Source organism: Rhinoderma darwinii, chromosome 5 (genome assembly GCF_050947455.1).
Source record: "Rhinoderma darwinii isolate aRhiDar2 chromosome 5, aRhiDar2.hap1, whole genome shotgun sequence".
Lineage (NCBI taxonomy): Eukaryota > Metazoa > Chordata > Amphibia > Anura > Rhinodermatidae > Rhinoderma > Rhinoderma darwinii.
The window spans coordinates 117,761,318-117,883,213 of NC_134691.1; the positions used below are offsets into that span (position 1 = coordinate 117,761,318).

At 42.4% G+C, this 121,896-nt stretch overlaps 2 protein-coding genes across 2 annotated transcripts; one reads left to right on the top strand and one right to left on the bottom strand.

The window, feature by feature from the left end:
* The first annotated feature begins 21,878 nt into the window (after positions 1 to 21,878).
* On the top strand, positions 21,879 to 34,565 carry TUBB6 (tubulin beta 6 class V). Its single transcript, XM_075828369.1, has 4 exons — positions 21,879 to 21,992; positions 25,226 to 25,334; positions 32,717 to 32,827; positions 33,219 to 34,565. The coding sequence occupies exons 1-4, from the start codon at positions 21,936 to 21,938 to the stop codon at positions 34,280 to 34,282; spliced, it is 1,341 nt and encodes a 446-aa protein (XP_075684484.1). The 5' UTR covers positions 21,879 to 21,935; the 3' UTR covers positions 34,283 to 34,565.
* A 12,507-nt stretch (positions 34,566 to 47,072) lies between these two features.
* On the bottom strand, positions 47,073 to 101,750 carry AFG3L2 (AFG3 like matrix AAA peptidase subunit 2). The gene is made up of 17 exons (XM_075826446.1): positions 101,482 to 101,750; positions 97,414 to 97,504; positions 95,415 to 95,462; positions 93,710 to 93,831; positions 86,191 to 86,343; positions 83,285 to 83,359; positions 81,020 to 81,144; positions 78,151 to 78,421; positions 72,556 to 72,693; positions 69,232 to 69,385; positions 64,158 to 64,265; positions 63,943 to 64,068; positions 58,407 to 58,517; positions 57,966 to 58,081; positions 55,769 to 55,969; positions 48,124 to 48,318; positions 47,073 to 48,030 (listed from the first exon to the last, which is right to left on the bottom strand). Exons 1-17 carry the CDS (start codon positions 101,587 to 101,589, stop codon positions 47,788 to 47,790), a joined length of 2,385 nt encoding a protein of 794 aa, XP_075682561.1. The 5' UTR covers positions 101,590 to 101,750; the 3' UTR covers positions 47,073 to 47,787.
* Between the last annotated feature and the right edge of the window lie 20,146 nt (positions 101,751 to 121,896).

Genomic DNA, 121,896 nt, shown 5'->3' on the forward strand with positions numbered 1-121,896 from the left:
ATATGAACAGTGACGTCAGTGGCTACTCCTTGAGTGGTATCCCCGTTGCTGACTCTAGCCGGGATTCCACTCCAGGAGGAATCCCTGATGTCAGGTGTTTACTTTCGGAGTGGAATTCCCGGCCAGATCATCGGCAATGGGGATTCCACTTAAGGAGTAACTAACATCACTGTCCATATATGGACAGTAACGGCAAGGGCTTCACCGAGCACAACGCTTAAAGTAGCTCTGTGCACGGGGAGTCCTCGGCGAGCGGAAAAGCTCTCTCTGCTCTGAACTAATTCTGTAGCAGGGAGCTGATGGTTCCCTGCTTCAGAATTAGTGGCTACTCCTTGAGCGGAATCCCCGTTGCCGATGATCTGGCCGGGGATTCCGCTCCTAGAGGAAACCCCTGAGGTCACTGTCCATAAATGGACATTGGCGTCAGGGGCTCCTCCTGGAGCGCAATCCCCGGACAGAATCGGTAATCTGATGCTTCAGAATTGGCATCAACCGTATCTGCGTCCTGAGGTCGCAGATCCGGTTGACAGCGGGACATACCCATGGCTGCCCGGGACAGCGGGACACTGCCCGGAATCCGGGACTGTCCCGCTGAATCCAGGACAGTTGGGAGGTATGCTCATTCACAAAACGGTATTTGGAAGCCAAAACCAGAAGTGCAATCTACACAGAGAAAAGTGAAAAGAAAAGATTTGCACCTCTGCCATGTTTAGATCCACTCCTAGTTTGGGCTAACATATACTGATTAAATACTGCCGTGTGAAAGTGGCCTAAAAATCCTATAAACATATTGGTGGAAGGGGGGCATTTATCATCCTGTTTGTGCTGCTTTTCTTGCCTAATGTGTGACAGTCTTCTGTTTAAACATTCTAAGGACAGATTTAACAATCAATTGCGCCATTTAACGATAGATTTAAGTTGTGCTCCTCATTTCTGATTTTTGATTAGCAAAATATGCGTGTTTACACTGTTATTCAAACAAATGGAATTTTTATGAGCGACATTTTAAAATGTTGCATATTTTGCCGCATACTTCACTCCTTATGTGGCATACAAATCCTGATCGGCATATGGCAGCGGGGAGGGGGGGTGGTAATGCTCACAGTTTACTCTCACCAATTCAAATTCATTCTGTCTATAGACTTTCATTAAATTTATCAGAAAGTCTATGAGCCCATACACCACTGGCTCTGCTTTCTGAGTGTTTATGCCACCTTCGTTTAAACGAACGGCGGGGGACTCTGCACCAGACACGATCAAGACTTCTGACCTGTCACTACGACATGTCGAAAGTTTACATACACCTATCCGCAAGTGTTCAAGGAGGCTGCTGTTCCTAAAGTTTCTGCTGCTCTTCATCATCCAGAGTTTTATCTGCTGTTCTGGGAGTCCCCATGGTATTGCAGTCCCCGGCGTGCATTAATTTGTAAAAAAATAAAAATAAATTTTGTTTGAACATTATTTTTGTACTTTTGGCTCTGGACCTTGAGCTCCATTAAGCTTTTTTGTAGTGTCCCGTGGTTGCTAGTTACATCATATCGTAGTTTCCGAATTTGTCACAATTTGAGGAAAAAGATTAAAGGGCAGAAAAGTGAAGTGAAAAAATCCTCTGATGATAAATACCTTCCATTGCTCCTCAGATGGCAGCCTGCTGTATAGAAGTGAAAAATCATGGCAGTTACATAGCAGATTGATGCAATTACCAATAAAAAAAAAAAGGGATGTCCCAGTTCATGTCACTGCCCACATTATAAAGCAGTTTATTACTACCTGGGTACCCAACAGTCAATGCATATATGAGTTCACATACACCTAATACACAAACTATGCAGTTTTTCTAGGCCAGGCGTGTATCAACAAACTGTTTAAGAGCCTGTGCCTACATGACTGTCTGGAATCCACCTCATTTAACATCACTTAAATAATGATGTGTTGTCACCTTCCACAAAGGATTGAAGCCTTTTCATCACTTCTATCCTATCATGATTTCTTACATTCAGAGTATTCACGTGAATGACAGTTGACGGCAGAAACTAATATTTGTCTGCAAGACCTAATGTAACAATTTCCATTGAATCTATCAGTTCGTTATTTAGTGTGAATGTTAGACTTTATTTAATGAAGGTTGTGTATTTCTACATACAGGCAGAATAAGGCTGAAACCAATATTTATTTCTGTATTTATTGTTTTATTGCGTGTTTCGTATACAAAAACTTGAATTTGGGAAAAAAAAATTAGTGATATTTGTAAGGATCTGTTCACATTTGCCTGAAGGAGTTTTGTCAACCTTTCCAATATTTTAAACCGCAATTTAAGTCAATGGGTCCACCAGGGTTCGCTGGTAACGATTTAAAAACCTTTACCTGTCCAAAATGTTCTCATTTGTCCACAAGGGTGGAAAAAAAATGATGCCAACGAACCAGAGATTGACCTTGACCACTGGCAGTTTGAAAACACCACAGCAGATCTTAAAACCAAATGGTTATATGCTTCAGATAAATCCCGTTTACTACAATGCAGTAAAAAAAAGCGTCCCAAAGTGTTAGGCCCCATGCACACGACCGTATTTTTAGTCCACAATTACGTATCAAAATACGGTCCCATTCATTTCTATGGCGCACAGACACATGTCCAGGCTGTAGAAAGCAGACGTAAAAAAAATAGGACATGTCTTATTTTTTTATTTTACGGACCGTGCTCCCATACTTTATAATGAGAGAACGGCCCACAAATGCTTATGACGGTCTGCGGCCGTAATCACAGACCGTGATTACGGGCACGGTTGTGTGCATGGGGCCTTAGTCGGCTCTGCTTATTTCCTGATACATATACAAGGGCAGGTAAGTTGTTGAATTCCCTAATATATTTGCTGACCAAACAAAACAAAAAATAAAACAAACTTAGGAGTAACACGCCAACACTGTAATTAATTTTAAAAAAATTTAATGTTTTGTTTTTTTATTTAAAAAAAAATCCTAGCAGGCTGGGCAGAAGGCCTGTAGATACATAATGTTGGCACCTGCTACAATGTCAAAAGTGAAAATTACACAATCCTGATTCAGTCATAATAATACATACACACAACTGACTTAAAAGCATGTCTGGTCTCTAAATATTGCACAAATGTTTCAATGGCTTTTACAAGGCAATGACTTTCTTTGTGTAGCGAGTGTGAAATGCAACCCTGATCCTTTAATGTGATGGGTACAGAGTTTGCCAAATGAACCAGGACAATTGATTATTCATGGACAAATGAAGGCATAAGTCTGGATGTAGTTTACTTTGATGTCTTGTATAGGAATTGTCCACAATGTAATGAATTCGTGATAGTCTTATGCAGTATGAATCACGCTGAGAATATCACCTTTTCTAACGGAACATCACATTTGATAAAATATGCTCTATACCAGAGGTCTCCAACCAGTGGCGGATTATCATATGGGCGGTTCGGGCGGCCGCCCGGGGCCCGAGGCTTCCAGGGGGCCCATGGCAGCCCGAACCGCACATAGTCTTGTAAAACGATTCAGCGCGCTAGCGCTGTTAACTGCCGATACGGAGATAGGGAGAAGGAGCAGGGAATTGGCCGGAATAGGGGTAGGTAGCAGGCGTTAAGCACGTCTTCTAGTGCTTAGGACACGCCTCTCTGACACTGCGGGCGCCGCCATTGAGTAACAGAACAGCGACGGATGGCTGTTCTGTTACTCCAAAGCTGGAAGAGAAGAGCCGGGCGGGCGGTCACCGTCGCTGAGGTTAGTGGCTGCCGGTTTATCCTCCTGCCCAACTAACATTAAAGTCACTGGCCGACGCTAGGTGGGGGATATTGCAGTAAGGGGAGGGCTAACCATCTAACTGACGGCAGCTAGCTCTATGGGGAGGATAATAGTTTTCCCCCCATAGAGCTCTCTTCAGTCAGACGCTCAACCCCCCTCTTCCCTTGCAGTATAGTAACTACTGAGGACCCTATGGGGGAAGGGGGGATTATTCCTAGAGCCCTCTGCCTGCAGTCAGATGGTTAGACCCCCTTGCAGTATAACTCTTCCCCCCCCCCCCATAGAGCTCTCAGCAGTTATTATATATATATATATATATATATATATATTTTTTTTTTTAATAAAAATGTGTGTTTGGTGCAACTTTGTAATTACATTTTATTAAAAAATATTTTCACTTTTTGAGATACAGGTGCTTTGTATCCTGTATCCGTCAGGTCAGCAGGACCGGGCAGAAACGGGACCTGCGCTAAATTATAATCTTAGATGTGATAGATTTGAGGTGGATCCTGCGTGTCACTGATCCTGTCAGTCCTGCTGACCTGACGGATACAGGATACAAAGCAGCTGTATCTCAAAAAGTAAAAAATATTTTTAATAAAATTAATCAATCACACTGATACACACACATGCATTATATATAATGTGTGGCACTATATACAAAGGGGGAGCGCTGTGTGGCACTATATACAAAGGGGGAGCGCTGTGTGGCACTATATACAAAGGGGGAGCGCTGTGTGGCACTATATACAAAGGGGGAGGGCTGTGTAGCACTATATACAAGGGGGGGCTGTGTAGTGCTATTCACAGCGGTATGTGTGTGGCGCTCTTTATAGGGGGGGCTTTTTGGTGCCATTTACAAGAGGGGGAGGGCTGTGTGGCGCTCTCTACAGGGGGGCTGTATGGCACTAGGGGGCTGTGTGTAATGCTCTCTACGGGGGGATGTGTGATATATAGAGGGGGCTGTGTATGGCGATATCTATGGGGGTGTGTAATATCTACAGGGGCTGTGTGTGGCACTATGTACAGGGGGCTGTGTGTATGTGGTGTTTTACAGTGTGTGGTTTTATTATATTTAGGCGCGCAGTGTTTGGTGCTATTATATTTAGGGGCACAGTATGTGGCACCATGATAACTTTATTTTCGTTTATAGGTGTGGAAATGTTGGAAAAGTGAGGAGACGTCTGAGTGGCAAATTCTGCAGAAATTAGTCATGGCCGGGAGAAGTCGTCATGAGCTCTGGACCGGATAGAGGAGAAAAGAGGAAAAAAAACTACTAGAATCTGAGACGTCTTCACCTGTGAGTCACTAGATTTATAGAGAATCTGTCACCTCTCCTGACATGTTTATTATAGGAAATCCTTGTATTTCACAAAAAGTCTTTCTGCAGTCCAGAACTGATAGACAATTCCCCATGTCAGGAGGATGTGTCCCTGCACAGTGTGATACTGTCAGTATGTAGGGACACAGCCCTGTGACAAGGGGAATCGTAACACCCATTTGTTAATGCTTGCCCAAAAAGGTAGTTTTAAAAATAGTTACGGCGCGGCAGGGCGGCGGTGCAGAAGGGGGGCCCAAGTTTGGGTAACAGCCCAGGGCCCATGGTCTACTTAATCCGCCACTGTCTCCGACTTTTGTAAGTACTACTGAGCCACTTTCAAATATGACGAATAATGTTGAGCCACACAATGTTAAAAGAGAAAGCTTAACCTTGTGTTAACTGGTGGCAATAGTGTAAAACCGTATCTGCAGCTGCCAACGGCTTCGGAGCCACATGTGGACTGCGCTATACCTTGTATTATTTTTATTAGTCAATTGAAGCAGTATGTATTTAGAAGTTGGATGGTATTTCGTTTTATTATTATGAAAGATATAGTTGTGCAATATAGAAAGGTTATAGTATCAATATTTGTAGAAAAAGAGAACATTATCTTTTAATTATAATTTTTTTTTGACCAAGCCTCTCATTTGTATTATTATCTTGTGTGCTAATGTTATACTTACATAATTGTTCAATTACACTGAATAAAACTCCTATGTAAAATATTAAAGGGAGTATGTTACCAGATTTTCCCCAACCAAAACGCTCGTGAGGTATAAAGTAAAGCAGTGGCCAGATACCTTCATTACATATGTTGGGTCTTTCAAAGTTGTAAAAAAATTATATTTATTTCTCCGAGTGCCATATGCAAATTAGGGACAAAGTGTCTGTCAATCTGGAAGTGTCCGGCATCTTCATTTTCATCCCCTCCCCGTCCCCTCCACTCCAGAGTTATAAGACGTCTCAGGTTGTCTGCTGCTGGTGTGCGTAGGAACAAATCAACTTTTTTAGGGTGCAATCACACACGGCAGATTTTGTTGCAGAAATATCTCTGACTGAAACATATTTCAATTCATTTATATGGAACTTGCAGAAATCAATGCACACGCTGCAGAAATCACTCCATTCACATGAATAGAACGGATTTTCAGTCATCAAATCTGTGTGTGACTGCGCAATTACACTTTTGCAAGACTAAACACATGTGACAAAGATATGTGGCCACTGCTTTACTCTATACCTAAATAGTGGTGTAAGCTGTTTTCTTTTTTTTATTGGGGGGGGGGGGGACTGGTGACAGACTCCCTTTAAGGATGATGTTAACCTTATAGAAATTAATAATAATCATAAAAATATGCTTTTTATTTAATTTATATCGTACCCATATACTCCACAGTACCGGTCTGTGTCTGTCTATCTGTACATGTTCTTCAAATACATAATCATACGCATGAACACCCCCCTTAATAGTGTATTCACATAGTGCGGTATTGCCGGATTTTTTTTACCGTGCGGCCGAACACCGCACCAAAAAACCTCATGCGGGTTTCAGCTGCGCACCAAAACTGCACCGTGTAAATACACACTAATAGAATCCTGCATAGGCCCCTGATAATCCTTACAAATTATTGGCCATACATCTCTCTATAATGTTTTTCGTTTTTGTATATAGTGTCAGTGGTCATTCTGAGAAATAGTAGGCAGGTGTGTTGCTTACTTTCTCTGTTGCCATCACTCAGAATTGACGGGTGTGATGTAAACTGACACATTGCCGCTCTTATAGAGACCACATGTAAGTTTATCTAGGTACTTGCAGTAAGGTTGGTTTCAAATGGGTATATTATGGCTGAATTTTAGCGACATCTAAATTTTAGTAAACTTACATGCAGCGATTTTTATTCCAGAAATTACCGTGACTGAAAATTTGTTCCATACATCTGAATAGGGTTGTTACTGCAGCATGTGCCTGGATTTCTGCAAGCCCCATTAAGATGAATGGGACAGTCACAGAAATGTCTGCAACAAATCTGCTGCGTGTGAATGCACTCTAAGGGTATGTTCACACGATTAACAAAATAAGTCTGAAAATACGGAGCTTTTTTCAAGGGAAAACAGCTCTTGATTTTCAGACTTTTTTTGAGCAACTCGCGTTTTTCACAGCCATTTTTGGAGCTGTTTTCAAGAGTCTATGAAAAAACGGCTCCAAAAACGTCCCAAGAAGTGTCCTGCACTTCTTTTGACGAGCCGTCATTTTACGCGCCGTATTTTGACAGTGACGCGTAAAATAAAGGCTCGTGGGAACAGAACATCGTAAAACCCATTGTAGGCAATGGGCAGATGTTTGCAGGCGTAATGGAGCCGTCTTTTCAGGCGTAATTCGAGGCGTAAAACGCCTGAATTACGTTTGAAAATAGGTCGTGTGAACATACCCTAAGGGCACTTTCACACGCCAGTATTTTGGTCAGTATTTTAATTCAGTGTTTGTAAGCCAAAACCAGGAGTGGAACCGAAACAGGGAAAAAGTATAATGGAAAGATTTTTTAACTCTTCCGTGTTTTGGACCCACTCCTGATTTTGGCTTCCAAATACTGATGCAAAACACTGAACAAAATACTGCCGTGTGAAAGACCTTCATATCATCGCAAATAAAACTATTTTCAGTCCTATGGATTTTATTTGATCTCTAATAGGTAAACATAGGGTACACGGTAACAAAATGTTGAGAGGGACATAAAACTACCCACAATTCAAGAATCATCTATTTTAGAACCAACACGTCTAGCAATATGTTTCATACAGAACCTAAAATAATTCACATTTTGCTTGTCTTTGGTATAAGGGAAGGCAAAGGACAGACCGCCAATATGGTGTGAGTTCTCCTAAACTGTGTCTACTTCTGTGGACTGGTTAACAATGAAAGGAATATTTATCCTTTCACGATTTTCCAAAGTAAATTGATGCCTCTGATTTTATACATGAACAGTAAGTATGCCACTTTGCCCACTAGGAAATACAGATATAATGTGAACAAATATTGATGCCAAGACACAAAAACTCCTTAACATAAAGCATTTAAAATGCTGAACAATTCTTTCAACAGTGCCCAATTCCTCCTATTTCTGTCTGTCATTATTGCATGGGGTCTGATCGCAGCTGTGTCTTTATGACTCAGCTGAGCTGCTGAAAGCGTCTTCAGTTTTGTGATCTTCATGATGACAAAGATTCTTTAGACTATGTAGTCGAGCACATTGGGGGATTTTTTCTGAGTCTCATATTATAAATACAACTTATTAGAACAAAAGGACGTTAAAGAGGTGAGGGGGTAGCCCTGCTCACAAACTCCCTCTATGAGTGATAAGCTATTTGAATGGCTAGTATATAACACTATATTTCTACAAGGGAAATGTATGGACAGCTGCAGCTGGGAGTCCCAGGAGCTGGACCCGCTGTTTAAAGGGGTTATTTTTATGAGTCAACCATTCTGACCAATAGTTGCTTTACAACAAAGGTTACTGTAACGTGAGCATAGGAGGTAGAGCAGTAGCAAGATAGTCTTCAGCAGGTCCATGTTGCAATCATTAGATATTATTATTATTATTATTACAATAAATATTCTAAGACGGGGCAGAATTGGCTACAGAGATGTATTATGAAATACCTTGTAAAGTTATAACTAGGGGTACACTTTAAAAAAATATATATAGTGGTCAGACTGTTTGATACAATAGACCAACAGCAGAATATGATACACTATTCTTAAAAAGGTAGGGTATGAAATTGTATAAGAGATAAAAATGTACGTGATGATCACCTGCAGCATTGAAAGATATTGCTGTCGTAATGAAAGGTGCTAAGAAGAAAAGATGAAAGGAGCAAGGGTTGGCCATCAAAGAATGTTACGGAGGAAAGAGTTAGGTAAGTTTAGCATTGTCCATGGCTTTGAAGGTCAAAACCACAATATTTAATTGTATCCTGTTGACAACAGACCAATCCATGACCTATCAACGCAGCACTAGTACGTTTGTCAGTAAACAGATGAAAAACATAGGCATAAGGACATTATGAGCCTTTAATAAGACCTGCAGTATTTAGATGTAGGATTTTGTGAATAAAAGAAGTTTAGAGCACATCAAAATAGTATGTATTCTTCAGAGAAATGGATACATTTAAACTGTTGTGAAGGACTTCTCGGCATAGACGGTGACCCAGCCTCCTATGGTTTTTCCAGACCTGTAGAGAGTTGTTAGTGGATCTACCAACCCCTTATCTGTATCGCCCTGCTTTTAAGGACTAGGTCTAAAGATGTATTGTTTCATAAATTTAAGAGCGCTCTGCGATCAGCTGGTTTCAGAAAACCCCAGACGATCAATTAGGCTGGGTTCACACGACCTATTTTCAGGCGTAAACGAGGCGTATTATGCCTCGTTTTACGTCTGAAAATAGGGCTACAATACGTCGGCAAACATCTGCCCATTCATTTGAATGGGTTTGCCGACGTATTGTGCAGACGACCTGTAATTTACGCGTCGTCGTTTGACAGCTGTCAAACGACGACTCGTAAATTGACTGCCTCGGCAAAGAAGTGCAGGGCACTTCTTTGCAACGTAATTTGAGCCGTTCTTCATTGAACTCAATGAAGAGCAGCTCAAGATATACGAGCGTCACAGACGCCTCGTATATTACGAGGAGCAGCATTTACGGCTGAAACGACGCAGCTGTTTTCTTCTGAAAACAGTCTGTCATTTCAGCCGTAAATTACAGCTAGCGTGTGAACATACCCTTACTGTCGGGGAAAGCTGCCTCTGGCCGGTGCAGGGGAAATGTAGTATTACTTGCTGGCCATTCAAATGAATAGCTGACCGTATTACACATAGACAGACAGGGTCTACCAGAGCGATATCAACACTTTGTTAGTGGAACTCCGATTTGGTTAGTAGAGGGGAATGTCTTGAGATTTGGACCCCCTGCTATTGCATCTCTTTCCTTAATAGGGTATATAGAAAGAGGTTGTCTTCATTAGACAACCCCTTTTAAGCAAACAACCAAGACCTGAGTTTCTTTTTTTTTAGTTGAGGGGGTGGTCTGTAAACAACAGTCTGTAGGCCCGACCCTCAGTCGACAACACAACAGCATGAACGATTAGCAAGCCTGGCAAGTACCTGTGGGTAGAAGAGTGTCATTATACTCTAAATGATGTTTAATGATTTCCTGTGCACCTTGTACACATGGCATGTGTCATACTCCATAAAAAAACAAAACATTAATTGCATCCAACTTTGGGTGCTATTTTTGCCTTTCGACTGCAACCCTCAGAAGACAACATACTAGAAATGTACCAATTTTTACATTTTGAATTTTTACGACTCCCCAAAAAAGTGTGTAATTCTGTAGTGGACTTTTCTGTCATTTGGAAAAGTTAATTAAAGGGAGTTGGTCACCAGAAATTGGCCGATTAAAGCAGCAGCACAGTAATCTAGTGTAGCCTCACCACTGTTTTCATTTTTCAGATGAGTGGCTCCGTTGCAGTTATAATAACTTTATTCTTCTTATGCAAATGAGCTTTTTGAAGCAAGCAGAGCGTTACCGTTGCTCCAAACTACTTTACCTTCTATCCTCAGTCCGTCCGTCCCTTCCTTCATTGATTGACGGGATCACGCTTGGCCCCGTATTCTTCTGAACACAATCGCACCTCGGCTTAGGAATCGATGCATGAGTAGTACAGCAGTGAAGTTTCACCGGTCAAATCGGCTCTACTGCACACGCGCCGATTACGTCACATTACAGCCGATTCTGAAGCAGAGGCGTGGGCGCGTTCAGAAGAATGTTATGTACCATATGTTATACAGATTCGTAGCCACTCCCTGTGCCGCCATACAGGCGTTGTTGTGTGCGTGAACCTTTAAATGGAGCCTGCCACCAGAAATTGGCCTATCAAAGCAGCAGCACAGAAATATAGTGTAGCCTCACCTGAATATACCTGCTGTTTTTCATTTTTTAGATGAGTGGCTATGTTGCAGCGATAATAACTTTATTCTTCTTATGCAACTTAGCTTTTTGGAGCAAGGAGGACATTATCGTTGCTCCAAACTGCTTTACCGTCTATCCCCAGTCCATCCCTCCCTTCCTTCTTTGATTGACAGGGCCGGGCAGTGTAGAAGACGTGATTACACCTGGCCCCATATTCTTCTGAACGAGGGACAGACTGGGGATGGAAAGTAAAGCCGTTTGGAGCAGCGGTGACATCCTCGTTGCGCCAAAAACTTTATTTGCATATGAAGAATAAAGTTGTTATCGCTTCAAATGAGCCACTCATCTGAAAAATGAAACCAGCATTATATTCAGGTGAGGCTACACTATATTACTGTGCCGCTGCTTTGATAGGCCAATTTCTGGTGACAGACTCCCTTATAGGTTCCGCACACAACAAATGCCCGAGTGGCGGCACAGGGGGGAGTGGCTACGAATCTGTATTAAATATGGTACATGCAGCATGAGGAAAGGTATTCTCCCCTAGAAGCGATGCTACTCCGTAATACAGCATGCGATAATACATACTACAGGATTCTGTTTATTCCATTCATGTAGAATCTGTGTGCAACCATAAAATATTGGAGGTACACAGATGTACAGTTTGGGGAAATAGCAAGCTATGGACGCCTTATTACAGATCTGTATGAAGCCTAAAAGTAAAAGACTACTGAATGTATCAAAAATGTGAATGAAATATCCAGATTACCACATTACATTTTAAAAATATGTGTATGTATATTTAGATACATAAACTGAAAATGCATGAAAACTAATCTATGTACATACCGTAAGACACTGTATACAGACTGTTCTTACATTCTGGTGGCTCCAAGGATCTAGACCAGGGGTCTCAAGCACGCGGCCCGCGGGCCGCATGCGGCCCCTGGGGCTGTCATCTGCGGCCTGCGGGACACAGAGCCGCTAGACTCTGGAATTCCCTGACATCACTGTCCACATATGAATAGCGATGTCTGGGGCTTCCCCAGAGCCGGAGTCCCGTGCAGAGCGCTAGTATCGGCTCTGCTCCGGGACTCTGTGGAATTCACTGACATCGCTGTCCATATATGGACAGTGTGTCAGGGTCTTCCCCAGAGCGGAGTCCCGAGCAGAGCGCTAGTATCGGCTCTGCTCCGGAACTCTGTGGAAATCCCTGACATCATTGTCCATATATGGACAGTGTGTCAGGGTCTTCCCCATAGAGGAGTCCCGAGCAGAGCGCTAGTACAGGCTCTGTTCCGGGACTCTGTGGAATTCCCCAGAGCAGGAGTCCCAGTGATGTCAGGAGCAGAGCTGGAATCCCAGGCAGAGTGCTAGAAGCGGCTCTGCTCCGGGACTCCAGCTCTGGGCAAGCCCCTGACATCACTGTGGCAGCACCCACGGAGGGCACTGCGGCAGCACCCACGGAGGGCACTGCGGCAGCACCCACGGAGGGCACTGCGGCAGCACCCACGGAGGGCACTGCGGCAGCACCCACGGAGGGCACTGCGGCAGCACCCACGGAGGGCACTGCGGCAGCATCCACCGAGGGCACTGCAACAGCATCCACAGAGGGCACAGTGGCACTATCTAAAAAGGGGCTGCCCAATCTTGACGTGTGTCTGTCAAACGCTGCCAACTGAGCCGCCGGACTGCATTTAGCGACACTTAAACTGGAAAACTAGATTGTTGAAATAAGCACGTGGAGAAATATCTAAAATTTTAAACCTAGCGCTATTATTATAGTAATGTAGTATTAATTTTATAGTAATGTAGTATTATTATTATAGTAATGTAGTGTTATAGTAGTTCAAATAAGTAATTTATTAACAATAAAAATGTGTTGTATCAAATTTGAAAGTAATGCGGCCCGTCAACTTCCAATTTTTTTCTATATGCGACCCACTTACCCTGCCAAGTTTGAGACCCCTGATCTAGACCATCCACTTCCATCACATAACCGTAGTAACATAGAACAGGCTAAAGCAGAAATGCACAAGAATTCCTATTTCTATGTGTAAACCTGGTCCACATGACCAGTATGATCGGTGACCGGCTCTGTCAATGACCGGTCATTGAGTCTAATCTTTGTATACACTTTGCTACACTGAGTATAAATGATTTTGAAAGAGCAAAGGGGCTTTACGAGTAGGTAACGCGAGCTGCTCATATGCTAAAGATCAATGTTCATTCTCCGCACCTTGAAACAAAATGTATAAAGCAAACTGCAGCCTTATATACGTTAAAACATTCTCTTGAACCGGACCTTTAAATCACACTGATCCTTTAAATTAAATTAACTGTAGTCCTTTGACATGGACTACAAAATGCCTGGAAGTCATGTCATATACTGAACAGTCACCTCAGCTGTTTATATGGGATCAGGATAACATTCTGACGCAGCTTCTAAATCACACAGGTCTTTTGTTGCATTTCAGGCTTACACATAAAAATAGGCTGCAGGCCGGCCAAAAGCAGAGGCTTTCCCTACAATGTTTGTACTAGGACCAGATGGAGCAGTGAGGAATGACATTTCTTCCAGAGCGGTAATCCGAGAGGGACAGTTGCCTCGGTGGTACAGAGTGGGGGCTGATCGTGTGCGGAGTCTGGAAATCTCTATTATCAAGATATTTGTTCTGTTCTGCACAATATATATATAAGAATTTGTTATATTACAAACCAAGCTTTCTTCACATATGGAGGGTCTTTAGAGCAATGCCAAGGAACAGGTGGAGACACCAGACTGTTCCAGCATTAGTAATGTTTTCTTATTTCAGCACAATCTATTGTTACTTTTAACATACATTTATAATTTACCTATCTTAGCATTTCCTTAGTAGAATATAATCATTTCAATAAATCTTTTTTTTAAAATTTAAATCAGCACTTAGTGTTGTTACAATTTACCTTATAGTGGATTTTTACCCCCATCTCTCTTGTCTGGTTGTAACTTACATGTTAGACTTCCTTCACATATACAATTTTTCTGGCAATTTAAACTGCATAAAAAATGCAGTTTTTAGTAGCGTTTTTCATTTAGTGTCATTGCTGTACATGCTTTTCCTTCCTAGCATTCTTGAAGTCTTAGGCTGGGTTCACACACCCTATTTACGGACGTAATTCAGGCGTTTTAACCTCGAATTACGTCCGAAAATACGGCACCAAAGCGTCGGCAAACATCTGCCCATTAATTTGAATGGGCTTTACAATGTTCTGTGCCGACGGTCAATTTTTACGCGCCGCTGTCAAAAGACGGCGCGTAAAAAAGACGCCCGCGTCAAAGAAGTACCTGTCAATTCTTGAGACGTAATTGGAGTCGTTTTCCATTGACTCCATAGACAAACAGCTCCAATTACGTCCGTAAAGGACGCAGCGAAAAGCGCCTGCACTTGCCATTACGTCTGAAATGCCGGAGCTCCGTAATTTCAGCCGTAACGGAGGGTGCCGTGTGAACATACCCTAATAGAGAAGTCTATTGGAAAAACGTCCAATAAAAAGTGATATCTAGAGCATTTTGCGTTTTGAAAAAAATGCCACTGACCACAAAATCGCCTCATAAACACCAAAAAACAAAACACCGTTATATGTAGTACATATTATTTTTTATTATAGACTTTAATGTAACATCTAGCTGCACTATAAAACACGTTTAAAAAGCCTTCAAAAACGCCATAAAAAAATGCACAAATTGTAGTATGAATCTATGGTCTCACACTGGTCTAACCCAGAACTTTGCTCATAGCATTATAGACTGATAACATGACATTTGCTGTTCCTGCATTGACCTTTATATAAGAGAATATTGTAGAAAGGAGGGAAAGGCAGCCCCAACTGTTGCTCTGACCCCTGATAGCAGAATGGTAATACCACTACATCATAAGCATAAGCGCTGTGTAAGAATAAATTTCACCAAGCAAGAATACAATAGTGTCCTAGACCGCTGCCTCTACTGCCTACCCCATGTCCTGGTTCTTGCTATGACCCTCGATTTCTAAACTGGAGTTACAACCATTCCTGTATCGCTCACCAAATCTAGGTGCATAAAATCTTGTCGGCTATTTACCATAGACCCCTGGACGAAACGGGTGGCGAAAAACACGTGTTGGGGATCAGAATCCCCCTCTTTTGGTCTGTATACTGTCCACCTTTTTGTTCCTGTCTAGTCTAATTGTTTTCCCTAACTCGACACGTGTCAGTATAGGGCTGCTGCATTTATTGTTCAGGCACTTGCACTTTGCTGTATTTACCTATGCATCTTTTTCTATAGGAGGTTTTTAGTATTTACGTGTGGGGATCCTGGCATCATGGGTCTGTCGTTCCATTTTATATTCTGTATTTTATCTTGTTTCTAATAAAGATATTGTATATTGCATTATACTGGTTATACTGCCTCTATTTTGTGATGGGAGTATTTCATATATGCAGCAGTTAACATTCTGGAAATTGAAAGTCAAAGTGCGAGTATGTCACCCTGTAACTGCTATTACGTAAATTGGGAAAAATTAATTTACTACAAACTGTGAACATCAATAATCATCTGAACTGAGCTCTCATTTATCAAGAAGCTAAAGAAGCAGTTACTTTAGTGCCTTTTAGCAGTTCACAAAAAAAAGTAACTGTCAGTGAGTAGAGAAGCAAATGGAAACTGGTACAGACTCAGGTGCCCCATCAGGCAACTATAGGGGGGGACATTTTGGCAGATATATATCTCATCCCTGCACTTTCCCATCCCCAATTTCAGGAGGTAAGATGGTGCCATTTTACTTTTCATCATTAAGCAGCAAAAAGGCTATTCCTGGTGCAGAGAATGGGTGGATTTCTAAAACTGGTGCAAGGGAAAAGTGAAGAAGTTGCTCATCGCAACCATGAAAGTATGAAATGCTGCAACCTCATCAGTTGTTATGTGCAACTGCTACACTTTTCCTTTTGTACAAGTTTTAATAAATATCCCTCAAATAAGTTTTCTTTATGTACAAGTATCAAGCAAAACATATTCCCACTGACACTAAGAACGTCAGCTCTCAAATGACGGATGTGGATTTCTGGTCCGCAATGTACTATTAGATTTTATTAATGCATTTGATTAAAATGAGGGGAGATCAGACTCGCTTGTTTTTCAGTGAAGAACACTGGACATACCCAGTATTGTTTAAATCCAATTAACTTCTATATTACCCTACAATGATATAACATGTAGTTCCAGATATTCCACACCCTGGCAAATGGTCACTATTATGGCCCACCTGTTTATCTTCCTTCCTTGTCAGTACTCTGTTTCCTGTCACTAATGTGGCAACAGAAAACTTGTGATTTATGGTGTTTACGTATAATGTAAACCATGTATACAGCGAACGTCAGGCAGGTTATTAATAATTCTATTCATGCTTGTTTGTAATGATACGATTTATGATGTCATGAACACCCACCAGTGAAACTCCATCCAAAGGCAGGAGCTCCCACTTCCAGTATAATGTTCTCATTATTTACCATGATTGTTCAATGAGCTTGTTTTTATAAGGGTATCGGCCTTAAACAGGGATAGTCATTGTTTATAGTACATAGCTCATAAAAGAAAGGTAATTACCATACTTACATAGTCTTAGTTTTTCTTCAAAGAAAAAGGAATGTATTCATTCAAAAGCAGCATAATTATTTGTAATATTAAACTCACCCATAATCATCGAACTTCCACAATCCACAATTATGGGTGTAACATCCTGTTACTCCTCGTTCTAGTACAAATGGGGTTGTCATCTTCCCTAAAAATGTCACCATGGGCTTATTTATGGCTTTTTTTCATTCTGTCACTTAGATAAGATAGATAACTAAATGGGTTCTATCTATCTATCTATCTATCTATCTATCTATCTATCTATCTATCTATCTATCTATCTATCTATCCTATCTATCTATCTATCTTTTTTTCTGAATGTCTCATCACAAAGGTCTACTCCCTGGGATGAATTAGTGCAAATAGACGGCTTATCTACAAAAACACAGACAATATTTTAAATGTCCACCCAAAAAGTAAAATTGGCCATACATTAAAAAACGGAAAGTTTGAGTGCATCTTAGAAGCTGGTGGTAAAACTGTAAGGTCTCTTTTACACGGCAGTATTTTGGTTAGTATTTTACTTCAGTATTTGTAGGCCAAAACTAGGAATGGGTTCAAAACACGGAAGAGTTATAAATCTATACTTTTTCCCTGTGTACTGTAGGTTTCACTCCTGGTTTTGGATTCCAAATACTGACGTACATACTGCCATGTGAACGTGGCCTCGGTGAATTCACAAGCGGCAGATTTGTTACACAAATTCATATGAATGGGGCTTGCAGAAATCCATGCACATGCTGCAGTCAAATCTATGGACTGTTTATTTTAAGTCTCAGAAATGTCTCCAACAAATTAAATGCCTGTGAATTCTCCCTAATTCTACCAGCATGTTCAGTTAATAACAAAGTGACTATTTGCCATCAGTTTCTGAGGTGCCAATTCAAAAGGGACGACCAGTATGCCTGCACTTTCTGTTGTCACTTTATCAAATATGACTGGTGCAACGAAAAAGAAAAATGTAAATAAAGCATAACTACCAAACTTTAGTTATCACACTAATTTACTGATATATTGCCAGTTTTAAGTTTTGGGTGCAAATGCTCCTTAAGGGCGGATTTACACGAACGTGAGCGTTTTGCGCGTGCAAAAAATGCTGCGTTTTGCGCGCGTGGCAGCAGCGTGACAGCTCCGTGTGATGTTCATATGGATGCACGTAGCCGCCATCATTATGACACTCTATTTGGATGTTTGTAAACTGAAAAGCAAGTGGTGCTTTTCTGTTTACATTCATTCTTTTACTACTGTTGCGCGAATAACGCTTGTCCCACAGAAGTGCTTCTGTGGGGCATGCATGATTTTCACGCACCCATTGACTTCAATGGGTGCGTGATGTGCGAAATACGCCAAAATATAGAACATGTCGCGAGTTTTACGCAGGCGACTTACGCTGCGCAAAACTCACGGACAGTCTGCACTGCCACATAGACTTGCACAAGTCCGTGCGACCCCCTTGAAAACCACGCGGGCTGCACGGACGCAAATCACGTTCGTGTAAATCCGCCCTAAAGAGAATCTTTCACCTCCCAATACATGTGCAGCAATTTAAAGTGCCCCAGGGTTTGTGCAGCCCTGCCCATTACATGCTGCACTCAGCTGCACATGTATGGGGAGGTGAAAGGTTCTCTTTAAAGGAGTAGTCCCTTCTCAGACATTCGACTGGATATGCTATTAATATCTGATAGATGCAGGTCCCTGGGACCTGCATCTATCTCTAGAACGGAGTCCCCTGACACTTGTCCTACCTTCTGCCGCTTTCTCTGGACTCTGGCCACTGCCTGACGAGGTGGCCAGTTTTTCCGTAAACAGCCGAGCTTGCTTTGATATGCTGTTTTTGGAACTCCCATAGAAGTGAATGGAAGTTATGCAAACAGCGTGCCATAGTGACCTATGCTGTTTACTGAACTCGGGAGCTACGTTAACTTCTATGATAGTCTTGTAAAAAGCATTGCAAAACATGCTTGGCTGTTTCCAGAAAACCTGGCCACCTCGCCAGACGTGAACCCCCAGCAATCAAACAAATTGCCAATTCTGTGGATACTTTTATGGTGGGACAACCCTTTTAAATATTGCCAGAAGAAGAACGGAGATGAGGGAAGTACCACTCTTTTTGTAATGTGCAATTGGCTGTTTGTTGAAAAAAAATCAAACTTTAAAATCAACGTTTTTACAGACTGTTGGTTATTGGTCAATAGCACTATAGAACATGACCAGTTAATGGATGATGAGCGAGAAAAACTGTTAATTTTGGTGAATACATATCTTATATCTATAGTCCGCTTTAAGCTGGGACCAGAATAGTAAGTTTAATAAGTGAGATCTGAAAACTAATACAAATGGATGCAGGATCAGATTCGCCCAACAGATGATCATCTAATGGACCCAGGTTCTGCCCCGATAACACAATCCATTTCAAGCAAAGAACAACCCAATCTAGTTGGTAGTACAAAAGATCACTTGCTGCTTGGATCTATTACTTTTTTTGGCCATTTTAGGAAATGACTAACATCAGCCAGTTAAGAGTTAACATACTTTTTTTCATGTAAAGTTGTATAATAGACACTCAAAATGAATTCTTCTGGTGGTCCCAATGTACCCCAGTAAGATAATACATTTATAATAATTCCAAACAAGCACATGGACTTTTATGAGCTCCTACACCGCTCTTCTCGGCTGTCCTAGGAGAGCCAAATAAAGACGATCAAAGTCAAAGGGGGACAGCGCTCAGCTGAGCATTTCTGCTCCTTTGTTCCAGCAATTGGTGGGGTCTCAGCACTCCGACTCCACTGACTAAAACTTAAATGTCACTACGGCATATCCGAAGTATGTAACCTCTAAGTTTTCATTGATTTCATCATACATTTTCATAATACTGTATGGCCACCTTAAGGCCCTGTTCACACCGGTTTTTTTTGCACTGATTTTGATGCAGAAACCGCGTCAAAATAATCACCCCCGATTGATTTAAATGGAAGGCAGAGGCATTTTTCTTCCCGGTGCAGCTTTTGACCGCTCGCGGGGAAAAAAAAGTGTCATGTCAATTCTTGCTACAGTTTCCGCCTTAGACCGCCAATTAAAATCAATGGGAGGCAGAAAAAAACGTTTCCAAGCGTTTTTTGCCAGCGGACCTTGGGTTAGCTTTAATGGCCGCTGGCGAAAAATGCAGGAAGGAAATTCTGAGGCTGATTTTTTTTCTGCCTGCAAAAAACTCAGTGTGGACAGGGCCTAAGGCTGCTATGACACTTGCTGTTTTTGATGCATTTTATTTTAGCCAAATACAGTAGTGGATATAAAACAGAGGAAAAGTATCAGTATTTTCTTTATTTTTTTCTCTTCCTTTCAGATCCACTTCTGGCCCAAAAAACTGCCACAAAAACTGCATGTGTGATTCCAGCCTAAAACCGTGGAAAGATTATTAGCGATAAGAGTATTGGAACTAAGCCCAGGAGGCCATTATGGGGACCATATGTCCCTAAGGCCCCATGTACACTACCGTAGGTTTTATCCGTAAGTACAGTCCGTAATTACGGATCCATTCATTTTTATGGCCGACGGACACCTTCCCGTATAATTACGGAAAGGTGTACGGGCCGTAGAAAGTTTCTGTGAAAAATAGGACGTCCTATTTTTTATTTTACAGACCGTGCTCCCATACTTTATAATGGGAGCACGGCCCCTAAATGTGGGTGACTGTCTGCGGCCGTCCGCAGTCAGCCGTGCCCGTAATCACGGACCGTGACTATGGGCACAGTCGTGTGCATGGGGCCTAACACAGTGGGTAGGGTTTTGGGAAAGATGAGAAGGTAGAAAAAGAGAAAATGGCGATCGTTGCGTGGCCATTGATACAAGGGAGTCTGGGGTATGGTAAGGTCAGCTATTGTCTCACCTGGGGGGGGGGGGGAGGTGTCACATAGATGTAATGGCAGTAAAAGGTGTAGGATTAGTATTGGAGGAGAGAATAAAGCACGTGTAGGACGTTTTGTTTTTTTTCCTTAAGGCAAGCCAGGTAGTAGTAGGGTCAGTATTCAATGCATAGAAGGCGCGGCTGTTTGCCAGGATGTGTTGTGCCTGGGCAGTCATGAAAGTTTGATGAGGGTGCAGTGGCTGTCTGGGGGGTCAGTCAATGCTAGGCGAGCCGCAGCTCAGGAATTATGGTAGCTAAAACAGAGAAAAAGGTACAAAGCGCTTGATAGGGTATTATGTTAATGCAAAATCCACTAATAACAAAGAGCAACAGGTTAACTGCTGACCTTGTTTGGTTGAAGGCACTACATTCATATTCGCAAATAGTTGAGGCTGCTGCAAATGTCCAAGACGTCTCTATTAGGTGTCTTCAATCCAGTGGATCTGTGATAATTTTGAAAGTAAAAAAAATGTTTTCTTTATGACTGCGCATCTTGTTAGTAGGTAAATAATCTGAATGCCAACATTTTAGAGTGAGAAGACACAGGGCAACAGCCGCATGTGACAAAAAACATGCCCTCCGGGGTGGCAAGTGGCTGCGTGATTTTGCCGTTAATTGTGAAACCATTCATTATCGCATGGGGGCATGGTTTCAGCGGCGTGCAGCTGCCGCTCCATGTGTTCTTACCCTAAGTGGAAATAAAAAGGACTTTCATTAATCTCTTGTTTGTTACACATTATGGGGCTCAACCCCTTCTTCAGACAATGCAGCTCAGGAGGTGTCATGTCACAAGTGGTCAGACTCCTCTACGCTGTATTTTTGGGTGTTTCCTAAATATAGGTGGTGCACTTCATAATTTTGCCAAAAATAAATATGTGGGTGTGATTATTTTATTGGGGAGTAAAAGGGGGAATAAGTCTCTAGGGTTAGCTTGTGCACTCCTTATGCCTGGATGCCAGGGTATTGTCCGTTTAGCACTGTATATTAAGTTAAAGTCTACAATAAAAAGTATACATTCCTTGCCTGCTAGTTATCCGCTCTAATACAACGTTTTGCTTCATGTACTTCACAGCATGTTTACTGCTCCTATGTAATTACTCAGTTCTGAAAAGCTGACAAAGTTGGATCTGTTCATTTCCCTCTATGGAAAAGACTCTGCCCAAATCCCCACCCATTGTTCTGACTGTCTCTAGGGTCACTGACTGTCAGATCCAGCCCTATGTAGGCTGTCCCCCAGGCAGTGTGAGTGTGCTGGCTGCAAGAACAGAGGATCAGTCATCCCACAGCAGAGCAGAGTAACGGTATAGACCCAGGCACAGACCATGAGGGAGATTGTACACATCCAGGCCGGTCAGTGTGGAAACCAGATCGGAACCAAGGTAATTACTACTAATAATAATAACTTAGAAAAACTACTGCCATCTGCCTATGTGTTTAATTAAAGCAGATAGTACAAGTACAGATCTTACAAGGGATAGAACAAATCTTAAACTGTCAGAATAATCTCTCCTGCTCGCTGTGTTTATTTTAGCAACAGAATCGATCGATCGATCGATCTTTATAGTCTTGCAATAATAAGTCGCTCATCAGTAATGTAATGATGTATACAGAACTTTTACATTGGACTGGGTGTGCCTGACAGCACAGAACTCCATTTGTACAACCTTAGACTCCTTTTAGATGGCAGTACTTTGGTCAGTATTTTGCATAAGTATTTATAAGCCAAAACCAGGACTGGATCAAATACACAGAAGCGGTGCAAGTCTTTCCATTATACTTTTCTCTATGTTGGTTCCCCTCCTAGTTTTCGATTTCAAATACTGATGCAAAATAGTGACCAAGATAATAGTGGCCTATAGTGTGTTTCCCTGATATGGAATAATGGAAATTAACTGTGTCCTTACAAGGAGCAGACTGAATTCCTGTGGATCATTGCACTGTATGTAGGTAATCACTCCACCTGGCATGATGGGAGTATGAATAGAAAGCTGCAGAGAAATCTTCCTCCTGCCTTTTATAAGTATGTCAGCCTATAGTTAAAGGCTGGGACAATTTTTTTTCTGGTAATATAAAATCTTTGTCATATCTTGATGGTCTGATCAGATGTACAGTAGAGTCAAAGTAAACCTCCACTTTTAATAACTTTTGCCCGAGATGTAGACAAGTAATACCAGGGCATTTTTAACATATAGTTTTTAACGACATTTCTGCTGCCAACCCCTAACAAAAGAAGGGTCAGAGTATAAAATACTGGTATCTAGTTGGAAACGATCAGCGACTGTTTCTGTATCTCCCCTAGAGAATAATCGGGTGTTCACACACGTGCGTCATGGACCTCCATTCTTGGGATCAGCAGTCAGAACCACACATATAAAACACTTATGGCAAATCCTGTCAATATATATAATGTATTTTAAAACATCCCTTTAGGTAGGGGAGCATTCCATTTCTTCCTTCTTCTATTTTCTACATGCCCAGTCCACTGCTTGTGCAGGCATGCTGGGACAGATAGTTCTACACCATCAAAACTGAACTACACCACTGGTAACATGGGCACCTCAGATTGACCAACAGAGGGTATGGAGGGGGCAGAAGAGTTGCACTGGGACTTTGTAGTAGAAATCCATTCAATCGTGTCTCCCGGCCCATTATATTATACATAACACATAGGAGCAATTAACAGTATATTCTTGTTTAAACTCTAGAAATGAATTACAATACTTATAAATATGTGGCCAATTTTCAATTGGGATTTTCCAAAGTCCAGATAAAGAAAAGCATAAGTTAAAGGTCATATGAGGGTGCCTAGAGCCTAGTATACTGGCATATGACTGCGTTTTAAAATCTGATGCGTCAAAAAGTATATATAAGCATGTGACAAGCTACTGTTAAATGGAGACTTCCAGCTGTGGTTAAGGCTCACAGGAGGTGTTGGGGAAGTGTGCGTGTATCAGGCAAATGGCCCTCTCATCCTCTTGGAATTCTGAAAAGCCCCCACCATCTCCCTCTCCGGAAGCAGGGAGTGTCCTGGGTGCTTCTGTTATGCCAGGAATGCCACCAGCTGCTGTGCACCCACAATACATGATCTACCATGTCCCAGCCATCACATATGTTGAGGTGCAAGATATCACATTCATATAATGAGTAAGGCAAGCCATAAAATACTATATGGTGAGAATGAAAGTACTTTATGCCAAAATCAGTGATCTTCCGGAAATTGTGTTGTATCATTTTTGTAGGCGAGAGATGAATATAGTTATAAACCTGCACAGGCAAAATAATCGCATAATACACAGTGAAAAGGTCCGTGGACAACTAAGCAAAACGCACTCCCAAATAGAACTCCCATTCAGAATAGCCTTGAGAAATAGCTTGAAGCTTTTCGATATCGGGGCATAAAGCTCGACCTGGGTCGACCGTATAACAAGTGACAATATAAAAAAACAATTACACTTGAGTCTGGCCAGGAGTTGGCTGCCATGTTCTTGAATATGATTACTGGGCAGGAAGTGTGCAGTGGGCACAAATTTAGCTAAAATATTTTTTGTTTCTCTGCTATAACTTTTTGTGAATATTTTCAATAGTCCACTCATGTGTACCGGTCATTGTCACGGTGTCGTTTATGTTTTTTCATGTCTTCATTGTAAAATGGACCTTTGTGCACTTGTGAAATATCATAGACAAATGTCTGAAGCTGGACATGTCACTGACAAATTCACTCTGAACGCCACAGCTGACCCTGCTGGGTCATAGATTTACAACAAAGAGATGACAGCGTGTCCATAAAACCAGGATTTTATTAAATAGTATTAGAAATGCATACTAAAGACCGCTTTTGTGTTTTGAAAAGCCCGTACTTGTGCCCCTTACGCCTATTTCTATACAATTGAATGGCAAGTCTAACTAGTTAAAATGATATTTAAACACAGAAAAATCGTCCTATAGATGGCTAGTCCCACAAGTAAAAGCCCATCGAGGAATGGACATAATAGTCCTGGGAACAGTTTAGGGACAGCTTAAGTATCATAAGAAATAGACAGAAACCTTACCCATGTCAATGGTCATGGAAGCCTGGATAGCTTGTAATGAACCCCAACGTGCATTTCGCGATGTCTGCTTCCTCAGGGGGTGTAGTTAAAAAGATATCCATAGCTATATATTATTAGGCAGATTTCTCATTTAGGACTTGAACAAAACATTAAAAGATTGCACAAAATGTAAAGGGGTATTCCCACCTTAGACATTTATGGCATAGCCACAGGATATACCATAAATGGGACACTCACCTATCTCGAGAACAGGGGGGGGAGATTCGACAGACCCAGACCCACCTGGTGAGCACTCATTCCTATGGGTGTTACAGAAACAGCCGAGCAAGAATGCATATCTATATTTTTGGGCCTCAGATAAAACACAGCATTGGTTATTAAAACGAACATTTTATATATTGTACTTTTATTTGTTTATGGCAATATGATAAAGCAAAAGAACTATGAAACTTTAAAGGTTCTAAAATGATACTTTAATGTATGTTTGTTGTAGAATTTGCTTCCTCATGTCCTAACTGGATTCTTCCTTTCTTTCTCTGCGCTTATTGTTCTTTTTTTCCAAGTTTTGGGAAGTGATCAGTGACGAGCATGGAATCGATCCAGCAGGAGGCTATGTCGGCGATTCAGCTCTGCAGCTTGAGAGGATTAACGTGTACTACAATGAATCATCCTGTGAGTGTATCACAACAGCATTTGGAAAAGTCAGGATGTGGGCTGTAGTAAAAGGCATTGTTCACACAGTGCAGGTTTGCTGCAGATTTTGCATGCATTTTTTTTTTTAAGCCAAAACCAGAATTGGATACAGGAGAGCAGACCTAAGGCTTTCCTTTTATATATTTCTTTTGTTTAGGTTCCGTTTCTGGTTTTGTCTTAAAAAATACATGTAAAATCTGCAGCAAATTTGCACTGTGTGAACAAGACCTTATGCCAGTTGCACACGACCGATGTGCCAATCGGGCAGGTTTTAAAGGCACCCGAGTGGCACCTGATAGTCTTCACGGACCTATTCACTTTAGCAGGTGAATAGAGTCCGTGAAAAAACTAACCCAATTCTCCGATCTGTGGGAAGGTAGGACATGTCCTATCTTTCTACAGATCACTGACGTGACTCGGCCTGCACACACGGTCGTGTGCATGAGGCATTATACTGCATTTATCATCTTCTACATGCCATTTACCACTAAACATTATACTGTATAGTAAACAAAACATAGGCTCAGATTTATCAATGTATTTGAACCTTTTTTTGGGGCCATTTTTCAAAAAAAAAAAAAAAAGTGCCTGAGTACGATATATTTATTAACCCTTTGCGCAATACACATCAGTTTTTAAAAGTGAAGGGAAAAGGAGGTGTGGGTTACTGTATGGCCAGGATTTTAACACCTTTATCAAATGCGACTTTGTAAGAGAAAAAAAAAGCCACATCTCCACTCCACATAGGTACTAGCGTAGAAAAAGTGCCGTAATTTGTCAGAGTAAAATTTAACTGATGTATTATTTATCAAAGAAGGCGCATGCAGTCATAAACGTGTTGCACCATATGTAACTAGATTAGTCTAGCTTTAACTTGGACATTAGCTAAAATGGCGTCACTTTTTATAAATGTGGGCCAGTATGTTTCAAACAGACGTGATTCAATTTGTGAAAATGGGATTGCATATAATTGATTGGAAAATATATATGACCATATTTCACACAATCATCCCGTGTATCATATTGTGTAAACCCAGCCAAAGGGTGGCCATATATTTTAGTCACATTGGCAGAATCCACATGTTTTGGCAGGAGCAGCTGATGATGTGTATGGGGCCCTTCTGACTGTCCCATGGGTGTCAATCCGCTGCCAGAAGTGTCTGAACAGCTTATTCCTCTCCCGCTATTCATATAAACATGCATGCTTGGCCGAGGCAAATATGCTGGTTTATGAGGAGTCGAAATAGATTGACCAACCATTATCTCATTAGTTTGGCCAACTTTATTATTGACAGCTGAATATGCTGCATTCTTACTGATGTTCAAGAGATCCATTGTCTCACCCATCATGATTCACCAAGAGGAGTAATGGCTTGTCCAAACGTAACGGAATTGCTGCAGAAAATTTCTGCAGCTATTTAGATTAAAGTAGCATACATTCGGCTGTTGAAAAACGGCACCATTTCCTGCATTATTGCAGAAAATTGTGCGTATTTTGTTGTGTTTTTTTTCTATGCTAGGAGATGGCATTGCTGCGTCTTTCAGAGGAGATATCACCGTCCACTTTCTACAGCAGGAATTGACATGCTGCAGTACGAAAAATAAGCACCGCAGGTTAATTTCGGGTCCGAATTTTTACGGAGCGTGTGGATGAGATTTGTTAAATCTCACCCCCTTTGCTGCTGCTGTATTCTGCGTATTTCCCGTCCGCAATTCCGGACGGAAAATACACAGCAATTCCGGAATGTGTGGACAAGACCTAAGAGATGCCAGTTTGGGAATGTTTTCCGCAGCCCCGGCATTTATTACGTTTTAGATCTCATAAAGCTCAAGGACTTTTTACATTGTCCTCATACCTCAAAAATGGAAAACATGATTCTCACCAATGTTGCAATAGATTGGAAGAATCCTCACAAAACAGAGCCACTGCCTGTGGACAGGATAGGACACTGGGGTCACCAAGAGTATTCTTTCTGAATAGTAGCCCCACTGGTTTAGAGAGTGTATATTTTTGGTTGTTTGAGCTGAAATTTGTTCAGAGAAAGAAACTAATCCACGAGGATGGTGTTCCCTTCATGTACTATGCAGACACAAACCGCTAAAGCAGTGCGAGGACCCCACCAACAACTCCCAATAGCTCAGCTTTCTGCACCGTAAATGTGTGAATGTGTCTTTATACAGCAAAATATTGGGGTTTGATTTTGTAGGTTCTAGGTGGTCTTTATAGACATTATATTCTATTTACAGACAGCTTTTATTTTTAATAAAAAAGAGTTGCATGTTATAGACCAGTGGTTCCCAAACGTTGGGGCCGGGACCCACTTTTGGCCAAAACTTTTGTTTGGGGCCCCCCTACTACCGTACCTAGCACCCCTTCGTCTGATGTATGTCAACATTATTCGTAGCTCGACGCCGGTACTTCACTCCATTCGAAAAATAAGTCCCTGCAACATCAAAAGCAATGATAATTGTGCAGGCCAAGCTCAAGCTATCCTGCTGATGTGCATCACGATCATGTAACCCATCCATCAGTGGCCATCAGAGGCGTAGGTCGGGTTATAGCACAGGGGGGGGGGTGAAACAAATCTGAGTTGGCCCCCCACTCAGTATAGTGACCCCATAGCGGCCCTCACCCAGTATAATGCACCTAAAGTTGCCTCCCTCACAGTGTAATGCCCCTATAGTGCCTCTCTGCACAGTATAACGCCCCCACACAGTATAATGCACCTAAAGCTGCCCCTTCGGTGTAATGCCCTATAGTGCCTTCCTACATGGTATAATGCCACCATACATAATGCCCCCATAGCTGCCCCCACACAGTATAATGTCCCCATAGTGGCCTCCACGCAGTATAATGCTCCTAAATCTACCCGGTACAATATAATGCCACTACACAGTATAATGCCCCCATAGTGGCCCACACAGTATAATGCACCTAAATATGCCCCTTCACAGTATAATGCCCCTATAGTGCCTCCCTACACAGTATAATGGCACCATAGTATAATTCCCCATAGCTGCCCCCACACATAATGCCCCCATACTTGACCCCACAGTATAATGCCCCCATAGCTGCCCCCATTCAGTATATTGACCTGAGGACGCAGATACAGTTGGAACTGGAACCGTTGGGAAACCCTGTTCTAGACTAAAAGACAAAATACACTGGACTCTTGGCTCATGTCAGCATTAACATGACAGGGGTCCACTACACTGACCAAATACCAAAACAGCTGTATGCTAACAGTGTAATAATGATACATTAATTCTACTTGTATATATTCAGTCCAGTGTCCTGAGATGCACAGCATCTATTATTTATAACTAAATGTAATGCTGCTATGGAAGCTGGTTACACATGTATCAACTGGTGTTCATTCAAACTGAGCACCAAGAATTCCTTTATAGGATGAATTTTCAAAAAATGCTCCGACTCTTGTACTTGTCTCCTAGTGAATACAGTTCCACTCAGCAATATTTAGGTTGGCTGCACTCCCGCTGGCCCAACACTGAACTCTGCTGTCTTGGCATATTTCCCTCTCTCATCTGCTCTATGTGAAACACACTTCTTTTTAATACATTAGTTACACAGTTCGGACCCGTGCATTTCCGACCCCAGTTTAAAGCTGGCCCTATGTTAGAGATTTCAGATGGCCGTTTTCTGAACTACTCGTCATTCATGGTTGGTCTCTAAAGGTTGTATTTTTGGATGACAACACCATAAGCGAAAACAAATCTCTAATCGATCTTTGCCTTCATCTGTGGCCTGGTCTGGGCTTCTATTGATGAAATGCAGAACCATCATTTGGCGTGAACAATTTTACAAGTCAGCACCTGACAACGACTGAAAAAAAATCAAACACGACAGATCAACTTTTCCACAGATACCAGTCTTCAGTCGGCGCCTGTCCTGCTCGATCAGGTCACGAAAAGGTGACAGAAAATGGTCTAAATCTGCTTTTTTGGACGTCTAAACTTTTTAACATAAAAAACAGAACAAAACAGATATCTTTTCATGGCCCCACAAGAACTTTTTTGGGATGATAGTAATGTAAAAGGTATAACCATCGCATTTATCACTGAACGTGACCAACGGAGCAGATTTCCATTGGTTGGAACCAACTATTTTTAGTACCACATACAGAATGCTTAATATTATAAAAAAAAAAAAAAAAAAAAGAAGACTGCTCAGATAACTGCAGCACTCCTTGGCCATTACCCACAATGGTTTATATCCTGAAGCATACATTTTGGGAGTGGAGGAACATTTCAACAATCCCTATACAACACAGACAGCATTGTCCTAAAACATCGTAGCACTCTAGCATTGTTCATAAATTCGTAAAAAATCAGAGAAATTTCAAAGTTACTTAGATCACACAATGTAAAAATATTTATATATTATATAGCATGTTCTTACATCTATACCATAACCCATTTCTGCAATATTTCACACATGTAAATTGTGCCAACCAAAGATATACAATGTGTTACATTACTGACCGGATACTAAAACAGATCTGTTTACACATGGCGGGTGGGAATGCTGGTATGCTTAAAATGCCAAGACTAAAAATGGAACTGTTTTGGCTCACGTAGAGCCAGGCTGTGTTATACACTATACACATTATTTCATCACAATGAAACGGACAACATTTAAAACCACCAGTCATCGTAATGGATGTATCAAATAAAAATCTTGTAAAAGATTACAAAAATAAGCTTCCATTTGGAATGGACATCTGGAAATTGAAAATATGCTCACATGGACATAGTTACGGATTTTTTTTCATTGGCCAAATTTGCTAGTGCTGCTGTTATACTAACGCTAGTGTGAACTTAGCCTAAGTTTACCTCTCTTCCGTCAGAGGGAGAGGATGGAAACATTAAACGGAAAGCAACGTTTCCGTTCAAATTACCATTGATTTCAATGGTAATTCTTTTGTTTCAGTTGCTATCCATTTGTCTCCATTTGCTAGGTTTCGGTTTTTTGTCATGGAAACAAAAGTTCTGCAGAGTGCACTTTTGCTTCTGTCAAAAAAAAACAAAAAAACAACCTGAAACCTAGCGAACAGAGAGAAACTGAAACAAAAGTATTACCATTGAAATCAATGGTAAGTCTAACGGAAACGTTGCTTTCCATTTAATGTTTCGATCATCTCTTCCTCTGATGGAAGAGAGGTAAATGTACACGAACGCTAGTGTGAACTTAGCCTTACAAAATAGCAGCCAGAGTACCAAACCCATTCTTTTAGTTAGGATTTAGCACAAGCAAGAAATATTCTCAAAATAAATTACATCAATAGATACAATTCAACAGAACATCAAAAGGGGAATTCTGTAATTCCACGTTTGTTCAAGTAATGCTCAGCGTGAATAGGCACAGCAGGAGTCCATTATGTTTTCCTGAATCTCAGGAATAGGTATACTTATGGACATGGTAGTCATATGAAGTAAGCGGGCATTTGCTTTGTCAGATGTTAATCTGGAATTTGAATGGATGCCAACTTAAAGAGGCTCTGTCACCAGATTCTCAAACCCCTATCTCCTATTGCATGTGATCGGCGCTGAAATGTAGATAACAGTAACGTGTTTTTTTAAAACGTTCATTTTTGGCCAAGTTATGAGCTATTTTATATATATATGCAAATGAGCTTTGAAATGTACAACTGGGCGTTTTTATTTCGTTATGTCCAACTGGGCGTGTATTGTGTTTTTAACTGGGCGTGTTTATGTGTATGATGCTGACCAATCAGTGACCAGTCAGCATCATACACTCATCTCCATTCATTTACAAGCAGCACAGCGTTCTTACTAGAACGATGTGCAGCCACATACACAAGTGTCCTGATAATGAATACACATGAAATCCAGCCTGGACGTCATGTGTATTCAGAATCCTGACACTTCTGAATCTTTTCTCTGAGATTGCAGCAAGAGAAACGAAATCTCGCGAGATTACGGAGCTAAACGAGATTTCGTTTCTCTTGCGAGTCAGAAGTGTCAGGATTCTCAATACACATGATGTCTAGGCTGGATTGTCATGTGTATTCATTATCAGGGCACTAGATTAACATTAATCAAGTGTCCTGATAATGAATACACATGACCATCCAGCCTGGACGTCATGTGTATTGAGAATCCTGACACTTCTGACTCTTTTCTCTGATATTTCCAGCAAGAGATTACGAGTGGCTTGCTGGAAATCTCAGAGAAAAGATTCAGAAGTGTCAGGATTCTGAGTAAACATGACATCCAGGCTGGATTTCATGTGTATTCATTATCAGGACACTTGTGTATGTGGCTGCACATCGTTCTAGTAAGAACGCTGTGCTGCTTGTAAATGAATGGAGATGAGTGTATGATGCTGACTGGTCACTGATTGGTCAGCATCATACACATAAACACGCCCAGTTAAAAACACAATACACGCCCAGTTGGACATAACGAAATAAAAACGCCCAGTTGTCCATTTCAAAGCTCATTTGCATATATATATAAAATAGCTCATAACTTGGCCAAAAATGAACGTTTTTTAAAAAAAAAGACGTTACTGTTATCTACATTGCAGCGCCGATCACATGCAATAGGAGATAGGGGTTTGAGAATCTGGTGACAGAGCCTCTTTAAATGGGGTTTTTCCTGTTTTGTGTAAAAACATTGTTGAATGGAAATTTATGAAACTTTCTAATATACCTTCTTTCAATCGTCACTATTTTCAAGTGTGAGGATGGGTTCGGTTTATGGCCCATTAAATGGTGACTCTAAAAGTGGACTCTAATGTGGGCAGAGAATCTAGAGCATGACAATAAGTTCCAAATACTTATAGTGAAGCTATGGAGGAAATACATTAAGGGTATATTTGCAAGCGGCAGATTTGTTGCAGACATTTGAAACTGTTCCATTATTCGAAATGGGGCTTGCAGAAAACCATGCACCGCCTGTAGAGACAACCCCATTGAGGCGTATGAAACAGATTGTCAGTCGCAGAATTTACTGCGACAAATTTGCCACATGTCAAAATATACACTAGCAGACCATGAAGTCAATTATTACAGTTGTCAGTTTTCTAGGTTTCTAGTATTTATTTTTTTATGGCACCAATAAACCAATCTGCAGTGCTATTCTTGCTGTGAAAAATACCAGAACCCCCAAAGGAAACGAGACAGACCCCCATTATGAATCATTGGGATCCATCAAGATGCCTTGGAAAATAGACCAGGCATTGCTGTCAGGGCTTTATGAACAGAACTCACAGCTTTAATGTGAACAGAGTCTAAGGATCTGAATAATAATAGTAAAAGGAATACAAAAGTGGATGATATGAAGAAACAACTGAATTGTGTTCTGTGTCCCAACAGCTCAGAAATATGTACCAAGAGCAGTGCTAGTTGACCTGGAACCAGGTACAATGGACAGCGTCAGGTCTGGCCCATTTGGACAACTTTTTAGACCCGACAATTTTATTTTTGGTGAGTATAAGCTTATTTAACTTCTTAATGTACAGATATTTTTATGTCATTCTGTATAGAAACCAGCACTTGTATAACAGCATATTTAGCAATAATCTAGAGAAAAAGTATCCTGTGCCTACGAGAATTCTGGGGTTGTGTGTTAAATAATCAAGTTTGGCCTTCAGGCTGCTAATACTACTCCCGAGTATACATAATAATGACGCAATCAATATAGTAGAAGCACAAAAGTATTCAATCGATTTACAACCTTTTTTGTGTACTTCCTTTTTAGAGTGGCTTACATGACCACTAACCCTTCAAAAGCAAAAATGCTTAGCAAAGTAAAACCTTGTTGGGTATTCTCCATGTCTTCATGAGTTATCTGCTAAACACTTTGCTTTGGTTGCAGGACAAACTGGAGCAGGGAATAACTGGGCCAAGGGACATTACACCGAAGGTGCAGAGCTGGTAGACTCTGTTCTGGATATAGTCAGAAAGGAATGTGAACATTGTGACTGTCTGCAAGGATTCCAGCTTACACATTCTCTTGGAGGAGGAACAGGCTCTGGCATGGGCACACTACTCATAAGCAAGATCAGGGAAGAATATCCAGATAGGATAATGAACACATTCAGTGTCATGCCCTCACCCAAAGTATCAGACACAGTTGTCGAGCCATATAATGCCACCTTGTCCGTGCATCAACTGGTTGAAAACACAGATGAAACATATTGTATTGACAATGAAGCCTTGTATGACATTTGTTTCCGCACCCTGAAGCTAACCACACCCACCTATGGCGATCTCAATCATCTAGTGTCCTCCACAATGAGTGGAGTAACCACTTCATTACGTTTCCCAGGCCAGCTCAATGCAGATCTGAGAAAGCTAGCTGTAAACATGGTCCCATTCCCACGTCTTCATTTCTTCATGCCTGGGTTTGCACCGCTAACTGCTCGAGGAAGCCAGCAATATCGAGCACTCACTGTACCAGAACTTACACAGCAGATGTTTGATGCCAAGAACATGATGGCAGCATGTGACCCACGCCATGGCCGATATCTAACTGTGGCTACAGTCTTTAGGGGGCCAATGTCCATGAAGGAGGTAGATGAACAGATGCTGGCGGTCCAAAACAAAAACAGCAGTTACTTCGTAGAATGGATTCCAAACAATGTCAAGGTGGCTGTGTGCGACATTCCACCTAGAGGTCTTAAAATGGCATCCACATTCATTGGGAACAGCACAGCAATTCAAGAATTATTTAAGAGAATCTCAGAACAGTTTTCTGCCATGTTCAGAAGGAAGGCCTTCCTGCACTGGTTTACTGGTGAAGGGATGGATGAGATGGAATTCACAGAGGCTGAAAGCAACATGAATGATCTAGTCTCAGAGTATCAGCAGTATCAAGATGCTACAGCCAACGATGGCGAAGAAACATTTGAAGAGGATGATGAAGAAATCCATGAATGAAAGAAAATAATTTCTGGTGCTCTTATTTAGCACAGGAATATAATATTTGTTTAGTTTCCATGTACTGTGAAAAAGAGCTGCATCTGTACTGAAATTGGAGACCCACTAAGTACGGACAAGGTCTTACGGTCAGGCCAGTGTCGGGAAAAGATTTGGCACTGTGCTTTAAAATTCTCTAAAAAGTTTTGTATAGGTTTCTGCAAATTCTGTATTTTAATGTGGTCAAATCCATGTGATTTGCAAAAGTAATCTGGTTTAATAAAAAAAAACAACCCGACAAAAATCCAAGTATGCCAGGCATGAATTCTGGTTTATATCCACATATCACAAAATGTAGAAGACTCTGGTTAACACTGGAAACCTCTTGCATTAAATCTACCACTTAGGCCCCATGCACACGACCGTAAAAACGCCCGTAATAACAGGCCGTAATTATGGGCCCATAGACTTCTATTGGCCACGGGTACCTTCCCGTTTGCGTACGGGAAGGTGCCCGGGCCATTGAAAAATATAGACCATGTCCTATTTCCGGCCGTAATTATGCCATGGGCAGGCCCGTAGAAGTCTATGCGGCTCCCATAATTACGGGAGGCTGCGCACGCGTGTGTGCAACTGTAATTACGGGAGTGTTGCTAGGGGATTTCAATTTTTGACTAAAGAGAAGCAGAGGAAAATGGCAGCTGCACGATCACGTGACCATTTTAAGGGGTTTGGACATGATTGTGACATTTCCAGCCCCCCTTTTTTTACAGGTCCGTAAATATGGGTGGAATACAGATAACAGGCCCCTATTTACGGGCACAGGTCCGTAAATATGGGTTAAAAACATGTGACAAAGGACCCATATTTACGGGAAGGAAAAAATACGGATGTGCGCATGGGGCCTAAGAATGGTTTCTTTAAAGAAGGGACACTGAATATATCCAGATTCAAATGTTACTGCATTCACAGATACCACTTATGTTATCACAGTATACCCCAAAAGCAACAGTAATATTGCATGACCCTCTTACACCAGACACATTGTGCTATGACAGGCGTTCCAAGATGCGTTCTTGCTGTAATACAGTACTTTGTAATTGCATACTGGCCAATAACCAGGTTTGCAATTACAATTGCATGGTTTCCTGAACATGAGTATTAATACCAGTTGATGAAAACAATCAGGCTCAGCTCAATGGACATTTAGGAAAAACGATTGCAAAAGGAAACTAGTAGTTCGTCTAATGCAACCATGATTTCACTTATACATCAGACAGGGTAGAACCTAAGAAGCTCAGATAAGAATACACAGCCAGGTCTCCCCTCTCACGGTATTTGCGTTTTTCTAAATCAGACCTATCTGCCTACTTAATGCAAGGTATTGCCCATTGGTTATATAGTGCCTACATATTCCTGAGTACCATACACAGATTTCTCAAATTCAGGACATAGACTGGGAGCAACTAATGTCAAGTAATGGTACAAATGATAAATGGGCGATCTTAATCTACTTTGTATAATTATAGTGCAAAATGTATTCCTGGAGGTAACAAGTATAAAAGATTAAAATTAAACCACACATGGATTACACCTTCTGTAAAAAGGGCAATATGTGACAAAAAAAAGGCCATTTGAAAAATACAAATCTGAGGGTACAGCTGTAGCCTTTGTAAATTTTAAAGAGCTTAATAAAATCTTTAAAAAAGGTAATAAAATCAGGAAAAATACAAAATGAAAGGCAGGTGGCCAATGATAGTAATACAAATCCCAAAACATTCTTCAAGTATATAAATGCAAAAAAGCCAAGGTCTGAACATGTAGGACCCCTAAATAGTGGTAATGGGGAGTTGGTCACAGGGGATCAAGAGAAGGCAGAGTTACTAAATGGGTTCTTTAGCTCTGTATATACAACAGCAGAAAGAGCAGCTGATGTAGCCACTGCCAGTGCTGTTAATATACTGAATTGGCTGAATGTAGACATAGTCCAAGCTAAGTTAAATAAAATAAATGTGCACAAGGCCCGGGACCAGATGGGTTACACCCTAGAGTTCTTAAAGAGCTTAGTGCAGTTATTTCTGTCCCCCCTCTTCATAATATTTGGAGATTCTCTAGTGACTGGTATAATGCCAAGGTATTGGTGCAGGGCAAATGTGGTGCCTATTTTCAAAAAGGGCTCTAGGTCTTCCCCGGGTAATTCTAGACCAGTAAGCTTAACATCCATCGTGGGGAAAATGTTTGAGGGGCTATATACGGGATTATGTGATAAAAAAATAAATAGTAAAACCGTGCTGACTGACACTTATAATATTAAGGAAAGAAGTTGTCAAACCAACCTGATCTGTTTTTATCAAGAGATGAGCAGAAGCCTAGACAGAGGGGCCGCTGTGGATATAGTGTTTTTGGACTTTGCAAAGGCATTTGACACTGTCCCTCATAGACATCTAATGGGTAAATTAAGGACTATAGGTTTAGAAAGTACTATTTGTAATTGGATTGAGAATTGGCTCAAGGACCGTATCCAGAGAGTTGTGGTCAATGATTCCTACTCTGAATGGTCCCCAGTTATAAGTGGTGTACCCCAGGGTTCCGTGCTTGGACCACTATTATTCAACTTATTTATGAATGATATAGAGGATGGGATTAATAGCACTATTTCTATTTTTTGCAGATGACACCAAGCTATGTAGTATTGTTCAGTCTATGGAAGATGTTCGTAAATTGCAAGCCGATTTGAACACACTAAGGCCTCATGCACACGACCGTAGTCATGTGCACGCCCGTGATTTTCGGGTCGGCCGGCAGCGGACTGTCAGATGCAAGCCGCCCGCAAATCGCGGGAAATGCACATGGCTGTGGCCATTATTTTCAATGAGCCCGGACCGAAGAAGACGGCTGTAATAAGACATGTCCATTCTTTCTGTGGTGCGGGCTCCCGGGCCATGCACAGACCGTAAAAACTACGGTCGTGTGCATGGCCCCATAGAAATGAATGAGGCCGCAATTCTCCCGTGGATTTTCGGGGGAATTGCGGCCGCAAAATCACATTCGTGTGCATGGGGCCTAAGTGTTTAGGCATCCACTTGGCAAATGAGATTTAATGTAGATAAATGTAACGTTATGCATCTGGATACCAACAACCGGCATGCATCATATGTCCTAGGGGGAGCTATACTGGGGGAGTCACTTGTTGAGAAGGATCTGGGTGTACTTGTAGATCATAACCTAAATAACAGCATGCACAGTCAATTATCTGCTTCTAAGGCCAGCAAGATTGTCATGTATTAAAAGAGGCATGGACTTGCGAGACAGGGATGTAATATTACCACTTTACAAAGCATTAGTGAGGCCTCCAGTTATGAGCTCCAGTTCATAGAAAGGATGTCCTGGAGTTGGAAAAAATACAAAGGAGAGCAACGAAGCGAATAAGGGGCATGGAGAATCTAAGTTATGAGGAAAGCTTAAAATAATTAAACCTATTTGGCCTTGAAATGAGACGACTCAGACGGGGACGTGATTAAGTTGTATAAATATATTAAATGGCACATACAAAAAATATGGTGAAATCCTGTTCCATGTAAAACCCCCTCAGAAAACAAGGGGGCACTCTCTCCTTCTGAAGAAAAAAAAGGTTCAACCTGCAGAGGCGAGAAGCCTTCTTTACTGTGAGAACTGTGAATCTATGGAATAGTCACCGCAGGAGCTGGTCACAGCAGGGACAGTAGATGGCTTTAAAAAAGGCTTAGATCATTTCCTAGAACGAAACAATATCAGCTCCTATGTCAATGTGTAGAAATTTAGTTTCATCCATTATTTTCCCATCCTTTGGTTGAACTTGAAGGACATGTATCTCTTTCCAACCGTACTAACTATGTAACTAGAAAACCAACTATACACGAGAGGAATTAACTCTAAAAAATAGGAATTAGACCTACCGGTAATTGTATTTCCAGGAATCCATCATGACAGCACTACAGGAGGTTGCCCTATTGACCTCTGTAGGGACAGGAAGACAGAGAGGTTAAAAGGCCCCTCCCACCACCCACCAGTGTTTTTCAATTACTACACCAGGATGGATGCAACCAGATTTTATTTCTAGGTATAATAACTGACATGTTAATTGCACAAATCAGAATTTCAATAAGGGAGGGAATGTAAGGGTGCTGTCATGATGGATTCCTGGAAATACAATTACCGGTAGGTCTAATTCCTATTTTCCAGTACATCCCTCATGACAGCACCACAGGAGCAATACCAAATTATAATGCTCAGGGCGGGACTACGGATTGGAGGACTTTCCGTCCAAAACTTAAATCCGTATCGGACAGCACATCTAGCCTATAATGTTTGCAAAACGTATGATGGCTTGACCAAGTGGCAGCTCTGCAGATTTGGTCCATAGAGGCTTCTCTTCTTTCTGGACAGGATGCCGAAACTGCCCTCGTTGAATGGGCTCTGATGCCCTGTGGGGCACATAGTCCTTGGGACTTGTAGGCTTCTTGTATGGTAGTTTTTACCCATCTCGCTAGAGAGCCCTTTGAGGCTTTCTTTCCTCTATTCTTTCCCCCAAACAGGACAAATAGATTGTTATCTTGTCTCCAGGAGGAGGTTCTATCCAGATACTGAAGAATTGTTCGCCTGACATCCAGGCAATGGAATTTTTCTTCTTGTTGGTTTTTGGGATCTGGATAAAAGGAAGGTAGAATTATTTCTTGTTCTCGATGGAAAGCGGTAGATACCTTTGGAATAAATGAAGGATCCAGCTTTAGGATGATCTTATTCTCTTGTACTTTTAGGTACGGTTCTATGACTGACAGAGATTGGATTTCCCCAATCCTTCTTGCTGAAGTAATAGCGACTAAGAATGCAGCTTTTAGAGTTAAAAAATGCATACTAATTTTGTCGAGCGGCTCAAAGGGGGGCTCACAAAGAGTCGTTAACACTACATTCAAATCCCAGGTAGGAACTGATTTCTTTAGGCAAGGTTTCAGTTTAGAGACCACTTGAGTGAATCTTCTGATCCACCGATGTTCAGCCAGAGAAGTGTTAAAAAAATTACCTAAGGCTGAAATGTGTACTTTTAAAGGTACTAGGGCTAAGCCCTTTTTTGAATCCAGATTGTAAAAAATCTAGGATTTTTGCGATGTTGGGAGAAAAGGGGTCTGGTCCTGGGTCTCCATACCAGGAACAGAATTTCTTCCAAATTTTTTGATAGATTTTTGAGATGACTTCTTTATGACTTGATAAGATAGTTGAAATTATCTCATCTGACAGACCGTGGTTCCTCAAGATCTGCCTTTCAGGATCCAGGCTGACAATTTCAGAGTTTCTATTCCCTGAAAGAATAGGGGACCCTGGGAAAGAAGATTCTCCCTGATTGGGAGCATGATAGGGTCTTCCAACGCTAGGTATTTTACAATTGGAAACCAACTTCTTTTTGGCCAATAGGGAAGAATAATGATGAGCTTTGTCAAATCTTCCTGGATTTTTCTTAATACCATTGGTATTAGAGGAAACGGAGGAAAGGCATAGGCCAGATCCATGCCCCAGGGTTGGGACAATGCATCTACTCCCAATGGGTTGTTTCTGAGATTTAGGGAGAAGAATGTCTCTACTTGGGAGTTTTTCCTCGTGGCAAACAGGTCTATTTGTGGATAACCCCACCTTCGGGTTAAGGACAGAAAGACTTCCCTGTTTAGGGACCATTCTCCAGGGACTCCCTTGTCTATGTTGTTTGTACAGAGCCACCACAGGAGGGATGATTTCAGTGTCTCGGAAATTTGAATTCAGGGAGTTCTGTTTTCGATCCCACTGGGACAAGATCAGATTTTGTAAGGGTCTGGAGTGAAATTGACTCCATGGAATAGATTGGATGCAAGACGTCATCATTCCCAACATCCGCATACATTCCCTTATGGAACAGGCGTCTTTCCCCCAAAATTTCCTTACTTCTGCCAGTAGGAGTATTTGTTTCTCTCTTGGGAGGAAGGAATGTTGATGGGAGGAGTCTAGTAGTACTCCTAAGAAGACCTTCTGTTTTTGGGGAGGAAGACTTGACTTCTGAAAGTTGATTCTCCATCCCAATTCCTGTAGTAGGGAAAGAACCTGTGACCGATGACTGTCTAAGATAGACGGAGTATCTGCCGTCAACAAGAAGTTGTCTAGATATGGCATAATTACTATGCCCTGACTTCTTACGAATGCCATGATCTCTGCCATAATTTTTGTAAAAATTCTGGGGGCGGAGGAAATGCCGAAAGGGAGGCAGACAAACTGGAAGTGGAGAATGGAAGGACCGTCCTGAATTGCGAATCTGAGGAATCTCTGGTAAGCGGGGTGGATAGGAACGTGATAATACGCATCCTTTAAAATCGATCGTACACATTGACGCCTCTTCTCTTATTAGAGGAATAGTCGATCTGATAGACTCCATCTTGAATTTTCGATATTTCACCCACTTGTTTAGGACCTTCAGGTTGATTATTGTCCTGTAGGAACCGTTTGGTTTTTTGACTAAGAAGATTTTTGAATAGTGGCCTTTGCATTTTTCGTTGTGGGGAACTGGAGAAATGGCCCTCAATTTGAGTAGTTTCTGGACGTCCTGGATAAGGATCTGATGAAGGTCTTTTGCTTGGTACTGGGTTATTAGAAATTTCTCTGGAGGAATGGAGGAAAATTCTATTTTGTACCCTTCTTCTATGATCTTTAGAACCCAGGGGTTCTGGGTTATTCTCGACCATTTGGGATAAAATTGTAGGAGTCTTCCTCCTACGCTCTTGGCGTCATTGCTTTGAGGGCTGAAATGAATTATTGGGGTTAAGGAGATATCCTCGACCCCTTCTTCCTTTGGGGTAACTCCAGCGACCCGACTTCCCTTTCCCGCTGTAGTTCTGCAAGGATCCCTCTGTTGGCGAAACCTCCCAAACTGAGGGTTTTTTTTTGGTTTCTCTTCAGGAAACCCCTTTTTTCTATCTGCTGCATTCTCCAGCATGTTATCCAGGAGAGGACCGAACATCAGAGACCCTGTAAATGGGATAGAACATAATTTGTTCTTGGACTTCGTATCTCCTGACCACATTTTGAGCCATAATGCTCTTCTAGCAGCATTTGAGAGAGCCCCATTCCTGGCAGCAAATCTAATAGATTCCGCTGAGGCGTCTACCAAGAATCCGGTTGCCATCTTTAGTAAGGGTAGCGATTCTAATAGATCTTGTCGTGATGTCTTTATCATCAAATGGGTCTCCAGCTGGTTTAACCATATAAATATTGCTCTTGCTACGGATGTGGCCGCGATATTAGTCGAGATCAAAGCAGAGGAAGATTCCCACGCTCTTTTCAGTAGCCCGTCTGCCTTTCGGTCCATGGCGTCCTTCAACTGAGAGGAATCTTCAAATGGGATTGCGTTTTTTTTAGCAACCCTGGCTACTGGGACATCTACTTTTGGGATCTCATCCCAAGGTTTAGTGTCTTCTGGATGAAAGAGAAGTCTGTTTTTAAAATCTTTTGAAATGAAGAGCCTTTTTTCTGAATCTTCCCATTCAGTTGTCACCATTCTTTTGAGATTTTCGTTTACCGGAAAAACCTTTGTTTTCTTTTCCGTTAGACCTCCAAACATCTCATCCTGGATGGTATGTGGTTGGTCTTCTTCGGGAATATCCATGGTTTCCCGTATTGCCTGAATTAAGGTATCAGACATCTCAGAAGAGAAGACATTTTTTTTCTCTGGAGTGGAAGAAGTTGAAGGCAAGAGTTCCTCTCCTTCTTCTAACTCACCCTCCGATAGGTAATAACACTCCTGCTCAGCGTCAGAACCCTGAGAGGGAGGACAATATTTTTGATCCACTTCAATCCGTGGTCTTTTTGCCCGGGAGTGACAGGGAGTCTCTTGAGGAGAGGCGAGGGAGGCTACTGACTGACTCACTTCTTCACGAATCATAGCCCTAAGTTCAGACATAAATGTTGGTTGTTCCTCTTTTAGTATTTTTGCAATACAATCCTGACACAATTGTTTCCTATGTGACTCTGGCAATTTTTTTGCACAAGTCGCACATTTTTTAACCTTTTTATCAGTTTGTCTCTGAGAGGGATCTTTATCCTAGAGAAAACAGAAGGTAGGTAAAGTATGGTGTGCATACATAAGGAGTCATAACCCTTACCCCAAGGGTGAGACTCACGTGACCCTGGGACATATCTGGAGTTCCGTCAGGACGAGGAAGTTCCATACCGCGACAGGTAACAGGCAATGCAATATGCAATCCACAAAATCAATCCAACATAGAGGTATCAGCTCTAACTACATACCTGTGCGTGTCCCTTTAAATGCGGGCGTTTTGAATTTCCCGCCTTCCAAGATGGCCGTGGACCGGAAGTAGCCCGACGTAAATTTCCGGTCGGCTATTCGTTGGAGTGCAGCCGCCATAGCCGGCGACTGAGGCTTGCTATGCGGCGCGAGGATCCCTGCCGGTGCGTCCAAACTTATGGAGCTGCCGGTCCCCGCCTGGTCACGCGGCCAGGCCGAAGCCTGCTTGGGAATCCCCAACCCCCACACACTACCCGAACCCTGCCTAGGATTCCTCCGGTAGGTGTCAGGGTGGGAGCTAAGGGACCTCTCGTTCGAGGGGTGTTAGCCTAGGCTTTTAGGGGGAAGAGAAGGGGGAGTGCACGGACCCCCCGATCTTGCCCCCTGCCCACGTTTTTTTCCTGCAGCAACACAGGAGCGACGTCTCTGCTCCTGACCCTGTAGGGACAGGAAGAACACTGGCAAGTGGGTGGTGGGAGGGGCCTTTTAACCTCTGTGTCTTCCTGTCCCTACAGAGGTCAATAGGGCAACCTCCTGTGGTGCGGTCATGAGGGATGTACTGGAAAATGGCGATACAGTGCGTAAAATCACAAAATGGTAAGGTTGGACAATCAGTCATCTATATCACTAAGAGAAGTCCTACTGTAATAACCAAGTGTAACTTGGTGCGTTGATCAAAGAACAACTTAGGAAGGCCTACAAACTAATAATATGATCAACTTTAGCACAAATGGTTGAATAAAAACGTATAAATTTTATTACAGATAAACACGACGAGCTAAAAAGATGAGTCACACAATGAGAAGGCATCAACCTTATGCAAGACCAATAGCAGCATATATGTCGGGCATGCACATACAAAAATATCGAAGTATAGGCACGCATGTAAATTAGAGTCCAGAAGGGACAATGAAACTGCATAGATAAATACAACAAGGTAATAAATGTGAATAACGGTAGTAATCAAGTATAAAGTGCTGAGAGATGCAGGTAGCACAGCCCATAGTCACATCCTAACAGGCTTGTGTGCAAAATAGAGAGCTAAGACCTGTATAGCCCAACACCTGAAGGGCAAGGACCAACAGATCAAAACATGTAACATGTGTTACAAGTGCCTATTGAGAAATAAAGTACATACACAAAGTCATGGTCATTACACAGAGAGGACGCCAAAACACCCGACGCGCGTTTTGGCAAATGCCTTCCTCTGAGGGTGGCATTATCCTGGTGGGACTCCCTCCTATATAATACCTGGTCAGTGTGTTCCATGTCATAAATCACCGGTCCACGGCGGAAGGAGACAGACTGCGTCAGGCGGGGTACAAAGATGGCCACCACCCCACTTCCACTACCGCATCATCAGGGAGGATGTGAGACAGCGATGTATGACAGCGCCTCCCACATACAACCCCGAACCAAGACAGCGGGCGAAAGGTGCGTAAGCCACTCCCCCCGTCAGCGCGCCCCCCCCCCGCCGTAATACGGCGGATCGGACCAGGAACAACAGGATCGACTATGATGGAGTAAAAAGTCACATAGGATAGGTATGCCTTACAATCAAGAGAGCGTTTGTGTATATGGGTATATACAGATTTTGTAGAATAGCAAATAAAGATATATGTATCAGGAGATAAGGGAAGTGTACATATAAATGGTGACGTGAAGGTATCAATATGTTAGGGAGACGGTCCAAAAGAAATATAAATAATTAGGGGACCGATATGTGAAAGCAAACAAAAATAAAGATTGAAAATAATAAGAGAAAATATTAAATGATGTGAAAAATAAAGGAAATAAATAAAAATGACTGACAAACGCAGGTGTTATATAACCTGACAAAAGAAAGAAAGAAAAAAAAAAAAAAAAAAGAAGAAAAAAAAAGAAACGGTGTACCACAATAAAACCATATGATGTAGTAATCCATGCGTGGACATATGCACACATGGGGAACCACATCAAAAGATGGAAAACTGCATTCATACATTAAATGTGCAAAAATCGACATAAAATATGTGATGAGGTAACAAAGAAAGAGTGCATACTGTCTATATGGAAAATAATGTAAACAGCCTATATATAACCGTACAGATAAGTACCTTTAAGAAAAAGAGCAAAAGTAGAAACAAACCCCAGGAATGGCAAAAAGGGGGGGGGGGGAGGAGGAAGGGAACAAAAAACATACAAAGGGACGAATCAAAACATTAATGCGTGTAGTACATATCAATGTATCCCATATACATATATGGCAAATGAGGAGGAAAGACTAAATTGAGGACACGTCCATGTGGGCAATTTTCCCATATCCCTCTTGACATATCCATTCAGTCAAACCCACTTGGACCATGTGTAGAACAATCCTATAACAAGTAAAAGGAAAAAGGGAGAGGGTAGTCAACATAAAGAATACAATACATAAGACAAAATAAAAAACCTGGACCCGCTAGGAGTCAATGGTTATAGAAACGGAGCGAAGCTCAAAAATTCATTCAGGCCATATGGATACATTGTCCCAAGGGTCCATATCCAGCGAGTTTCACATTGTGCCAATTTTTGTTTCACAGCACCTCCCCTCATACCCGATATATGATCAATCCCTCTCACCTTCAATTGGGATGAAATCGCAGGAAAGATGTAACTTGAAATGTCGGGCTACTGGTTTGAGGGTTTCCAAATTCTCCACTTCAAGTGCTCGCTTGATGTTTGATATGTGTTCCCTTACTCGGATCTTCAATTCCCTGGATGTAAGGCCAATATAGACTTTAGGGTAGGGACAGATCGCTTAATAAAATACTGCTTTCGTCGTACATGTTATGGAATGAGTGATGTTGTATGTTTTTGTGCCTAGGGCATTTGTAAATGTCGTTGACTTTTCTATATTTGGACATGCTACACAGTGTCTGCAGGGATTACAACCCCATTTAGGGCCCTTAGTACCAAAAGGATTCTTTGTTTTGTTTGGATCATAGTGGCTCCTCACCAGTTTTTTGGGAGTCTTGCCGTGATGCTTGGATACCTGGTGATAAATCTCTCAAGTGTGGGGTCAATAAAATAGGCCAGTATAGTTTGAAAATTTCCTCATCTGTGGCCACCTGGAATGGTAATTGGTTATAAACCTAACCGGTGTTTGTCTGTTTTCTTGGAAAAAGAAGGTCGTCTCTAGTAGTATGTTTCGCCCTGTGGTATGCCTATTTGATGAATCTCATGCTATAACCGCGGTTAAGGAAAATATTTTTTAGATCCTTTGCCTGCTCTTCAAACAATGTATCGGACGAACAGATTCTCCTTTTCTGCAAAAATTGTCCAATAGGAACTGCCTGGATGGTCTGGGGAGGGTGGGAAGAAGAAGAATGCAATAGTGAATTTACAGAAGTCTCTTTATGATACACAATCGCTTTGTAAAAAGCCCTGTGTGTCCTTGATAACCTTGATATCTAAGAATTCTATTTGAAATTTACTTACAAATCCGACAAAAGACAAAGTCAATGCATTCCTGTTTAGGTCGATCATGAATGCATCTCAGAAATTGTACTTTTCCAGACGAGGATGTCATCGATGTACCGAGCCCACAAAAGGACTCTGTCCATCGAGCCATCCTGGTCATCCGAAAAGTACTGTATGTAACTACAGTACCCATGCTCACTATGACGGACCATTTCAGACATGCAGGCTAGGGCTATGCGATCCTAGACAAATGGTTGACCAGGTTCACGCAGCAGTTGTGATTTTTTTTTTTTTATATACGTAGCTAGTAGATTATCCTTCTAGTACTCCTTTCTTTGGTCTCCACTCCTGGTTTTGGCTAAAGAAAAACTGCACTGTATGAACAAGGCCTTGGTGGTGGCAATTTTCTTTTTTAATGAAATGCAGTTTTGGTCTCATTAAACCCGAAAACCTTTTTCCACTTGCTTTCAATGTTCTCCCTATGTACCTTTGGGCAGACTGCAAACAAAATTTCATGAGATTTTTTTTTGTTTGTGTTGCTTTATTTTTCTATCAATCAGCAAAAAAATACAGAAAAAACAGACAAGATGTGTTTGAATATGGTGTGTATTACCAGAAAATCTCGATAGATGGACTGCTTGGTTCCCAACTCTTTACCAGTCCTCCTCCAGTCAGTCACAGCGTAGCTTACTTCAGATTGTCACACCCCAGAGCCAATGAACTGTTAAATGTGACGTCACTGTAAAAAAAGCTCCTGAAAGAGCTGTAGTAAATAATCTCATATTATACTACAAATAGATGGATCATAGGACCTTGAACAGGTTAACTCAGGAGCATAAAAAAAAAAACAAAAAAAAAAACGAACAAAACAATAAATCAGGTTTAGTGCAAGATTTTAAAACCGTGTTATTATATACCCTGTGGCCCATATCATGGTGTTTCCTTGCTATGTCAATGTAAGTCTGCTTTAAAAGAGGCAGTGTGGATATTAGGTTTACAGAGAACAAAAGGAAGAGTATCTGCATATTCTTCATATTTATTTTCCAGAAAAAACTGCATCAAGACATCAAATTGTAATTTTTATATTTTATCATTTATACAGCAGGAAAGACATTCACATTTATGTACAAGCAAACACACACTTCCAATTATTTTTTTTAGATCCAATCAAGTGCTCTCTTCTTGTTGGGGCAAGGTGGATTATCTATTGCATGGCACCGTGTATTTAAGTGCAAAAAAAAGATCACCATTATAAATGACCATTTGATGGAGTTTTTAAATCAGATCAGATTTAATAACTGATTTTGCCAAACAGAAATCAAGTGTAATAGTTTTTTTTTCATCACATAAGCAATGTGGACCTCAGATATGATATTTGCCTTTTAGGAGAATAAATACAGGACCCATTTATCTCTTTAGATCACTTCATATTTTCGCACATGACCTTTTGTTGCTTTTATAGAATCAGGACAAAAAAAAACCAAAAAAAACAAAAACACCCAGATAATTCAGTAACTTTTTTTTTTTTTTTTTTCAGCAATAGACTTGTTTCTCCACCAGTCTTTCTAAGCAATAAATAAGGGTATTATTTGATTGTTAAATCTTTGTCTGTCTTTTAGCTATGACAAAGTATACTCCTATAGTAGGGCAAAGATAAAGTCTTCACATTTGTTTTTTTTTTCTCAAGTGAAAAGGTTTTTGGTTTTTATTTAACTTTCTTGAAATCCTTTTTAAAAGATAAAAATACTGCCCAAGTCCTCTTAAAATCCTGGTGTTGTAAAGACAATCAAAACGGCATTTCTCCACTGAGGTGGCGGGCTATCTGCTCATCATTTGACTCCTTTTTATCCTTTTCACGATCTCGGTTCCAGTCTTTCAGACCTTCAGGAAGCGTTGTATCCTCTTCCATGCTCCCAGTACCTTCTACAAACTCCTCATATGTTGATTTTTCTGCAAATGGTCTTGGGCCCAAAAGTTCAACCATATCACTCTTATCTAGCACCTCCCTTTCTAGTAGACGAAGAGCAACCTAGAAAATGGAAAACCCAGATTATTTTTTATTTCAAATTAAAAAGGTAAGTTTAAAACACTTAACAGCACGGTCTACACTGTGGTAACCCACCTTCTCTATATCAGATTTTTTTTCCTTAAGAAGTTTTCCAGTCCTTTCATACGCAGAGTTTATCAAGATTCGAACTTCATCATCTATCAGTCTCGCAGTGGCCTCACTGTAAGGCTTCTCTAACACCATTTCCCCTTGACGAGGAAGGTCAAATGAAACTTGGCCAACTTTATCACTCATGCCAAACTGGACAATCTTTAAAATACAAAAAAAATATGCTTTAGTATGTTTTCAGTATGTGAATGTCATGCAAAAACACTATGTATTTAGAAACACAAGATGGTAAGACAAAAAACAGCTGGAAATTATTTTGCAGACATGCAATGGACAGAGCTATTAAAGGGCTGCATGAGTGGAATTGTCAAATCCTACTAACAGAAACATATTGTGGAATTCTTCTTTAAAGAGGCTCTGTCACCAGATTATAAGAACTCTATCTCCTACATGATCTGATTGGCGCTGTAATGTAGATAACAGCAGTGGTTTTTATTTTGAAAAACGATCATTTTTGAGCAAGTTATGAGCTAGTTTAGATTTATGCTAATGAGTTTCTCAATGGACAACTGGGCGTGTTTTTACTTTTCCATAACTGGGTGTTGTACAGAGGAGTATATGACACTGACCAATCAGTGACTAATCAAGTGTCCTGCACTTCTCATTGTTCCAGCCCAGCATGATCCACAGCACAGTGTGATTGTGCAGTGAAAGAAGCTGGGCTGGAACAATGAGAAGTGCAGGACACCGATTAGTCATACACTTCTCTGTACAACACCCAGTTGGTAAAAAGTAAAAAAAACACGCCCAGTTGTCCTTTGAGAAACTCATTAGCATAAATCTAAACTAGCTCAAAAACAATCATAACTTGCTCAAAAATTATCGTTTTTCAAAATAAAAACCACTGCTGTTATCTACATTACAGCGCCAATCAGATTATGTAGGAGATAGGGCACTTATAATCTGGTGACAGAGCCTCTTTAACTATGTAATTTTAGCAATAGACACCAATATAGTTTCGTTTCCCTGTACGAGCATGTAGCTTTTTTTTTTTACAGGTATATGTAAAACTTAAATGTTCTTTAAATTTTTTCAAACAAAATAGATTTACAGATGAGCACCAACATCAATGTTGTACTGTAAGGACTCATGCCACAAGTGTATATGGCATTATGCACATCTGCATAGAATAGCGTGTTACCTCATTCTCATACAGTCGTATGCATAAAATCTAAGTGTAACCATGCCAGTAGCAAAATAGGATTGATTGATATATATATATATATATGAGAAAAAGAATAACACTGCACAGCGACAGCAGTGGGTGCAGGCCTCCTAGGTTGAGGCTAGAAACCCTTGTTAATGAAATCCTGAAAAAATGAAGAGGCAGCACTCAAAAGGAAATTGGTGAAAAAAAAAGTGGTGTGTTTATTGACCCCAGGCAGGCAACGTTTCGATCAGTCTCTATGGGATCTTTGTCAAGCCAAAAGATCCCATAGAGACGGATCGAAACGTTGCCTGCCTGGGGTGAATAAACACACCTTTATTCACCCCAGGCAAATATATCCTATATTTAGTCCAGGTCCGCATTTGAGTAAGATCCTAGTCACAAGAGCCCTTGGTGAAAAGGTTACTGAAACATTCTGCTTAGGCTGGATTCACCCGAGCATGTTCAGTCCGTAAAAAGGACGGAACGTATTTCAGCCGCAAGTCCCAGACCGATCATAGTTATGTACGACGCTAGGAGTCCCTGCCTCGCTGCAGGACAACTGTCCTGTACTGTAATCATGTTTTCAGTACGGGACAGTAGTTCCATGGAGAGGCAGGGACTCCTAGTGTCATACATAACTATGATGCTAGGAGCCCGGCTCCCTGCAGTGTGTTCGATCCGGGACTTGCGGCCGAAATATGTTCCGTCCATTACGGACGTAATGTGCTCGTGTGAATCCAGCCTAATGGTTATCCTCAGACCTATTGCAAAATGAGATTTTGCCTTAGTCCTAACAGGTTTATGATCAACTACCTCTGAACCTCAGGATAGGTAATTATGTGGGACCTCTTCCAAAGAGTTTACATCTGGTCATAATCAAAGGCGGTGGAGAGCTCCGTGTAGGGGGTGGGGTGTGTTGGACCCCAAACTCTCCAATAGTTTACCATGGCACACTACGTTGCACAGTGCACCAGTAACGGTGAGCCGCTGTCTCGGTCCCTCAATTGTATTATATGGGGCTCCTGTGCATCTGCACGGTTTGCACATAAGGGGTGTCCGCTCCTAACCAGAACATCTGTCAAAATAGGCGAACTTCAAGCCTGGTCATCAGTGGATTCATACATAGGATTCCTCCAGGACATGGTCTTGCTGAAGCTACTACCAGACTTCACTCCAAAGTTCCTCATTTGTAACCTGAAACCAGGTCAACTTCCTTCCAGTGTTCTGGCATGTCTTCCACTAATAAGGAACATAATCTCCATTCCTAGATCTCTGCTGTTGTCTGGCTATCTAGTTGGCTTGGAGTAAGATTAGGAAGGATGAGAATTTATTTTTTCTGGAAAGAAACAAACAAACTTAAAATCCACTAAACCTACCTGGTTAGATGAAGTGTAGAGGCCAGTAGTCTGGCTTACAGTGTTAGAGTAGTTTGAGACTAAATGAGGTGAAATGGAGATCTACTAGAGCAGTGGACACCTCTTGGGCTGAATAAAGTCTGATCCCGCTGGTTACTGTGCACCTCGGAGCTCGCACTTAATATTTATCAACCACTATGGGCTGAATTTTGGTTCTCCGAAGTGTCGGCTCTTGAGCGGTCAATCTTGGGTTCCACCAGTTAAGAGGGCCCTCCCTATGGGCCTACTTCTTGCTAAATCCCCATTATTGTGCTGCTGCAGGACGTAAGGGAAGAGTAGATTGCCAACGTTAATCTGTTTTCCCTTAGTCCTATCAGCAGTACAAGCTTCCCGTCCTAATTAATTTAATTGATTAAATTAAAGATTACATCTATCCTAATACTTCACACGAGCAGAAATATCTGCTAGGACTAAGGGAAAACAGATTAACATTAGAAACTTACTCTTGTAGAATGAGGTGGTAGTTTTGTGGCTTAAAGGAATAGTGTCACGAAAAATTTTTTTTTTAACATCCGTTTGATTTTAGTCTTTTATTAAAAACTTTTATATTTACTTGTGTGTTTGTGTTTCACTTTTTTTTATTTTTACACTTTTTCTTCCCTATGGGTGCTGCCATTTTTTACTCCATTTCTGTATGTGTCGATTAACGACACATACAGACATGGAATACGGCAGCTCCAGTCCCATAGTGAATGCGAACGGGGCCCGTTCCATCCACTATGGTGTACGCCGTCTGTGTGGGAACGGCACATGCGCCGCTCCCACACAGTCCAAGTTGAACTGTGCGCCGTCCGGCGCCATTTTCCTGTAGACTGGAAGTCGCGGCCGGACAGTAAGATTACTACTTCCGGTCGTGGCTTCCGGACTTGTGCACTTGGAGCAGCGGTAGCAGACGGAGCGGACGGACCGGAGGGAGCGGCGGCGGCCGGAGCAGGTAAGTGATTTCTATGTATGTTCGTGTTTTACTGTGTGTTTACTAGTGTATGTTAACCTACTACACTGTGTGTTAGCTCAAAAAACGGCGACACACAGTGTAGGAGGATAGACCGTTCAATCCCCTCGTTTCTCCCGGCACTAGCCAGGATAAAGGAGGGGGGGATTCTCAGAGCTCACTAGAGCGAGTGAGTTTTTCCCAATTTTGCAGCAAAAAGCAATGTGGTTGCTTTACCACATGCAATGCTGCAATTTTGGGAATTGCTCCATCTAGTGACCAGCGCTGGGAAATATTATAAATTAGAATCTAATTTATAATATTTCCTGACTCGTGAAAAAAATTAGAACAATGTTTAATCACCTATACACTAATTGTTTAACTAAAAAAAAAAAAATACATGTTTTGCTAGCAACACATTCCCTTTAAGTATGCCAACAATTCTGTATAAATCACCAACAGCGTCACCAGAAAAGCACCCCCCCCCCCCTTCTTAATGCTTCACGGTAGGAACCACACATCAATCATTCACCTTCTATGCATCTAACAAAGATACGCATTTAAAGAGGCTCTGTCACCAGATTTTGCAACCCCTATCTGCTATTGCAGCAGATAGGCGCTGCAATGTAGATTACAGGAACGTTTTTATTTTTAAAAAACGAGCATTTTTGGCCAAGTTATGACCATTTTTGTAGTTATGCAAATGAGGCTTGCAAAAGTCCAAGTGGGTGTGTTTAAAAGTAAAAGTCCAAGTGGGCGTGTATTATGTGCGTACATCGGGGCGTTTTTAATACTTTTACTAGCTGGGCGCTCTGATGAGAAGTATCATCCACTTCTCTTCAGAACGCCCAGCTTCTGCCTGATCACTGCTGTGACGTCACTCACAGGTCCTGCATCGTATCAGATGAGCGAGGACACATCGGCACCTGAGGCTACAGTTGATTCTGCAGCAGCATCAGCGTTTGCAGGTAAGTAGCTACATTGACTTACCTGCTAACGCTGATGCTGCTGCAGAATCAACTGTAGCCTCTGGTGCCGATGTGGCCGACACGATGCAGGACCTGTGAGTGACGTCACAGATCTGCACTGCCAGAAGCTGGGCGTTCTGAAGAGAAGTGGATGATACTTCTCATCAGAGCACCCAGCTAGTAAAAGTATTAAAAACGTCCCCCATGTACGCACATAATACACACCCACTTGGACTTTTGCAAGCCTCATTTGCATAACTACAAAAATGGTCATAACTTGGCCAAAAATGCTCGTTTTTTAAAAATAAAAACGTTACTGTAATCTACATTGCAGCGCCTATCTGCTGCAATAGCAGATAGGGGTTGCAAAATCTGGTGACAGAGCCTCTTTAATAATCTCATATTTGGACTCCGACCAAGGGACACATTTCCACTGGTCTAATGTCCACCACCTGGGTTCCCTGGTCCAATTATTATTGTGTGTCTCCCTCAGCAGTTGATTCATGGGATCTCCTGTGACCAGTTGATGTTGAGATTTGCCTGCTGCTTGAACTGCTGCGTTCATAAATTAACAGAACCTCAGATTATGATCCAAATGAATTCGGAGGTTGGTGACTTGACTATACTTGTCCTGTGCAGTAGAGGAAACTATTGGTCTGTCTTCCTGCAGTGATTATTAAAACCTATTTTTATTTTTAATCATAGCGCTTAATGGTTTTTGCGACTGCACTTACAGAGAATTGCAAGAACTTTGAAAGTTTCTTCATTGACGGACCTAGTCTTTTTTCTTTGCTTAGCGGAGCTGTTTTTGCCATATTGTAGACAACTACAAATAGACAGGACAAATTAAGACCTACCCAACCTTGTTGACACTGCTGATTGGCATCAGGCATGAAATGAGGAAAGACATTCCACAAATTAAAATCAATATTAACAGAATTGACATTGATCACCTATCCACAGGATAGGTAATAAGTTACGGATTGCTGGGGGCACTACTGATCACTAGAACAGGAGAACTTTGAAAGGAACAAAGCGTACGCGGTGCTGCTCCATTCAATGTCTATGGAACTAACGGAGGCAGCGCGTGTCTGTTTCCATCAGTCCCATAGATATTAAATAAAGTGGCAGGGTGCATGCTCGACCTCCACTCAAGTCAAGCTTCTCTTCATTGGGGGGGGCAGTGAGGAGGAATAGGGGGCTTAGGACCTCCGTTCTAGTGATCGGTGGGGGTCCCAGCGGTGGGCCCCCCAGGGATCAAACACATCATCTATCCTATTCTGGGAATACCCCTTTTACTTTAAAAGACACATGCTTAACATTATTTTAGAATTAAAAATGATGACTGAGCAATCGAGATTCAACCTTTTCCCATCTCTAAGGCTAACTACACACGTAGCATAAAGACTGCGGAAGTTCCACGTGGAAATTCTGTAACGTATCACAGGTAGCCGCAAAGTGAATGAGATTTGAACAAATTTCCACAGGTTGCAGAAAAAAAACGACATGCGGAAGCGGACATGTAGAGGGGATTTCAATCTGCAGAATGTAAATTTCTCTTGTGAAAACGCAGCAGAACTTCTACAGTATTTAGGCAATGTGTAAACTTCATCTAAATGTCAATGAAGTTCAAAATAAAATGGGTGCATTGAAAAACAAACATGTTTTTAAACATTTGTACAAAACTTACATTTTAGTCATACATAGGCAATATTTATATTTGTGCAAAAAATTCTAATTTCAATAATTTAAGCCGTGAGTCTAAATTAAAAGATCTCTAAATCAAGAGAAACCCAAAATCAGTCATGTGTGTCCAAACTTTTGACTGGCACATACACTGCATAACAATTTTAGATTATATTAACCAGTTAGTGACCGCCAATATGCTTCTTCACGGCGGCCACTAATGGGTTTTATTCTGATGCAGCGCCGTGAAAAGGCGTTTGCATCAGAACAAACAGAGCTGGGAGCCCTTAAATCTCCCTGCTCTCAGAGGTATCCGAGGGTTGGGGGCATCCCTGCTCTAACAGGTGAGATCGATGGCATCATCGATCTCACACGTTTAACCCCTCAGAAGCGGCGCTCAATAGCGAGCGCCGCATCCGAGTGGTTTTGGAGAGAGGGAGCGCCCTCTCATCCCACCGGCACCTGTATTGCAGTGTATTATAAATGCCATCGGAGGATCGCATAGTCAAGTCCCTTTGTGGGACTAGTTAAAAAAAAAAAAAAAAAAGTTTAATACAGTTAATATAAAAAAAAAAATGAAAAAAAAATGAAAAAAAAATGAAAAAAAAAAAAAACACACTTTTTACCCTTACAAAAAATTATTTATTACAAAAAATAAAATAAATAATATACAAAAAAAAAAAAAAAGTTACACATATTTGTTATTGCCGCGCCCCGTAAAGACCCCGACTATAAAGTTCTTAAATTATTTAACCGGCACGGAAGACGCCGTAAAAAATAAAAAACAATGCAAAAATTGATGTTTTCTGTGAATCCTGGCTTAAAAAAAAAAGTGTGATAAAAAGTCGCATCTACTCCAAAATGGTACCAATAAAAACTACAAAGTTGTCCCGCAAAACAAAAGCCCTCATACAATTGCATCGGCTGAAAATAAATAAATAAATAAATAAATAAATGATAGCTCTTCAAACATGGAGACACAAAAACAAAGAATTTTTTATAAAAGGGTTTTTACTGTGTAAAAGTAGTAAAACATACAAAATCTATATAAATTTGGTATCGTTGCAATCGAACCAAGCTACTGAATAAAGTTAGTGTTATTTATACCACACGGTAAACAGCGTAAATTTAGGATGCTAAATAGCTGGTTTTTTTCTATTTCCCCCCCAAAAAGTTAAATCAATAAAATTATATATACACCCCAAAATGGTGCTGTTAAAAAATACAACTTCTCCCGCAAAAAAACAAGACAAGACCTTATACAGCAATGTCGACACAAAAATAAAAAAATAAAAAGTTATAGCTCTTTGAATGAGACATTGGAAATAAAAACGTAAAAAATAGCTTGGTCATTAAGGCCCAAAATAGGCTGGTCACTAAGGGGTTAAAATATGAGGTTTGTTTTTTTATTATATATAAGCACATACATTCAATCACCCACCTGTGCATAGGCACTTTGAGTCACTTTCTTCAAATCATCCTGAGCTCCAGTTGTAATTCTCCCAAAGAATATTTCCTCTGAGACACGACCGCCCAGAGTCATGCACATCCTATCCAGCAGCTGCTCCTTTGTATATAGATACTGTTCTTTAGGCAAATACTGAGCATATCCTAACCCCTTCCCTCGTGGAATGATAGAAACCTGGAAGACAATTCAGAATCTCTGCATTATTTCATGTATTGGACTTTTGCCCAAATTGTGCATAACATTTCTGTAATCAGGAAAACCACAATCACACCAGCAGAAGTGTGATATACATGTGTTTACATTAGATGTTATACTGTCAAAATGTAATCAGTAAACTGCTAGTGATTTATCTAGACATGTATATATCTTTCCGTTCATATATTACGGAAAGATAAAACAAAAGGTCTGTTGTCCTAACTTAACCTGGTCTCATAACATAGCAATCTACACTAGGTCATAAACACAGTAAATGCTAAAACTATGCAGTAACCCCCAAGATCTCAACCAGTGGTAGACATACGGGTATATGCCACGACTCCCTAAAGGGTACACTCACTGTCCACAACACAATGTGTCATCATAGCCCTGGATCTAATTTGATGTAATTAATTTGAGTTAAGGGTACTTGGCTTAGGAATATTAAATAACACTGCGATAAGTTATAGCCTGGTTATAAAAATAAAAAAAAATATGCTACATGAACATAGAATACAAGCAATCTTTATACAAAATGTTAGGAATATTAAAAAATAAAATCACAAATTAAATAAATAACTAAATAAATGAATGGAGTGGTCAGGTTTTGACAACCCCTCTACATATGCCCTGTTGGGGCAAATGGATGTGATGGGTTGGGGGGAGTTATTCTCTCACTTGGTTCCCTCTCCACTAGCCAAAGCAGACTCGGCATGTCGGTGCCTTTGAAGAATTATACAATCTGTCTATGTCCATTGAAATCATTATACTATATTCAGAAGAAATAAAAATTAGCCTGCTGCTGACAATTTTAATAGCTTATCACTGTCAGGCCTGATCAGCACATACTCAGTGGACCTCTCACATTTAAGACTGGTTCACACGGGTCGGATACGCTTCGTAAAATTACGCAGCGTATCCGACCTAGAACCCGCAGCACATTACATCCGAAAAACCGCACCACATTGCGCTAGAACAAAAGAACATACTTACCCCATCCGTAACCATGGCAACGCTACTCTCTGACATCATGCAGCTCGGCCTTCCTGGGGTGGCGTTTCATCCCATGGGACCGCTGCAGCAGTCACATGGGATGAAAGGTCATACTTGGTGGCCGGGCTTCACACAGGAGCAGAGAGACCTGGGTAAATAAGAGTTCCGTTTTTTGCAATGGCGTCGCAGCTTTTCCGCTCCAAAATTCACAAAATCTGCCATTTGTTGGTTTTAACTCCCCATTAATTCCGCAGCAGAAATGGACATGCTGCGGATTAAAAATCTGCACCGCAGGTCAATTTCTGAATGTTTTCCATCTCTTTTTTTTTTTTTTACGCACGTGTGGATGAGATTTTTTTTAAACCTCATCCATTTTGCGGCAACTGTAATAGGCTGCAGATTTTCCGCAATGAAACCTGTTGCAGAAAATCTGCAGTATTTAGGCTATATGAACCTGGCCTTAAAGGGTTTGTCCAAACCCTGTCCTCGCAGCATGCTCCTCTCTTCCATGTCACAGTTGAAAGTCTGATGTCATCATGATCTCATGGGTTTCCATGGTAAAGGCCCGAATTCAGGAATGACGTTTCCTGCATTTGGATCCCAGTGTTTGTGCGGTATTTAGCATTTTTTGGTGACAGGGAGCTGATAATTTAAACTCCCTGCATCTCAGTGATTAGAGTTAGAACTGTAGATATATACGACCTAGCTGTCCGGGGCATCAGCGGGTATGACGTATATCTACAGATTGGCAGCAGGAAGGAGTTAATATAACGAATTTACGATTAAAAAAAATTATTAAAACTTCCACGTAAATGAAAGCGAGTGTATTTTGCATATAAAAGTTGATGAAATGGATTTAATTCTTTCAGTGCGTTTACTGCTAAAATATGAACTGGGCCTCGCCAAGGATATACCAACAGCATCACCTGCTGGGTCTGCCAGGACAGATAGGTAGCCTACTAGAACTAAATATGTTTCTAACCTTTAAGAGAGGATCTGCATGTTCCAAGTACCACCCCGCCACAGCATGCCCAGCCTCGTGGTAAGCCACTGTCTTTTTTTCCTCTGGATGGAGAACCTGGGTTTTCTTTTCTAAACCTGCAAAATAAAATCAGATACAAGAACAGGATAATTGTATCGCAATAACAAAAAGTAATAATAATAATACAACAACGTTGCTGATTTTACACAACAGAACACATGAACAGCAGAAGATCAACACAAACCTCAGCATTTATGTTCAAATAACCAATAATTAGGAGTAAAAGCAAAATGAAATATTGTGGATGACACAAGTGAATATAAATTCGTAGTGAAAATCCTCTAGACCGGATGTCTTCACTCTGCTCAATGATGTAGATTCTTAGAAGCACAGGGGAAGACCCGGATCACATCACTTGTCTAAGACACCCCAGATTCTCACCTCCTATTACTCTCTCAATGGCTTGTTCAAAGTGCTTTTGGTTTATGGCATCAGATAGGTGTCTGGCAGCGATAAGAGCAGCTTCATTACACACATTGGCTATATCGGCCCCTGCAGCCAAAATAAGAAATATATAGAATTGATATACATCGTATATAAAAAGATGAACAGAAAATATAAATGATGATTATTTACACCAAAGACTACTATCACATTCTCTTTAGTAACCGGTTCTGTCTTACGTTTGTAACGTCATAGGAACATATACTCTGATATCTACTCATCTACTTGCATCATTCCAAAAAAGGGGGAAATTTCGCTCTGGAGGCAATTATGAACTTTAGCAGGTACCAAAGTACTTATCCTTTTTCGGTCTTAAAGGGGTTTTCCCATCAGAAACATTTATGACATATCCACAGGATATGCCATAAATGTCAGATAGACGTGGGTCCCACACCCATCTCTAGAACAGAGCCCCCTAAACCCTGAACAACCGCTCTATGCTCCGGCTGACTCGTGTGGTACCCGACCATGAAGAATAAAACAGCGTAGCTTGCTGAGCTACGCTGTTTCCTTAAGTCCCATACAGCTGAATGGTAGTTACGGAAACAGCGTAGCTCAGCAAGCTACGCTGTTTCCGTAGTTCACGGTCGGAAATCAAACACTTCAGCCACAACACAGAGAAAAAGAATGGGGTTTAGGGGGCCCCATTCTAGGGATGGGTGCGGGTCCCAGAGGTGGGACGCACATCTATCTGACATTTATGACATATCCTGTGGATGTGTCATAAATGCCTCTGATGGGAAAACCCCTTTAAAAGGTTGGGCATACACAGTAACCTGTCAAACACTGAGGAAGGATTTTTTTATTTTTTTTATCACAGAAGACTTTATGAAGAAAGCAATTCCACTATGTATTTTTTTCCTTTTTTTATGCAGTTTAGCATTTACACTAACAAAATAACTTCATTGTAAGGGCTATTATGAGTACAGGGATACTTAATATGTAAGGGTTTTTGTCCGATTTTTTATAAAAAAAAAAAATAAAATAAAAAGGAGGAGGGGACTTTGAGAACTTACCGTGAAATACGCTTCACGTCGAGTTCATTGGGGGACACAGAAGGCAATGGGTTTAGGCTGTTGCCATTAAGAGGCCACACTAAGCAAAAATAAAAGTGTTGTCAGCTCCTCCTACACTGGCTATACGCCTCTTGACACTGAGCTAATCAGTTTGTACAGAAGCAGTAGGAGTCTACTGTAACAGTAGGTAAACTTTAAACATAGAACCAAACTCTTGAAGGAATCGAAAACAAGAGGAGTCAATAAAACCATTTGATGTCCAAAATCCCAGGAAAAAATAAAAAATAACTGGATAGGAGCTGCATCCCACAATGAACTCGATGAGAAAAGGATTTTATGGAGAGTACTTAGAAAATCCCATTTTCTCACTTGTGTCTTTGGGGGACACCGAAAAACGTGGAACTTCGTGAAGCAGTTTCCGAGGGAGAGCACAAAAGACATTGCCCAATAGGTCATCTATGCCATGGCTGCCTCCAAAACCTAGCTACCGGGAAAAACATCTGAGGACGCGAAAGTGTAATCCCTACAGAATAGAGTCAGGTGTGAAGAGATACCAGGTAAACACCTGTAGAGCAGAGGCCCAACGAAATACTGGCCAAACTAAAGGTTAGTCGGAAAGGGAGAGCTCTTCCCTTAGCGCAATAGGCTTGGATGCTGTACGGAAGATGAAAGGAAAGAGAATTGGTCTAGCAGAAGGACACTGTTTGAGATAGACAGATCTGAAGAGCTGTGACCACAGCTAGATGGAGTAGGGATTGTTTCCTAAAATGGGAATAAGGGAAAAGGAAAAGATCTAATGCAGAGGCTTAAAAAGGGATAACTGCATGGCTCAAAGACCAAGTTGAGGTCCCAAGTAGTTGTGGGGTAAAGGGGAGCCTCTGTACACCCACCTTTTGAAAATTTCACACAGCTGGGGGGAAACTAATTATAATCCCAGATTCAAACCCTGCTGGGGAAAAAAGACAAAAATCTGATCAAGGAAAGACAAAAAGGAGGAGGAGTTTGGAAACAGTCCTTATACTAGTGCAAACAGGACTTTTATGTCCTGTGGAAAATATAAGATGGGGGAATGTCATCTTGCCTTCCGTGTGGTTGTGAATGAGATTGAATGCCCCTTTAGGAGGAGAGACAAGTAAAGAAAAGATAGGGAAAAGAAACAGCAGGGGGGGGAATAGTTGGAGAGGAGAACCCCCACTGGAGTGTACATCATGCTGCCAATCAGTGCCGGCCTTAGGTTGGATGGCGCCCTGTGCGGGACTCTTTATTGCCGCCCCCTACACAAACCAAAAATTAACCACATATATAGACATGCACATACTGGCACCTATACACTGTACATACATAAAGACAGATATTTAGACATACAAGCAAATATACATACACACATCTGGAATATATACATACAGGTAAATATATAGACGTACAGACACATATATATATATATACATACACACACACACACACACACACACACACACACACACATAAAAGGCACATATATACAAGCACAAAGACACATTCACAAACAGCCCCACATATACCCAGTACAGATAATGTCATAGATTTCACGTGCAGCCCTATGTAACACCACAGATAACACGGAGTAATAACAGAGTACAGATAATGCAGTAACTGTTATCTGCAGTCCTATGCAACACCGCTGATAACACAGTGATAACGGGATAGATAGATAGATAGATAGATAGATATGTGTATGAGGTACAGCAGGGGATATAGGGGGCGGCACAGATATTTGTTTTGTGAATACACACTTTTACAGAGACAAACACATGCAGACAGACACACACACACACACACACACACACACACCACACACTCCATGCGGACAGGATCACAGGCTTCGTGCAGGACGGGCTGTGGGCGGATCTTCCTCCTCTTCTCTTGTTCCTTGGGTCTTAGTCCATGTGTGTAAGAACAGAGCACAGAGTAGAGGCAGAGCCCAGTGGTGCCCCCTACATGCTTGGACAGGGCAGCACCCTGTGCGCTCGCACACCCCTAAGGTCATCCGTGCTGCCAATGCAGGGATGATCCAGTGAAGTTGGAGATCGATCCTAGAATCGCCTAATGAATTGGCAGGACACCGTGTAGGGGGAAGGCAGAAAGACACTGGGGTAAATATGTCTGGATGAAGAGCAGAAGGGGCAAGATTGTCTACGACAGTATGAAGACTGTACCAGCTACAGAACAGGAGAAAGCAGTCACCAGCAGGTCATCCATATGACCGAAATACTCCTGTACCGGAGAACTGCCATACTCTCGGAAGGGCAAGAGGAAAAGATGTCAGGCTGAAGGAAAACCTAGTGGGCCAGACATATTGAGATGTGAAGATCTGCTATCCACCGCAGAAAGAAAACTGGATCACAATCCTCAAGGACTCCATTTTAAAAAGTCTGACCCTGACAAAACGAGGCGTGGTATATTTAGGATGTGGCGGCCAGAGCTGTCCTTTTAGGGGACCACGAAAGACTAATTTACTTGTCAGGAACTGAAGTACCTTGACTTTATCTCTGGACTCTCCAGACCTGTTTTGCAGCCTTGACTGAACGGCTATAAAGAACCTTATAATTAGTGTTGCACCTAAAGCAAATAAAAAAGGGTGTCTACTGAAATTGAGCTGGACGTTTCACCACTAAGTTCGGACATCTCAAGAAGTAGCCCTATCTTAAGGACCCTTGTTTCCCCACTCAAGCACCAAGGAAAATAAGGAGCAGGAGGAAAGCGTAAACCCGCTCAATGTGAGCATTTGAGGTGATGGAAGAAACTGCCCAATGAGTCAGAAGAGTGCAGCCTAGTAGGCCGCAATGAAGCCCGGGCCTAAACTAGTGCTGTGGCCAGGCTGAGTGTTGTTGTGGCCTAATAGACCATTACTCCCAAACAGTGTGGCCTAGTAGAGACGTGAACTCAATTAGTGCCAAAGCCAGGACACATGATCGTGCGGCATGGACGAAGAGAAAACTGCGACGCTAGCCTGACGAAAGGTGGAAAAGACAGCCCAAAGGAGGACAGTGTAGCCACAGAGGAAAAAACCCTGGAGGGCTGGGCAAGAAGGCAGGAAAAAGGTCAGGCGCTACCGCTGGTAACCCAATGCAATTGAAAAGGAAGGAGTCTTGGTCTAAGAAGATGTGAAAGCCTGGGGGAGTTGTTACGCCAGCCTGGTAGATTAAGCCCACTAGAGATTTAGTGGAGTGGAGCAAGGGGGGTAAGGGTGGATAATCTACTCGCCCCTTGAGTTCCTCTTCAGCTGCTAGGTGCACAACAGAAGGGTCACCCCTTCAGCGTGCCTCTCTCTGGTGAGAGGGATCACGGATGGGGAGAAGGCAGAAGAATGGGCGACCCTTGTCCCACTTTCCTTAGATGCGGTGGACAACGACACGGTAGGATCGAGACCGTGCACCCTGCACTTGGTGGGGAGAACAGGGAGACCGCGTCAACCTCGTTTCCCAACCTGGGAGGAAAGAAAAAAGATAAACTAAAATAATAAAAAATAAAATAAAGACTGCTGCATAAGCAAGGTCTGCCTCCTACGGACACTAAATTAAAACAGTTTAGCTCAGTGTCTGCTGGAGGGTTATATCCTGTGCAGGAGGAGCCGACTTTTTTTTTTGACAGTGTTGCCTTCTTGTGGCAGCAGCCTAGATCCATGGTTTTCTGTGTCTCCCAATGACCCGAGCAGAAAAAAACAAAACAAAAAAATAAAGTGTTCATTGTATTTCTTTACTTTTGCGTAATTTAATTTTTTTGTTTTAGGTTTTTAAATAGAATTAAAAATTACACTACTTACATTACTGCCTCTGCAAAAAAATGCACAGGCATCTGTGAGGGAATACCTCACAATGATGAGGCTGATGGGGAGTTGACAAAGAGTCCCCTCCCTTTGTTAGCATGCAATCCAAATTGTTTGCGGTAAACAAAAAAAAACAAAAAAGAAAACACAAGGGTTAAACAGTTAGGGAAAGAATTTTCTTCCATCCCCGTTGTTAGTGATGGAGGGCGGCTGGCAATCACAGCTGTCCTCCAGCAGTTAATTTTGTGGGTACAGCTTCGGTGTCCCGTGCGATCGTCATCATGTATGTAGATGCGGGTGAAGGGAACCATTCCTGTAACGTACGTGTAGGGGTTAAACATACTTTTGCCGTTGGCAGCGGAATCGGTTAACAATATAATGTATATGGGCACTAGAAGACACTACTGACAATCTATTTTTAGGAAGGCCATGTTGGATCTATTTGGCCAAACCTTTATTTTTTTTCCCCTAGAGTAAATATGGCACTGGAGATGTTCGCCAACTTGAGCAGTCAATCTAATGTGTATGGGCAGATTTAGATCTATTAGAAGACAAAGATGAGGTGGAGCCAAAGGCAGATGAGGAATTTGTTTGATACGTATTTTACACATTGCAATTTTCTCTGGGCTGAAAAGAAAATATGTCTTCTCACCTGAAAATCCAGGCGTTAAAGCTGCCATTTTTCTCGATAGGGCTTCTTTATCTAACATACTATCTAATTTCAAGGGCCTAAGATGAACTTTAAATATAGATGCTCTGCCCTTTATGTCTGGAGGCCCTGTATTTGAAAAGAAAATGAACATCGTAATTATTAGGGATTACATATATGCGTTAGTATTTTCAGCCATGAGTTTGATAACGTCATACCTATATAAATCTGCCTATCAAAACGGCCCGGTCTCATAAGAGCTGGATCTAAGATATCAGGTCGGTTTGTCCCAGCCAACACAACTACATTAGTTGTAGTATTAAAACCTGTAAAGACAAACAGAAATTAAACATTTCAAACGGTCCGTCCGAAATTAGGTCTTCAGGACGAAGACAAATTTGCATGAAGACACGGTAGAAGAATGGCAAGGGAAGCTTGGAAGTAATCAAATTATGATTTTCTAGAGCTATTATATTAATTTCTGTTCAAATTAATTAGGTAAAGAACCCTGTGGAAAAGCAGATGACCGAGTGTTTAAGATCTTACCATCAGCTATTTACACCTTACAAAGTTTAATTAAAGAGGCTCTGCCACCAGATTATAAGTGCTCTATCTCCTACATAATCTGATCTGCGCTGTAGATAAGTGGTTTTTATTTTGAAAAACGATCATTTTTGAGCAAGTTCTGAGCAATTTTAGATTTATGCTAATTAGTCTCTTAAGACAATTGGGCGTGTTTTTACTTTTTACCAACTGGGCGTTGTAAAGAGAAATGTGTATGACGCTGACCAATCAGTGACTAATCAGTGTCCTACACTTCTCATTGTTCCAGCCCAGGGTGATTGTGCAGTGAAAGAAGCTGGGACAATGAGAAGTGCATGACACTGATTGGTCAGCGTCATACACTCCCCTGTACAACGCCCAGTTGGTAAAATGTAAAAAAAAAAAAAACACGCCCAGTTGTCCATTAAGAAACTAATTAGCATAAATCTAAAATTGCTAACTTGCTAAAAAATGATCGTTTTTCAAAATAAAAACCACGGTTATCTAAATTACAGCGCTAATCAGATTATAAAAAAACTTTTTGTATGTATATATTAATGTATCTGAAAATATTTGGAGGTTTAAATAAAATTGATTTTATATAAATTATATTTACCTGAGAGTGCCTTGATATATTTCTGGAATTTTTTTTTTTCTTTTCTTTTTTGCTAATCAGATTATGTAAGAGATAGGGCACTTACAATTTGGTGACAGAGCCTCTTTAAAGCAACTAGCAACATGTCCGGTTGATAAACAGCAATGTATGGCCGGATCGGTTTCTGTAGAATAGCTAGATAGGCAACATTCAAACCATACATTCATGTGTAGATAACGAAGATCCGGGATGTGCAGCACTTAACCCCTTAATGACCTGTGATTTTTTTGCCGTTAATGACCAAGCACTATTTTTAGTTTTTTCACCATCGCATTTCTCAAGACTCATAACTTTTTTTTTTTCGTCGACATAGCTGTATGAGGACTTGTTTTTTGCAGGACAAGTTGTATTTTAATTGCAGCATTTTTGGGTGCACATAGTATATTCGTTAACGTAACTTTTTTTGGGAGGGGATTGGAAAAAACCCACCAAAACCCAGCTATTCCAGCAGTGTTTTTCACGTTTTAAATTTACGCTGTTTAATATGTGCCATAAATAACAGGATACCTTTATGTATAGTTCGGCATGATTGTGGCGATAATTAATATGTATATTTTTTTATGTTTTACTAAGTTTGCAAACTAAAAACGTTTATTTTTCGGTCGATGAGGCCATTTAAACTTTCTTGGGGGGAATGAAGAAAAAAAATAGCCGGGCCGCAACTTCAATTAGGATAGACAACGGATTATATTTTAGCTAGGTTATAGGGCTGATTGCGGTTCATTAAAAACTAACTTCCGACGCGCGTATCAGCCCTATAACCTAGCTAAAATATAATCAGTAGTCTATTCTAATTGAAGTTGTGGCCCGGCTCTCACACAAGCCGCCAGGCCGCTTCCGCTCTGCTCACGAGCAGTGTCACTGGAGGGCAGGGCAGCAGCACTCCGTGCGTCCCACCGCCCCCACCCAGCCTGCTTTTTCCCATCGCTTTCACGCTTCCTCCGTTCAGCACACGAGCGGAGGAAGTTTAGTGCTGGTTATCAGTGGTTTCTCAGTGCTCTGGTATACAAGCAGAGCACTATTGGCAGAATACATTACAGGGAGATCGGCTCACTGACAGAACTGTCACTTAATTTGCCCTGTCTCATTCATACAAAGTCAGGGGAGAAATCAGAGTATCAGGTTCAAATTGTTGCCAGGTTTTATTACCACCACTCTTTGGGTTGTATATGTCAAGGCAGTATAGCACAGTGTCATCTTGTGACCACAATATTGGCACGGCACATGCAGAAACCTGAGTGCAATCAGGTGTTGACACAGAAGCTTCTGTCTCAACCCAGGTGTCTTTCTATGCCATTTTGATAATCCATCCCCACAGGCACCTTTCCCATGCATTGCCAATATCAACAGAGGACTACAGTACAGCAAGGTTGGGCATAGATCAGTAAGTGTGACTTTTTCGTGTATTTTTACTCCATTTTTGGTAGGTGAAGTGACCAAAACATTGTGATTCTGGTATGGTTTATTATTTTCTTTTACGGAGCTCACCTCGCAGGATAAATAATTAAATCCTTTTTTTGGTCAGGCCGTTACGGACGCGGCGATACCAATTACGTATAGTTTATTTATATTTGTTGTTTTTTTGTTAATGAAAAGGACTGAACAGGGAAAAAGGGGGATTTTTACTTTTATTACTTTAAAACGTTTATTTTTTTTACAACTTTATTTTTTAGTCCCGCTAGGGGACTTAAAAGAATAGCGATCAGGGCTGCATGCAAATACACTGCACTACATGCGTAGTGCAGTATATTAGAGCGGTCAGCTACTCACAGGCAGGACTCACTATGCTTGCTGTCATTGTCAGGACCTACTAGGCTTCCGTAGATGGCATAGCCGGAAACCATTGTTAGCCCCCTGATTGCCATAGCAACCATCGGCGCCCCGCAATCATGTCGCCGGACATCAATGGTGTTTTAACTCTTTAGAATACGCGATAGTCATCGAACGAGGCTTCTAAAGGGTTAAATCGGCAGGGACCACAGTGACCGGTCCCTGGGGAATGAGCTGTGACAGCTGCTGTACGTAACAGCAGTTGTCACAGCTCAGAAATGTGACGGGAGGGGGGCAGAATGGTGGTTATTCCCAGGACGTACTATTAGGTCACTGAGCGCGAACAATGCGCTCAGCATGACACAATAGTACCTCCTGGAGCAGGAAGGGGGTTAAAAAAATGCAGCCTCTATACCCCTGACGATGCCACGTTCAGTGGTGACTCGAGTAGAAGGAAGAAAAACTTAGCATTCGGGACACTGCACCAGGCAATTATAGAAGTGAAGTCTAAAAGTCTTCAGTATACATTCTTTATTAACACACTACGCATTTCAGGACCGAACAGGTCCCTTCATCAGGCTTATGTTAAGTGGTGAAACATGTTGGGGGTGGGGGGTTGGCCGTTCAGTTTTTAATGTGTTGCGGTACTCGAATAGCAGCAGCCGGCAAGTTAGTATTTGAGTATACAGTGGCAGTACCCACGAGATACGAGTGACTGATATATCTCTGTCATGATGCGGGAACTATATCTGTTGATTGTCATTGAGAAGTTAATTAGAACTAGTTGACTTTCAATCTATCAGATAACAGAAGCACTACAACTTGATCATTCAGTTGCAGAAACAGATCAATTTAGCGGTGAAAGAAATGTTACGATTGATCGCAATTAAAACTAAAAATGTATGAAAATAAAGCTAAAAAATTATACGATTAGCAATATAAAACAATGAAAATGTATTAACCCCTTAGTGACCACCAATACGACTTTTCACGGCAGTTACTAAGGGGGCCTTAGGCTAGGCCGCCGCCTTTTCACGGTGGCCCAGTCTAAGTCCTGCATGGGTATCCCGTGTAGGCTGGAGCCAGGGCTCGGCTGTCTGATGACAGCCGGGCTCCTGCTCCAACACCCGCGATCGAAGTTTAGCGACCGCGGCATTTAACTTGTTTACAGAGGGATGGAGCCCCTTCTGTCACCCATCCGATGGGGTGTCATGGCAGCCGGATACCTGATAAAAGCCCCCAGGTCTGCCCTGGACATATGCCTATTAGGACGCGCCGGAGGCACGTCCTAATAGATTGCCTGTCAGATTTACACTGACAGGCAATAATTCTCTGGTATACGAAGTATACCAAAGCATTATAGCAGTGATCTAAAGTCCCCTAGTAGGACAAAAAAAAAAAATAAGTAATGAAAGTGAAATAAAGATTAATAAAAATTACAGTAAAAAAATAAATAAAACCATTTTTTTCCATAAAAAAGTTTTATTTAGTAAAAGTGTAAAAAAAAAAGTACACATATATTGTATCGCCACGACCATAATGACTCAATTAATAAAGGTAATATGCATTTAAACTGCAAGGTGAACACCGTAAAAAAACCCGCAAAAAACAATGGCGAAATTGCAATTTTTTTCCATTGCCCCCCAAAAAAAGTTATAAATAAAAAAAATCAATAAGTCCCATGCACCCCAAACAGTACCAATCAAAACTACGTCTCGTCCCGCAGAAAACAAGCCCAAAAAATCACTACATTAACGGAAAAATAAAATTACGGCTCTTTGAAAGCAACGATGCAAAAACAAATAATTTTAGTTCAAAAGTGTTTTTATTCTACAAAAGTCGTAAAACATAAAAAACCTCTACATATGTGGTATCGCCGTAATCGTACCGACCCATAGAATAAAGGTAACATGTTATTTACGTCGCATAGTGAACGGCATCAATTTAAAACGCATAGAACAATGGTGGAATTTCAGGTTATATAATCCCCCCCAAAAAAGTTTATAAAAAAATTATATGTACCCTAAAATGGTGCTAAATACAACTAATACAACTAATACAACTAATCCCGCAAAACACAAGTCCTCATACAGCTAAGTCGACGGAAAATTAAAATAAGTTCGAGCTCTTTGAATGAGACTATAGAAAAAACAAATAAAATAGCTTGGTCATTAGGGCCTAAAATAGGCTGGTCACGAAGGGGTTAACACATTGGCATTCAGCATGGCATGCAATTTTTTAGTACGTGACTGTTACATTATGTTATAAATTACAGATAGGAAATCTAAAGACACAAATACAAAGACATATGTGGAACACGTTACCATCCATTTCGACTAAGAGTTGATTTAGTGTGTTTTCTTGCTCGTTTTGACCACCAAAGTTGCCACGTCCCCTCTTCCGTCCAACAGCATCAATCTCATCGATGAAGAGAATGCAAGGAGCATGCTTTCTGGCCATGCTAAACAAGTCTCGGACCTAGGATAGAAGGCATAGAAAAGATCTAACATAGTAAGCAGTTTGGATATTTATTAGATTTAAAACAGAAACTACAAATTTACATAGAATACTTAAAGAGGCTCTGTCACCAGATTTTGCAACCCCTATCTGCTATTGCAGCAGATCGGCGCTGCAATGTAGATTACAGTAACGTTTTTATTTTTAAAAAACGAGCATTTTTGGCCAAGTTATGACCATTTTTGTAGTTATGCAAATGAGGCTTGCAAAAGTACAACAGGGCGTGTTGAAAAGTAAAAGTCCAAGTGGGCGTGTATTATGTGCGTACATCGGGGCGTGTTTACTACTTTTACTAGCTGGGCGTTCTGATGAGAAGTATCATCCACTTCTCTTCACAACGCCCAGCTTCTGGCAGTGCAGATCTGTGACGTCACTCACAGGTCCTGCATCGTGTCGGCACCAGAGGCTACAGTTGATTCTGCAGCAGCATCAGCGTTTGCAGGTAAGTAGCTACATCGACTTACCTGCTAACGCCGATGCTGCTGCAGAATCAACTGAAGCCTCTGGTGCCGATGTGTCCTCGCTCGTCTGACACTATGCAGGACCTGGGGAAGTGACGTCACAGCGTGATCTGCCAGAAGCTGGGCGTTCTGAAGAGAAGTGGATGATACTTCTCGTCAGAGCGCCCAGCTAGTAAAAGTAGTAAAAGTAGTAAAAAAGCCCCGATGTACACACATAATACACGCCCACTTGGACTTTTACTTTTAAACACACCCACTTGGACTTTTGCAAGCCTCATTTGCATAACTACAAAAATGGTCATAACTTGGCCAAAAATGCTCGTTAACAAATAAAAACGTTACTGTAATCTACATTACAGCGCCGATCTGCTGCAATAGCAGATAGGGGTTGCAAAATCTGGTGACAGAGCCTCTTTAACATTCAGGTTTGGAATGACCCACCACAGTGGCCCAGGCTCTGGAACATTAATGGGTGCCAAAAAATTCAGCAGAAAACAACCCAATTGGAGCCAATCACTGGTCACTAAGTTTTATTTCTTATGGGTGGATTCATAAATAATCTTTTAGACCTAACTGATCACGCATTGCTTGTGCAAGAACTTTTACAATGCAATTTAAAGCGGATGTGAACGTGTTCTGAAAAGATGGTGGGTGGGCCCTCAGAATAACCTCTCATCCAGTAAAAACTATTTCATATCTATAGTACTAGCTCATCTACACACAGGAAAGCATTTCTACCCCTCTCCCAGCTCGTGACAAAAGGAGAATTGAACAGTGATGTATATTAGAATGTTGCACCCAGTCGTAATCATAAAAAAACACAACTTTGTCAGGGAGACCAATAATTCGCAGCCATTACAGCAACCACCCCCAATCAGGCTTTTCTAGAATAGTACGTGACCAGGACCGCACTGTCCACGATGCGAGAGGAGTTTCTCGCATCAGGAGACAGCCTGCCGGTAGCGCCACTGATACCTATAGGACGCAGATACAGTTACATGCATAAGTGCTGCATAAGAGCTAAACGGCAAGGCATGTTCCACGTCCTGCTATTCAGCGCCTTTCAATGATGCAAGCGGTACGATGACGTCATTGCATGCCGCAGGGCAAGGCACCCTGCCAATCAGCGCCTTTTAATGATACAAGTGGCGCGATCAGGCCACTTGCGGCGTTCAGCCCCAGCAAACCTGCTCAGAAGAGAGCAGGCCTGCATTGCAAGAGGACGGCATGGGAACAGGTTCAGTTCAGTACGTAAAGTTTTTTTTCCTCTTAGAAGTGCGAGTGTCATTGTCTACAGGGGCTACTATCCACAGGGGGCTCTATGGGGGTGCTGCTATCTACAGGAGGCTCTATGGGGGGCACTATCTACAGGGGGCACTGTGTGCATGAGACAGTGTATGGTGCTATTATAATCAGGGACACAGTGTATGGCACTATTAGAATTAGAGGTGCAATGTATGGCGCTATTATATTTAGGGGTGTAGTGTGTGGCACCATGAGAACTTTATCTTCATTTATAGGTGCAGAAATGTTGAAAAGTGCGAAGCTGAAGACATCTGAGCAGCAGACTGCAGAAATGGGCTGTGGCCGAGAGAAGTAGAGGTCTGGACCGGATGGAGAAGGAGAAAAAACAAAACAACTAGAATCTGAGAAGACGCCACCTGTGAGTCACTTAATGTAAATGTTTCTTCTGCCACTAATCAGTACTGTAGTCACTGTGATCTGCAGCGAGATTATGGGTCGAAGGAGATTTTTTTTTTTTGTGGAACAGCAACTCCCAGCATATCCTTACCATTGTTCGGGCCATGATGGGAGCTACGCCGTACAAACCTATATGGCAAGGGTTGCACTAAATTGAGCTGTATGTACGGAGCTTGGTTTGGTGGTTGTATTTATGTACTGAGCTGGGTTCTCTTGCTGTATTTATATACGGAGCTTGGTTCTGATACTGTATATATGTATGAGCTTGGTTCTGGAGCTGTAATTATATAGGATACATTTATAATAACAAAATTGCAGGACAGATGGAATGGTTTTCAATTCATAATATATACAATGGGCACATTTCAGGTAGTTTTAACCCCTTGAATCGCCACCATGCAGTAATAGATGACCTGACAATATTTCCAAACATTCCCTTGTATGTTTTGTCCAGATGCAACAAAATCTAGAATATCCACTTTTAAAACGACGCATACTATATGCTAATTACTCATTAAAGGGTTATGGGGCGGAGCCACTATCCTGAAAAGTCAAAGTCCTGTCTCCAAACCCACCTTTCCATGCTTGATGGACATCCCCCTGGCTGTTCTACATCACCAGCAGCCTCCTCCAGCTTTCTCGGATGCACCATTGCCTTGTACCACTTGGGCAGAGCACCGTGCAGTGAGGCGTACGCTGCACCGCGCATGCCAGGGGAGTACAAAGCAACGGGGCATCCATTGGAGGTGGCTGGTAGTGATGTAGAACAGCCAGTGGGATGTCAATCAAAATCTGGGAAGCGCCATTTAAATTTTCGCCTCAGGCAGCAGAAAACCTAGAATCGGCCCTGTATGTGAGCATGATTATCTTTACAGAGTAAAAGAGCCTGTTTATCTACACTGGAGTTTTCCTTTAAGTTTCTTCTAAATTGTGCACGTGATATGAATAAATACAAGAATGAAAACTTACTCTGGCGGGTCCAACACCAACAAACATCTCTAGGAACTCTGAGCCGTTGACTGTGATAAAAGGAACACTGGCTTCTCCAGCTGTGGCTTTTGCCAACAAAGTTTTCCCAGTGCCAGGAGGACCTGTGAGAATAGCGCCCTTAATAAAAAAAAAAAAAAAAAAAAAAAAAAGTGTATGTGAAACTACAATTCACTATGGTTTTAATATCAAAATATCATGCAAAAAGGACAGAAAACATTGGAATGTTCATATTAAAATGGAAAAAAGGCATTGATAAATATGTAGAAACTTTCTTTAGGCAGCTTTTTTTTTTTTTTTACACGATTTTTTGTTAAGCACTGTTTTTTCGAAATTGCAGCAAGGATTTGGTTTGATGTTTTTCCTAGAAGTGACTTTTTTTTTAAAAAAAACAAAAAAACAAACAAAAAACACACCTCTCAAATAAATAAATTGCATGTACGTAGCTTTTGTTTGTGCTTTTTCCCCCCAGAAAAATCATAGGTTGCAAAGAGTAATCACATGATTTACAACGTGAAAAATGGCACAAAAAAAATAAAATAAAAATATTGCAGGTAGTAAAATCTATCGTTTGCAACAAACGCCACACAAAAAACATGTTAGGAAGCAGAAAAGGAGCTTATAAGGGCTCCTAGTGGTCATACATTGTAATGCATTTGCCATTTTCTTGATTTGACTTTAGTCAAATCACCATCATTTTCTATTTTCATTGACATACAACAAACACATGACTTAAAAAGGAAGAAAAAAATGTAAATATCAATATACAACAATTCTGACAAACTGTCAATTGTATTAACAAGGAATATTAATACATATATACAGAATGGGCCATTTATATGGATACACCTAAATAAAATGGGAATGGTTGGTGATATTAACTTCCTGTTTGTGGCACATTAGTATATGGGAGGGGGGAAACTTTTCAAGCTGGGTGTTGACCATGGTGGCCATTTTGAAGTCGGCCATTTTGTATCCAACTTTAGTTTTTTCAATGGGAAGAGGGTCATGTGACACATCAAACTTATCGAGAATTTCACAAGAAAAACAATGGTGTGCTTGGTTTTAACGTTACTTTATTTTTTCATGAGTTATTTACACGTTTCTGACCACTTATAAAATGTGTTCAAAGCGCTGCCCATTGTGTTAGATTGTCAATGCAACCCTCTTCTCCCACTCTTCACACACTGATAGCAACACCGCAGAAGAAATGCTAGCACAGGCTTCCAGTATCCGTAGTTTCAGTTGCTGCACATCTCGTATCTTCACAGCATAGACAATTGCCTTCAGATGACCCCAAAGATAAAAGTCTAAGGGGGTCAGATTGGGAGAGCCAGGGGGCCATTCAACTGGCCCACGACGACCAATCCACTTTCCAGGAAACGGTTCATCTAGGAATGCTCGGACCTGACACCCATAATGTGGTGGTGCACCATCTTGCTGGAAAAACTCAGGGAACGTGCCAGTTTCAGTGCATAAAGAGGGAAACACATCATCATGTAGCAATTTCAGATATCCCGTGGCCTTGAGGTTTCCATTGATGAAGAATGGCCCTACTATCTTTGTACCCCATATACCACACCATACCATCAATTTTTGTGTTCCAACAGTCTTGGAGGGATCTATCCAATGTGGGTTAGTGTCAGACCAATAGCGGTGGTTTTGTTTGTTAACTTCACCATTCACATAAAAGTTTGCCTCATCACTGAACAAAATGTTCTGTGTAAACTGAGGGTCCTGTTCCAATTTTTGTTTTGCCGATTCTGCAAATTCAGAGCGCCGATATGGGTCATCCTCGTTGAGATGCTGCAGCAGCTGGAGTTTGTAAGGGTGCAATTTGTGAGTAGCTAATATCCGCCGAAGGGATGTTCGACTGATGCCACTCTCCAGCGACATGCGGCGAGTGCTACGCTGTGGGCTCTTGCGGAATAAAGCTAGGACAGCCACTGATGTTTCTTCATTAGTGACAGTTTTCATGCGTCCACATTTGGGCAAATCCAACACTGAACCAGTTTCACGAAACTTGGCAAGCAGTTTGAAAACTGTAGCATGGGAGATGGGTGGTCTCGTAGGGTGTCTTGCATTGAAATCTGCTGCAATGACCCGGGTACTGCGTTCACCAGACAACACAATTTCTATCCGCTCCTCACGTGTTAACCTCTGCGACATGTCAATGGCTGTAAACAAAAGAGAAGCTTGTAAATAACTCATGAAAGAATAAAGGAACGTTAAAACCAAGCACACCATTGTTTTTCTTGGGAAATTCTCGATAAGTTTGATGTCACATGACCCTCTTCCCATTGAAAAAACGAAAGTTGGATACAAAATGGCCGACTTCAAAATGGCCGCCATGGTCAACACCCAGCTTGAAAAGTTTCCCCCCTCCCATATACTAATGTGCCACAAACAGGAAGTTAATATCACCAACCATTCCCATTTTATTTAGGTGTATCCATATAAATGGCCAACCCTGTATATTACATGTACAATGGCAGATGACAAACAGCAAAAGTATAATGCATTACACAACACTATTAAAGTAGTACAACCGTAAGTATATATAATTACACGCAAACCACTTTCACTCAACCCTTTGGCTCCCATTGATAGAACATTTAGTCTATCAATTGGAAGTAATTTGGATGGTAAAACCAAGGCTCCCAAATTAATGGATAGCATTTCTCTTTTTATACATCCCCTTTCTCCAAGCGAATTTAACCCTTTAAATTAATTTTTTTCAATTCTTCAACAGTCGAAGAGATTGGCTATATAAAGTGGGATATAATCTATGCGATCTCCAAGGCCGAATGTGCATTTTTTTGGGATCTGCCTGTAGATCAATATTATACACTCTACTTACAAAGGCCAAAACACCCTTCCAATAGAAACCTATGTGCATCAAGTGTGCATCGTCCATTCCACACCTAGGACATGTTGAATCCGTACAAACCAATATTTTGTGTAAGCAACTTGGTGTCTTATACACGCTATAAATTGAGAACAGTGGAGACAACCTCTTAGCTACACATAATGACAATGTATGGGTAAGGTCTAAGATATCTCTTCACTGTTCAGTGGGGGTCTGTCTAGTGGCGCCACTGCCGATAAGCTCAATGAAAACCGTATACTGCTTTACTTACGGTTGTGACTGTGCCTGGGAGTGGCACCTCAGTCCCATTAACAGTATGTATGATGCTGAACCTAGGTAAAAGGTATAGAGACCATTGCCATTCGGGAATAATGTGCCCATGAAGGGGTGTACTTCGTCTGAAACAACGTTTAGGTAGCTGATGCGCGTCAAAGTAATATCTACATGAACGCCCGGACCCAAGATTTCCAAGCAGGACATTGCCCAGAGTCTCACACGGCCTCAGCTGGCATGCCCACTTCCCATATTGCATCCCGGTGCCATTGACATACAAGCACCTAGCCATCCACATGATGTAAAAGAAATTGTGATTCATCAGACCAGGCCACCTTCTTCCATGCTCCACGGTCACGTTCTGATGCTCACATGCCCTTTGTAGGTGCTTACGGTGGTGGACAGGAGTCAGCGTAGGTACACTGACCTGTCTGCGGCTATGCAGCCCTAAACTTAGCGAGCTGTGATGCACTAGGTTTTCTGACACCTTTCTAGCAAAGCCAGCAGTAACAAATTTTTTGTTGCAGCAGCAGATTGTGCTACAGTAGGTCTTCTGTGGGATCAGACCAAAATGGCTAGCCTTCACTATCCATGAGCATCAATGAGACTTGGGTGCCTATACCCTGTCGCCAGTTCAGAGATTGTCCTTCTTGGACCAATTATAGTAGTTACTAACCACTGTATACCGGGAACACTCCACAAGACCTGCCATTTTGCAGATCCGGTGACCTAGTCATCCAGCGATCACAATTTGGCACTGGTCATAGTTGCTCAGATCCTGGCACTTACCCATTTTTCCTGCTTCCAACACATCAACTTCAAGAACAGACTGTTGACTTGCTGCCTAATATACCCCAACTATTGGCAGGAGCCATTGTAATGAGATAGTTAATGTTATTCACCTCACCTACCAGTGGTTTTAAATAAAAAAAATAAAATAAAAAAAAAATAAAAAGCTTACATGGGTACAAAATAACAAAAGTAATAATATTCCTGTCTCTGGGAAGACACTTCCCTGGTCCCCCGGCGATCTGTTATTTTGGCTTCATCGATGGCGTGTCGACACAATATGTGACCGCTGTAGCCAATTCACGGATGTCACCACTGTAGGTGACCAGGGAAGCCTCAGCACAGTATTGGTAAGCATTACTTCTTTTGTCATTTTATACCCTTGTAAGCGGTTCGGTAAATATTTCATGGGGTCGCATAACCCCTTTAAATGTTATCGCTGATAGAGGTAGATAAAACACACTATGGACAAAAGTATTGGGACACCTAAAGAAGCCTTTAAGTCATTCCATTCTAAATTCATAGGCTTTAATATGGAGTTGGTCCCCCCTTTGAAGCTAAAACAGCTTATACTATTCTGGGAAAACTTACTAGAAGATTTTGGATGGTCTCTGGGACTTGTTGCAAACTCATCAAGGAGAGCATTTGTAAGGTGAAACACTGATGTTGGACGAGAGGGCCTGGCTCGCTATCTCCGTTCTAGTGCATCCCAAAGGCTTTTGATAGGGAGGAGGTCAGAGCTCTGTGCGGGCCAGTGAAGTTCTTCCACACCAAACTCACCCAACCATGTCTTTATGGACCTTGCTTTGTGAACTGGAGCAGTGTCATGGGCCTTCCACAAAATGTTCCCACAAAGTTGGAAGCATACAATTTCCAAAATGTCTTTGTATGCTAAAGCATTAAGATTTCCCTTCACTTGAACTAAGGAGGCTAGGCCAAACCCTGAAAAACAACCCCATAGAGTTATTCCTTCTCCACCAAACGTTACAGTTGGCACAAGCAGTCAGGCAGGTAATGCTCACCTGGGATTAGCTAAACCCAGACTCATCGATCAGACTGACAGAAAAGAGAATGGTTACTTGTCACTCCACAGAACACGTTTCCACTGCTCCAGAGTCCAGTGGTGGCACACTTTACACCACTCCATCCAACACTGGATCGAGTGGTCATGGAAACGCATGCCATGAAGCTCCCGATGCAGTTTTTCTGCTGATTTTAATGAAAGAGGAGGTTTGGAACTCTGCAGTTAAGTAGCAGCGTGCTGGCGACTTTTATGCACTATGCGCCTCATCACTCGGTGACTGCGCTCTGTAACTTTATGTGGTCTGCCACTTTATGGATGAGCTTCCTAAACGCTTCCACTTTGCAATACCACTCACGGTTGATCATGCAATATCTAGAAGGCAAGAAACTTCACAAACTGACTTGTTGGAACAGTGGCGTCCTATTACAGTACCACGCTGGAGTTCAGTCTGCTATTTAGAACGACCCATTCTTTCACAAAATGTTTGTAACGGCAGACTGCATGGCTAGGTGCTTTATGTTATACACCTGTGGCAAAACACCTGAATTCAAAGATAGATTAGATAGATAGAATAGATAGATCTCCCATAAACCCAGACTCACACCACACATGACAATGTTACCTTTGGAATTTTTGCTCCTAAATCTTGATATTGCTTTGGATTCTTTAGGAAGTTAACAAACTCCATAATCTCAAGTTTAGCCTCCTCACATCCAGCTACATCCTTGAACTTGACATCAATTTCATCCTTGAGTACCTTGGCAGTTGTCTCTCCGACACTGAAGAGCCCTCCCATACCCCGGCCCGTTCTGCCTCCAGTAGGACCCCTCCTCAGTGTGTATACAAGGAAGGCAAGAATAAGGAATGTTGGAAGGATGTTCAGAAAAAAGGAGCTATGAACAAGAATAATAAATAAAGGTTAGAACAAATAAATATACTATACAGTATTCTGTATGAGACATAACAGCAGAGGACCCCTGCATGCCCCACTTGGTTATTAAGGAGCACATCACCTACCCAAGATCATTAATTCACAAGACAACTATTAAAATCAAGAGGTAACACTACCCCTTCCTACCCCCCATTCCCGCTCCCGATCTTGGCTTTCCCTGGCTATTCAATTTGTTGGTTTATACTAGGACAATGGAAAAAATCTGTATGTCTCGCACTGTGAAAAAGTATTTGCCCCTCACGGGATTTCTTCCATATTTGCTATTTTTTCCACAATTAAAAATGTTTTATATCATACAAATAATTTCAATAGACAATAAAGAGAACACAAGTAAACACATAATGCAGCTAAACCTAATAACTGCTTGTGTCATCTTCGGCATTAAATGGTAACTAAACGCTTGACAAACGTCTGACATGTCATAGTGACATGTCAGAAGTTTTGATTGGTGGGGGGTCTGAGCACCTGAGACCCCCACTAATCGCTAAAGCGAAGCGGCAGAAGCGCTCAGCTGCTTCGTGTCTGTTCGGTTTTGGTGGGGCGACAGCTGTGGTGTATGGAGCGGGTCCAGCGTGAGCGTTTTAATTTTGTAACGTTTCCATATCTTTCATGGGAAAAATGGACGACAAGAGTGAGACAACCCATTTAATGACTACCTATAAGGCCAGGATCACACACTGTTTTGATGCCGTTTTTAGCTTTTTTTTTTTTTTAATCCAAACATAGAAGTGGACAAAAAGAAAGGGAGATGCATAAAAGGCACAAGCAACCTTGCCACCGTCACAAAAAAGAAAACATAATTTTGGATACTTTTTTGACATTGCAGGTGATTTAATCATGAATCACGGGCAATACCATGCCACTGTGGTGCCCTACCCCAAGGTACTGAATATCATTTATTACAAGTGAATGAGTTCGCATTTGCACATTATACGTTTTGATCCATATAAATAAAAAAAATAAATGAATTAACGGATCTGAGGGGTAGACACTTACGCAGGAATGCAATTGTTCTCCATACATTTTAATTTATCTAAAAAAAAGTTTGCTGCTTCAGTTTTTATAGTGACAATTTGCATTAACTCTAGATTGTTATGAAGTGTAATCAGCTGAATTGAAATTAATTGGAAAATCATTCCTTGCCATGAAAATTAACAAATGGCAAAAACCCCATTTCCACTGCATTTCAGCGCTGCCACAAAACCTGCTAACATAATTTCAGTGATCTTCTCGATAGCTCTGGACAAAGTGCAAACAAGGGCAAGGCAGCTGATATAATTCAATCAGCATGACCGAGTGATAAGATCAGACTGGTTGCTTTAAAAGAGGGATGGCGCTTGAAATCATTGTCTTCTTCTGTTAACCATGGTTACCTCCAAGGAAACACGTGCAGTCATCATTGCTTTGCATCAAAAGGACTTTACAGGCAAGGACACTGCTGCCTGTAAGTTTGCCCCTAAATCAAATATTTCTAGAATCATCAAGAAATTCAAGGAGAGAAGTTAAATTGCTGTGAAGAAGACCTTAGGGCGCCGAAGAATGTCCAGCAAGTGCCAGAACTGTCTCCTAAAGGTGATTCAGTTACGGGATCGGTTTAACACCAGTGCAGAGCTTGCTCGGGAATGGCAGCAGGCAGGTGCCGATGCATCTGCACGCAAAATGAGTCTAAGGCTTTTGTGGCCTGGTGTCAAGAAGAGCAGCATAGAAGCCACTTCTACCCAAGAAAAATATCAAGAACATTCTGCAGGAAGTACAGGGATTGGACTGCAGAGGACTGGTTAAAGTTATTTTCTCTGATGAAGCCAGCTGGTTTGGGACATCTGGAAGAATGAATGTCCAGAGAAGAAAAGTTGAGCACTACCTTGAGTCCTGTGTCATGCCAACAGTAAAGCATCCAGAGACCATTCATGTGTGGGGTTTCTTTACATCCAAGGGAGTGGGCTCACTCACAATTTTTCCTAAGAACACTTCCATGAATAAAGAATGATTTTTAAACATCCTCCAACTTCTCCCAACAACCTAGAAGCAATTTGGTGATGAGCAATGCTTTTTCCAGCATGATGGAGCACCACGTCACAAGGTAAAAGTGATAACGAATTGGCTCGGTGAACAAAACATTGAAATTTTGGGTCCATGGACAGGAAACTCCCCAGATCTCAATCCCTTTGAGAACCTGTGGTCAATCCTCAAAAAGCAGATGGACAAACAAAACACAGAAATTGTGATAAACTCAAAAGCACTGATTCGGCAAGAATGGGTGGCCATCAGTCAGGATCTGGCCAAGAAGCGGATGTCCAGAATTGCAGAAGTCTTGAAAAAGGAGGGTCAACACTGTAAATATGCCACAGGGCCTCCATAAAAGGGGAGGAAACAATAGTTATGTTCCTTATGTGGCATCGCTCACGTCAGATCATTTTCTTGGGAGAGCACCCGGTGAATTTGCCTTCCCCTGCCACACATTAGGTACATGAAGTGAACACTGATTAACTCTTTAATTTGACCTCCTGAGAGCTTAAAGTATGACAATTATAAAACTTACCCATCACCTTCAACTGTATACACCACAGGCACTCTATTCTCTGGCTCTATACCAAACTCCTGCTGTGACGTTTCCAAATTCCTCTCAAAAGTATCCACACTGCCAATATTAAACCAGACATATTTCTACATGTAAAAACAGAAAAAAAAATTACAGATCACAAACTGAACTGCTCAAGAAATTGTATTGAACAAACATAGCGGACGTCTTACATATTCCCCCAAAAATTCAGGGCACAGTAAAGCACATCCATTTTATGAGAACCTCTAATCACGTTTTGCCCTATGAAGGACACTGCTCTAGAGGACCTGTATATCCGGTTATGTTTATTTCTGTGTTTCTAAACGAAGTACCCCTAAACTAGAATAAACTATATCAAAGTACCCCCAATGCAGTGATCATACACTGTGCTGCATATTAAAAGCATCGGATTAGGAGCGAGCATGTACCCATCTTCGAGATCTGGCAAGTAGAACTCAAGAACATGGACTATAGGCAATGCAAGGAGCTACTTTCTATATCTTTTTTTTTATAAAATCCTGTATAGGGAGATTGAAAGGTTTTGTCCCGACGTTGTGCCGACCTTGGGGGCTCAGGTCTCTCCTATACAGCAAAATGTATAGCGTAAAGAGGTAACTCCTGGCATTGTCTTGATGGCCTGTAAACCCACCCAAAACGTTAACTTCATAGGAGGAAACAGGGTGACCGTTTCTCCCTCATAATTGTTTTTCCCCGTCCAATATGACCCGATTTACGGTCTTTGACTAAATGACTTTTGTGACGTATCCAGCTTTTCTGAATAGTACACAAGTTTCATTTCAATGGAAAACAGCACTTGTGCTATGGAAGTCGGGGACCTGTATTCATTTGTTCTTGAGGTCAACGTGGCCCCAACCAACCAGAGATAATACCCATGGTAGGAACGGATTTATTTTTATTTTTTTTTGCCAGTATTAGGGTCGACTTCAAGTCTTACTTTGAAGCAATCTTGGGAGTACATGCGACTTTTTGATCACATTTTTTTTTTTTAAAAAGGCAGGATGAACAGAAAACAGCAGTTCTGCCATTGTTTTTTAGTTTCTTTTTACAGCGTTCGCCGAGCGGGTAATATAACATAATAGCTTTATAGTTGGGGTCGCTACGGATGCGGTGATACCAAATAGGTGTACGTTTTTTCATAATAAAGCATTTTGTATGGGGAAAGAGTGGGTAGTTCATTTTTTTTTCCCACTTAATAACTTTATTAAACTTTTTTTTATTAGTCCCACTAGGGGACTTCACTGTGCGATCGTCCGATCACTTTTATAATACACTGCAATACTTCTGTATTGCAGTGTATCACTGCCTGTCCGTTTACAACGGACAGCCATCTGCTAGGCCATGCCAGAGGCATGACATAGCAGGCATCCACTGCAGGCAGACCTGGGGGCCTTTATTAGGCACCCGGCTGCTATAGAAGACACTAGCACTCTGCGATTTCATAGCAGGGTGCCAGTGGGATGAGAGAGAGCTCCCTCCCTCTCTCCAAAACCACTTGGATGCAGCGGCCATTCATCTGTATGCCTGCCGTGTAATACTACATTTTCTCTGCAAAGGTCGCTGAAGGTGAAATGTCTGCCTGGCTATGGCTTCCCTCGGATTTTGCAGAAGCAGCTCCAATCTGAAAGGGGTTGACTCCGATAAAACAACCCTTTTAACATGAAAGGGGATTGTCCAGGATTAGAAAAACATGGAAGGCTGTCCACATGTTGCATCAGGTATTGTAGCTCAGCCACATTCACGTCAATGGAGCCGAGCTGTATTACCATACAATACATGAACAGGTGTGGCCCTGTTTTTGGAAAAAATTATCCATGTTCTTCTAAATCTAGACAACCTATTTACAGGGGTAGGTATAGGAGTCACATGTCTACCATGTAACTTCCTCCATTGTTATAACCTAAATTTTGATGACTGTGTTAGATGAAACTTTCCCTGTTAGATCATCAAAATCTGGCTGTTTCAACAGCAGTTAGTTAATAAAAAAAATCTAGACTAAAAACTGGCTGTGATAATTGTAAAAGTATTTATACAAGAACATTGATGAGGACGGCAATTGGAATCCACACAAGGCCTCCGTGACCTATACCACACCAAGTCAGACGAGGTAACAACGTCTCACTAAGAAAGCCTCGGACTTCATGTATGGGTGCCATCGTATGTAAAAAAGATTGCTCATTTCAGACTAAATTTATTTTTTAATAAACACAAAAAAAAAAATCTTACCCCTTCCATACTTGACTTTCCAGGAATAAGCACAACTCTTACAAAACGTTTATTGACAACCTGCAGACGGTCCACCTAATAGAGAAAGTTCACACGAAATCAAGACATTCAATTTGGCTTTATTATCCAAGTAACAACGTATACAAGTTAGGGTACGTGCACACACAAAATCAAAAACGTCTGAAAATACGGAGCGGTTTTCAAGGGAAAACAGCTCCAGATATTCAGACATTTTTGAAGCCACTCGCGTTTTTCACGGCCGTTTTTGGAGCGGTTTTTCTATAGTCAATGAAAAACGGCTCAAGAAGGGACATTCACTTCTTTTTCGTGGGCGTTTTTTTACGAGGCCATTTTGTAAAGAAACACCCAGTCGGAAAAGAAAGCCGTATTTCCCATTGATATCAATGGGCAGATGTTTGTAGGCGTTCTGCTCCCGATTTTTCAGCCGTTTTTCAGGACGTTTACGGCCCGAAAAACGGCTGAAAACACTACGTGTGCACATACCCTTACAGAAACATTAAATAGGACCTGTCCGCTCTCCAGACATGTCAGTTTGTGTAAATACTCTACAATATGACGTGCCTCTGCTATGCATCTGGGAATTGCATGACTAAATTAACAACCGAGTTGAATACGATTTATTCATTCTTAGTGAAACTTTTATACGCTTGAAAAATATATATATTAAAAAAATTATAATAATGACCTAGATAAATCCAGATGGAAAGGCTTTTTTTTTTTTTTTTCAAAGACACCAATTGTACTTAGAAAGGGATGCCAGACACTCAGGAATTGTATAATATTACAATTGTTTTATCGTATCTCACATTTGCATGTATGCTTCTTTTTTTACATTAATAATGTTCGTTTAATCTACAAAAAAAAAAAAGGAAAAAGACATGACTTCAATCTTTTCAATGGCCAAAAAACGAATAAAACACCCACAAAATGTATCAAACGAATCTACTGGGTTTGTCATAAATATAAACACCAATCTCATAACAAAAATTGGTGCGAAATGCATAAGACGACAGAACTCTACAGCTATCTGAAGAGTACTGCACAGGCTGCATTTGTCTATTAAGATAAACTACGGGATGGTGACAAAGAGGGGAGGAGAAAAAAATATAAAAATCTGTCAGGCCCCATGCACGACTATCTTCATCCATCCATAAATACTTTCCGTAAATACGGACCTGTAGTCATCCGCATATACAGAACAGTATCTGCAAATACGGTCCATAGGGCATCGGTATATACGGATTTGCAAAAAGAAGAACACCGCAAATGATGTAACCTGGCATCGCCTAGCAACACTTCTGTAACTACGGACGCGCCTATTGACTTTTATGGGGTGTCCGTGCCGTAATTGCAGGCAAGAACAGGACATGTTCTATATTTTACGGAATATTTCTATGGAACAGACACCCATCTGCAAAAATACGGAAAGCTGCCCATAGAAATGAATGGGTCCGTAATTAAGGATGAAAAATACGGTTGTGTGCATGGGGCCCGAGTCTAGAGGAAAACTAAAATAAACCAACGTGTTGATCAGACAACATATACACAAAACATTCAAGCTCCATGTATCTATGTATACAGCAATGAAAGCATCTTTCTATAACAAGAACGACAAAACTTCCATGTCTGTAAGAGATACACGTCCTATTGTAATGCAAAGATCATGTGAATGAATCTCAGGAGGAGGAGGAGGATCTAATGCATTCTATGTACGATCCTTTGTACTTATTATTACATATACACTATATGGACAGACGTATTGGGAGTCAGTCATCCCATCCTAAATCCATAGGCATTCATATGCAGCTGGTCAGTCTTTGCAGCTAAAAGTTTCCACTCTTCTGGGAAGACTTTGGAGTGTGTCTGGGGGATTTTTTGCCCATTTAACCAGAAGAGCTTTTGAAAGATCAAACACTATTGGACGAGAGGCTCTGGCTCACAATATCAGGTTTGGTTCATCCCTGGAGTTTTCAATGAGGTTGGGGGTCAGGACTCTGTGTGGGTCAGTCAAGTTCTTCCACAACAAACCATGCCTTTAGGGACCTTGCTTTGTGAACTGGGGCACAGTCCTGCTGGAACAGAAAAGAGCCTTCCCTAAACTGTACCCACAAAGTCGGAAGCTACAATTGTCCAAGAGGACTTGGTATGCTGGAGCATTAAGATTTCCCTTCACTTGAACTAAGGGGCCTAGGCAAACCCCTAAAAAAAAAACAAAAAAAAAACCCCATAGCATTATCCCTCCACCAAACTTTACAGCTGGCCCAATGCAGTCAGACAGGTAACGTTCACCTGGGATTTGCCAAACCCAGACTCGTCCATTAGACTGCCAAATAGAGAAGCATGATTCATCACTCCCCAGAACACGTTTCCACTGCTGCAGAGTCAGCAGAGCGTTGGCAAATTTTATGAACTATGCGTCTCAGCACATGGCAATCCCACTCTGTTACTGTGTTCCCTAAACACTTCTACTTTGCAGCACCATTCTCAGTTGAGCGTGAAATATCGAGGAAATAAATTACATGAACAGACTTGCTGCAACAGTGGCATCCACTCTGGAACGCAGCGAGATCTTTAGAACGACCTATTCTTTGACAAATGTTTGTAAAAGGCGGACTGCATGGCGACGTGCTTGATTTTATACACCAGTGGCAATGGGACTGAATGAAATATCTGGGATTCAATGATTAAGAGGTGTGTCCCAATACTTTTGTCCATATAGTGTATATTTGCTAGCTTTCCATCATACAAGTCGTCTAGTAAACCTACATCCTTTTCAAATTGCTTGCGAAGATTTCCCGGAGTGTTTCATGTACAGTTTGTAAACTAGGAGATGTGTTCTGTCCAGTCCGACTCGCGCACACACCGCTGGAGCGCTTCCCACTTACCATGCCTTGGGATAAGTAGTTGTTCACAAAGTCTTTCCACGTGATCTCTACCGGGACCTTCCTGAAGAAGATGTAGTAAGTTGCAGCAGCCCAAAATCCTGTACATGCGAGGAAGTAGTATCTGAACTGGTTATCATCCCAAGGGAATTCTCCCTGTAAATCAGAGGTCACACACAAATCCCTAATTCAAATGGACTGAAAGCTTTACAACATAAATTCTAACATTATACTACAAACAAAATGCTTACTGAAATATTTCCATAAAAAGATACATGCGCAAAAGTGCAAAATACGAGTGTAATAATAAATAAGTGCATAACTTTACCCATAAAGATGTAGCCCCGCGCTGCCCTACAAGCATGTGGTCTAGTGATAGGCACAACATTCTAGGATGGCAATATTACTTTAAGGAAAACAGAATCTTTTTGTTTTTGCCTCCCCGCAGCCCGTCAACATAGCTTTGTGAGGCGTTTTGGTTTTGTTGTAAGACAAGTCGTCAATTATTGTTATGCATCAATTTTGGGTCCTTTACTATTAAATCACTCATCATTTTTAAATCTCTTATATACACACTGTCCTGAACATTGCAAGAGAGGGCTCTAATACACTGAAAGGTTGACCCAACTGGAATATGGACATCATGAGGGGTGTCCCCCACTCAGGACCCAGTCTTTAAAGCAGAGAGCAGATGAAAAGAGCACCTGCCTGTGTCAGACTTAGGCCTCATTTACACGAGCGTAATATACGCGCGTGCTTTTCACGCGTGTCGTACGCACCTATATTACTCTATGGGGCAGTGCAGACAATGCGTGATTTTTGCACAGCGCGAGTGCGTTGCGTAAAACTCACGACATGTTCTATAATCGTGCGTTTTTCGCGCATCACGCACCCATTGAAGTCAATGGGTGCGTGAAAACCACGAAGGTCGCACGGAAGCACTTCCGTGCGAACTGCGTGATTCGCGCAAGAGCTGTCAAACTGAATGTAAACAGAAAAGCACCACGTGCTTTTCCGTTTACAAACATCCGAACGGAGTGTCTTAGAGATGAGCGAACCGAACTTCACCGGGTTCGGCCGAACTCGTTTTGACCGAACCCGGCAGGAGACAGTCACTGTCCATGGTGCTGAAAGAGTTAAACTGGTTCAGCACCCTGGACAGTGACTTCCGATCCCAATATACGTGAACGTGTAAAAAAAAAAAAAAAAGTTCTGACTTACCGATAACTCCCGGCTTCTTCCTCCAGTCTGACCTCCCGGGATGACAATTCAGTCCAAGTGACAGCTGCAGCCAATCACAAGCCAAGCACAGGCTGCAGCGGTCACATGGACTGCCGCGTCATCCAGGGAGGTGGGGCCAGATGTCAAGAGAGGCGCATCACCAAGGCAACGGCCGGGAAGTTCTCGGTAAGTACGAACCTCTTTTTTTTTTAAACAGGTTACTCGATATGGTGATCGGAATTCACTGTCGAGGGTGCTGAAAGAGTTACTGCCGATCAGTTAACTCTTTCAGCACCCTGGACAGTAACTGACGTCGACTAGCCTCATCTCTATGATTTACGCTCGTGTAAATGAGGCCTAAGGCCGGGTTCACACGTATTGTAAATACTGCGGATTTTCCCCAACGGATTTTGTTGTGGAAAATCTGCAGCATAATGCAGTAGCAGATGATATTTGAACAAATCTCACCCACATGCTGCGTAAATGATAAGCGGGAAAAACAACTCAGAAATTGTATTTGCGTAATCACTGATTTTGTGTTGCGGGTTTCCCCCATTTAATTTAATGGGGAGATAAAACCCACAACAAATAGCAGATGTTGCTTTTTTTGAGGCGGAAAAGCTGCGATTCCACCACAAGAAACGCAACTCAGAAAAAAATAAATCTTATACTTAAAGAGGCTCTGTCACCACATTATAAGTGCCCTAACTTCTACATAATGCAAACTTGGAAAAAAACAGCTGCTCCTCTAAACGGGCGCTCAGGTGTGAATTTGAACTGATATTTTCACAAAAATCGTCGGAGTTTAAAACAACGATTTTATTCAATATACTGTTAAAATAATAAATATTCAATTGAATATTTATTATTTTAACAGTATATTGAATAAAATCGTTGTTTTAAACTCCGACGATTTTTGTGAAAATATCAGTTCAAATTCACACCTGAGCGCCCGTTTAGAGGAGCAGCTGTTTTTTCAAAGTTTGCATTACTTCAAAACCACGAGGAAACAAATTCCTGAGACGAATTCACCCCATGCGGTTATGGCTCCAGAGGCAAGCACAGTGTGACTGAGTGTGTACAAGCTACAAAGTGATGTTGTGCTGACGACACTGCACAACTTACTAAATTGAGCTCTATTCTTATCTACATCAATCTTCTATATACATCAGAACGATATCACCTTAGAGGAGCGCCGTTTTCTCTCTCTCAAGAACTAACTTCTACATAATGTGATCGGCGCTGTAATGTAGATTACAGCAGTGTTTTTTTATTTAGAAAAACAATAAATTTTGACCAAGTTATGACCTATTTTAGATTTATGCTAATGAGTTTCTTAATGCCCAACTGGGCGTGTTTTTACTTTTTGACCAAGTGGGCGTTGTGGAGAGAAGTGTGTGACGCTGACCAATCCGCGTCATACACTTCTCTCCATTCATGTATTCAGCACATAGTGATCTTGCTAGCTCATGATGTGCAGTCACATACTCACACATTAACGTTACTGAAGTGTCTTGAGAGTGAATACACATCGCTTCCAGCCAGGACACTATGTCTATTCACAATCCCGACACTTCGGTAACGTTTGTGTGGGACTTGCAGCACAGTAAGCGTAACGTCGCGAGATCACGCTGTAAACTGATCTACAGCGTGATCTTGCGAGATTACGCTTGCTGTGCTGCAAGTCCCACACAAACGTTACCAAAGTGTCGGGATTGTGAATAGACATCGCGTCCTGGCTGGAGGTGGTGTCTATTCACTCTCAAGACACTTCAGTAACGTTAATGTGGGAGTATGTGACTGCACATCATGAGCTAGCAAGATCACTATGTGCTGAATACATGAATGGAGAGAAGTGTATGACGCTGATTGGTCAGCGTCATACACTTCTCTCCACAATGCCCACTTGGTCTAAAGTAAAAACACGCCCATTTGGGCATTAAGAAAGTCATTAGCAAAAATCTAAAATAGGTCATAAACAACTTAAACGACTCAAATTAAACCCCACATGGCTTACACCTTCTGTGAAAGGGGCAATACACGACAAAAAAAGGGCATTTAAAAAATACAAATCTGAGGGTACATCTGCAGCCTTTGTAAAATATAAAGAGCTTAATAAAATCTGTAAAAAGGTAATAAAATTAGCAAAGATACAAAATGAAAGGCAGGTGGCCAAGGATAGTAAAACAAATCCCAAAAAATTCTTCAAGCATATAAATGCTAAAAAGCCAAGGTCTGAACATGTAGGACCCCTAGATAATGGTAATGGGGAGTTGATCACAGGGGATCAAGAGAAGGCAGAGTTACTAAATGGGTTCTTTAGCTCTGTATATACAACAGAAGAAAGAGCAGCTGATGTAGCCGGTGCCAGTGCTGTTAATATATCAGTTGATATACTGAATTGGATGAATGTAGAGATGGTCCAAGCTAAATTAAATAAAACAAATGTGCACAAGGCCCCGGGACCAGATGGGTTACACCCTAGAATTCTTAAAGAGCTTAGTTCAGTTATTTCTGTCCCCCTTTTCATAATATTCAGAGATTCTCTAGTGACTGGTATAGTGCCAAGGGACTGGCGCAGCGCAAATGTGGTGCCTATTTTCAAAAAGGGCTCTAGGTCTTCCCCAGGTAATTATAGACCAGTAAGCTTAACATCCATCGTGGGGAAAATGTTTGAGGGGCTATTGAGGGACTATATACAGGATTATGTGACAATAAATAGTATTATAAGTGACAGCCAGCACGGTTTTACTAAGGACAGAAGTTGTCAAACTAACCTAATCTGTTTTTATGAAGAGGTAAGCAGAAGCCTAGACAGAGGGGCCGCTGTGGATTTAGTGTTTTTGGACTTTGCAAAGGCATTTGACACTGTCCGCCATAGACGCCTAATGGGTAAATTAAGGACTATAGGTTTAGAAAATATAGTTTGTAATTGGATTGAGAATTGGCTCAAGGACCGTATCCAGAGGGTTGTGGTCAATGATTCCTTCTCTGAATGGTCTCCGGTTATAAGTGGTGTACCCCAGGGTTCAGTGCTGGGACCACTATTATTCAACTTATTTATTAATGATATAGAGGATGGGATTAATAGCACTATTTCTATTTTTGCAGATGACACCAAGCTATGTAATATAGTTCAGACTATGGAAGATGTTCATGAATTGCAGGCAGATTTAAACAAACTAAGTGTTTGGGCATCCACTTGGCAGATGAAGTTTAATGTAGATAAATGTAAAGTTATGCATCTGGGTACCAACAACCTGCATGCATCATATGTCCTAGGGGGAGCTACACTGGCGGATTCACTTGTTGAGAAGGATCTGGGTGTACTTGTAAATCAAACTCAATAACAGCATGCAGTGTCAATCAGCTGCTTCAAAGGCCAGCAGGATATTGTCGTGTATTAAAAGAGGCATGGACTCACGGGACAGGGATGTAATATTACCACTTTACAAAGCTTTAGTGAGGCCTCATCTAGAATATGCAGTTCAGTTCTGAGCTCCAGTTCATAGAAAGGATGCCCTGGAGTTGGAAAAAATACAAAGAAGAGCAACGAAGCTAATTAGGGGCATGGAGAATCTAAGTTATGAGGAAAGATTGAAAGAATTAAACCTATTTAGCCTTGAAAAAAGACGACTAAGGGGGGACATGATTAACTTATCTAAATATATTAATGGCACATACAAAAAATATGGTGAAATCCTGTTCCTTGTAAAACCCCCTCAAAAAACAAGGGGGCACTCCCTCCGTCTGGAGAAAGAAAGGTTCAACCTGCAGAGGCGACAAGCCTTCTTTACCGTAAGAACGGTGAATTTATGGAATAGTCTACCGCAGGAGCTGTCACAGCAGGGACAGTAGATGGCTTTAAAAAAGGCTTAGATAATTTCCTAGAACAAAAAAATATTAGCTCCTATGTGTAGAAATTTTTCCTTCCCTTTTCCCGTCCCTTGGTTGAACTTGATGGACATGTGTCTTTTTTCAGACGTACTAACTATGTAACTCTGTCAAAAGTGATAGTTTTTCTAAATAAAAAACACTAACGTAATCTACATTACAGCGCCGACCACATTATGTAGGAGATAGGGCACTTATAATGTGGTGACAGAGCCTCTTTAAAACAGAATTCTGTGTTTCTTCGTCCAGGGATTATGTTTTATCCCATGTGACCACTGCAGCCAATCACACGCTGAAGTGGTCACATAGGACGAAACATCATTCCAGGAGGCCGAGCTGCACGACAGCAGCGTGATGCGTAAGGGCTACAGGTTAGTAGGAAATATTTTTTTTTTACGTGCAGTTTACAGCAGTAGACATTCCGTCTGAAAAGCTGCGCCACAATTTGGTGCGGTTTTACAGCCGGAATGTGCTTTTACGCAGCATATCCGCCCTGTCTAAACATGCCCTTTATGTGGTCATGTATTACCTGTTCACCATGTAATAACATATTTCTGATGCAGGGAAAAATGAAAGAGTTATGGCCCTCGGAACGCAGTGATCAGAAGTTGAAAAAAAGATAGTCGCACCCTCAATGCTCAAAATAGCTTTGTTTATTGAAATTCTCATTGCCAAACGCAACCCCCCCATATTCACATATCCCAGCACCTGACAGACAGCAAGGGAAATGCATCAAAAACTAGCGGAGACCCCCACCATTGCTGAAACGAAGGTGCAGAAGTGCTCAGCTGAGTGCTTTGCTCCGTCGGCTGTGATGAGCGCTCATTGTCAGGCTGAAAACTGCCCTCATAGAACGTCTATGTGAACCGTCTTCAGCACGACGACAAGCGCTGATCACAGCAGAAGGTGCAGGGCATTCAGCCGAGTGCTTCTGCACCTTCGTTTTGGCAATGGTGGAGGTCTCAGCACACAGACAACCACCGATCCAAACTTATGAGATGTCTATTTGACATAGGGATGTCACGATACCAGAATTTGGACTTCGATACCGATACTTCGTTTAGTATTGCGATTTCGATACCAATTTCGATACTTTGCCAACAGTAATAAAAAAAATAAAAATTCTTCCGTTTTCTGATGTGAGGCGCGACGTGTAATGAATTTTGAACGCGCCTCACATTAATAGTAATTAACCCCATCATGTTTCTCAGTCATAATGGGTTAATGTGCGAGGTACATGATGGGGTTAAATTCATCGTCGCACCTCGTGCCTCACATTAAGTGATAGAAAGCAGTTTTTATTTCATTTTTTTACAGCGTACACATCATAAATGATGCAAAAACATTGTTGTCCGCGCCAATACTGAATGTGTGTATTTTATGTATTGAGACTTATTTTAATGTTTATTGTAAAAAAGGTGAAGGTGTATTTTTTTTTAATTTTAACAATACTTTGTTTTTACTTTATTTTTAAACTTTAATGTACTGACATATATCAGATATATGCCAGTACATTAGCCTGTGGACGGATAGCACACAGGCAGTTGTTAGGACATACCCAAGTATGTCCTAACAACATGAAATATGGTAAGACAGCCCTGGGGTCCGTCAATAGACCCTGGGCTGTATGCCCATATATGGCATGTCCCTCGATCGCGTCACAGGAATTCCCTGTGACGCAATCCAGGGTCATCCCCCCTTCTCATTTTCTCCTGAATGCTGCAGTCAGCTGTGATCGCAGCATTCAGGGGAATAACGGCGGAGATGAGAGGTTTCTCTGATCTCCGCCGTTATAGAGCGGGGCTGAGGCTGTGTAATACAGCCATTGCCCCGCTCCTGACAGGAAGTGCGCGCGCGGTCAGCATGAGGAGGTGCGGCCGGCGCTGCACTAATGAGCGGCGGTTCAGGCACTGGAGACAGAACATGGGGGTGTTTTGTAGAGCGCCCGCCATGTTCTGTCTTCAGTGCCGCCGCTCATTAGTGCAGCGCTGGCCGCATCGCATCATCCTGACAGCGCGCACTTGTTATCAGGACTCAGGAGCGGGGCTGTTAATGAATTACACATGTATTACACAGCCGCAGCCGCGCTCCCATACATTCATGTGTTACTATACTGAGCTGTGCGGCTGCGCAGCTCAGTATCGAAATACAGGAAATAGCGGTATCGAACCGTTTAGGGATGCACAGTATCGAAACAGTATCGAAGTTTCGATGCACCGTGCATCCCTAATTTGACATATCAAAAGTTTGATGAAAGTGTAGTTAGTCTTTAAGTAAAGTGATATGCACTCGAAAAGGCAGATATTTTACGGCTAGAACTTTATTTAAAATGAAGACTTAAGAGAACTGATGCTTTATTAGATTTGTAACTACTTTTCAACGTTGATAAAACTGACAAACCTCTCACCTTTTGCACTCTGGACCACCAATCATCTGATTTCCCCCCCTTCTTTCCACCTCCCCCTGACGCACCCCCTCCACCAGACGCACCCCCACCACCAGAGGAATTATTTTCATTCGGTTTAGAATCTAAAAAAAAAAAAGCAGAAAAAAAAATATATAATAATTATAAATAAAACAAACATTGTGTTAGAAAAACTAAACATCTTGATTATTAGGATATGTTCACACACAGTTTTTTGCAGAAATTCTGCCTCTCAAAATTCCGTCTGTAATTTTGAGGCAGATTTCATCTGCCTACAGGCCACTTGCTGCGTTTTTTTGCGGCGTTTTTCGCCCGCGGCCATTGAGCGCCACAATGCAAAAAACGCCACGAAATACACTTTCTCTGCCTCCCATTGATATCAATGGGAGGTCAGACACGGAAACGCCCGAAGAAAGGGCAGGTCGCTTCTTTTTACCGCAAGACTGTTTTCCCGCTCGCGGGGAAAAAAAAACGCCTCCACCTCCCATTGGAGGCATTTTCGGTGCGGTTTCCACGTAAAAAAAAAAAAACTCAGTATGAACTGGTCCTTAGAGCACACATGAACTGGAAATAAAGACCGACAGCGTTCGCCTCTGTTCACCTTGGCGTCATAGCTTCCACTTTTTCTGAACATTTTTAGTAGCATTTTGAAGTCTATATTAAAGAGGCTCTGTCACCAGATTTTGCAACCCCTATCTGCTATTGCAGCAGATCGGCGCTGCAATGTAGATTACAGTAACGTTTTTATTTTTAAAAAACGAGCATTTTTGGCCAAGTTATGACCATTTTTGTATTTATGCAAATGAGGCTTGCAAAAGTACAACTGGGCGTGTTGAAAAGTAAAAGTACAACTGGGCGTGTATTATGTGCGTACATCGGGGCGTGTTTACTACTTTTACTAGCTGGGCGTTCTGATGAGAAGTATCATCCACTTCTCTTCAGAACGCCCAGCTTCTGGCAGTGCACAGACACAGCGTGTTCTCCAGAGATCACGCTGTGACGTCACTCACAGGTCCTGCATCGTGTCGGACGAGCGAGGACACATCGACACCAGAGGCTTCAGATGATTCTGCAGCAGCATCGGCGTTTGCAGGTAAGTCGATGTAGCTACTTACCTGCAAACGCTGATGCTGCTGCAGAATCAACTGTAGCCTCTGGTGCCGATGTGTCCGACACGATGCAGGACCTGTGAGTGACGTCACAGATCTGCACTGCCAGAAGCTGGGCGTTCTGAAGAGAAGTGGATGATACTTCTCATCAGAACGCCCAGCTAGTAAAAGTAGTAAACACGCCCCGATGTACGCACATAATACACGCCCACTTGGACTTTTACTTTTCAACACGCCCAGTTGTACTTTTGCAAGCCTCATTTGCATAAATACGAAAATGGTCATAACTTGGCCAAAAATGCTCGTTTTTTAAAAATAAAAACGTTACTGTAATCTACATTGCAGCGCCTATCTGCTGCAATAGCAGATAGGGGCTGCAAAATCTGGTGACAGAGCCTCTTTAACTTGGATTCAGTTTACATTAACGTGGATTTCCGACAGAGTGGAGTTACTTTTAACTACAGGTGGTTTCTCATGATACTGTGCTTGTACCATTTGTATATCCATTACATTCTTATTTCAGATACTGGTATAACCCGTTGAAACAGAAAGGACATAAACACAATCAGCGCATTTACCTTTTGTATCATTTGCTTTCTTGCCATTTGGGAAATATTTTTCAAAACCTGAAAAAGTCAAATAAAAGTGAAGTCAAACATACACAAAATAATTTACCACATCCGAAGCATTCAATGCTATGTTCTCGCTGTAAGGCCCAGTTCACACAAAGTTCTTTTACGCTGATCTTGACGCAGAAACCTCGTCGAAATCAGCGGCAAGAACCGTCCAAAACCGCCTCCCATTGATTGGAAGGCGGTTCTGCCTCTGACCTCCCACTAAAACCAATGGGAGGCAGGGAAAGAGTTTGTTTGCGGCATTACTTGTCCGCGGCTAAAAACGCTGTGAAAATCGCGGCAAGAATTTTCAAGCAGGTCAAAAGCTACGGCAGCTTTTTCTGCCTGCAAAAAAACTCAATGTGAACAGGGCCTAACTGCTACTGGGTTGATGATTTTAAAAAAATTAATAATTTTTAGCAAAACAGTTAATTGACAATCATTAACCCCTTTATGCGAGAGAAATAGTATTTTTTTCCAGAACAGTTTGGGAGGTACAAAACTTGTTTCTGTGGCGTTAATATAGAAAAGGCTATTTTCCCACAGAATTAGAGTTTTTTTGCAAATGTATTAAAAATGAAAAAAAAACAAAACTTAAATTTCACATGGATTCAGACTTTTTGCTATGACACTTGAAAGTTATCTCTGGAGGCCTCCCATTTTTCTAAATCATCTTTGAATTGTTTCTACATTTTTATTGGAGTCCACCTGTGGTAAATTCATTTGATTGGACATGATTTGGAAAGATACACTCCTGTCTATATAAGGTCTCACAGCTGACAATGCATAATCAGAGCAAAAACCAAACCATGAGGAGGAAGGAACTGCCTGTAGAGCTCAGAGACAAGATTGTGTGGAGGCAAAGATCTGGAGAAGGGTACAAAACTTAAATGGGAAAAGTTTGGAACAACCAGGACACTTCCTAGAGCTGGCCGCCCCACCAATCTAAGTAATCAGAAGAGAAGGACCTTGGTAAGAGGTGACCAAGAACCCAATGGTCACTCTCGCTGAGCTCCAAAGATCCTGCGTGCTGATGGGAGAAACTTCCAGAATGCCAACCATCACTGCAGCACTCCACCAGTCTGGGCTTTATGGCAGAGTGGCCAGAAATAAGCCTCTCCTCAGTAAAAGACACATGAGACCCCGTCTGACGTTTGTAAAAAAAAAAAGGCACCCAAAAGGACTCTCAGACTGTGAGAAACAAGATTCTGTGGTCTGATGAAACCAAGATTGAACTTTTTGTCCTCAATTTTAAGCATCACGTCTGGAGGAAACCAGGCACTGCTCAGCGCTTGTCAAATGCCATCCCTACAATCTAAGGGGTCTGAATACTTATGTCAATGCAATATTTTCGTTTTTCCTTTTCAATAAATTAGCAAAGATTACTAACATTCTGTTTTCACTTTGTCATTATGGGGTATTGAGTGCAGAATGATGGGGAAAAACTTGCAATTTTTTGTTTTGTTTTAGCACAAGGCCCCAACATAACAAAATGTGAAAGGGTCTACAGACTTTCCGAATGCATTGTAGTGTGCTCTAACAGCAGGCATACTGAACAGACAGCCCTGGGGTCCTTTCTAGATCCCCAGGGCTGACTGCAGAGGGTTGCACAGTCACCGATTGCATCACTAGATTTCCGGTGAGGTGATCAAAGAGTGGACCACGGTGAGAAGAGTTTAACGACCGGAATCGGTGGCTCCTCCGATCCCAGCTGTATGCAGGAGACTGCTCTAAATACAGGAGCCGTTAGTAAAAGCTTCTGCTTAGAGTACGAGTGCTCACAAGCCTTTTCGACAGCGTTGTCAAAAGACATCGCTGTAGACTAGGGATCCGCACCACCCACTGTCAAAAAACAGGGGGCAGTCAGGAAGGGGTTAATACCGTCTAAGTAGAAAATTATGGTTTTTTTTGTAGCAGTAGTAAATGTGGTGCTCCCACCCACATGGGAAGAAACAAAACATACCTTTAGGGGGCTGAGAGCAGAGTCGTCTGTATGAAGCAATAACATTGGCCAGGAAGGTGTTCTTGCCCGCATCACTGCCTTGCGTCTGAATCTTAAAGAAAAAAACAGTTCACGTTAACCCACAGAGAGCATGCGGATGACTTTCTATGACAGATGGCAGGAGAGGCCTCGTTCACATCTGCATTGAAAGGCCCCATCGCAGATCGGGTCAAAATTACCAGAAACTATATAACAGCATGCTGCGCTACGGTTTCCGGTAAAACCACGGACACCGGATGGCTGCCGGTGGTTTTCGTGGTGCGACGGAACCAGTATCCCCGGTATTTTCATTGCTCTGCTCCTATGACGGAGCAGAGCAATCGAAATACCGAACACCGTTGTGAACATAACCTATAACATGTATGGTGTCCATAATCATACCAGAAGGGATGCCAATTTACTGCTGCATTACAATAAGTAACACACCAACTGTAGTGTACGCATCACATCCTTAAGGTTTTCTTTTTGCCGAACTCCCTCAACCTGAAATCTAGAGCTGCTTACACCTTTCCCTGTCCAAAGAGAGTATGGGCAGCGTAGCAGAACATAAACCTCTAGGGTATCAGGGTGCAAGCCTCCGGGGATGCGACTTGTAAATCCCCAAATGTAGATGAAATAGAAAGAAGAGGCAGCACTCCAAAGTTCGTATCAAAATGGAAAAGGTATTTATTCACCCATCAGTGCAAAAACATAGCAACGTTTCAGGTCCTCCATGCTTGACAAAGGCTGCATGGAGCAGCTGAAACGTTGGCATCTTTTTTGCACTGATGGGTGAATAAATACCTTTTCCATTTTGATACGAACTTTGGAGTGCTGCCTCTTCTTTCTATTTCATCTACACCTTTCCCTGACGCGCTTATATATATATATATATATATATATATATATAGCGTACAGGCAGAGTTCCTACCTAGTGTATGCCATAAACACGATTTCCATTTGTCTGTACCATACTGTCTTTTTGTAAGGGTATATTCACAAGGGGCAGTAATGGTTATCACCCTGTGTGAATGTACCCAGACATGTTTATTTCAGGAATTTGTGTACATTTCAGAAATGTGAATTGAATACAGTACAATACAAAGCAACAGTAGATTCATAATGGGTTAATGGAGAAGTGGATTACGTCCGCATCCCTTTCCCCCTGCTGGAGAATATTTATACTGCTTGCCGCACATATGTAACCAGTTCACAACATCTTACATAACAATAGGCTACCACTGAACACTATCAGCATAATATTCTATTCATGACCATGGCTGCAATCCACTAACATCCTGAATCTCTGTATATCACTCCATGTAGAGCAGATTTGCTGCGTATATTCTTTAAGGCAACTCAGTTATACAAAACGTACCACGGTCTAAAAACGTCATATATAAACAGACAAATTGTAGGTTTACCATAGAAAGGTTTAGGAGATTGACAGAAATGAGAAACATCTCTACTTAGGGGCTCTCTATCTTAGAGCACACAATATCAAGCATTTTTACTATGTACAATCCCATTACAGATTAAATCCCCCTGAAGAGTCATCTGCGGAGGAGGACAAATGGAAAGTTTCTGTTCATTTTGACAAAAGCAGAGAGCGACAAGACACGACACCGGAATCCAAGCATGTCAAAGACGACCACGGTTTACATTGGGCCTTGCTATGATCGCTCATGGACACGGCTCCTATAAAATGGTCTATTCCCTTTAAGACATTTTACAGCTCACATATAGAATTAAGCTACATAAAACGTTCAGTAACTACATTATAGATCTTGTACTGATCCAGAGTTACAGTTCGGCAAGCTACAGAGTTGAAATCTTGAGCATTCCATGCCGGTTTAGCGTCTGTTCAGGTGATGAGCATTCTGGATCTTCATTACAACACTGAATTTGAACAGTAATTTGATTAGATAAAAAAAAAAAGAAATAATCTTCCACTGCATTATAGAAACTCCTCTCAGCTGTTAGGGATATGACCAATAAGCTTGCTGACCGTTCCCAATAGCAACCAGCAGAATTGTGAATTTATCTCCAAGATTCTGGGTCTTCATACATTTGCTGACACCACAACAGAAATTCAGATCATGTAAGGCTAGATTCACACAGCATAATTGTTGCAGATTTTTGAGCCAAAGCCAGAAGTGGTTTCAAAAGGAATGGGAAATATAAACTTAGGCCCCATTCACATCGCGTTTGTGCCCTACGTTTATCGCGTATGTCGGGAAAGCTCCTAATGTAAGTGATAAACATGTTGAAAGGGATCCATTAGCCCCACAGAGACCAAAAGAGCGAGCTTTTAGTCTCCGTCAGGCTGGTATACGTCAGTATACCTGGTTTGTTTTTGTTTTTTTGTAGGGCACCGGAATTGGGCTTAGTCTCTGGGGAAGCTCTTGAGATCACTCTCCATATATGGGCAGGGACGTCAAGGAGTGCCCGGCCAGGGTGCTTGCGATGCTCTGGCCAGGAACTCAGGCATTTTAAAAGCTCCTGACACAACTATTCATATATGAACAATGAAGTCAGGAGCTTCCACAGCTCCAGAGTCTGCGGGGAATAGCGTTAGCAGATGCTCTGCCCAGAGACTCAAGCTCTAGGGAAGCTCCTGGCATTTGTCCATTTATGGACAGTGACTTCAGGAGTTTACCCAGAGCAGTCCCCAGCGGACGTATCCCACTGTATGCCATACAGCGGAATACGTTTTAGCCTTCCATCGGAGGTATATGTTGGGTGTCCTCCCAACAGATACGTCAAACAAACGGCCAAAACGCGATGTGAACGGGGCCTTATACTTCTCTTTCCTCCTGGATACACTTTTGTAAAACTTGAAAGCATTAGTGAACAGAGCCTTACCCGACAACTTTTTACAACAGACACTGGATACACTTGGAGAAAAAGGGGTTCCAGAATGTGGATCCCACAGTAGTGAGGCGATCATGTGAAGACCTACTGACAGCTGCATCGGAGGCTCTGTCACAGATTGCGTAATTTTTGCTGGACAAAATACTGCAGCATGCAGCGCTTTTTTAACTGGCAAACTTACGCAAACAAACCCATTAAAAAAAAAGTTAATAGATTACGCACTTCAGTTTTTCCCGTTATTCTGTTCCTTTGACAGGACAGAATAATGAAAATTCTTTAGATCAGATTACTTGCATTGGCATTGAACAAAAACCCATTCTGAACCGTTGCTGCCGTTCGGCTAAAGTGAAAAAAAAAAGTTTTAAGAGTTTACAGTCTTTTGCTGTTGCATAGGGCCTGTTTTTTTTTTTTTTATCTGTAAGAAAACATAAGATTCAAGGAATACATTCCCTTAAAGGGTCACTGTCCTTTTAGAAACCATTTGACATGTCAGAAGTAGTGATCCATAGGGATAAAGGCACAGACCCCCACTGATAACTAGAATGAAGGCGCTGCAGTACTCAGTCATGCCCCTTCAGCACCTCAATGAGCCAAGAACGGCCAATATACCATCTATGACTAACCAAGGAAAGCGGACAAAACTCGATAGGCCATGACGCTTAGTAGATCACGCAGTCATTTTATTCTAGCGGACAGTGGAGGTCCCAGACCATCCCACTGTTTACAACCTCTGACAAGTCTCTACGACATGTCCGAATTTTTTTTTCCCCCAATGACCGTGATCATGGGGAATCTCAGACCAGCTCTTATGGGGGTACAATGGCTGACAGTTATGGGGTCACTCTAGGTGCCATTTGTAGTGACAGTGTTTGAAACTTATGAGGGCTCAGGCGGGCACTTATGGGGCCACTCACAAAGGGCCATGTAAAAAATCTTCATGCACGTCTGTATATCGTTAAAAGGTTTGCGATTTACGCCACAAAGTTAACGTGAAGCTATTTTATTTATACACAACTGAAATCCCTTGAGAGGAAACGAGGCAGAAAAAGTCCATCACAAACACAATGACAGCTCTAAAGAGCACTTTCCACTAGGGGGCGCAACAACCATGCATCACACAAATCTCCCCTACAAAACATTTCCCGTACCCCTCCCACCAGGTGTGATAGAACTCACTCTTCTTAGGCAGCAGGCCCCTGCCCGCCGGCTGTGAGGTAGCACGGGAAGGAATGCCCCGGTGAGAGGTCGGCAGAGCCCATTCACCAGCAGGCAGCGGTGAGCCATGATGAGGCACGATCAGTCTGTAAACTCCTTGCAACCGTCACGTTATGCCAGAACCATCACACCTCCCACTAGAACTTCCAATTCGACCTCCACAGGCTCCCACTGGAGCTAACCGCTGATGTCACCGACGCCTACCAATCAGGGACCTGTTCGACATGTCGCGGCTTGATGACGTATTCAAACGTGGGCGTGCCATTTCGTGACAGCTCTGACCATGTGATAGTCTCTTTGCCGTGACGTCACGAATACTGTAAATAGTGGAAGACAGTCGTGCAGCGAGAGTATGTTACTGTAATGATCATTCGGCGCTATGTAGTAACGTTATGTAATGATCTGTCTGTATAGAAGGCGTGCTATGTAAGAGACTATATACTATACAAGGGACTGACTGCTACCGGCACAGAATGCTGTCAGACTCATAATGACCCTTCATAATGACCCTGCATAATGACTCTGCATAATGACTCTGCATAATGACTCTGCCTACTTCCTAGAGTGTTATGTATCAGCCGGGTGATGCCACAACTAATCTCTGGCAAGAAGAAGCAAATTCATTGGCCAATCAGTGATGAATTAATCACTGGCCAATCAGTGATGAATATAAAAGATACAAAGTCACCATGATGAAATAATTAAAGGGAACCACCACTTTTATGGCAGTTACTACAATTGTGGAGCGTACAAAATAAGGCAGTTGTTAAGTATAATGTTAAAGGGGTTTTCCCACCAAGGACTTTTATGACATATCCACAGGATGAAAAAGAAGGGGAGGAAACCTCCAGCTCACCAGTTTTGCGTTCCGCACTCAAACCTCGCCCAGATCTCCGCGACGGCCCACGGCAAGCAGCATAGAAAAAAAAAAAAGGATGTGATCCAGCGTGGTATGAAGGTAAAAAGGAATCGATCTTCCCACTTTTATTAGTATAGAAAGTAAATAGTAAAAAGAGAACGCAGTAACAAGGTGGTCTCAATGCGCCATTTGCCATGAATAAGACCACAGACAGTGTTCGAAACGCGTAGGCCTTTACATTATGCCACTCTGAGACCACCTTGTTACTGCGTTCTCTTTTTACTATTTACTTTCTATACTAATAAAAGTGGGAACATCGATTCCTTTTTACCTTCATACCACGCTGGATCACATGCTTTTTTTTTCCATATCCACAGGATATTTCATAAATGTCAGATAGATGCGGGTCCCACCTCTGGGACCCGCACCTATCTCCAGAATGGGGCCCCATTAAACCCGTTCTAGCTTTTTCTGCTCACACTGACTCCCGGCCACTTCCTGATTACATGGTAGGGACATGGTCGGGAGTTACGGAAACAGCATAACTCGCTGAGCTATGCTGTTTTCTCCTTCATGGTCGAAAATCACATGAGTCAGCCGGAGCACAAAAAGGTAGAACGGGCTTTAGGGGGCCCCGTTCTAGAGATAGGTGCGGGGTTCCAGAGGTGGGACCTGCATCTATCTGACATTTATGACATAGCCTGAGCTAAAAACCCTTTAATAGCTAAATGTCTTCGTTTTTGTGCTGACAGTACCTTTTGATCATGCTGGGACATAAACTGCTGGATTGTCCGCTGATCTACAATGATTTATGTAGCTTCTTAGAAACTGCTGCAAACCGCTTTTAAAGGTTTATTCCCAATTTCACTCAAAATTTTCATTAAATTTTTTACTTATTTAAAAATAATAATTTTCCCCTTCATAATTTTTTTGTAAGTAAAGTATTATTTTTTATTTCATTACTTTCAATATCAAATGTTCTTCTGTTTTTTTACTAAATATCTCTCTTTATATCACTGTAATATAATGACAAGGCTGTTTGCTGTATCTGCGCGCTCCATTTCAGGTAATTACAGAGCAAAGACAATGTGCTTGATCCAAAACGCAAAAAATTATCTTTATATTAGCATATGGAGACAGCATGGGTGGAGCAAGCGCAGTGTGTGGCGTCTGATAAATGTATGACTCAGTGCATAGCTGAAGACGTCTAGAAGCACTGTTGTGAAGAGCGGGGCGAGGACGAATTGCTGTCAAGTGCACAGGCGTAGGTTATGCACGCTCACGCTACAGAAGAGTAAGGAGAAAAAGGAGAGGTGCGCAGGCGCGACAGAATGAAGGAAACGCCGGCGGTGGTCGTTTCCATAGAAACAACCAGCACAACTAAATACATTAGATGCGATTCAGAGGAGGGAATATCTTACAAATGCTGCACTACAGAAAACAGAAGGGATTTAGAAAGATGTTTATTTTTATATTTCTAGGGCTTGGAACTTTATGTTGGGAATAACCCTTTAACCCATTAGTGACCGGCCCATAGTGTTTCTACGTCGGTCACTAACGGGCCTTATTCTGATGCATATGCCTTTTTACGTTGCTGCATCGGAATAAGTAAACAGAGCAGGGAACTGTCAAATCTCCCTGCTCTCAGCTGCTAGAGGCAGCTGAGTGCCGGGAGTGTCCCTGCTCTAACGTGTGAGATCGATATTAGTATCGATCTCACCCGTTTAACCCCTCAGATGCGGTGCACAATAGCGTGCACCGCATCTGAGTGGTTTTGGAGAGAAGGAGGGAGCTCCCTGTCATCCCACTGACACCCGGCGATACGATCGCCGAGTGTCTGTCTCTCCGATGGCAGCCGGGGGCCTAATAAAGGCTCCCAGGTCTGCCTGTAGTGAATGCCTGCTAGGTCATGCCAGAGGCATGTCCTAGCAGATGCCTGTCCGTTTTAAACGGACAGGCAGTACTACACTGCAATACAAAAGTATTGCAGTGTATTATAATAGCGATCAGAGAATCGCATATTAAAGTCCCCTAGTGGGACTAGTAAAAAAGTAAAAAAAAAGTTTTATAAAGTTAATTTAAAAAAGTGAAAAAATAAAATAAAAAACCCACTTTCCCCCTTACATAAAGTAAAAAAGTTACGCATATTTGGTATCGCAGCGTCCGTAACGACCCCCACTATAAATCTATCACATTATTTAACCCGCACGGTGAACGCCTTCAAAAATTAAAAAAAAACTATGGAAAAATTGCTGTTTTCTGTGAATCCTGACTTTAAAAAAATTTGATAAAAAGTGATCAAAAAGTCGCATCTACTCCAAAATGGCACCAATAAAAACTACAAGTCGTCTCGCAAAACAAAAGCCCTCATAAAACCGCATCGGCGGAACAATAAAAACGTTCCGGCTCTTCAAATATGGAGACACAAAAACAAATTTTTTTTTTTAAAAAAAGCGTTTTTACTGTGTAAAAGTATTAAAACATAAAAAACGATACAACTTTGGTATCGTTGTAATCGTAACAACCCGCTGCATAAAGTTATTGTGTTCTTTATACCACACGGTAAACGGCGTAGATTTAGGACGCGAAACAGTGTGGCGAAATTTCAGGGTTTTTTCTATTCCCCCCCCAAAAAAAAGTTAATAAAACTTAATCAATAAATAATACGTACCTCAAAATGGTGCTATTAAAAAATACAACTTGTCCCGCAAAAAACAAGACCTTATACAGCTATGTCGACGCAAAAATAAAAAAGTTATAGCTCTTGGAATGCGACGATGGAAAAACGTAAAAAATGGCTTGGTCATTAAGGTTTAAAATAGGCTGGTCACTAAGGGGTTAAAGGGAAGTGTTTTATATATTTCTATCTACACAGTAGGGAAGCTAGTGACCCTAATATAAAGGAGGTAGTAATAGTGGGTGACACAAGCCCAGTGAACCCCATTAAATACGACCCCTTTTACACCCCTCATTCTCTCAGCATCCTCTTCAGTGGGGTATTGTCAATGTTTCCAATGGATGTTTTTCTTGGTTGCGTATATAACAGCGTCACTTTGACAGTGATTCCCCAAATGATTGATAGTTAAAATCGCAAACAATTAAAAATCTATTAAAGGGGTTATTCCACCAAAAGTAATATGGATATTAAAGCATTTTACAAATGTATATGCTTTTTTAAAATAAAAAAAATTCTTGTGGCCAAAAATAACTGACATTGGCGTTTCTAGTGTCCCAGCAGTCTTTGTCCAAGTTCTGGACACGCACGTGAGGTCTAACGCCCGCCCCCCCCCCCCCCGCACTGATCCTCCAGTGTCTTCTCCTATTGCTCCTCTGCACTTGTTCTCGGGAATTGGAGCCAGGGTTGCCAAACTCCACTTCAGAAATTTCTGGACAACTGAGCTAGAATTCACGGACCGACCAGAATTTTTACCGACACATTAGAAAATCATTGCCTGTGCAGTGTGCAGGGTACTAGGAGAGACTCACCAATCACAACTCCGCTTGTAGCTTTCCCCCGCTAACTTAGATGATGTTTTTTCTGATAAGTTGTTCACTTTCCCTTTTTTTTCTCCATCTGGCCCAGACCACTGTGATGACTTATTCCAGCCACGACTCATCTCTGGAGAATTTGATGCACGGACATGTTGGTTTCTCGCTTTTCCAGCACCTTCCCCACCAATACCCAATCCTCTAAACAAACTCGTAATCCAGTGATCAAGATGGTAATAATGATCCCCCAGTGCTCGACACAATAAAAGTGCCCCATCAGTAACTGTGCCCCTTTTGTGCTCCCTGTAGATAGGGCCACACAGCCCCCCTTGTAAATTGCACCACACAGCCCCCCCTTTGTAAATAGCACTACACAGCTCCCCCCTTGTAGATATCGCCTCACACAGATTCTCCCTTGTAGATAGCGCCACACAGCCCCCTTGTAGATAGCGCCACACAGACCCCCTTGTGAATAGCACCACACAGCACACCCTTGTAAATAGTGCCACACAGCTTCCCCTTGTAGATAGCGCCACAGCCCCCCTTGTAAATAGCGCCACACAGCTCCAACCTTGTAGATAGCGCCACAGCTCTCCCCTTGTATATAGCGCAAGAGCTCCCCCTTGTAGTTAGCCCCACAGCACCTCTTGTAAATAGCACCACACAGCTCCCCCTTGTAAATAGCACCAATACCCCCCTTGCTCTTAGTGCCAAACACCCCCTTGCTTAGTGCCACCCCCTTTTCTATTAGTGCCACACTCCCCTTTCCCTTAGTGCCACACCCCCTTTCTCTTAGTGCCGCAATTGCGCCACACAGCTCCCCCCTTTGTAAATAGCACTACACAGCTCCCCCTTGTAGATATCGCCACACAGATTCTCCCTTGTAGATAGCGCCACACAGCCCCCCTTGTAGATAGCGCCACACAGACCCCCTTGTGCATAGCGCCACACAGCACACCCTTGTAAATAGCGCCACACAGCTTCCACTTGTAGATAGCGCCACAGCCCCCCTTGTAAATAGCGCCACACAGCTCCACCGTTGTAGATAGCGCCACAGCTCTCCTCCTGTAAATAGCGCAAGGGCTGCCCCCTTATAGATAGCGCCACAGCCCCCCCTTGTAAATCGCACCACACAGCCCCCCTCTTGTAAATAGCACCACAGCTCCCCCTTGTAAATAGCACCAATCCCCCCTTGCTCTTAGTGACAACCCCCCCTTGCTCTTAGTGCCAAACACCCTGTAAAGGATCTGCCAGGCACAGCTTCGGGGTTAACTCCCTTAATTAATCAGTCAGCACCTGAATCTACATCCCTGAGACTGACTCCAGCTTCCACCACTCAGGCTGGCAGGCTTAGGAGTGGGAGAGCCTATCGCAGCCTGGCCAGACTCAGCTAGCTCCCGCCCTCTGTCTATTTATACCTGCATTTCCTGTTCCTCCTTGCTTGTTATTCTTTTTCGTGTTGTTTCCTGGCCCAGCTACAGCTCCTTCTATTTTGTTCCTGCTCCATACAGACCCTGGCTTACTGACTACTCTTCTGCTCTTCGTTTGGTACCTCGCACACTCCTGGCTTGACTCGGCTCGTTCACCACTCTGGTTGCTCACGGTGTTGCCGTGGGCAACTGCCCCTTTCCCTTGCTTGTATTCCCTTGTATGTTTGTCGTGCACTTACTGAGTGCAGGGACCGCCGCCCAGTTGTACCCCGTCGCCTAGGGCGGGTCGTTGCAAGTAGGCAGGGACAGAGTGGCGGGTAGATTAGGGCTCACTCGTCCGTTTCCCTACCCCCCGGTCATTACATAATAACAAGCCCATACCTAGTCTACCCTGGTCCCTGACACCACTATGGACCCCCGTGAGACCCTGGCTCAGCAAATGCAGGGTCTCTCCCTACAGGTCCAGGCCCTGGCTCAGAGGGTCAACCAGCCTGATGCTACCTTTGTAGTTCCCCTCACCGCCACCGCACCTCTTGAACCCCACCTCAAGTTGCCCGACCGGTTCTCAGGGGACCGGAGGACTTTTCTCTCCTTTCGGGAGAGTTGTAGGCTTTACGTTCGTTTAAAGCCTCATTCCTCAGGTTCTGAGAGCCAGCGGGTGGGTATAATTATGTCCCGGCTCCAGGAAGGGCCCCAAGAGTGGGCCTTCTCCTTGGCTCCTGACGCCCCTGAACTTTCCTCCGTTGATTGTTTCTTTTCTGCTCTCGGACTTATTTATGACGAGACTGACAGGACTGCCTTTGCCGAGAGTCAGCTGGTGACCTTACGTCAGGGTAAGAGACCTGTTGAGGAGTATTGCTCTGACTTTAGGAAGTGGTGCGTAACTTCTCGGTGGAATGACCCTGCCTTAAGGTGCCAGTTTAGGTTGGGTCTGTCGAATGCCCTGAAAGACCTGCTAGTTAGCTATCCCTCTTCTGACTCCCTAGACCAGGCTATGGCTTTAGCGGTACGACTTGACCGACGTCTCAGGGAACGACAACATGAACGTTTATGTGTTTTCTCCTCCGACTCCCCCATGATGCCTCCCGAAGTTCCGTTGCTTCGTTCTTCCCCGAAAGACTCAGAGATACCTATGCAACTCGGTGCATCCGTGTCCCCCCAACAACGTAGAGAATTCCGCAGGAAGAATGGTCTCTGCTTCTACTGTGGGGATGACAAGCATCAAGTGAACAACTGTCCTAAGCGTAAGAATGAAGCCAGAGAACTTCCGCGCCTAAGTGATCATCGGGGAGGTCACTTGGGCGCACAGGTATTTCCAGTAAATAGGAAACGTACTACGATCTTGCTTCCCTTTCAGGTCTCTTTTGGTGGTAGGTCTGCTACCGGCAGTGCCTTCGTGGATTCAGGGTCCTCTACTAATATTATGTCTGTGGAATTTGCTATGTCTCTTGCTATGCCTCTGATTGATTTGCCTAAACTTATCCCGGTAGTGGGTATCGACTCCACTCCTCTTGCTAATGGTTATTTTACACAGCATACCCCTGTTTTTGAACTCCTTGTTGGCTCCATGCATTTGGAGCAATGCTCTGTACTGTTGATGCAGGGATTATCGTACGATTTGGTTCTAGGCCTTCCCTGGTTGCAGTTGCATAATCCCACGTTTGACTGGAATACTGGGGAGCTAACCAAATGGGGTAATGAATGTTGTACGTCATGTTTTTCTGTTAATTCTATTTCTCCCCCTGAGGAGGCGAATACGCTACCCGAGTTTGTTCAGGACTTCGCTGATGTTTTCTCTAGGGAGGCCTCCGAAGTGTTACCTCCTCATAGAGAATACGATTGCGCTATCGAATTGGTACCAGGAGCTAAGCTTCCTAAGGGTAGGATATTTAATCTTTCTTGTCCCGAACGTGAAGCCATGAGAGAGTATATCCAGGAATCTCTGGCCAAGGGTTACATTCGTCCCTCTTCTTCTCCGGTAGGTGCTGGCTTCTTCTTCGTGGGGAAGAAGGATGGTGGTCTTAGGCCATGCATTGACTACCCCAGCCTGAATAAGGTCACGGTAAGGAACCAGTATCCCCTTCCTTTGATTCCTGATCTCTTTAATCAGGTTCAGGGGGCCCAATGGTTCTCTAAATTGGATCTACGGGGGGCGTATAACCTTATTCGCATCAAAGAGGGGGATGAGTGGAAGACTGCGTTTAACACGCCCGAAGGCCATTTCGAATACCTCGTCATGCCCTTTGGGTTGTGTAATGCCCCTGCGGTCTTCCAGAATTTCATAAATGAGATTTTGAGAAATTACCTGGGGATATTTCTTGTAGTGTACCTTGATGACATACTGGTGTTTTCCAAGGACTGGTCCTCCCACATTGAGCATGTCAGGAAGGTGCTCCAGGTCCTTCGGGAAAACAAACTGTTTGCCAAAACCGAAAAATGTGTGTGGGGTACAGGAGATACCATTTTTGGGTCAAATCCTCACTCCTCATGAATTCCGCATGGACCCCGCCAAGGTTCAGGCTGTGGCGGAATGGGTCCAACCTGCCTCCCTGAAGGCGTTAGTGTTTTTTGGGGTTCGCTAATTATTACAGGAGATTTATTGCTAACTTCTCGGTCATCGCTAAGCCCCTTACGGACCTCACTCGCAAAGGTGCTGATCTCCTCCACTGGCCTCCTGAGGCTGTCCAGGCTTTTGAGGTCCTTAAGAAGTGCTTTATCTCGGCCCCGGTGCTGGTTCAGCCCAACCAAATGGAGCCATTTATCGTGGAAGTTGACGCATCTGAGGTGGGAGTGGGGGCTGTCTTGTCCCAGGGTACCAGGTCCCTCACCCATCTCCGCCCCTGTGCCTACTTCTCCAGGAAGTTTTCGCCAACTGAGAGTAACTATGATATTGGCAACCGCGAACTCTTAGCCATTAAATGGGCATTTGAAGAGTGGCGCCACTTCCTGGAGGGGGCTAGACACCAGGTAACGGTCCTTACCGACCACAAGAATCTGTTTTTCCTAGAATCTGCCCGGAGGCTAAACCCGAGACAAGCTCGATGGGCGTTATTTTTTACCAGATTAAATTTTTTGGTTACCTATAGGGCTGGGTCTAAAAATATTAAGGCTGATGCACTGTCGCGTAGCTTCATGGCCAGCCCTCCTTTGGAGGAAGATCCTGCTTGTATTTTGCCTCCAGGTATAATCATTTCCTCGATCGATTCTGATTTAGTCTCTGAAATTGCTGCTGATCAAGGTTCAGCTCCTGGGAACCTTCCTGAGAACAAGCTGTTTGTTCCCCTGCAATTCCAGCTAAGGGTACTTAGGGAAAATCATGACTCCGCACTATCTGGTCATCCAGGCATCCTGGGTACCAAACACCTCATTACCAGAAAATATTGGTGGCCTGGGTTGCCTAAAGACGTTAAGGCCTACGTCGCCGCTTGTGAGGTTTGTGCTAGGTCCAAGACTCCCAGGTCCCGACCAGCGGGCTTACTGCGTTCGTTGCCCATTCCCCAGAGACCTTGGACACATATCTCCATGGATTTTATCACCGATTTGCCTCCATCCCAAGGCAAGTCGGTGGTGTGGGTGGTGGTAGACCGCTTCAGTAAGATGTGCCACTTTGTGCCCCTCAAGAAACTACCCAACGCCAAGACGTTGGCTACCTTGTTTGTCAAACACATCCTGCGTCTCCATGGGGTCCCTGTCAATATTGTTTCGGACAGAGGGGTACAATTTGTTTCATTGTTTTGGAGAGCCTTCTGTATGAAGTTGGGGATTGATCTGTCCTTCTCCTCTGCCTTCCATCCTGAAACCAATGGTCAAACGGAGAGGACTAATCAATCTCTAGAACAATACTTAAGGTGTTTTGTCTCTGACTGTCAATATGATTGGGTCTCATTCATTCCCCTCGCCGAATTTTCCCTTAATAACCGGGTCAGTAACTCGTCAGGGGTCTCTCCCTTTTTCTGTAATTTTGGGTTTAATCCACGGTTCTCCTCCGTTTCACCTGGTAGTTCCAACAATCCTGAGGTAGAGGTCGTTCATCGGGAACTGTGCACAGTCTGGGCCCAGGTTCAGAAGAACCTAGAGGCGTCCCAGAGCGTACAAAAAACTCAGGCTGATAGAAAACGTTCTGCTAACCCCCTGTTTATGGTCGGGGATCTGGTGTGGTTGTCGTCTAGGAACTTGCGTCTCAAGGTTCCGTCCAAGAAGTTTGCTCCCCGGTTTATTGGGCCGTATAAGGTCATTGAGGTCCTCAATCCTGTCTCCTTCCGGCTGGAGTTACCCCCGTCTTTTCATATACACGACGTGTTTCATGCCTCCCTCCTTAAACGCTGCTCCCCGTCCTTGGCTCCATCGAGGAGACCTCCTGTTCCCGTCCTCACCCCTGAGGGGGTGGAATTCGAGGTGGCCAGGATTGTGGACAGCAAGATGGTCCAAGGCTCCCTCCAGTACCTGGTCCATTGGAGAGGTTATGGGCCCGAGGAGAGGACTTGGGTACCCGCCCGGGATGTTCACGCTGGGGTATTGGTCAGGAGGTTCCACCTGCGTTTCCCCAGTAAGCAAGGTCCACTTAGAAAGGGTTCGGTGGCCCCTCATAAAAGGGGGGGTACTGTAAAGGATCTGCCAGGCACAGCTTCGGGGTTAACTCCCTTAATTAATCAGCCAGCACCTGAATCTACATCCCTGAGACTGACTCCAGCTTCCACCACTCAGGCTGGCAGGCTTAGGAGTGGGAGAGCCTATCGCAGCCTGGCCAGACTCAGCTAGCTCCCGCCCTCTGTCTATTTATACCTGCATTTCCTGTTCCTCCTTGCTTGTTATTCTTTTTCGTGTGGTTTCCTGGCCCAGCTACAACTCCTTCTATTTTGTTCCTGCTCCATACAGACCCTGGCTTACTGACTACTCTTCTGCTCTTCGTTTGGTACCTCGCACACTCCTGGCTTGACTCGGCTCGTTCACCACTCTGGTTGCTCACGGTGTTGCCGTGGGCAACTGCCCCTTTCCCTTGCTTGTATTCCCTTGTATATTTGTCGTGTTTGTCGTGCACTTACTGAGTGCAGGGACCGCCGCCCAGTTGTACCCCGTCGCCTAGGGCGGGTCGTTGCAAGTAGGCAGGGACAGAGTGGCGGGTAGATTAGGGCTCACTCGTCCGTTTCCCTACCCCCCGGTCATTACACACCCCCTTGCTCTTAGTGCCACACTCCCCTTTCCCTTAGTGCCACACCCCCTTTCTCTTAGTGCCACTCCCCACATTCTCTTAGTGCCATACTCCCCCCTTGCTCTTAGTGCAACTCTCCCCCCCTTGCTCTTAGTGCCACTCCCCCCCCTTGCTCTTAGTACCACACCACCTCTTGCTCTTAGTGCCGCACTGCAAATAGAGCAGAGAGCGGTAGCCTACTGCTCTCCACTCTCCGGTTTGCCTAACGTGACTCACCGTAGGAGGAGACGAGGTCATGCGTCGCAGCGGTGGAGGTAACAGGTCCACTTCTGACTGGGGTCGGTGACGGCCAGGGAGTTGACCAGTCCGGTCACCTGACTTAAGTCACCTTACCTCATGACGCTGACGTGAGGTCAGATGACAGGTCAGGTGACTGGATTGGTCCACTCCCGGGCCGTCACCGACCTCACTTGGCAGCGGCCTGAATATTTTCAGATTCCGCAGAAGTCAAGCGGAGTCTGAAAATATGCCCGGCCGCGGCCTATTGTTCCTTTGCACTGCGCATGTACATTTCAGCGCATGCGCAGTGCAAAGTTCCGAAGAATGAGGGAAAAATCCCAGACGGGTTTTTTTTCTACCGGACGCTACGGACAGCAGAAAAAAACACCCATTTTTGCGGACTGTCCATAAATTTACGGACGGTTGGCAACCCTGATCTGAGCATGCGTAATGCAGCTCCATTCTCCTGACAAGCAGAAAAAAAAGTTGTCAGCAGCGCAGGGAGGATGGATTATAGCAGCGCTGTGTGTGGGCCTGTCATTTTGCTCACTGGGGCTGAGATGTCTGAGATGAGAACGCCCCTTTAATATAGTTAACCCCAAGGACATGGTTAATCTACGTTTTTTCCTTTTTGTTTTTTCCTCCCCGCTATCCATAAACCATAAAAATTAAATTTTTTCGTTAACATAGCCGTGTGTGGGCTTGTTTTTTGCGTGACAAGTTGTAGTTTTTCATGGCATCATTTATTGTACCACATAATGTACTGGGAAGCTGAAAAAAATGATTACGCCATATTTGGGGGGTCTTGTTTTTACGGCGTCCATAAGACAGTAAAAACTACATCTTCACATTATTCTACAGGTTGATACAATTAAGGCGATACCAAATGTATATGTTTTTTTTCTATGTTTTACCACTTTTAGAAAAAAAAACGATCTGCTAAAAAAAAAGTGTTTTGTGTCGCCATATTCTGAGAGCCATAACTTTTTTACTTTTCCGTCAATTTAGTGATGAGGGCTTATTTTTTTACGGGGCTAGCTGTATTTACATATACCATTTTGGGGTACATGCAACTTTTTGATCACTTTTTATTCTATTTTTTTGGAGAGCTACGGTGACCAAAAAACAGCAATTTGCGTGTTTTTTTATATATTTTTTTACGGCGTTTACCCAGTGGGTTAAACAATGCTACATTGTTATAGTTTGGACTTTTACGGACGTGGCAATACCAGTTATGTCAACGTTAATTGTTTTGAAAGGTTTTTTGAACTTTTAATATTTCTTTTTTTGGAACATTAAAAAAAACTTTATTTAACTGTTTTTTGTACTTTTTTTATTAGTCCCCCTAGGGGAATTGAACCAGCGATTGTTGGATCGCTTGCATGATATACTGCAATACTAATGTATTGCAGTATATCGCTATACTGACAGTCTCCTTTGAAGCCCTGCCAGAGGCAGGGCTTCAAAGGAGTACAAAGATGGCAGACCTGGGAGCCTTCAATAGGCCCCCAGGCTGCCATGACGACCATCGGCACCCCCTGATCGCGTTGTGGGGGAGCCGATGGAGTGAGCCGCCACCCTGATTCTAACAATTTAAATGCAGCGGTCGCGATTGACCGCGGCATTTAAATTGTTAAAGGGGCGGAATCAAAGTGATGTTTAATTCCACCCGTTGCAGTGAGGTGTCTGCTGTATTACACAGCCGACATCATATGAGTATGGAGCATGCTCAGTCCGTGAGCCCGCACCATACTTCCCCTTAACAGATACCACATACATGTACGTGTTATGTCGTTAAGGGGTTAATGGAGAAACATAGAAGTAGTAGACAGATTTTGCCTACTTGGATAAATTATTATCAACAAGGGATCCAGCCGAGAAATAAGACATAGAATGGCTATTGCAAGGTTGAAAAAGTATATAGGATACTATCACTGGAGTTATGAACATGACGCTGAAAAGACTGAAGACTCAAACAGAAGACTGGACATTATGGAGAAACACTATCCATACGGTCATCAGGAGTCAAAAACAACTAGACAGCGCTTAAATGGTCACCAACTTTTCAAAAAACAGCACGAATCTATACGCGAATATAAGAAACTTTGTAATATACAGTTAGAATTATTTGGACAGTGACACAAGTTTTGGCATTTTAGCTGTTTACCAAAACATATTGAATATACAGTTATATAATCAATATGGACTTAACCCCTTCCCTCCGCAGCCATATTTCGGATTTTCACTTTTGTTTTTTCCTCCCCACCTTCCAAAAGCCATAACTCTTTTATTTTTCCATCAATATTGCCGTATGAGGGCTTGTTTTTTGCGGAACGACTTGTAGATTTTCACAGCACCATTTTTTGCACCATATAATGTAGTGGGAAATGAGAAAAAAAATATATGTGGGGTGGAACAGGAAAAAAACTGTGATTCCTCAATATTTTGGGTGGTTTTGTTTTTACGGCGTTCACCGTACAGTAAAAACGACATGTTAACTTTATTCTGTGGGTTAATACGATTACAGCGATACCAAATTTATATTGCTTTCTTTATGTTTTACTACTTTTACAAGGAAAAAACTGATTGTTAAAAATAAAATTTCAGTTGTCGCCACATTCTGAGCCAGAACTTTTTTTGTGTCGATTTAGTGGTGTGAGGGCTTATTTTTTACGGGGCGAGCTGTAGTTTATATTGGTACCATTTTCGGGTACGTGAGATATTTTGATCACTTGTTATTTCATTTTTTGTGGGAGATGAAGGAACCAAAAAACAGCAATTCTGATGTTTTTAATTTTTTATGGCGTTCACCATGCGGACTAAATAATGATATTTTGTAATATTTCAGACTTTTACGGACGCGTCAATACCAGTTATGTAAGCTTTTTATTTTTTTTTATATTGTGCTTGAGGGAAAATGGGAAAAGTTTTTTTTTTTGGAGCTTTTAAAGGGAAGGTGTCATGATTTTTTTTCATATTGCTTTTAGGGGGGATTCACACGAACGTGTATTCGGTCCGTGTGGGCCGCGTGGTTTTCATGCGCCACGCACAGACCAATACAAGTCTATGGGGCAGTACAGACAGTCCGTGCTTTTTGCGCAGCGTTTGTCAGCTGCGCAAAAAACGCGACATGTTCAATATCTCCGCGTATTTCGCGCATCACGCACCCATTGAAGTCAATGGGTGCGTGAAAACCACGCAGGTCGCACGGAAGCACTTCCGTGCGAACCGACTGAAACAGCGCACCAGCTGTCAAAAGGATGAATGTAAACAGAAAAGTACCACGTGCTTTTCTGTTTCCAAACATCCAAACGGAGTGTCTTTTTAGATGAGCGAACCCGGACAACCGAACCGAACTTCACCGGGTTCGGCCGAACTCGTTTTGGCCGAACCCGGCAAAAAAATTTTCCGGTATGCGACGTCAGGAGATAGTCACTGTCCAGGGTGCTGAAAGAGTTAAACTGTTTCAGCACCATGGACAGTGACTTCCGATCCCAATATACATGAACCTGTAAAAAAAAAAACGAAGTTCTGACTTACCGAGAACTCCCGGCTTCTTCCTCCAGTCTGACCTCCCGGGATGACAATTCAGTCCAAGTGACAGCTCCAGCCAATCACAGGCCAAGCACAGGCTGCAGCGGTCACATGGACTGCCGCGTCATCCAGGGAGGTGGGGCCCGATGTCAAGAGAGGCGCGTCACCAAGGACGCGTCACCAAGGCAACGGCCGGAAGGGAAGTTCTCGGTAAGTACGAACGTTTTCTTTTTTTTTAACAGGTTGCTGTATATTGTGTTCGGCATTCACTGTCGAGGGTGCTGAAAGAGTTACTGCCGATCAGTTAGCTCTTTCAGCACCTTGGACAGTGACGGGCGTCGACTAGCCTCATCTCTATGATGGCAGCTGCGCGAAAATCACGCAGCCGCGCATCATACAAGGGTGACACACGCAGCTGTCAAATGGTTTTTGCGCGCAAAACGCCGCGTGGTTTGCACGCGCAAAAACGCAACGTTCGTCTGAATCTGCCCTTAATATAATATTTTCAAAAATGTTATTTAATTGTGTTCTCATGTTTTACTTTTTAATGTATTCTTACTTTTACTTCTCTATGGGGACTGCCATTTTTTTTCATCTCTGTATGTGTCGATTAACGACACATACAGAGATGCTAAACGGCACATACAACCCCATAGAGAATGCGAACGGGAGCCGTTCCATTCTCAGTTGCGTGCACCGTCTGTGTGGGAACGGCACATACGCCGCTCTCACACAGACCAAAACGAAGCTCGTTCGTAGAGCGAAATCCGGCGCCATTTTCATGTGGACCGGAAGCCGCTGCCGGACAGTAAGATGACGACTTCCGGCCGCAGCTTCCGGCCATATGTTCAACGAACCGAAGGCGCAAGGAAAAGGAGCGTAGACCAGCGGAGGCGGCGGGAGGAGCAGGTAATTTATGTTCGTGTATGATGTGTGTATTATGTTTGTGTATGTTCGTGTCATACTGTCTGCTGAGCCCTGTATCTAATCCTCCTACACTGTGCAGTCACTCAGAAAATGGCGGCACACAGTGTAGGCGGTTTGAAGACATTGAAACCCTTCCTTCTCCTGGCACTAGCTAGAAGGGAGGGGGGATTGTGTGAGGACACTAGAGGAGACTGTGTCCACCCCAAATTTGCAGCATAAATCAATGAGGTTGCTTTACCACAGTTACCATGCTTCAATTTTGGGAACTACTCCATCTAGTGGCCAGCACATGGAAATGTTATAAATTAGAATCTAATTAATAATATTTCCTGACTTGTGAAAAAATTAAAACAATGTGTAATCATTTAAATACTAATTGTTTAACTGAAAAAAAAATAAAAAAATCTAGCGAAACATTCCCTTTAATGTTTTAATTTTTTTTATTTGTTAAAAAAACTTTATTTTACTGTTTTTTCTTGTCCCCCTAGGGGACTTTAACCAGCGACTGTTAGATCGCTTGCACGATATACTGCAATACTAATGTATTGCAGTATATCGTGATTCTGACAGTCTCCTATGAAGCTCAGCCTGATGCAGGGCTTCATAGGAGAACAAAGATGGCGGACCTGGGGAACTTCGTCATGCTGTCATGCCAACCAACGTCACCCCACGATCTCGCTGTGGGGGGGGCGTTGGGACGTTACAGGGGGTCACCCCCCTGTTCTTAGTCATTTAAATGCAACGATCGCTATTGAAAGCGGCATTTAATGGGTTAAACAAGCGGGATGGTGCTCGAACGGGATCCCGCTCGTTACCCGGACATGTCGGCTGTAACACACAGCCGACACACTCGCTCTATGGAGCGGGCGCAGCCCGTGAGCCCGCTCCATATTCCTCCACACAGGCGTGTGCCGTATATATACGGCGGATGTTGGGAAGGGGTTAAAGTGCAAACTCTCAGCTTTAATTTGAGAGTATTCCATCCTAATTTGAGGAAGGGTTTAGGAATTACAGGTCTTTAATATGTAGCTGGCTCTTTTTCAAGGGACCAAAGGTAATTGGACAATTATCTCAAAAGCCATTTAATGGGCTGCATGGGCTATTCCCTCATTAATCCATCATCAATTAAGCAGTTAAAAGGTCTGGAGTTGATTCCAGGTGTGGCATTTGCATTTGGAAGCTGTTGCCGTGAACCCACAACATGAGGTCAAAGGAGCTCTCAATGCAAGTGAAACAGACCATCGTTAGGCTGAAAAAAATGAAGAAATCCATCAGAGAGATAGCACAAATGTTAGGAGTGGCCATATCAACGGTTTGGTACATTCTTGAAAAAAAAGAGCGCACTGGTGACCTCCTGAACTCCATAAAGCCTGGACGTCCACAGAAGACAACACTGGTGGATGATCGCAGAATCCTTTCCATGGTGAAGAAAAACCCCTTCACAACATCTACCCAAGTGAAGAATACTCTCCTGGAAGTACGTGTATCAGTATCTAAGTCTACTATAAGGAGAAGACTTCATGAGAGCAAATACAGAGGGTTCACCACAAGGTGCAAACCATTAATCAGCCTCAAAAATAGAAAGGCCAGATTAGACTTTGCCAAACATCTAAAGAAGCCAGCCCAGTTCTGGAAAAGCATGAAACTAAGATCAACCTGTACCAAAATGATGGGAGGAAGAAAGTATGGAGAAGTCTTGGAACGGCTCATGATCCAAAGCACACCACACCATCTGAAAAACATAGTGGAGGCAGTGTGATGGCATGGGCATGCATGGCTGCCAAAGGCACTGGGTCACTGGCGTTTATTGATGATGTGACTGAAGACAGAAGCAGCCGGATGAATTCTGAAGTGTTCAGGGATTTACTTTCTGTTCAGATTCAACCAAATGCAGCAAGGTTGATTGGACGCCGCTTCACATTACAGATAGACAATGACCCAAAACATACTGCGAAAGCAACCGAGGAGTTTTTTAAGGCAAAGAAGTGGAATATTCTGCAATGGCCAAGTCAATCACCAGATCTCAACCCGATAGTGCATGCATTTCACTTGCTTAAGACAAAACTTAAAGGGGTTGTCCGAGATATATTTTTATTTAAAAGTTAAACACACAATACACACATTAACTATTCCCTAATATACTTACCTGTGCAATCTTGCTTCTGTTCTCCGTTCTGGCAGCTCTTTTCTGCCGATCACATGTCTTCTGACGTCACGTTTTCTTCCTCCTCCACTGTCGTGTCGTGTCCCGATCACATGGTCTCGCCCCAGCGAGACCTCGGATGGGACACGACACGTCACTGGAGATGTGTCGTTTCTGCGGGTGCCCGCCCAGCCTATGCAGCTTTTTTTCACTGTGAGCGCGCCTATGCGTGTTCACAGTGAAAAAAGTGAAGAGGGACGGCACCCGCGGACTAGAGAGGTACAGTGACCTCTGTACTTTTAGTTCTTCCCCTATCAAAGCCTACACATAGTAGGCTTTGATAGGGGATCAGACAACTCGATGCAGTACACGGGTCGCATGCAGCCCTTGAGGCTGTTATCTGCGGCCCGCGGGACACCGTTGCGCCGTAGCACCGAGCAGGCCCAAGGAGGAGCCGCACTACGCTATTATAGGCTCTGCTACGATGTCAGGAGTCCCGGAGCAGAGCGTATAATATTAAACTGTAAAAGATCTTCTGGGGTCCTGTATCTAAGCCTACATTGTTAGGCTTAGATACAGTGGCTAAAAAAAATTGTCACACATGGAGCCTGTATCTAAGCCTAACACAATGTATGCTTAGATACAGGACCCCAGATGACATTCTTTTTATTCCTGTATAAGATTTGTGTTTTGGGGCCCTGTATCTAAGCCTAACATGTATTCTTAGATACATGGCCCATGTGTGACACTGTCTGCTTGGGTAATGTATCTAAGGCTACCTTGTGGTAGGCTTAGATACATGGTCAAACAGACAGTATCACACATGAGCAGTGTATCTAAGCATCACTTTTTTTTTCTTAGTTATGTGTTTTTTACAGTTCAAGGACTACTTCAATGACACCCTTTTTTATTTTTAATAAAATCGTTAACCAGTGTTGTGTGTGTTATTTCATTACAATATTTTTTCTATGTCCTCATTTATTTTAAAATGTATTACTAGTTCATTACTGTCTAACAGCGTCCATTAGTAAGGCTTCATGCACACGAGCGTGTGTATTTTACACGCGTGAAAAACTTGCGTCAATCATGTCTGTGTGTGTGCGTTACGGCGGATTTACACGAACGTGCTATACGTCCGTGCAACCCGCGTGGTTTTCACGCGGGTCGCACGGACCTATGCAAGTCTACGGGGGCATGCAGACTGTCCGTGAGTTTTGCCCAGCGTAAGTACGCTGCGTAAAACTCGCGACATGTTCTATATTTCTGCGTTTTTCGAGCATCACGCACCCATTGAAGTCAATGGGTGCGTAAAAATCACGCGCACCACACAGAAGCACTTCCGTGGGACGTGCGTGATTCGCGCAACAGCAGTAAAAAGTATGAATGTAAACAGGAAAGCACCACATGCTTTTCTGTTTACAAACATCCAAACGTAGTGTCATAATGATGGTGGCTGCGCGGAAAGCACGCAGCTGCGCACCATATGAACATGACACGGAGCTGTCAAGTGCATTTTGTGCACGCAAAACGCCACTGTATTTGCGTGCGCAAAACGCACACGCTCGTGTAAATCCGCCCTTATGCATCAGTGTGCTTTTCGATTGTCATGTGTTATTCACGCACTCACAAAGCCAGCACATTTTTTTCATCTAACAAATTGTGTAAATCACGCACCAAACACGTGTGTGCGGTGCGTGGTTTTCACGCATGCATTGACTTCAATGTGAGTGTAGGTGCAGGATAACGCACCAATAGAGGACATGCAGTATGTTTCACGCAGCGGACTCTCGCTGCGTGAAAAGTCACGCATGTGTCAACGGCCCCATTGAAATAAATGGGTCGCGTGTGTTGTGCGTTTTTTCAAAGCACAGCACACGGACGTGATTCACGCTTGTGTAAATCGTGCCTAAGGCCCCATTCTCAACAGGGTGAATCTCGCCCGTGTGCTGATTGTGAAAACCACGCACAGCACACGTGACCCATTATTTTAAATTGGCCTGTTTTCATATGCGTTTCTCACGGGCGTCAATCTTACACGCAAGTGTGCATGAGGCATAAGACGGGGCTGGACGAACGCAAAAAAAGCCGCAAACAACGCCGCAAAAAACAATAAAAAAACAACGCCAAAAAGGCTACGATAAACGCGGGGAAAAACATTAAAAAAAAAACGTGAAAAAAACAGCAAACAAAGAGGCAAAGAACGCCACGAAAAACGACAGGGAAAACGCCACGAAAGACGCAACGAAAAACGCAGAAATAAAAAACCCCCCAAAAATACGCGAAAAGCGTAGAAAAAAAGGCTATGATAAACGACACGCAAAACGACGAAAAAAATATAGTGGAAAATGACGCGAAAAAAGCCGCAAACAAAGAGGCAAAGAAGGCTGCGAAAAAAAACGGGGAAAACCACACGAAAGACGCAACGAAAAACGCATAAAAAATTTCCGACAACAACGACGCAAAAAAAGAAACGATAAACGACGCGAAAAAAAGGATACGATAAACGAAACGGAAAACACATTCAAAAACATCGCAAAAAAAGACGCAAACAAACAAGCAAAAAACG

Excerpts from the sequence above, each read along its gene's own strand:
- TUBB6 (XM_075828369.1), top strand. The coding sequence starts at position 21,936 with ATGAGGGAGATTGTACACATCCAGGCCGGTCAGTGTGGAAACCAGATC. Across the intron at positions 25,335-32,716 it reads GTACTACAATGAATCATCCT|CTCAGAAATATGTACCAAGA; the intron begins GTGAGTGTATCA and ends GTGTCCCAACAG. Across the intron at positions 32,828-33,218 it reads ACCCGACAATTTTATTTTTG|GACAAACTGGAGCAGGGAAT; the intron begins GTGAGTATAAGC and ends CTTTGGTTGCAG.
- AFG3L2 (XM_075826446.1), bottom strand. The coding sequence starts at position 101,589 with ATGGCTCACCGCTGCCTGCTGGTGAATGGGCTCTGCCGACCTCTCACC. Across the intron at positions 97,505-101,481 it reads GGGCCTGCTGCCTAAGAAGA|ATTCAGACGCAAGGCAGTGA; the intron begins GTGAGTTCTATC and ends TTTTTCTTTAAG. Across the intron at positions 58,518-63,942 it reads TTTAACGCCTGGATTTTCAG|GGGCCGATATAGCCAATGTG; the intron begins GTGAGAAGACAT and ends TTTTGGCTGCAG.